Source organism: Schistocerca piceifrons, chromosome 8 (assembly GCF_021461385.2).
Source record: "Schistocerca piceifrons isolate TAMUIC-IGC-003096 chromosome 8, iqSchPice1.1, whole genome shotgun sequence".
Taxonomy (NCBI): Eukaryota; Metazoa; Arthropoda; class Insecta; order Orthoptera; family Acrididae; genus Schistocerca; species Schistocerca piceifrons.
Genome location: NC_060145.1, coordinates 314,815,243 through 314,959,421, shown reverse-complemented (window position 1 = coordinate 314,959,421; position 144,179 = coordinate 314,815,243). Strand labels below are relative to the sequence as shown.

At 41.5% G+C, this 144,179-nt stretch overlaps 1 protein-coding gene across 1 annotated transcript; it reads right to left on the bottom strand.

Moving 5' to 3' along the window:
- Positions 1 to 56,838: 56,838 nt before the first annotated feature.
- LOC124711676 (methylcytosine dioxygenase TET2) lies at positions 56,839 to 109,714 on the bottom strand. Its single transcript, XM_047241872.1, has 13 exons — positions 109,658 to 109,714; positions 84,042 to 84,231; positions 82,532 to 82,636; positions 82,144 to 82,380; positions 80,505 to 80,689; positions 75,822 to 78,537; positions 74,517 to 74,692; positions 72,960 to 73,313; positions 70,466 to 70,693; positions 67,937 to 68,091; positions 65,867 to 66,116; positions 63,000 to 63,228; positions 56,839 to 62,103 (listed from the first exon to the last, which is right to left on the bottom strand). Exons 1-13 carry the CDS (start codon positions 109,670 to 109,672, stop codon positions 60,977 to 60,979), a joined length of 5,967 nt encoding a protein of 1,988 aa, XP_047097828.1. The 5' UTR covers positions 109,673 to 109,714; the 3' UTR covers positions 56,839 to 60,976.
- Positions 109,715 to 144,179: the final 34,465 nt, after the last annotated feature.

The following is a 144,179-nucleotide window of genomic DNA, read 5'->3' as shown; positions in this document are numbered from 1 at the left end:
CCTCCTTCAAATTCTCAAATGCTAGCTGACATTCCTATGTCTACTGAAACTTTATAGTCTTTTTGAGTAACCTTTTCAAAGGTTCAGTTATTTTTGCAAAATCCTTAATGAACTTACAGTAGTAGTTACAGAAACTGATGAACGACTGTATCTGTGTGATTGTTCATGGTACTGGAAAATTTTGAAATGCTTCTATAAGATGAGGAGTGGTCTGCGCAACATACTCACTGATTAAGTGTCCCAGGTAGTTAATTTGAGTTTGAGCAAAGTGGCATTTGTCCATGCTCATCATCAAACGTGCTGACCATAATCTACTAAATATGCAGCCTCCAACCATCTCACATACTCTGGGATGGTCCTTGAATAAAATATTATGTCATCTAAATACACCATGCTGGTTTCTAGCTCTAACCCTTTTAAAAATCCATTCAATAACTGCTGAAAAGTAGCAGGTGCATTTTTTAAACTTAATGGCATCTGCTTATACTAATAATGCCCACATGGTGCTGTAAATGCTGTAATTGGTCTATCCACAAGTACTATTTCTAACTAATGATAATCACTTTTGAGGTCCATTGCAGTAAAGTAACAACACTGACCCAAAGTTTCCAAGGTTTCCGTAATATTAGGAATTGGTTAAGCATTTGTTAACACTTTGTCCATTAAGAAACCTGTAATCACAGCAAAACCTCTATTTCTTTGTTCCCTCCAATGATTTCTTAGGGACATAACCTATATTTGCAATCAAGGGATTGTCGCTAGGTTCTGTGATCCCATCTCGTAGTTGCTACTCAATTAACTCCAAAGGCTGTCAATATCTTGTTACATGATACAGTTTCCTATAAATTCGTGTATACCCCTGTTGGTGTATGGTGTTGAGTTACCAGAGTTGCTGATAACCACTCATCTGTACTAAACATGTCGCCAAACTTCAACAATACGTCTTCCACAGCTGTGCAGTCATTGCTCTTCAAGTGGCCCACCTTCTCAAGTAACATTGTTGCATTACATCCAGACTCAACCTATTGAAGGCCTCTTCCTGTAATACTTCTAGAGTAACGATAGCTATACCTCTCAACAGACTAACTCCACCTCTGCGAAAGTTGTCTACACTGAAACCCACACTACTTTTTCTGTACCTAACAGTATTGAATCTTTAATGAACACATCTGCAGTTTAGTTGGCATCGCCTTCATGACAGGTGAGCCTTGTGGTATGATTCTGTATGCAACTGTATCACTCAACTGGAATAAAGTTCCACTAAGCTCAACCATGCTTTGCCAAAGGTCAATCCTAGCACTAGTTTTGTGAAGAAAATCTAGCCTGAGAATCACTTAATATCCCACCTATTGCAAAACTTCCATATGCCCCATAAACTTAGTTTACCAAATAGTAAACTTGTGTACTATTGTACAAGTCAACACTATTTTTGCCAACCATACTTAATTTACATCATGGTGGCTCAAGTCTCCTCCTGCTCACCAGGTCCAGACTGACAATGGACATACACTTACCCATGTCTACAAGAAACCTCTGTCCAAACCGTTCACAAAGACCACATAGCAGCATTCCATCTGTACAGTAACTTGTGCAGTGTTACAGTCTTTGGGACTGCTTACCAGTGATCAAAGTATTCTCATTTGAGTTTAATGGCCATTTATTGCAATGGTGCTTCCCATTTTTCTTCTTTCAGCTATCCAACTATCAGTGGCCCACTTCCCCACTTGAGTAACACTCTGGTTGTATACTCTGTTTCTGCATGTGGCCCTTACATTCACATCTGGAACATTTGATCTCTATCCCTTCCAATTTTGCTGCAATTCTAAGAGCTGCTGTTAATCACTAGGATTCTCAATGCGAAATATTTGTGACATTTCCACAGATATTCCGCGCAAGAATACATTTAATGTTCTGCAGTCTGTGCATTGACTTTGCAAATCCTGTCTGAAAATATTTCCACTGACTCATTATGTTTCAAAGACAAATTAGTGAGCTTCTTATGAAAAAAAAACCCATGTGCTATCTTTTTTTTTGTTAATGTTGGCATAGTCCAGCAACCAACTGTTGAAACAGCTGTGCTTTACTGAAGGTCTCATGATATACCATATGTGTCTTGGCTTCACCTGTTAAATGCAAGTTAGCCATGTGAAGGGTTACTTCATCTGACCAACTGCTCATTGTGGCAATAGCTATAATATCATTAATGAATATTGACACATCTTCCATTCTTTTACCCAAAAAGGAACTGATAAATGCAGCTACAGCTGGATCAAAAGAAGAAGAAACTATCTCCAACTCTGCCTTATTTAGCACTTGCTCAGACTGTAGTGGAGCCTGAATGGCTTCTAAAGCCTCAAATCTGTGGAGGGGTTCTTCATGCTCCTGCTTCTGGTAAGAATTTTCATTTGTTTACACATGAACTTGCTCTGTTAAAGCAGCAACAGACTCTAGTAGTAGAACCATGTGTTTCTACCATTTTGCCTACTTCATTCCTTACTGTAATTAATACTAGAAATCAAATAACTAATACATTCAGTACTCATAAAATCTTATGAATTACTTTTTCCGGTGGTGTGTGTCAACATCCATCCCTACACTGTGAACAACTGTGAGCCAAATGACCAACACAGCTACAAGTAAAACATGTGGCTGCCACAGCCTTAATGTATGGCAGTTGGCGTCCTGCAAGATTGCAAAACTCACACCTTGTTGGTACTAGATTATTGGTTAAACTATTACCCTTAAATAGTAATAAGTCCACAGCTTCACATGGTTTCATAAACATTACTGGAGGGTTATTTCTATTTTGAACTGCAATTTCCTTAACCTTTAATATAAAGGGTGTGGAAGGACTTGACCCATACAGTGACCATTTCATTTCAACATATTTATTTGCATCACAGATAAATCATTAAGAGAATTGCAGTCATAAATGGGATAATAATTTCTTTAAGAAATGCCATTCCAGCAAACTTTATGAACTGTTTGTTATATAAAACCAAAAATAAATTAATCTCTTTAAAAACATTTAAAAACCTGCTATTCAGGCCAATTTTACAAGCTGCTTGTTATATGAAACCACAAGTGAATTAATCTCTTTGCAAACATTTTACATCAAATAACCAGGAAATCAATTATTATTTCCTCATAGATTGAAAGCCACCCCTCCCGGGCAAGATATTACCAAACAACTTTACAAGGTTATAAACAGTTTGATCAATAATAACCCAGTTATTTCCCCATCAAAACTGACATACGCCACTAAGGCTGAATTGCACCGCAATTTTGGAAAACGGTTTCAATTAAGACACATTCTTCTAGAAACTCCTCGAAATTCTTAAGACAAATATTTAAAACATTTAACCTGGGCAACCTTGCAGAGCCACCACAAGTTTTAGAAAACTGCAGCTTGTACAATAACTGAGGCCCGAGATTGCGAGGCCGCGACCTGGCCACGAACAGTGGAGGTGACTGAGTATTTATCTTTGAATTATGATGTGGACTCCATTTGTACTTCCACCCTGTTCAGAACACCAAATTCAGAACCAAACAGCACACACAAGCTCAGGCAAAGTCCACCCGTATGCCCGCTAGTAGAGGCTCTGCACTTTGGTGGCCCACTGCTTCCGATCTCTGAAACATAAACCAGAAGCGACAACAGGGAGCCAAACAACCCTTCCTTCACCTTAACACTCAAACTTATACAGAAAACTACTTCGATAAAATTGACAATAATAAAACTGATTTCATTCCTTTAAGCAGAACCACATACACGAATGATGCAAACGGAACTGGCACCTTATGTGGGCCTGTAAGGTACCACACAGCAATCTTTAGACATGGGATATAGATCATTCAATAAGGCTGTGCACACGTATCAATGTTTTAGACACTTTCCAGCTGTAGTAAGACCATACTATTAAGGAGTGAAGCACACACTTAATGAGAGGCATGAAATATCGCATCACAGTCCTTGTAACGCTTTGCTGCCTCAAGAGCAATCATCCTTATATTTCACAAAGTGTTGGTAGGACTTGAATTACTTAACTTGATGCCAGCTGCTGGATCGATGTGGCAAAGACACCAGATGTTGCTTAGTCTAATAGTAACAGCATGTTCCTTCACGGAAGCGAGCACATGCATACCTTCACGAGGTTACAGTGCCGGCCACTGTTACTGACCCCAGTACGATCAAACGCTAACTGCCGCCCGAACCCAGGCACTTCTGCGTGCTGTGCCCAACGTTGTTGTTCCTTTCCACTCCATACTGCCTGCTATATCCTGAGCTGGCCCAGGCTCCAAAGACAAACTTCTGTCAGAGGGAATCAATAGTGCCTAACCAAAGATTGCCCTGGCACCATTCCCACCACGGGTCAATTACCTTAAACATAATCTATCCAGTTTCCTCAAATTAAATATAATAACTGAGAACAGATACTGAATGAAACATAAACAAAATGAGACTCATCGCACCCAATTGTGCTGACCCAGTACTGCTGAACTAGAGATATACCAAGTACCATTGCTCGTATATAATTACCAAAGTACCCAATATTATTACTTGACACCAAATGACTGTGTTTGGAAGTCGAGAGTTACCCAACAACCACTTCTCTCAGTAAACTTTAGCTTTTGAATGTTGGACAAACACTTCTTGACACAACATGTCAAGTTGACAAGTGTAATGGCCACTTACTGACACCAAGCGTAACAAACCAGCCTATTATGGGCCACTGCGTGTCAGGACGGGTGAGGGAAATGGGGGAGGGAGAAGGCAGATTCATGCCAGAACATGCAGTTAAACAGTGGTAGTATTGACAGGTGTTTATTCAAGCAGTCTTATACAGCGTTCTGACTGGCCTCACAGCTGTACTATGTGTATGCAAATGCAGTTGATGCCAGAATGCACTGACACCGCTGCTTGCACCTGTGATATCTATTGTTCTGGGTCATGTCCTGCAGCTGTCACAGTGCCATGAGTGTCACCAGCAGTGAAGAACGAGCACGACCCACAGAGGTCCTATAGAAGTGTGCCGGGTAGACACCCCCGTGTGTATTTGAGGTCCCTAGGTTGTGCACCTGGACGTGTAGCTTATACTAGTTGTTTGACCCAGAGCAGAAATGCCCCGGTCGGCCCCCAGAGGTCAAACAGGGTGATGGCTTGTGACATCTGGGCAGCTAGGAGGCTGTGGGGGCATACCTCCCCTGGCTGGATTGTAGACAGCTTGCAGTCCATTGCCCGAAGTCCCTCAGAGTGCAACATCTGGCTGCACACTAGCTCAGGACATCTGTAAAAGTCCCACAGATGTCCCACCACAGATATTGCAAGCCTCTTGCCTGAACTGGTCAGGTGACTACAGGGATATAAACACAAAATCAACTAGGGGTAATGCAGGAGTAGGTTTAATAATGAATAGGAAAATAGGAATGCGAGTAAGCTACTACAAACAGCATAGTGAATGCATTATTGTGGCCAAGATAGATATACGAAGCCCACGCCTACCACAGTAGTACAAGTTTATATGCCAACTAGCTCTGCAGATGACGAAGAAATTGAAGAAATATATGATGAAATAAAAGAAATTATTCAGATAGTGAAGGGAGACGAAAATTTAATAGTGATGGGTGACTGGATTTCGGTAGTAGGAAAAGGGAGAGAAGGAAACATAGTAGGTGAATATGCATTGGGGGTAAGAAACGAAAGAGGAAGCTGCCTGGTAGAATTTTGCACAGAGCACAACTTAATCATAGTTAACACTTGGTTCAAGAATCATAAAAGAAGGTTGTATACATGGAAGAATCCTGGAGATACTGACAGGTTTCATATAGACTATATAATGGTAAGACAGAGATATAGGAACCAGGTTTTAAATTGTAAAACATTTCCAGGGGCAGATGTGGACTCTGACCACAATCTATTGGTTATGAACTGTAGACTAAAACTGAAGAAACTGCAAAAAGGTGGGAATTTAAGGAGATGGGACCTGGATAAACTGAAAGAACCAGAGGTTGTACAGAGTTTCAGGGAGAGCATAAGGGAACAACTGACAAGAATGGGGGAAAGAAATACAGTAGAAGAAGAATGGGTAGCTTTGAGGGACAAAATAGTGAAGGCAGCAGAGGATCAAGTAGGTAAAAAGACGAGGGCTAGTAGAAATCCTTGGGTATCAGAAGAAATACTGAATTTAATTGATGAAAGGAGAAAATATAAAAACGCAGTCAATGAAGCAGGCAAAAAGGAATACAAACGTCTCAAAAATGAGATCGACAGGAAGTGCAAAATGGTTAAGCAGGGATGGCTAGAGGACAAATGTAAGGATGTAGAGGTCTATCTCACTAGGGGTAAGATAGATACTGCCCACAGGAAAATCAGGGAGACTTTTGGAGAAAAGAGAACCACTTGTATGAATATCAAGAGCTCAGATGGAAAACCAGTTCTAAGCAAAGAAGGGAAAGCAGAAAGGTGGAAGGAGTATATAGAGGGTCTATACAAGGGCGATGTACTTGAGGACAATATTTTGGAAATGGAAGAGGGTGTAGATGAAGGTGAAATGGGAGATACGATACTGCGTGAAGAGTTCGACAGAGCACTGAAAGACCTGAGTCGAAACAAAGCCCCGGGAGTAGACAACATTCCATTAGAACTACTGTCGGCCTTAGGAGAGCCAGTCCTGACAAAACTCTACCATCTGGTGAGCAAGATGTACGAGACAGGCTAAATACCCTCAGACTTCAAGAAGAATAAAGTAATTCCAATCCCAAAGAAGGCAGGTGTTGACAGATGTGAAAATTACCGAACTATCAGTTTAATAAGTCACAGCTGCAAAATACTAACGCGAATTCTTTATAGACGAATGGAAAAACTAGTAGAAGCTGACCTTGGGGAAGATCAGTTTGGATTCCGTAGAAATATCGGAATACGTGAGGCAATACTGACCCTACGACTTATCTTAGAAGCTAGATCAAGGAAAGGCAAACCTACGTTTCTAGCATTTGTAGACTTAGAGAAAGCTTTTGACAATGTTGACTGGAATACTCTCTTTCAAATTCTGAAGGTGGCAGGGGTAAAATACAGGGAGCGAAAAGCTATTTACAATTTGTACGGAAACCAGATGGCAGTTATAAGAGTCGAGGGACATGAAAGGGAAGCAGTGGTTGGGAAGAGAGTGAGACAGGGTTGCAGCCTCTCCCCGATGTTATTCAATCTCTATATTGAGCAAGCAGTGAAGGAATCAAAAGAAAAATTTGGAGTAGGTATTAAAGTCCATGGAGAAGAAATAAAAACGTTGAGGTTCACCGATGACACTGTAATTCTGTCAGAGACAGCAAAGGACTTGGAACAGCAGTTGAACGGAATGGATAGTGTCTTGAAAGGAGGATATAAGATGAACATCAACAAAAGCAAAACGAGGATAATGGAATGTAGTCGAATTAAGTCAGGTGATGTTGAGAGTATTAGATTAGGAAATGAGACACTTAAAGTAGTAAAGGAGTTTTGCTATTTGGGGAGCAAAATAACTGATGATGGTCGAAGTAGAGAGGATATAAAATGTAGACTGGCAATAGGAATGAAAGCGTTTCTGAAGAAGAGAAATTTGTTAACATCGAGTATTGATTTAAGTGTTAGGAAGTCGTTTCTGAAAGTATTTGTATGGAGTGTAGCCATGTATGGAAGTGAAACATGGACGATAAATAGTTTAGACAAGAAGAGAATAGAAGCTTTTGAAATGTGGTGCTACAAAAGAATGCTGAAGATTAGATGGGTAGATCACATAACTAATGAGGAGGTGTTGAATAGGATTGGGGAGAAGAGAAGTTTGTGGCACAACTTGACCAGAAGAAGGGATCGGTTGGTAGGACATGTTCTGAGGCATCAAGGGATCACCAATTTAGTATTGGAGGGCAGAGTGTAGGGTAAAAATCATAGAGGGAGACCAAGAGATGAATACACTAAGCAGATTCAGAAGGATGTAGGCTGCAGTAGGTACTGGGAGATGAAGAAGCTTGCACAGGATAGAGTAGCATGGAGAGCTGCATCAAACCAGTCTCAGGACTGAGGACGGCAGATCCAAGATGGTAGCCATAGATGTGGCAATGTTGCACTGATGTCATGACAGGAAATTCATATTTTGGAGGGAAAATAGGTCAATCGGGCTACCACCACTAACCTAACTCCATCGACCCACAGCCCTGAAAATGGCAGTAAATTAGAAAGAAATGGCGAGAAATTCAAATTTATTGGCAGTAATATCAAATTTTGTGTGCTCACCTTGAGGTTTGGGACGAACTGACCTATTCACAACAACACCACCACCAGAGGGCATTGTTGGCCTTCCCCCACCCCCACCCTTCCCCTCCCCCATCTGTAAACTGGCGGGAAATTCGATCTATCTACATTGAGCTGCTGGGCTGGTAGAACCTCACAACGGTAGGCTAATATAGCGTGCTTAAGGCATTGTTTAAACAATTTGTTTAAGAATATTGTTTATACATTTCTGAAATCACAACACGTCTCAAAACTGGCGTTGCCATTTAAACAATTTAGACAATATTAAATAATTGCAGTACTTTTTTTTTATTCTGATAGCAAAAGGAAACGAATAATTATGCTGTCACATATCATGCTACACTCTGTAAATGTTGCTTCAGAAGATGTGCCACAGAAAATATTAATAAAACAATTCACTTCACAAATTGGATATATATCACAAAATTACTCAAAATACACTTGCACACAAAACACTGTGAGAGCCATAGTTGGAATATTTAAACAATTTGCAATTATAGTGTATATTGTTTAAACAATTTTATAAATTTTATAAATTGAAGATGTCACAGTAACTAAATGTAACATTGCGCAAAGAGAGAGAGAGAGAGCTTTGCAGATGGTGCGAGAATATTTCAACAATCTGCGATGTAATCACACTTTTTATTCTGAGGAACGCTGCCACACTTGAACACAGGCTCTAAAAAGACTGTAGCAAGACCTGACACACTTGTGGAACCTCCCAGCCTTCCTCTAGCCTTCCTCCCTGGGGCACTTCACGCACTTTTGTGGGAAATACCCCTGCCTTCCCCTGTCTTTGAGCATGAGCTGCTTCAGGAGTTGTTAATTGAATAATCTCTAAACACATTTTCAGAAAGATCACTGCACAGTAGTTTCCTTCAAGCCGTGTCAAATATAAATCGGTAAGCAATTTACCGGTATGGAGTTCACAAGTTGAATATACACCAGCACAGTAGGAAATATTAATTAAACTACAGATCAACAACATTTTGGAGTATTTGTGCACATAAACAAATTAGATAAAGTGTTTGACACCCCATAAATATGCAAATATTGCTTTAAACAATTTGTTTCAAATACACCTATGCACAGAACACTGCACTGCCTTCCGAGGTGCACGTGGAATGGAAATACATCGCGTAAAGGTAAATGAATGCAAATACACTGGAAAATAGATTGTGTGGGAATATTGTTTATAAACTGAATCTAAAATAAATGAGTGCAAATACACCATGTCGAAACTCTGATGACAATCCTACGTCACATAAAATTATTGTTAAATATGCTATTGCAGTAGTTTGCTACATGAGGCACGGTCGTAATCCAAGACCCGTGAAGCAGTGCATCTGTCGGCAGCTGCAGCTCACACAGAGTGAACTGGCAACTGGAAATGGGCACTCCGGTCAGATCGATGAGTGTGTCCAGCTCAAAGAATGAATCAGTGGAACAATTTGGTTTTTTCAGTGTGCCAGGACCCACATACAAAAGTGTGTGAAATCTGAGGCGAGCAGAACAGCACCAACTTGTCCTGTGTGCTCAGACCACCATTCATCAGCAGGCGGGGAGGAATGCCGCACACCTATTGGCTCCTGAAAATACTGTTCAGGACTTTCCATCAACCACCCTTTCTGACTGGTTTCTGCCAAATCAGAGCGTCTAACCCCCCCTCCCCCCCCCCCCCCCCCCCACTCCTGGTCTCATTCTGCCGTCATCAGTTTGCCTGTGTGGTTTCTCCTTAATTGTGTGTGTCAGTTTGTCAAAAATGAAGCATTCTGTGACATAGAGTAGCATAAGTATCAGAAGCAAACAATGTAGAATTGTAGAAGAAGAATACAAACTAGACTATAAGTAAGTAATTTGTTTTTGTGTATATGAGGTTATGGTGTAGTAATCAGAAAAAAATTCAGTGTGTTGAAAGTTCTCATTGGTAATTCAGATTCTTTTCCTTGCTTTACAGCACAGCTCGACGATTTTATCGTGGATTGCAAGGGCAGACGGGAGGAGGAGGAGGTTGGAACATAGCAAACTCTTCCTGTCAAGGTCCATCCTCCTGTGAAAAGCCCACAACCAGAAATGCCACGTGAGTATTAAAAAATTTCATGGTGGTAGTAGTGTAATTTGTTTTTGTATCATTGGTTGAGCTGGACGCAATGCTGGAGGCTAAAACTGCACACCAGTCACACACTGTGGAAGTGCCCCCTACAGCTAGTACATAGCACAAACAGTCATGTAAGTATAGAAAAAAAAGAAATACATATGTCATAGTAGCTGTATAATTCAAAAAAATAAATAAATTAATTATGTTTCATCTTGTTGCAGCAACAATTCTAGACCTTATAAACAGGCAGCTGGAGACTATTCACCAGTTGCAGCAGTCACCAGGACCCACTGAGACAGTAGGGCAGCCCTATAACTGGAAAAAAGAATTCTAATTTTTTGTTTGTTTGGTAAGTCACATCATCTTTCTTTTTAGATATATATAATAGAGGGAAACATTCCACGTGGGAAAAATATATCTAAAAACAAAGATGATGTGACTTACCAAAAGAAAGCGCTGGCAGGTTGATAGACACACAAACAAACACAAACATACACACAAAATTCAAGCTTTTGCAACCAACGGTTGCTTCGTTAGGAAAGAGGGAAGGAGAGGGAAAGACGAAAGGATGTGGGTTTTAAGGGAGAGGGTAAGGAGTCATTCCAATCCCGGGAGCGGAAAGACTCACCTTAGAGGGAAAAAAGGACGGGTATACACGCGTGCACACACACACATCCATCCACACATATACAGACACAAGCAGACATATTCAAAGGCAAAGAGTTATATATATATGTTGTTGTAAGCGAGATGGATCAGAGGCACCATATCAATTCTGACGAGGATGAGATACCTGGATGGGTCAGGGAAATGGCTCTGGATGAAGAGCTGCAAAGGCAGCATGACCAAGCTCTTTTAGAGGAGGATGACCGTCCTGAAGAGGAGGTATAGGTACCTGACAATGTTGGTGAAATGCTCATGTCATGGACCCAGAATGAGAAAGGTAATTACTCACTCTGCTTATATATTAATGCGATTATCTGTATTCTTTCTTTCCTTGCAGCAGCAGCAAGCAGTGTCTGGAATGTTGTATTTAATCTTTTTCCTTTATTCTCACTCTCTTCTACAAAGGCGACATCTCCATAGCCCGTGGTGGCTAAACCTATCTCTGAAAAGTTGGATCTGGTGAGGCATGCTGCACTGGCAAAACCACTGCTACTCATAGCGCAAGAGGCCATGGCCGCCGCCACCACTGCTGCTGCCCCAGCATCACTCTGGCATCTGTGGATTGAGCAACAAGCTACCATCCCTCAGGCTGGTGGGTCAGGCCCACAGCAACAGCAGCAGCCATTTTGCACCCAGGCTACTCCCACTGGCCTGACTCAGTAGCACTGCCTCATTCTCCTTCTCAACTTTTTCAGAGTGATTGCAAGCAGCAAAAGGTATGTGTGCCTTGGAGCATAACCCCATTTGCCTTGCCGACTCCATCATCAACAGGATGGACTTCATCACTCCTTAGTAGTAGTATTTTTAGTAATAGAGATGATCCTGTGGCTAGCAGCAGTTCCTTCTCCAATCCTTTTAGCGAAGGATATCAGGTCACTGACACCATACGGCATTTAGAATACTTGGTGATAGTGGACACCTTCGAATAGCAAATCTCGTGCACAAGGATCAAGATTCCAGCAAGAGGGTACTGCAACCCTGTCGGGTTTCTGAGGGGGTGCCGTCCTGTTGTGGAAATGGAGCTCCTGCAAGTAGTCAATGATCCATGGTATCCTGCCATAAATGTGGTGCAGTGCTGTGCGTTGAACTGTCACATCCCCCCAAAGTTGCCTGTCGTACTGAAGAGACAAATCTTCATTATCTCTGAGAGGGGGCAGAAAGGTGTAATGACACAGTGTACATCAATCACAAAGTGGCTTCATGAATCCACCTTGAGAGCTATAGTGGTCCAATTTTCCGAGATGGAAGTGGGAGGGTCAGCTAAAGCACTCAGCTGAACATCAATACACATGTCTACGATCTGACAAATGGAGGGCTCAGATATGTCAAGGATATAGCTAATAAGAGAGCATGCATTAATGTTGAAAATAAAAATAAAACTGATCAGGCTTGTTTTGAATGGCCAATCCTGGCTTGTGAGAGAAATTACAATTACTGAGCTTATCCTGAGTGTCCTGGTACATACCATGTAGGTGATAATATTTGTGGGTGTTATAACTTCGATGGTATCGAGTTCCCTATCAATAGATCCAGGACATACCTAAATTTAAGGCACAGAATACCGAAATATCAGTTCATGTTTGTGATCTGAAGAAATGCAGGTCAGATGAGCAGGACAAGCATATATTTGTTGGCCCTCTCCATTTCTCAAAATTTGCCGGTGAGCATAAGATGCATGTAAAAATGCTGCTCTTCTCTGAAGGTGATAATCTGCATTATGTTGGATCAAAGACATGTCCTGCCCTCTCAACTCCCAGATGAGCAAACATGAACATAAATAGCGTATTTGCTTGATAAAATGGATTTATACTTGCCATACCACATATACTATTCATACAAGTTAAGAAATCAAATTTCATAAAAAGTGGATTTGATGACTTTTGGAACCCTGTGCATTTATATTCAACAATTACTTCAAAACTTGGTGATTGTTATTATGCTATCATTGATTACGTTAATTAGAGTAGTGCAGACTTGACACACTATAGAATGGTATGTCCATAAAAGGAGTTACCACTCAAGGTGTCCAAAGGTTGTTCAAGATTCAGGCTAATGAGCAAAAAATCTAATATTGCTCTCAAGTGAAAATGCTATGAAGATAGATTATGCACATTTAATATTCAATTTTTATTAGTAATAAAGCACCACTACTACATATTTTTGTATTTCTTTAAAAATGTAGTTAACACATAATTTTTTTCCTGGTGTTGGGGATGTAGGGGTGCATAATTTTTCTTGCACCCAGGCGTCCATCAAATCTTAATTCACAGCTGACCTCAACCTTGAAGTAAATATAAATGTGGACATAAAACCATTCAAACATATACTCCTTGTTTAATTTCCTAAAAGTGATTAACTAAAGACATGTGAAAATAGGTATTAATCTTGTAACAATATCAGCCACTAAGCAAAATGCCTGAGCCCCAAGATAGAGTGCTCTTATGCTAGAGAGATAATGACTTCATAGACTCCTGAAAGATGAGTTTCAGCACAGAAAAAGTGCAACGGACCATTCCTTATGTTTTCAAAAAATCAGTGCAATTACTAACAAATTGCCTAAGACAGTTTATCATGATTAACCTGTATCCCTGATGGGATACCAGTTCGATTTTACACAGAGTACACAAAGGAACTAGCCCCCCTTCTTCAGCGGTGTACTGTAGATCTCTAGAAGAGCATAGCATTCCAAAAGATTGGAAAAGGGCACAGGTCATTGCCGTTTTCAAGAAGGGATGTCGAACAGATGTGCAGAACTATAGACCTATATCTCTAATGTCAATCAGTTGTAGAATTTTGGAACACGTATCATGTTCGAGTATAATGACTTTTCTGGAGACTAGAAATCTACTCTGTAGGAATCAGCATGAGTTTCGAAAAAGACGATCGTGTGAAACCCAGCTTGCGCTGTTCGTCCACGAGACTCGAAGGGCCATAGACACGGGTTCCCAGGTAGATGCCGTGTTTCTTGACTTCTGCAAGGCATTTGATACAGTTCCTCACAGTCGTTTAATGAACAAAGTAAGTATATTTGTTCGCCCACTGCTACACTTGTTCGCCCACTGCTTGAATACTGTTCACCAGTGTGGATCCATACCAGATAGGGTTGATAGGAGAGATAGAGAAGATCCAGCGGAGAGCAGCACGCTTCGTTACAGGATCATTTAGTAATTGCAAAAGCATTACGGAGATGATAGATGAACTCCAGTGGAAGACTCTGCAAGAGAGATGCTCAGTAGCTTGGTATGGCCTTTTGTTGAAGTTTCGAAAACATACCTTCACTGAGGAGTCAAGCAGTATATTGCTCCCTCCTACGTAGGTCTCGCGAAGAGACCGTGAAAATTGAAATCAGAGCCAACACAAAGGCATACCGACGATCTTTCTTTCCACGAACAATACGACACTGGAATAGAAAGGAGAACCGATAGAGGTGGTCAAGGCACCCTCTGCCACACACTGTCTGGTGGCTTGCGGAGTATGGATGTAGATGTAGATGTAAACTACTCAGTTGCCACTGCAGCTTGTTTTGTCTGTTTTGTAGTTTCGCACATCCAGAGTTAAATGTTAAATATATTTATTTTGGGGCTTCCTTCCTGGGTCCTTCCTGCCACCTGCCCATCTGCTCTCCAAGAGTTTGATCTTAAGTAACTGCTCTGAATAATTTTTTATGTTGGATTACATTATCTTCAAGCTCTGTTTCTCTGATGCTAATATTTTAGAACAATGTTCTTTTTTTCCCCGTCCTTTCCATTTGTTTACTTTTTTGTCTATCATTATGCTAGATTCTTCCTAGTGTTCACATTTTTTAGTCATATTATACAATTGATATCCTGTTCACCTAGAATTCAGCTTTTATTGTCATGCTCAAAATGGTATCAAGCAAGGGTTGTTGTATTCAGTGTGCTCTCCTCTGATTCTTATTATACACCATTGGTTTCATCTCAGATTTCACTAAGCCTTAGTGTTTTGAGCTTGGATTACTTTTTTGGACTTTGTTATTGTGTTGTGCCACTCTGTTGTCTGTTTTTGTCTCATTGTTGTCCTCCTGTTCACACTTGACTAACCACAGTTGATGGACTCTGGCCTGTCAGCCAGTTTCTGATAGTTGTTTGAGTCATTCCCAGTCCTTGTCAGATTCCGGTCACACTAGTTTACAACAATAACAAAATACAAAATTTATTTTGCTAACTTCTTTATTTTATTTTTTAGGAAAATAATAATTAAACAGTCGATGTATTATTTTTAGGTGGGGTTAATGCTGTTCTGTTTCAGATCTGATCAGGTGAAAATACACTGAAATAAACCTGAAATTTTACATGTCATTCTTAAGATCTCACCAAATTGTTTAACATCCACTGAGAAATTTTACACAAACAAGACTAAAAAGCATAATAGCTGTATACATGTATATGTATACATAATAGCTGTGTGGATAGTTCATCTCCTAACTATTGTCTGTGGCATGCACCCCATGTTTTTTGTTATAAATCATACAATTACTTTCATTACTACTAAAAATTCACAACCACAAATTTTTGAAACTTATATGGGTTAAGGAATCTGTTTGGGGCTAGAAGAAATTATTGTACACTTTTTAGTTCAATTTAAAAACAAGTTGTATTAAAAATTTGTTGTTATTCAAATAATTATTTTACGTAAACTCAAGTAACTAAAACTGTTATCCTCAAAATTCCAATATATTTTACAAAAACCTTTCAGGAAAGGAAGACTGTCAGCTCAGCTGGATTAAGTTTAAATGTACTTACTGAAAATAGTGAAAGTGAAAAAAATATAATTTGATGCACAAAATCATTTTTATAGTATATTTTCCTTGTGGACTAGATAAAACAGACTGTGACATGCGTAGATTATATTTTTGTGTATTTTCAATGTGGTAATGGAAGGAAGTTCTGCCTGTAGCTAGGAAATTTAATTGCTCAGCTCATACCCATTCTGAGAAAATTATGCTAAAATCAATCTCATGAAAAGAAATTTGAATTTTTTAATGCTAAACTAAGTATTACAAGCTGGGCTGTAGACCACTGCTCTTTAAGCACCAAAGTGTTCAACCAATTCCTAAAGGGTTGCTTGGGTGTTTACAATTAAACTTTTCCCCTGAAAATTTGGCAAAGTATGGTAGGGAGTATGTTGAACTGAATTACTTCAGGATTAAAAATCTCTCATGTCAGTAAAAGACAGCTGCACAATAAAAAAAAATGCAGTAGGGATTTTGACTTTGTGACAATGAAGTAGCAAATCCAATTACATTTTGAAATGAATGAATTAATCATAACTGTAGTAAAATCTGATGTAGACACAACAGTGTGTCCTTGTATGGTCAATTTCAGTAAAATAGTTGATCAAAAACAAAGTTTTGAAAAATGTACTAAAATTAATAAAATGTATTTGAAAGCTGGAAGATACACAACTATCGAGAAGTGTTGTTATGTCTGTGTATGGCCGGTAAGGCAAACACAGCATCTCTGGCCAACCGATCATGTGAAACCGTCTAGCCAAACAATTTAAGTACGATCAGCAACAAGCTCATCCTCAGTGAGACAGCTAATGCCACGTTTTGCTCTCAATAGATATTTCCCTAGTCAACAACACAATATTTACGGACTTTGCCATACAATGAATTGGGGTGCTCTTAATGTTGTATATATTGATTACACTTGTGTGTGAGATTACTAGAGTGAAATTACTCCTGAGCCACTATGAACAATATTATTTATTCAGCCATGAGAACTAAATATTGTGGTGGCTTCCACAACTGTCTATCAGTATTGCTACACCTGTGTTACTGTCCAGGAAATTGCTTATATTCAGTTTAATCTTTATGGAACGTGAATTAGTTGTACAAGTATCCAGTGGTCACACAAAAATGTGCTGTGTGGTGTATGTCAGCGGTACTTACGGTTATTCATTCTCTGAGCGAAAAGCATATGTTGTTATATTACTATTGTGCTGAGGGTGCACACATACATAATTGTTTGATACACTTGTTCAAATGTGTATGACCAAATTCTGCACACCTTGTGATGGTGCATTTTAGTTGTAAGCTGCTCTGTTGTCATGTAGCCCTATGTAATGATATATTACCAGTATTTTATATAATACTTTTACTTATTATGTTTATATGATAAATACACAAATAAGGTTTGGCTTTGAATGTGGCCTTCACATCATGAATGGCGATTGTGTTGGATGATGCCCAGTAATGGTGCTGCGTAATGTTTATTTAATGTGTTACTGTGGGTTTGGTACTAAAGGTTACATTAAAAATATAATCTGTAAAGCTGTACCTGTTTTATGTCTTTTACCTTATTTTATTTTAGACAGTATGTTGTTAACATGCAATAATGAACAGAATATTTTAGGTTTTAGCATTGACTTGCTGTATGCAAGGTAGTAATGCTTAGTTCTATACCGTTCTTTAAAAATACAGGGTTGTATACAGGAGGGCACTCTATCTCATCACTTCCTGGCTTTGTGTGTTCCATTTTGACACTATATTATTTCATTTTAAAAAAAAAATTAAAATTTCCTGTAATGTAAATTTGATAATTTCGTTTGGATGCCATGTTATCCTGTAAATCAAAATTGTCAGTGTTTTCTGTAATGTAAATTTGATATTTCTTTACATTTAAAATCTTATCAATAAAAAAACAATGGTTTACAGCAGCACCAAAGAAAACTAATAGATAGCCACATGTGCAAGCCAAGCACATCTGTATGAGGAAAATGCTTTCGAAGGTGCCCTATTGACTACTGTAGGTAATATTTGTCAGTTTGTGTCAGTCAGTAGCTATGGATGTATAGTTTAAGATCAGTGAGGGCGCTTGTTGCCTACTGTATGCTTTTCTGTGTCTTTTGGCACCATATTGTACAAATAATGATGGTTAATGGCAAGGTATGTCTATAAGCATAGGAGTACCTATAATAAGGATGTACATATTGTTTGTACACATTATTGTAAGACATGTACTTTTTAATCGTTAGGTCTATAGTTTGGAAATAGGTGTGTCAGCCCAAAACCACTAACCACTACAGTTAAATTTTACATCAGTGCAACTGAGATGGATGAAATAAAAAAGTATTCTATTTCCTCAGTACTGAACAGTTGTGGACCTGCATGCATCGAATAAGCAACTTCTTTTAATTTTCCTGTGGCTCAGAACAAATATTTTCTTTCAATATGAACTTAGTGACCCTTGTTTCATGCTGCAGCATATTTGTGCAATTGTAACAAATAATTTTTGGCACGGAAGAGTGAATCACAAAATGTATTGTCTATTACTATCTGTCAGTCCCTTGAACAGGACTGTTTTCAAAATGTGTTGAGGAACTTCTCATCACAAAAAAATTAATGGAAAACCAAATCAGATGCAAAAGCTTCAAATTTCACTAGAATATTTACACAACTGATTAGCTCCTCCTTAGATAAGGGTAGAAAGAGCACTGAAATATTTTGTGATTTAACAAAAATGTCCAATTCAGCGAATTACTCATTACTTTTCTATACAAACTATTGCTGTTGTTGTTGTAGTCTTCAGTGTGAATACTGGTTTCACGCAGTTCTCCATTCTTATCTGTTCTGTACAAGTCTATTCATCACTGCATATACTGCAACCTGTATTCTTTTGAACCTGCTTACTGTATTCAAACCTTTACTTTTCTCTCAGTTTTTACAGCCACATCCCCATCATTACCAGACTTATGATTCCTTGTTGCCTCAGAATGTGTCCTATCAACCAGTCCCTTCTTCTAATCAGAAATTTCTTTTTTTTCCAATTCAGTTCAGTACCTCCTCATTAGTTGTTTGAGCTATTCATCTCATTTTCAGAGTTCTTCTGTGACACCACATTTGAAAAGCTTCTATTCCCTTCTTGTCTGAACTGCTTATCATTCACATTTCACACCTGTATTTGGCTATACTTCAAACACGAAGATTTAGGAAAGATTCACTAATATTTAAATTTATATTCATAGTTCCTCCCCCCTCCCCCCCCCCCCCAACCCCACATGAACCATGGATCTTGCCGTTGGTGGGGAGTCTTGCGTGCCTCAGCGATACAGACAGCCGTACCGTAGGTGCAACCACAACAGAGGGCTATCTGTTGAGAGGCCAGACAAACGTATGGTTCCTGAAGAGGGGCAGCAACCTTTTCAGTAGTTGCAGGGGCAACAGTCTGGATGATTGACTGATCTGGCCTTGTAACACTAACCAAAATGGCCTTGCTGTGCTGGTACAGTGAACAGCTCAAAGTAAGGGGAAACTACAGCCGTAATTTTTCCCAAGGGAATGCAGCTTTACTGTAAGGTTAAAAGATGATAGCATCCTCTTGGGTAAAATATTCTGGAGGTAAAATAGTCCCCCATTTGAATCTCCGGGCTGGGACTGGTCAAGAGGACGTCATTATCAGGAGAAAGAAAACTGACGTTCTATGGATTGGATGGCCAAGATAGACATGAAGCCCATCCCTACTAGAGTAGTACAAGCTTATATGCCAACTAGCTCTGCAGATGATGAAGAAATTGATGAAATGTAAGACGAGATAAAAGAAATTATTCAGATAGTGAAGGGAGACAAAAATTTAATGGTCATGGGTGACTGGAATTCGATAGTAGGGAAAGGGAGAGAAAGAAACATAGTAGGTGAATATGGATTGTGCGTAAGAAATGAAAGAGGAAGCCGCCTGGTAGAATTTTGCACAGAGCATAACTTAATCATAGCCAACACTTGGTTCAAGAATCACAAAAGAAGGTTGTATACATGGAAGAATCTTGGAGATACTAGAAGGTATCAGATAGATTATATAAATGTAAGACAGAGATTTAGTAACCAGGTTTTAAATTGTAAGACATTTCCAGGGGCAGATGTGGACTCTGACCACAATCTATTGGTTATGAACTGTAGATTAAAACTGAAGAAACTTCAAAAAGGTGGGACTTTAAGGAGATGGGATCTGGATAAACTGACTAAACCAGAGATTGTACAGAGTTTCAGGGAGAGCATAAGGGAACAATTGACAGGAATAGGGAAAATACAGTAGAAGAAGAATGGGTAGCTTTGAGGGATGAAATAGTGAAGGCAGCAGAGATTCAAGTAGGTAAAAAGACGAGGGCTATTAGGAATCCTTGGGTAACAGAAGAAATATTGAATTTAATTGATGAAAGGAGAAAATATAAAAATGCAGTAAATGAAGCAGGCAAAAAGGAATACAAACGTCTCAAAAATGAGATCGACAGGAAGTGCAAAATGGCTTAGCAGGGATGGCTAGAGGACAAACTTAGGAAGGCAGAAAGGTGGAAGGAGTATGTAGAGGGTCTATACAAGGGCGATGTACTTGAGGACAATATTATGTAAATGGAAGAGGATGTAGATGAAGATGAAATGGGAGATATGATACTGCATGAAGAGTTTGACAGAGCACTGAAAGACGTGAGTCGAAACAAGGCCCCAGGAGTAGACAACATTCCATTAGAACTACTGACAGCCTTAGGAGAGCCAGTCCTGACAAAACTCTACCATCTGGTGAGCAAGATGTACGAGACAGGCGAAATACCCTCAGACTTCAAGAAGAATAAAGTAATTCCAATCCCAAAGAAGGCAGGTGTTGACAGATGTGAAAATTACCGAACTATCAGTTTAATAAGTCACAGCTGCAAAATACTAACGTGAATTCTTTACAGACAAATGGAAAAACTGGTAGAAGCCGACCTCGGGGAAGATCAGTTTGGATTCCGTATAAATATTGGAACACGTGAGGTAATACTGACCCTACGACTTATCTTCGAAGATAGATTAAGGAAAGGCAGACCTATTTTTCTAGCATTTGTAGACTTGGAGAAAGCTTTTGACAATGTTGACTGGAATACTCTCTTGCAAATTCTGAAGGTGGCAGGGGTAAAATACAGGGAGTGAAAGACTATTTACAATTTGTACAGAAACCAGATGGCAGTTGTAAGAGATGAGGGACACGAAATAATAATAATAATAATAAGCAATGGTTGGGAAGGGAGTGAGACAGGGTTGTAGCCTCTCCCCGATGTTATTCAATCTATATATTGAGCAAGCAGTAAAGGAAACAAAAGAAAATTTTGGAGTAGGTATTAAAATCCATGGAGAAGAAATAAAAACTTTGGGGTTCACTGATGACATTGTAATTCTGTCAGAGTCAGCAAAGGACTTGGAAGAGCAGTTGGACAAAATGGACAGTGTCTTGAAAGGTGGATATAAGATGAACATCAACAAAAGCAAAACGAGGATAATGGAATGTAGTCAAATTAAGTCGGGTGATGCTGAGGGAATTAGATTAGGAAATGAGACACTTAAAGTAGTAAATGAGTTTTGCTATTTGGGGAGCAAAATAACTGACGATGGTTGAAGTAGAAAGGATATAAGATGTAGACTGGCAATGGCAAGGAAAGCGTTTCTGAAGAAGAGAAATTTGTTAGCATCGAGTATAGATTTAAGTGTTAGGAAGTCGTTTCTGAAAGTATCTGTATGGAATGGTGCTACAGAAGAATGCTGAAGATTAGATGGGTAGATCACATAACTAATAAGGAGGTATCAAATAGGATTGGGGAGAAGAGGAGTTTGTGGCACAACTTGACTAGAAGAAGGGATCGGTTAGTAGGACATGTTCTGAGGCATCAAGGGATCACCAATTTAGTACTGGAAGGCAGCGTGGAGGGTAAAAATCATAGAGGGAGACCAAGAGATGAATACACTAAGTAGATTCAGAAGCATGTACGCTGCAGTAGGTACTGGGAGATAAAGAAGGTTGCACAGGATAGAGCATCATGGAGACCTGCATCGAACCAGTCTCAGGACTGAAGACCACAACAACAAAGACATTCATAGTTAACAAATTTCTCTTTTCAGAAACGCTTTTCTAGCTATTACTTTGTATCCTCACTACTTCTGCCATCATCAGATATTTTGTTGCCCAAGTACCAAAACTTATCCACTACTTTTAGTGACTCATTTCCTAATCTAATTCCCTCAGAAAGGCCTTACTTAAATCAAGTACATTCCATTACTCGTATTTTACTTTGACTGATGTTCATTGTATAATCTCTTTTCGAGATGCTATCCATCCATTCAGCTGGTCCTCCAGGTCCTCTGCCTTCTGACACAATTAAATTGTCATCAGCAAATGTCAATGTTTTTATTGCTTCTGTCTGAACTATAATTCCATTTCCAAATTTTTCCTTGCTTCCGTCATACTTTGCTCACTGTACAAGTTGAACAACATTGGGGATAGGCAACAGCCCTGACTCACTCATTCTCTCCCTTTCATGTCTTTTCACACTGCTGTCTGGTTTCCATACAAATTTTGAATAACTTTTTGCTCCCTCTTTTCTTATCTCTGCTATCTTAAGAATTTCAAAATAGTGTAATACATCAACATTGTCAAAAACTTTCTCTAAATCTGCTAGTGCTAAAAACATAGGTTTGTCTTCCTCCAACTTATCTTCTTAGATAAGTTCTAGGGGTAAGTATTGCCTCGCATTGGCATCAGCCAGTTTTTCAATTTTTCTGTAAATAATTCATATCAATATTTTTCAGCCATGACTTATTAAACTCATACCTCAGTAACAATCATACTTCTCAGCAGTAGCATTTTCTTACATTGGAATTATTACATTCTTCATAAAGTCTGAGTTTAGTTCACTTGACTCACATATCAAGAATCAAGAATTTTATTTACCGTAGATCATTTTACAATGATATTGGCTTTGTCATACAAGATGTACTAGTACATATAGAGTAATAAAATTAACTTCTGTCAATACATTATAGAATACATTTGAAGCATGGCAGTGTACCAAATTACAAAGTATAGCTTTTAAAAGTTAACGCAACAAGCTATCTTATAATCTAATATAATATGGTATTTTATTGTTTATAGTATAAACTTCGTAATTACACACGATTAACCACAGCACAAAATAATATGTTTAACTACAGACAACTTTTAAATGCTTACATTCTCCTCAGGCATCTCAAAGAATTCTTTAATGTCATAGAATGGATGATCTGACAGCCAGCTGTAGCACTCAGTTTTAAAAGAATTTGTATCCATAGACTGAACATGAATTGGCAGTTTATTGGACATTTTGAGTGGATTAACTTTGTGGGAATTTCCTGTTTTCGCTAATCTGTGGCGCGGTATGTCTAAATTACCGTTAGCCCTGGTGTTGTGTTCATGTATTTCCCTTCTGGCAATAAATTCTGAAATATTATTTTTAATATAGAATACAGACACATAGATGTATAGATTTATAATTGTAAGTATTCTGAGTCTGGAAAAAAGAGGACGACAGTGCTCCCTATGACCTCTTTTACATATTATACTTATGACTTTTTTTTGTAATTTCAATACGTTTTTGATGTAAGGGGAGTGCCCCCATATAATCAGACCATATGAAATATGTGACTGGAATAGCCCAAAGTATGTCACCCTGAGGTACTCCAAGCTCACTACCTCCCTTAGTTTCAAGAGAAGGTATGCCACCCGAGATATTTTTTCACATACATGATTGACATGTTCCTCCCAATATAGTTTTGAGTCAATGTGAATACCTAAGAGTTTTACCGACTTATTGCCTACTTCATTTGATGTTCCCATTAAAAGTTGTTGTGTTTTGTCAGGGTTGCATAGGAGCTTATTGGCTGCAAACCAGTCCAGGGCCTTATCTAGTGTTTCTTTTGTTAGGTTATTCAGATCTGAAATGTTCTGATGTGTGGTAAGTAGTGTTGTATCGTCAGCATATCACACAACAGGGTGAGCTATATTTTTAGGTAAATCATTAATAGCGACAATGAAGAAGAAGGGTCCAAGGATAGACCCTTGTGGTACACCTGTGCTGATTTCCATGATGGAAGAATTTAAATTTCTGACTGAAACGAATTGTTTTCGGTTACTTAAATAAGAATTTATCACAGATAAAGTGCTCCCTCTCACCCCATAAAACTGTAGTTTCCCCAGTAGTATGTCAACAGGAATGCAATCGAAAGCTTTGCTTAGGTCACATAATACCAGTGATACCATGTTATTATTTTCAAAAGCTGTTAAGGTTTGGTCAATGATTTCCAAGATGGCCCCTGTTGTGTTCTTCCCCTTTCGAAAGCCAAACTGATTGTTACATAGGATATTGTGTTTCTCAAAGAAGTTGCTTATTTGTGTGTGTATCAGTGCCTCAAATACCTTTGAGAATATTGGAACAATGGAGACTGGTCTGTAGCTTTGGGGGAGATGTTTGTCTCCTTTTTTAAAAACTGGGACAACTTTTGATACCTTGAGTGCATCCGGAAAAACTCCAAATTCTACACACTTATTAAAAATATAAGCTAATGGTTTGGCGATTGAGTGTATTGTCTTTTTAATTATGTTATTTGATAACCAATAACAGTCCATACTTTTAGTACCTGAAAATTTGGATACAGCTTTTATAACATCAGCAGGTGTGACAGCCCTCCATTGAAATGCCAGGTTAACAGGCAGTGGTGTTCCAACAAGGTTCATTGCAGATGAATTTGTTGCTTTGATACTGTTACTTATTTCTTTAACTGAGTTTAAAAAGTACTCATTTAATTTTTCAGGATCAAGCAGAGCTGTTTCTGTGCATTTCGGTGTATTCTCTTGTTTTATTATTTGCCAGGCTGCCTTGCATTTATTGGGAGCTCTTTCTATATACGAGGGCTGTTCAGAAAGTAACCTCCGGTTGATTTAAAAAAATACACCAAGTTAAATAAAAATATTTTAATACATACATCTTACAACTACATCTTTGCAATATATTTCTACATAGTCTCCATAGCGATTGAGGCACTTATCGTATCTCTTCACAAGCTTTGAAATTCCTTCTGCATAAAAATCACCCGCTTGTGCCTGGAGCCAGCCTGTGACCGCATCTTTGAGCTCTTCGTCGTCATCAAACCGCTGTGACCCGAGCCATTTCTTCAAATGCATGAAGAGGTGATAATCACTTGGCGCCAGGTCTGGGCTGTAAGGTGGATGGTTAATAACGTCCCACTTGAAGGACTCAAGAAGGGCCGTTGTTCTGCGAGCAGAGTGAGGACGGGCGTTATCGTGCAAAAAAACGACACCGGAAGTCAGCATACCAAGGCGTTTGTTCTGTATAGCCCGTCGTAACTTTTTTATTGTTTCACAGTACACGTCTTGATTAATGGTCGTACCACGTTCCATGAATTCAACCAACAACACCCCTTTGGCATCCCAAAACACCGTTGCCATCAGTTTTCTGGCAGAAAAATCTTGCGAGGCTTTTCTTGGTTTGGTAGGCGAATTTGAATGTGCCCACATCTTTGATTGTTCTTTTGTCTCAGGGTTCACGTACTTAATCCAGGTTTCGTCACCAGTCACAATTCTGTTTAACAATGGTTCTCCTTCGTCCTCATAACGTGACAGAAAGTCTAATGCAGAGGCCATTCTTTGAGTTTTGTGGTGGTCGGTAAGAATTTTGGGCACCCATCGTGCACAGAACTTACAGTAACCCAATCTTGCTGTCACTATCTCGTACAAGAGAGTCTTAGAAATCTGTGGAAAACCAGTAGACAACCCCGACATTGAGAAACGTCGATTTTCACGAACTTTTGCATCAACTGTCTGAACGAGTTCGTCAGTCACCAATGATGGTCTACCACTCCTCTCTTCATCATGAACGTTTTCTCGTGCACTTTTAAATAAACGCACCCATTCACGGACAACTCCTTCACTCATAACTCTTGGTCCGTACACGGCACAAAGCTCACGATGAATAGCTGCTGCAGAATATCCTTTGGCTGTAAAAAACCTTATGACAGCACGCACTTCACATTTGGCGGGGTTTTCTATTGCAGCACACATTTCAAACTGCCACAAAAACTAAACTAGCGCAGGTACGACGTTCACTCGACCACGGCTTGATGCCGACTGACCTGTTGAGTGCGTGAACGCACAGATGGCGTCCCTACTCCCCCCACAACCCGCACTGTGACCAATCGGAGGTTACTTTCTGAACCGCTCTCGTAGTTCTCCACTGCTTGCTTTTTTGCCAGAAGAAGTTTAGCTTTATAGTATTTTTTGCATTTCAGATATGACCTATGAATGTTCACACTCAGTTCTGCACCTTGGTCAGAGGCTTGTTTATGCATCTGGTACAGCATATGCAAGTTTCCTCTAATTTCTACTAGCTCTTGTGTGAACCAGTTCAGACTTTTCTTTTTCATTTCATTTGGATATCTAATATTTTTTACTGGTGAGCAAGAATACCATAAATCTGTGTACTTTTTAAAGAAGTTACCAAAGCTAATTTCAGCTTCCCTTTTTCCAGATTGACAATTATATATAAAGTCCCAATCTGCACTTCCTAATCTATCAACAAACATATTTGTGTACTCTTCCTTCTGTCTTCGTACCACTACTACTTTAGATTCTTCAGTTTTAACTGGCTGCCTCTTACAGAGTGTAAGGAGTAGTGGCTCATGATCTGCAAGTCCACTTCCTGCAAGTCTTACTGTAAAATCCTCCCTATGGAAATTCACAATAATATTGTCTATACAGGCATTCTTACATGTGGCACAGTTATTTGTACAACAGAGGTCTAATGATCTTAGCATATTCAAAAATGTCCTAGCAACTGGTCTCTGTGTGTTTACCATTTCTATGTTGAAATCACCACATATAGCAATTCTCGTTTTACTCTTCAATATTTTTTTAATTATTAATTCACATTTTTCAATAAACAAATTTACATCACCATCTGGCGACCTATATAGACTAACTACCACTATATTTTCATTCATTAGTTTTACACAACTAAACTCCCCATCTAGCTCTGAGGAGTATGTAGATACATCAATCAATTCTGGAAAACATTATTCCTTCTTTGACAAAAATTCCCGCCCCACCATTCTTTCTCTGTTTTCTACATATCATGTCTCCCACAACATACCCTTGGGGAATGAACATATTTACTTGTTCTTGTGTTAACCAGTGCTCAGATACACATATAACATCTACATGCTCAGTGTTACATAAATGTTCTAATTCTAAAATTTTATTTCTAATACAACGTATGTTAACTTGTAGAAAAGTAAGTAGTTTGTCTCTGTCTGTATTCCTCTGAGAGCAATTTGACTTTATATTTGAAGTTGTAGGTTCCGTTAATGCCTTTAATCTTGATGCACTGTGATCATATGTGTTATGATAGTCACGTACCTGTTCATCCAATTGAGGACTTTATCAGACGGAAGAGTTTTGTCCTGGCTGGGTCTCCCAAAGATCTCTATAATTGTGAGGGAATGTCATCTGTTCCAGGGGCCTAGTTTCAACTTTTTTAGTGCTCTGTCAAATTATTCTTACAGTATAATTCTCAGACTTCACCTACTTCCTCTTCTGTTTTTAGAATATGTCTTCAAGTTCATTTTCCTTCTATAGACCTTATATATATTCCTTCCACCTTTCCCTTTTTTGCACAGTACCCCCATGCCTTCCAAGCTGTTGATATTCATATTGGTGCCTCTCTTTTCTGCGAAGGTCTCTTTAACTTTCCTATGGGTGGCATCTGTTCTTCTCCTAAACATGCATGCTTTTACAGAATTGCATTTGTCCTGTTGTCATATCTGCTTAGTCATTTTGTGCTTTTGCCAATCTCATTTTTTAGACATCTCTGTTTTCCTTTTTCTAGGTGTGCTTTATTTTCTGCATTGTATATTTTATCCTTGTGTCAATTAATTCAGCATTCATGTGTTATCCAAGGATTTCCACAGGGCCTTATCTTTTCACACATTTGTTCGTCTGCTGCCTTCATAATTTCACCTCTGTTTCATTCATTACATAATGCTCCCATTGAAACACTCAACAATGTCTAGTTCTTTCAATTTATCCACATCCCATCTCCCATTTCTCAATTTTCCGCAGTTTCTTTAGGTTAAATCTGCAGTTTATAAATTGCCAATAAACTAAGCCAGAGTGTGTTATCCAAGGATTTCCACAGGACCTTATCTTTTCACACATTTGATCGTCTGCTGCCTTCATAATTTCACCTCTGTTTCAATCATTACATAATGCTCCCATTGAAACACTCAACAATGTCTAGTTCTTTCAATTTATCCACATCCCACCTTCTTAATTTCCCAACTTTCTGCAGTTTCTTTAGGTTAAATCTGCAGCTTATAAATTGCCAATAAACTAAGCCAGAGTCCACATCTGTGCCTGGAAATATTTTGCAGTTTAAAATGTTTCAAAATCTCTTGCCATACTGTTACATAATCCATCTGACCCTTCTGTGCCTCCAGGCCTCTGCAATATAAAATCTTCCTTCATTATTCTTAAACCAAGTGTTTAGCAATGATTAAAATGTACTCAGTGCAAAATTATAGTAGGCAGTTTTCGCTTTCCTTCCTTTCTCCCAGTGTCCATTGTTTCTTTTAACTACCTGAATGACAGTATTATGAAAAGGATATATTGCTATTTACCATGTTGCAGAGGAAATGTTGAGTTACAAGCAGGCACAACATAAAGATTGTGTAACGTGACCTTTCAGCCAAAAGGCGTTCTTCTAAAGTAGACAAAGCATACAAACACACACATATGCCTGCAAGTACAACATACACACACACGGCCACCAAGGCCAGACTGCGAACCACTGTGCCTGTTGGGAGAAGCGGTCTGGGTGGAGGGGTAAGAAGGAGGGTAGGGCAGGGAGGGAGAGGGGTAGGAGAGTAGGAATAGGGGATGGTAATGTGCTACTTATCTCCGCATAAAGGGCCATAGTGGGGACAGTGTGGAGCTGCTAAGAGCATTTTGGAGGTTAGACGGATTGGGCGCAGGAGAAGGGGAAAAGGAGAGAAGTAGAGGAGGGGGGAAAAATGCTATGGGTGCGTTGGTGGGATAGAAGCCTGTGTACTGCTGGAGTGGAAGCAGGTAAGATAGGTGGGTAAAGGAATAGGGATGAACAAAGGTTAAACCAAGGGCGTTTGGGAATGTAGGATATATTGCAAACAGAGTTCCCATGTACACGGTTCTGAAAAGCCGGTGTTAGTAGAAAGCCGGCCGTTGTGGCCGAGCGGTTCTAGGTGCTTCAGTCCAGAACCACACTGCTGCTACAGTCGCAGGTTCGAATTCTGCCTCGGGCATGGGTGTGTGTTGTCCTTAGGTTAGTTATGTTTAAGTCGTTCTAAGTCTAGGGGACTGATGACCTCAGATGTTAAGTCCCATAGTGCTTAGAGCCATTTGAACCATTTGTTAGTAGAAAGGATGCTGATGGTGCTGCCTGTGAAGCAGTCATTGAACTGAAGAACATTATGTTTGGTAGCATGCTCAGCAATTGGGTCGTCCTGCTGTCTCTTGCCCACAGCTCATCAGTGGCCATTCATGTGGGCAGACAACATGTTGGTTGTCATGCTCATGTAGAATGCAGCTCAGTGGTTGCAGCTTAGCTTGTCGATCTCATAACTGATTTCACTGGGAGCCCTGCCTTTGATGGGATAAGTGATGCTTATGACCAGACTGGTGTTGGTGGAAGGGTGTATGGGACTGGTCTTTCATCCTTTCTATTACAGGGAAGTGCGCCATGAGGAAAGAGTTGGTAGCAGTGGTGGAGTAGGGATGGAGGAGGATATTGTAGAGGTTTAGTTGGTGGTGGAATACCACTGTAGGAATGGTGGGGCGGATAGTAGGTAGGACGTTCCTCATTTCAGTGCGCTATGAGAGGTAGTCAAAATTCTGGCCAAGATGTGATTCAGTTGCTTCAGTCCTGGGTGATACTGAGTCATGAGCCGAATTCTCATTTGTGGTCAGCTGTGGAACATTCGAAGTGGTGTGTGATTGGAGAAATAAGGCATGGGATATTTGATTCTGTACAAGGTTGATAGTGTAATTTCAGTCTGCAAAGGCCTTAGAGAGACCATTGGTATATTTGGAGATGGACTACTCGTCACTACAGACGTGATGCCATGGCTGCTAGTCTATATGCAGGGGACTTCTTGGTATGAAATGGATGGCAGCTGTTGAAATGGAGGATTGCTGGTGGTTGGTAGATTTGATACTGACAGAGGTACTGATGTAGCTAACTTTGAGATGGAGATCACCATTGAGGAAGGTTGTTTCATAGGTTGAGGAGTACCAGGTGAAGCAAGTGGGGGAGAAGGTGTTGAGGTTCTGTAGGAATGTGGATAGGATGTCGCCCTCGACACCCTCAGTCCAGATGATGAAGATGTCAATGAATCTGAACCAAGTAAGGCGTTTGGAATTCTGGGTGGTTTGGAAGGACTCCTCAAGATGGCCCATAAATACATTGGCGTAACATGTTGCCATGTGGGTGCCCGTTGCCTTACTGCAGATTTGTTTGTACATGATGTCTTCAAAGGTGAAGTAATTATTGGCTAGGATAAAGTTGGTAATGATGAGAAGAGGGGAGGTTGAAGGCTTTGAGAAAGGTAATGTTAATAGCAGCAAGATGATGGCCATTAGGGATATTGATGTAAATGTAGGTGGCATCAATAGTTACGAATAGGGCACTGAGTGGTAAAGAAAAGGACCTATGGATAGTCAGTGGAGGAAATGGTTGGTGTCTTTTATGTAGGTGGGTAGGTTGTGGGTACTAGGCTGAAGGTCTTGGTCTACGATAGAGATTCTGTCAGTGAGTCCACAGTAACTGGCCACAATGGGATGTCCTGGGTGATTGGGTTCAGGAAGCTTGTAGACGGTAGGAGTGTGGGGAGTGGTAGAGTTGAGGAGAGAGATAGACTCAGGGAAGATAGAGGTTCTGTGGTTGGTCTAAGGATTTTGAGAAGGTACTGAAGGTTGTCCTTTTGGGTTTCTGGAATTAGGCCACTGGCAGGGTTTGTAGGTGGGTGAATTTGACAGCTGGCAGAGTCCTTCTGCCACGTATCCCTACTGTTCAAAACCATAATGGTGGAGTTTTTCTTGGCAGGTAGGATAAGGTCAGAATCAGTTTCTAGGTGGTGGATTGCTGTTTTTTGAGCGTATAAGGTGAGCTTCAATGTTGCGGGATTTGAGAAATTATGGTGAGGCAAGGTCTGAGGTTAATATATTCTCTAATGTTGACAGGGTGTGATTTGGGGGCAGTGGGGATGGATCACAGTTGGATGGAGGCATGACCTGTGTCACGCAGGGTTCAACATTGGTTTTGGGTTGAGTCTGATTGATAGAGTTTGTGGTGAAAAAGTGTTTCCAATATAAGGACCAGGAGAAGAAGAGAAGGTCTAAGTTCAGCATGACGGAATTTGGGAGTGGTGCAAAAGGTAGGGCTTTGGAACAATGTTCTAAGAAAAACAGGACTCTATTACTATTTTAACTTGTCTAATAAACAAGGTCATGATTGCACTTAATTTGTTAATTTTTATTTTTTAGATGACCAGTTTTCATCTTCTAAGAGATCATCGTCAAATCTACATTCTTTTATAACACCAGGAATTGTCGTCATGGAGCAGGTCTGTCTGTGCTGTCATGGAAAACACAGTGGTCTCTGTGCCAGCGTGGATGAACCTGCTCTACACCAGCAATTCCTGCTATCATCAAGGAATTTAGGTCCAATGGTAATCTCTTATAAAATTGAAACTGGTCACCTAAAAAATAAAATTCGACAACTTAAATGCAATTACATAAGTTAAAAGGTAAGGCATTTGGAAAGGACTGCTACTTCTGTGGGACTAAGTCTTTTGGAGGAAAGGTTCATGATGTGTTTCATGTCTGCTTAGGTTCTGAACTCTGTAGGGTGGTGGAGGGAGTTTCTGAGGTGTGGTAAATGTAGTAGGTCTGCAAGACAAGGTCTGTAAGCTGTGAGGGGATGAGGGGGGGTTTGGAGTCTGTTGTAGAGATGATGGATAGTGGTAGTCCAAGGCAGGAATTGGCGATGAACAAGTTGGAGATGTTTTTGAGGTGGTGTTGTGCATGCTGTTCTACTTCCTGGAGGGCAAGAGTTTCATTGTGAGAGATGGGCTACAGGAATTTGGGACTGTAGAGCAGGAGAATTTTATGGATGGAGAGGAGGTTACTGCAGGAAGGTTTCAGCTTGATTTACACAGTTTTGCAGTACTAGGGCTAAGGACTGGTGAAATCTGAACAGCTGGAGGTCATTGTGGAAGGAGAGGTTGCAGATTAAGATGGATAATTTGATGGTAAGGCCATTTCAGGGGATTCCATGAGCCAGGCAACTACACAGTAACAGTATATGGGACTGGGTTCTGGCTAGGAATAAGGAAACATTCCTGTGCTTTCACAGATGGAAGGAGCAAGGATTGATGATGGAGGATAAAAACATGTAAAATTACATAAAAATAAATGCAAAAAATACAAAAAAATATGTGCTGTGCACCCACTGAGAGAATCTCTGCTCTTGTAGACCAAGACCTTTAGCCTGTTACTCATAACTTACCATCCAACATCAAACACACAAAGCATTTCCTCCACCGACTCTCCACAGTTCTTGTTCCTTTGCCACACAGAGCCCTGCTTGTCACTATTGATGCCACCTACCTTTACACTAACATCCCTAATGCCCATGGTCTTGCTACTGTTAATGATACCTTTCCCAATGCCTGATGGATTCCAGGCCTACAACCCCCTTTCTTGTCACTATTGCAAACTATATCCAAACCGACCATTACTTCACCTTTGAAGGCATCATGTACAATTGAAGGCATCATGTACAAAAAAATCTGCAGTAAGGCAATGGGCACCCACATGGCAATATATTATGCCAATGTATTTATGGACCATCTAGAGGAATCCTTCCAGACCACCCAGAATTCTAAACACCCCACTTGGTTCAGTTTCATTGACATCTTCGTGATCTGGATTGAGGGTGTCGAGGGCGACACCCTATCCACATTTCTCAAGAACCTCAACATCTTCTCCCCCACTTGCAGCACCTGGTACTCCTCAACCTATGAAACAACCTTCCTCAATGGTGATCTCCATCTCAAAGATGGTTACATCAGTACTTCTGTCGCGGGGTCAGGGATTTTCTCTGCCTCGTGATGACTGGGTGTTATGTGATGTCCTTAGGTTAGTTAGGTTTAAGTAGTTCTAAGTTCTAGGGGACTGATGACCATAGATGTTGAGTCCCATAGTGCTCAGAGCCATTTGAACCAGTATCTCTGTCAGTATGAAACCTACCAACCACCAGCAATCATCCACTTCAACAGCTGCAATCCATTTCATACCAAGAAGTCCCTTGCATATAGACTAGCCAGCCATGGTATCACATCTGTAGCAACGAGTAGTCCATCTCCAAATATACCAATGCACTCTGAGGCCTTTGCAGACTGAAATTACACTACCAACCTTGTACAGAATCAAATATCCCATTCCTTATCTCTCTAGTCACACACCACTTCCGAAAGTCCCACATCTGACCACAAAGTAGAATTCGGCTCATCACTCAGTATCACCCAGGACTGGAGCAACTGAATCACATCTTGGCCAGAATTTTGACTACCTCTCACTGTACACTGAAATGAGGAACATCCTACCCACCATCCTTCCCACTTTCCCCACAGTGCTATTTTGTCACCCACCAATCCTACACGGTATTCTCATCCATCCCTACTCCACCCCTTCTCCCAACCTCTTGCCTCATGGCTCATAGCCCTGTAATAGTCCTGGGTACAAGACCTGTCCCACATGTCCCCCCACCACCACCTGCTCCATTCCGGTCACAAGCATCACTTATCCCTTCAAAGGAAAAGCTACCTGTGAGAGCAATCATGTGATGTACAAACTAAGCTGCAACCAGTGTGCCGCATACTGTGTGAGCGTGACAACCAACATGTTGTCTATCCACATGAATGGTCACTGATAAGGTGTGACCAAGAGACAGTTGCACCACCCATTCCCTTCCCTGCTCACACTCTAGCAGTACAGTCTTCTATTTTACCAATGCACCTGCAGTCCTTTAGTCCTTTTTCCCCTTTTCTACTTTTCTCCTTTTACCCTCCACCCTCCTCCGAACCCCCCCTCCCCCCCCCTCTCCAAAAACAAAGTCTGTCTAATCTCCCAATTGCTCCTAGTTGCCCTACCCTGTCCCTATATGCTCTGACAAGCAGCAGCAGTTTACTGTCCCTCACCCTGCTATCCCTCCCCTTCCCTGCCCCAGCCTCCTCCTTACCCCCTCCACAGAGATTTCTTTTCCCATCATGTGCATTTTCTTATAGCCTTCCCACATTGGTCATGTGTGTGTGAATTGTCCTTGCATGAATATATATATATATATTTGCCTTTAAATATGTCTGCTTGTGTCTGTATATGTGTGGATTGATATGTGTGTGTGTGTGTGTGAGTTTATACCTGTCCTTTTTTCCCCCTAAGGTAAGTCTTTCCGCTCCCGGGATTGGAATGACTCTCCCTTAAAACCCACATCCTTTCGTCTTTTCCTCTCCTTCCCTCTTTCCTGACGAAGCAACCGTTGGTTGCGAAAGCTTGAAATTTTATGTGTGTTTGTGTTTTTTTATTGTGTCTATCTACCAGCGCTTTCCCATTTGGTAAGTCATGGAATCTTTGTTTTTAGTAAATTTTTCCCATGTGGAATATTTCTTTCTATATATATATATATATATATATATATATATATATATATATATATATATATATGTGTGTGTGTGTGTGTGTGTGTGTGTGTTTACTTTAGAAGGCCTTTTGGCTGGAAGCCCATATTTTCATAATCTTTTTGTTGTGCCAGTCTGTGACTCATCATCTCCTCTATAATATGATGAGTAGCAATCTATCCTTTCCATAATACTGTCATTATTCCATCCTGGATTTTCCATTGTTTAAGCATCTGAATAATTTATTTGATCTCATACATTGTTTCAATGTCTACATCATCTGCAGAGCTAGTAGACATATAAACTTATGCTGTTGTGGTGGGTGTTTGCTCTGTGTATATCCTAGCTACTCTGTTGTTTCTAGTAGCTCACATGCATTCCTATTTTCTTATTCATTATTAAACCTACTCCTGCATTACTCCTACTTGATTTTGTGTTTATAACATGTCCTCACCTGACCAGAAGTTCTGTTCTTCCTACCACCACACTTCACTAATTGTCACTATATCTAACTACAACGTATCCATTTCCTATTTTATATTCTCTAAGCTACCTACCTGATAGGGATCCAACATTCCACTCTCCAATCAATAGAGTGCCACTTTTGTTTTTCTGATGTTGACATCCTCTTGTGTAGTCCCCGCCTGGAAATCCAACTGGGGGACTATTTTACCTCCAGAATAGTTTACCCAAGGGGATGGCATCATCATTAAGCCATACAATAGAGATACATTCCATTGTAGAAATGGTTATTCACAATATAGCAAGGCCATGTTGGCTAAACATTACAAGACAAGATCATTCTATCATCCAGATTGTTGCCACTTAACTACTGGAAAGACACATGTACAGTGTGGCTGTCTGTACCATTGATGCATGTAAGTCACCCCACATTGGCAAGATCCATGGTTCATGCAGGGTACAAACCACAGAGGTATGCAGTAAATGACAGTGTGTTACTGAGGTTCAACTCATATTTGATATGTAGGAAACAAAGTGCAATAGTTACACAAAATGAAGCAGTTACTATTCTGATTGAAAAACAGCTCCTGTATGGGTACTACTGCTAAATATTGATGTTTCATGGATATTATTCACAGACAACATCACAGTCCTATTTGAAATTTAGATTTTGTAGTGTGTATCCATACCGTGTCACTCTTGTGGATATTAGAAAAAAATCATATCAGTTTCCTTGTGCCAGTTACTAGTCATGGAATAATTTTCTGGTGATGTCTAATTACTAATAATGCAGGAAAAAAAGACAGAAATACACAGAGTACATAAAGTCTGGAAACACTTCCAATTATTTAGTGCACAAGAACTAAACATTGTACAGATGTCATACATATTGCATTTTGAAGAGAAATTCTGAAAGTTTTTTTTACAAACATTCGATATGTGAAGCATGAGTGACCCGGCAGACGTCAATATGGTAATCAAATTCTTGCCATACTTGTCCCAGAATGGCACCGTCGACTGTGGCAGCTGATTCCTGTATTCTCTCCCGGAGCTCTACTACATCACGTGGTAGAGGTGGTACGTACACCAGATCTTTAATGTGCCCCACAAAAAAAGTCACACAGTCTGGTGATTGGGGAGGCCATTTCATGAAACAGCTGTCCCCTTCTGTAGCACAGCAGATCCATCAATGTGGCAGCTCCATGTTCAGGTACCCACGAACTTCATGATGGAGATGGGGTAGAGCCCCATCCTGCTGAAAGAAAAACAGTGTGTCCAATTGTATTTGAGGCATCAGCCGTTGCTGCAACATGTCCAAGTAGGAATATCCAGTGGCAGTGCTCTCGGTGAAGAAGAATGGCCCACACAGTTTTCGATGTGACAAAGCACAAAAACGTTTATCGGGGAAGCACACTCAAATTCAATGCATTTGTGTGGATGCTTTGTACCCCAGATTTGACAATTATGCCTGTTCACTGAAACTATTAGTGTGAAAAGTGGTTTTGTTGCTAAAAATTAAGAGATCAACAATGCCATCCCCACCCTCATTCAATTGTTGCAACTGTGAACAAAACTGAAAACACTTGTCTTTGTTGTAGTCATTGTGCTTCTGCACTAGCTCCAATTTGAATGGTTTCATAGACAGCTTCTATTGCAGGACATTCCACATTGTCATTGGTGCCATTTTGAGTTCACAGGATGCTTGATGCACTGATTTCTTTGGACTCCTTATGAATGTCTCTCATACTTACTCCACATTCACTTCACTCACACTGGGATGGCCACTTCTCTGTGCCAGGCACAAGCAACCCGTCATAACGAATTTGCTGTGCCAGTGGTAAATGGCCTTTCTTGTTGGTGGCTTCTTACTGTACTTGGTTCTAAACATCCATTGAACAGCTGTAGCATACTTGTTTTTGTTGAACTGCAACACACAGAAAGCTCGCTCTGCACCAGAACTCGCCATGTTTGTGACTATTGGCAAATTACCAAACTACGTTGTGGCGGTATACATGAAAAAAAAACTTCCAGGGTTTCTCTTCAAAATGACATATGTATGATATCTGTACAATGTTTGGTTCTTGTGCAATAAATAATTGAAAGTGTTCCCAGATTTTATGTACACCCTGTATATGTTACCCCATAAAGAGATTAATATTGATCATTAATAAAAAAAATTAGTAATACTGTCATTTCTTCCTTGTACATTTTTCAAATTCTGATTTACTTACACCATGAGCATCATACACTTGAATATTTATATTTGAAGCAAGTTACAGCAAACTTAAAAGTGAAAATTACATACTGTTTCAAAATTTACACCCAGTCACTAAATAGGCTTGTATTAGGCTAAAGAGAGACCATATTAGCTGGAATTTCTCTCATTTTCCTGTCACAGCTATTTTGTGAAATGCATGTGCAAAGAATTAATGTGTTGCTTGATTCTCCTTTGAATTTACACTCTGGAAATTGTAATGCACAACACCATCTGTCATTCAAATTTGATGAGCATCTGTCTTTTCCTAAACGAAGTAAGCACCTTTCCTTGGATCTTCTCTATCAGTTCTACCTTGAAAGATTCCCATAATGACAAGCAATATGCAAGACACAGTTGAACAAGGATTTTATTACATACTTCTTTGGTGGATGAAGTATATTACCCTATCATTTTTCCAATAAGTCTCATATTGATATCTTTTCTTTTATATAACCAGTTTTATGTGGTCATTCCATTATAGGTCATACCAGACATATATTCCAGTGATTTGCCTCCAGTAATGTAATTGAACTATAATGGGTTTTCAGCCTATGTATGTTCACAGTTGATTTTGAAGATAAACTGCCAGTCACTGCATCATCCCTCAATCAGTATCATATATTCTTGTATTGCACTACAGTTTTCTGATGCTGTCACTTTCCTATTTAAAATATCTTCTGCAGAAACCTCCATAGAGCATTCAACAATGTTCACTAGGTTATTAATATTGATCATGAACAGTAATGGCCTTGTAACACTTGCTAGTGCTACTCCTGAAGTCGCTTTTATATCTCAGAATTTTACCTCATCAAGAATGATATGTCAAGTTCTGTTGCTAGAAAATCCTAAATTCAGTCATGAAACAGATGCAGTATTCCTTAAACTCGTATTTTGCTCACTAAGTAACAGTGTGGACTGTTTCGAATGCCTTCCAGAAGACAAGATACATAGTGTCAACCAGGGTATTGTTATCTGCTGCCCTCAGACGCTGATGGATGAGTAAAGCAAGTGAGTTTCACACTTTGCTATTTGCAGAATCCATGTTGATTCCCATAAAGGAAGTTTTTGTTGTCTATAAAAGTTATAATACACAAGCATGAAACAAGTTTTATAATTCTACAGCAAACTGACATCAGCAATATAGGCCTATAATTACCAGTACGTGCATTTGTTCAAAGACCCTTTGTGGAAATTAGAATAACCTATGCCTTTTCTATCACTTGTAACAGTTCCATTCTTCAGCAGCTTCCAATAGACTGCCACTAGAGGGGAAGAAAGGGCTCTCAGATAGTCTGTATAGAATATATCATTTTCTCATGAGGTGCTGGTATCGTGCATCATTTGTGCAATTTCAATTTATTTATTTCCTTTTCTTCCTTTTTATTCTGTGACCAGTTATTTCAGTATCTGTCAATCAACTTTCAAGAAAAGGTTTAAAGAAGAAACTGTATTAGAATCGTCTGTAGTGAAACAATTACAGAATATCAAATTCGGTATTTCAGTTTTCTTTCTATCATCATCTCTTTATGGGCAGATTGAATAATTGGTGAGAAGATAGTGAATTGAAATGGTAAAAAAAGAAATTTGTGGCATAACTTGACTAAAAGAAGGGATTGGTTGATTATACACATTATGAAACATCAAGAATTATCAGTTTGGTAATGAGAGAAAGTGTGTTTGGAGGGAGGGGGGCTAAAAGTTGTAGAGGGAAAACAAGGCTTGAATACAGTAAGCAGGTCGAAATGGGCATAGTTTACAGTAGTTATGCAAAGATGAAGAGGCTTACATAGGATAAACTCACTGTATCAAACAAGCCTTTGGACCATTACAACAGTGATCAGTGATCTCCAGTTTCATATGGTCCATGTCTACTTCCACTCTAGACTTTTGCTCTTAGAAACATTTTCCTGAGTTACGAGCATATGGGTAATTCTAGAGAGCAAAAGCAATCTTTTTTTCCAAAAGGTATTGCCTATACCAGTTGGCTTACATTGTCTTCCTTGCTTTAGACATCTTGTGGTAGAATTATACATTATACTCATTGCCAACGATTACATACTCTGTACAATGACAGGTACATAATTCCTAAAATTATTGTTATTATTATTATTAATTATTATTATATACACATTCATGGTTCTGCAGCCACGTATATACCTGATGAAAGAGAAATACTATGTTAGCTGCAAAAGGGCATTTAAACAATTCAATGGTGACAAAATTTGTGCCACACTAGGACTCAAACCCAGATTCAGCCCCAGATCTATAAGTGGGGCAAAAACTTGATACTACTGCCCCCTCCCTCTTGAGCGTTTGAGATAGCACAGAATTTTTTTTTTTTTTAAAGCGATTTTTCAAAAATATGTTCCTTCTTAAGAGTTTGCTATATAAAACATATATGTTTGAGGAAAAATAAGACATGTTATAGGTTTTAAGTGTCCCCTTAACATAGTGTTCTTCTCTCTCACATTTCTGTATTTCCCTCTGTCGAATTCAAACATGTATATTTTGTAATGGAAGCCATGAAACCTATATTCAGGACAGTGGAAATTTAAATTTCCTAAACCCTCACAATTAATACTGGGGTGGGATTATTTGTGACTGGGAGAATAAGAACTGTTCAGAAAATTTGCACTCTTTATTGCTTATTAGCTAATACCTTTCTCTTTTGTGTGACATAAAATTAAATATAAACATAAAAGAAACAAATACAAGAGACAAGCAAGGCAGTACATATTTGTTCAGTCATTTTGCCCCAACATTTTTTCCCTCTAATCTTGCTACAGTTTTACAAGGAGTGCTTTCCTTTCTGCAAAAGAATCTATTACCTCATCAAAGTTTGTCAAACGTTTTGCTAAATCAAAAATCAAAATTTCATTGTCTAATGCTGAAAAAGCTGTTAATACAAACAGTATACAAGACAAGTGTGGTTTCTCGAAGTGATTATGTCTGTTTTGCCACTGTATGCTAAATAAAACAAAATAGGTCTTTCTAATACTGCATCAGTAGTAAAACACGGCAAAGAAGTGAGACTGTTTTGGCACAAATGGTCATTTTTATCTACCTCATTTACGTAAATGACAAGACAGAATAAAATTCGCAAAGTACCAATACCTAATGCCTATTAGGCCTGCTACAAGCAAAAAGTTTTATGTTAGAAGATAGTTTCACATTTCATTCATACACTCCAGCTTCTCCAGCATGAGATTAAAAAAATAGTAGAAGCTGAAATTTTTATATAAATTTGAAATCTTTTCTTCTATATAATTTGTGTGATGTCCCTGTTTCTTCTCCTTACTCTTTCTAATAAGCAATCTTGTCATCACTGATTCATTACTGTTCCCGCCATTGTCAAAACTTATCCTCCACTTAACTTTACTAACCCTGCCAGAATCTCCAGTTTAGTTACCCTGCATTTATTCTCTGGTTAGGCTTCTTCTACACTATTCTGAGAATAGAACTGAAGTGCTTGCTAACCAAGGTCTGTACAACTGGCCCTTAGTAGTGCAGTGATCTGGTAAAAATTTTCTGTCAAAATTTCATTTTCTTGGATACACCGAGAAGATAATATGTAATCTGTCTTACCTGTTATTTCTGTTAGTTGTTTATTTCCATTCTGGTAGTGTGAATCGATGGGTTTCACTAGTAATTATAATAATGCTTATCATTTGCACACCCGTTCTGGTTTATTCAGCTCAGCTCATATAGTCCCATCCCCTTCTGTTTGCGAGAAAGATTTTTATTTCTAAATGCGACGGGGTTCCCCAGGCAGAGACATCACACACACTATGCACGCATTCAAAAATCAACTTATGATTTGTCCAGGTATCAACTTAGAACGTGTCCAAAAACATTCATCAACCAATAGGGATGCATTTCAAAATCATTAGAATAATCAATAAACCAATGTGCACTGGATGCTAAGCACTTTGTGAAACGAGGTTTTTTTTCTTTAAGAATATGAATTTGGCACCCCATGAAATTGTCGCCCACACCAGATACCCCGGTGTGCACCCCCAATCCCCCCCTATGCCCCCATAGATCCAGGCCTGCCCAGTTTCTCCACTTTATGTGAATGATCACCTTAACCACTTTGGCTATCTGAGCATGCTTCCCATCCAACTCAAATTCCCAACTTGTACCCCACTACTGCCACAGCAATCCCTCTCCACGGACCTCATTGCTCGCAGCATTTAGCACAATTCCTGCAAGAGATTGGATGCTGTCACAGTGACACCACACATATAATAATAGTAATAATAATAATAATAATAATAATAATAATAGTAATATATTGCTAAGAACCCAGTGCGAGCACATAAGATGATGCTGATGATGGGCGTGCACCTGGTACTGGTTACATATAACAACGAAAGTAATAAATTTGTAACAGTATATTGTAATCAGATAGATAGAAATCTGCTCACCAAGCTGGCATGAGACATTCAATAGTCAAAGAGAAAATCGAAGAAAAAACTATGTATTTTTACAAAAATGAGCCTTTTACTGCTTCACAGTATAATTCTCACTGCTATTAATACATTTGTTCCAATGATGAACTAGGCGTTTTTTTTGTCCCTGATTCAAAGAAGACTTTTTCTTGGTTGTTTGAGCCACTTTCTCATAAATTCTTCAACCCACTCATTGTTACTAATCTTTTTTTCCACGTAATGCATCCTTGAGTGGACCAAAGAAATTAAAATCTGTGGGAGCCAAATGCGGACTGTAGGGAGAATAACACAGTGTCTCCCAACCCACTTTTTCAGTGGTCTCTTGGGTTCTTGGGTCAGCCGGGCACTGTGAGGGCAAGCATTGTCATGTAGGAGTATCATGCCTTTTCTTTGAGATCCATGACACTTTTCTCTCATTGCTGGCCTCATCTCATTCATTAGTATGTCTGAGTAACAGGCACTGTTTATTGTGTGCTGATCTTCCAAATACTCCCAAAAGACAACACATTATGCATGTCAAATGACTGTCAACATGTCTTCCCCACTGATACTTGTATTCTAAATATTTTTCGGACAGATGGGCTGGTGTGCTTCAATTCTAGGCTCTATCTTTTGTACTCTGGTTCAAAATTGTGAACCCAAGTTTAATCATACATTAAGCTCTTTTCTAGAAAAGGGTATCTTCTCTTTCATGGTGTTCTTTCAAGTCTGTACAGGCTTTGAGTATTGTTTCCTAGTGTTCTTGCATTAACTCTTTGGGGCTCACCTTACAGTTTTCTTTGCTGTACTTGCCTTTGTTACTGATAACGCTATGAACTGTGCCTACACTTGCTGCAGCTGTTTTGGCTATACGTTCAACTGTAGCACCCCAGCCTCCTTTAATGATGTTGTCAACATGGGTTTCAAGCAAAGGAGCTGATACTTCAACTGGCTGGCCAGGATGTTGCTTGTCAGTCACTGAGGTTTGACTGTTTTTGATTACTATAGTTTGTACAACTTTAATCAGTTTTTTACCTTCAGAAAGCAAAAAATGGATCACTGAACGCTGTTCAACTAACATGGAAACTTCAAGCAGTCATACCATTGTGAAAAGCAATATTGAGATTACAAACAAAATAATCTTTATCCATCACCGATCTCAGTTCATTCCAGTGATACCAGTCTTAAGTCCTGAAATTACAAAATTTCTCCTACAAACTGATTCACTGCTGAATCAATTTGTCTCTTTAATTATTGAATGTCCCTCATATATATGCACAAACTGCTATCTAAAACTTAAGGATAAACTAGATAAAGTAACATAACATGTTAAATACTCATTGGAAATAAATAAAAGTACAGCAGCATGTTGTTAGAGGTCTCCCAGTCATGCACAGAAAGTTGGACATCACATGGCATGAGGCCAGCACTACTGCTGTGCCAAATGGGGCTGGCCCTGCAAGATAAAGGAATAGGAAAAGACAGTTATGATGCACTGTGGTGGTGTTCTTCATTACATCTGTGTAACTTAATATGGCGAAGAACTATCAGGAAAATGTAAGGATAACGTGTGACAAGTGTAGTTCAGGAATTTTATATTGCTCACAGCGTTGTTTCACATACATGAGAAGTGTTCCAAACCACACGCACTCTTGCTTGAAGGAGTGGGAGTGGTTGACCACTGCCAACTACAGCAGCAGGTAACTGCTACATTGTGCATTGGTCAAACAGCAGGTGCAATTGCAACCACATTTAACAGGACTGCAAGGCATGCAATCTCACACTCCACAGGGGCACAGGGACTGCATGATGATGGTCTCTCTGCCCAGTGATCAGTGCTTTGTGCTGCATTCATACCCACACATTGGTGGCACCATTTGTCATGGTGGCAACAGCATAGGGACTAGACCAAAAAGGAGTATGTCATGGGTCTTCTTGGATGAGAGTGAATTTGACCTGAGTAGTGATTCTGACATACCCTCTCATGGCGAGAGGCAGGAATACATAATGCACCCAGGAACACTGCCGAACATGATTTTTTGCTGGTCCAGGTGTTGTGATGTGGGGAGGCATAATGTTCCATGGGCATACTGACTTTGAAATCTTTGAACACAGTGCACTCACCAGTCAGTGTTATTATCACACTGAACTTTTTCCCCGTGTCTTTTCACGGATGTGTTCAACCCCAACTTCATTTTATGGATGACAGTGTGCAACCACATTGAACAGAACGCATGAAGGACCTCTTGGAATGAGAGGATATTCCCCTGACTTCAATACTGCTGCGCATGTGTGGGGTTTGTTGGGGAGATATATTGCAGCATGTCTGCATGCATCAATGACCATTTAGCAGCTGTCAACTGCTTAGGTAGAGGAATGGAATGTCCTACCACAAAAACTCTATCACCAATCTTATAGTGAGCATGAGAGCACAATGCAGAGCAGTCACTGGTGCCCCTAGTGATCACACAATGCATTAAGAACCATGTTCCTCATATTGAAATACCCAGGGGACTATCAGAAATCATGGTGACTTCAGGGTAATAAATGTCTTTGAATAAAAGTGTCATTCCTGTTCATCTTATGGTGTATTTCTTTCTGTTAGCTTCTGTGCTATTTGTAGCATTGATGTTCGACAAATCATGGATCTTCTGTTTTTTCTCTCTTTTATACATGCCTTTTTTAAACACAAACCAAACTCTGCACTAACTAGTCCCCACATTTCTCCCAATATCACTTTTGGAGTCCTTTCTTTTAGGCAGACTACTGTCTGCTTTAAATTTCATCCCTCCCTTCAGTCTCTCTCTATGAACCAGTTGAACAAAACTAGGGATAATATGAAACCATGCCATAAAAATTCTTAGCATTAATTTGTTGGCCTTGATTTCTCACTTTGGCTAATTTTATTTGGTTTTCTTTCTGTAGACATTATTGATTATTCCTTTAGCTTTGTATTTTTTTCTGTTTCTTCTCTGAGTTTTGAACATCCTCTTTTTCTTTAGATTATTGGAAGCATTCTCTAGGTCAAATTATGCTACTACACATGCATACAGAATGCCACTAACATCCTCTCTGATACTGCAGCCTCACTGTTTTAAATAACTATCTTGGCTGGAATGGATAGTGGGTTAAGGGAAGGGGTGTGGACTGAACAAAGTGACAAACAATATGATAGTGGTTTAAAAAAAAATCATGTCTGTGTGGAACTTGTAGGTGCATGCAAGAAAGGTAGTAGGCACCCACACATGGGTTGGTGTAGACATTTGCTATGACAAACAGCGAGACAAAAGATACTAGAATGAGATGGAAGTTCTGGAGTACGAGGAAAGATTATAAAATGTTGCAAATAGTAAGGTAGAGTGGTGTAGAAAAATAAGGCTTGTGTGGGGAAATAGCAGGGGTATGGGGGGAGGGGGGGGGGGGGGGACACAGAGGAAAGGCAGAGTAGTGGGAAATTGACATCAAGTGTGCTATAAGAATTAAGATACGTTGCACACATAATTCCAACCGGCACATTTCACAAATGTTGGTGGTGGGATATTGATGACATTGGGTGACTCTGCTTGACCTTACCCAGTCTGGTGATGGCCACTTTTCTGGTTGGATGGTTTGAATATGGTCAAACCTGCTTAAAATGCTATGAAGTGGCTGCAGGGAATTTGGTATCTGATGTGGGTGTTTCTCAGATAGCACCTCTCACAATATAGCAAATGTCAGATAAGCCTAAAATAGGAAGTGATGAATTTATGAGACAGGTCTTGCTCCTACCTAGGTTTTTGATGGTGATGTGACTTGTGGGACAGCGTCAGGTGTGTGTGTGTGTGTGTGTGTGTGTGTGTGTGTGTGTGTGTGTGTGTCGATTTTGACAGTTAATTCATTAAAAACAAGTATTTCAGCCCAAGAGATATGTTGAACAGAGTAACACATGGAAATGCATGCTTAATTATTTCACACATAATAAGTAGTATACAAGGTGTCCCAGGAGGAACAAACAGTATTGAGCGATATGACAGGGATGCACATTCAAAGTGAAAAGTGTATTAAACATGGGCTACAAAACGTGTATATTAAGAGTTATGAGCATTTCATATTCAATAATGTGAAACAGTCGCTTCTACTGCAGGCTTTTTGCTGTCCATATTTTGAGAGGAAATAGCATGGACCAAAACAAGAAAAATGGGTTCTAAAATGTGTACCTTAAGATCTGTGGACACTTGCTCAGTAGAATAGGTGTGTTTCACTGTGGTGAAGAGTGCTCATAGCTCTTAAGATATAGATCTTAGAGCCAATATTTACTAGACTTTTTTGCTTTCAATGGTCTCTTGTCATATCCCTGAATATTAACCATTCCTACTGGGGCACTCTGTATTATTTTGTGTTAGAGACATTGAAAAGTGAACACACAGGGAGCATGTAATACCAGGAAAGGTGAAACTGCAAGCAAAAACTGCACCTGATGTTTGGCACATAAAAACATGCAACAGAAAACTGTATTTACTCTAGCTTTTGAGCTCGTGTTCTTTCGCTAGCAGAAGTATCCAAAGTCACACACACAGCCATACAAACACCAAGAAATACAGACCCATGGCAGCTAGGAGACACATTACTAAATACTATTTTCTATTCCATGTTTCAATGCAGCACACATCAGTGAGCTGTACTTGAGAAGTAGATATATTTGATTTGAATTGGCCAGAGGTCATAAGTGTCATTTCTTTAATTATTTCTGATCTTAGAGACCAGAAAACATTTTTCTAGCCAGGGTATTATCAGTTTCTTGCTGAGCAGATCAATATTTGTATCATAGTTGGAAAATAGATTAGTTAGAGCCAAGGCAAAAATGGAACTCATTTTTCAAGGGTAGTGGCAAAATAGCCATCGGGAAGTTTATTTTACTTTTGTTTTTACAATTCGCCACAGTTAGAAATACAGCATGGACATTTTGTCATTTTCAATCAGATAACTGCTCAGTAGCAGATCTTGATGCCCTAATGTATTATTACAACTAAGTAATAAATTTTTATTTTTTTCAGAGAGAAAGAACTGCTTTATGTAGAATCACTCCTCTTGCAGGCATTATGCAACAAGTGTAAGTACTTACAGTGATTCAGTGTGCACACCATCCTTATATTATTGAAGTTAACCAGCATTTTCTATCTCAGTTGGAAATGCTCTGCCATCAGCAACTTTGCTAATGAGAAGTTAATTTATGTTATCTGAAGCAGTATGAGAAATTAATTTGCAAAGTTATTTTTGTGACAGCCTCTTGACATTAATAGTTCATTGCAACACATACATACATACATACATTAATCCTTGTTCCATAGATCATGACTATGACATTTCGTAATGATGTGGAACGTGTCACTTTGAATATTTTTTTTTTTTTTTTCAATTACTACTTCATATCTAAGAATTCATCTGTTGAGTAGAAGAAGTTGTCATTCAGAAATTCTTTTAATTTGCTTTTAAATGTTGGTTGGCTATCTATCAGACTTTTAATACTATTTGGCAAATGACTAAAGATATTTGTGACAGCATAATTCACCCCTTTCTGTGCCTAAGTGAGACTTAATCCAAAATAGTGAAGATCATCCTTTCCTCTAGGGTTGTAACTATGCACTTCGCTTTTATTTTTGAATTGGGATGGGTTATAATGACAAATTTCATAAGTGAATATATATATTGCAAAGGTACTATGAATATCCCGAGTTTCTTAAATAAATGTCTGCAAGGTGATCTTGGGTGGGCTCCAGCTATTATTCTGATTACACACTTTCGTACAATGAATACTTTCTCTCTTAATGACAGATTGCCCCAAAATGTGATTCCATATACAAGTAGTGAATGGAAACAGGCATAACAGGCTAATTTACTGATATATTTATCACCAAAATTTGCAATAACCCTGATAGAATGAGTAGCTGAACCTATTCAATTTCTCATCAATGCACACACCCAGAAATTTTGAGTATTCTGCCTTAGCAACAGACTTCTGTTCATAGTCTATATTTATCATTGGTGTTATGCCATTTACTGTACAGAATTGTATAAACTGTGCTTTCTCAAAATTTAGTGAGAGTACATTTGCAGAGAACCACTTAATAATTTTCTGAAAGGCATTATTTGCAATTTCCTCTGCTGACTCTTGCTTGTTGGGTGTGATTACTATACTTGTATCACAGCAAAAAGAACTAGCTTTGCATCTTCATGAATGTAGAGTGGCAAGTCGTTAATATATGTTAAGAACAGTAAGGGACCCAAGACTCCTGTGTGACACTGTTCTTGATACCTCCCTAAATTTAGCAGCAACTCTTCTACTCGCATTAGAAGGTACTTAAATTTTTCCAACTAAAATAATTTGGCCACCTGAATCAGTGTACGTCCTTAAAATTAATATTAATTATGAGTCTGTGCATTACGCACTGCCGGAAACCAGTGCAAATCAGGCTATTTATAATTAAAAAAATAATTGCCGATCTGGCATCTTTTTCAGTATTGCTAGGTTTCGCACCTACCACCTGCAACAATATCTTCCATGTATCTTATGGCTGTCTTAAGCATTAGTCTTCATTAGGACACTATCAATCAGAAAATATTTGATGATGATGATGATGATGATGGTGTGTGTGTGTGTGTGTGTGTGTGTGTGTGTGTGTGTGTGTGTGCCACTCAGAGAAAAAGTCATAGGATAATTCATTCATACTGACAGATTATTTACAAGTGAATGTTGCTCCTTCATAAGGAAAAAATAATAAAGAAAAGGAATGTCCCAAGATTCAGCCTGTGAAGGTATGTCATATACCCAATTGTTATGACTGAACAGCAGGTTAAATGGGATAACATTTTATTTATAGACCACAGAAGTGTAGTGTCATATTGACTCCAGACATCATAACCAAAGATTACGTATTTTTACCTTGTGTGCTTAAGAATTGGGATCACATAATTATCTGGAAATATCCATGAATGAAATGCAGGGTAAAGTCTGCAAGTACAATTTGAACAAAAGTTTCTAATAGGAAATATATTGTCTGACAAAAAAATGAAGGACTGATAAAGGTAGGAGGATATGAAATTAAACTTCATAGATTGAGACGGTATTTGATGTTATTTCAGTGACTACAAAATTGAGTCACATTTACAAAGAACTAGATAATATGGGCCCACTTATTGGTATGACCTTGCATTCCCTCTGGCCTGGACGCATGCACTAATTCAGTTGGGAAGTGTGTCATAATGCCATTGTAGCCTCTCTTGAGGCAAGCTGGGCCACAATTGTTTTAACTCATCCTTGATATCCTGGATACTGACACTGGGACGTAGTTGATGGCTGACCTGGTCCTATACATATTCTATCAGGGATAGAGTTGGAGATTTTGTGGCCACAGGAGTGCCTCAGTATCATGCAGAAAGTACTGCCTCTCCAAAACATTAGAAGAATAGGACCTCTCCACAGATTGTCACTGTAGTCTCTGATGATGGTCATCCAGGATAGCACAATCCATGCTCCCCAATCACGGCACTGCTCTGAAGACAGCTGTGTTTTGTGTTATGGTCATAATAACAGTCTATGCATGGGACAGTAAATTCCTAGTCCAGCTGCTGCTACTCTCCAACCAGTAGTATGAAGTACGAGGTGCATTCAAGTTCTAAGGCCTCTGATTTTTTTTCTAATTAACTACTCACCTGAAATCGATGAAACTGGCATTGCTTCTCGACGTAATCACCCTGCAGACGTACACATTTTTCACAACGCTGACGCCATGATTCCATGGCAGCGGCAAAGGCTTCTTTAGGAGTCTGTTTTGACCACTGGAAAATCGCTTAGGCAATAGCAGCATGGCTGGTGAATGTGCGGCCACAGAGGGTGTCTTTCATTGTTGGAAAAAGCCAAAAGTCACTAGGAGCCAGGTCAGGTGAGTAGGGAGCATGAGGAATCACTTCAAAGTTGTTATCACGAAGAAACTGTTGCGTAACGTTAGCTCGATGTGCGGGTGCGTTGTCTTGGTGAAACAGCACACGTGCAGCCCTTCCCAGACGTTTTTGGTGCACTGCAGGAAGGAATTTGTTCTTCAAAACATTTTCATAGGATGCACCTGTTACCGTAGTGCCCTTTGGAACGCAGTGGGTAAGGATTACGCCCTCGCTGTCCCAGAACATGGACACCATCATTTTTTCAGCACTGGCAGTTATCCGAAATTTTTTTGGTGGCGGTGAATCTGTGTGCTTCCATTGAGCTGACTGGCGCTTTGTTTCTGGATTGAAAAATGGCATCCACATCTCATCCATTGTCACAACCGACGAAACGAAAGTCCCATTCATGCTGTCGTTGTGCATCAACATTTCTTGGCAACATGCCACATGGGCAGCCATGTGGTCATCCGTCAGCATTCGTGGCACCCACCTGGATGACACTTTTCGCATTTTCAGGTCGTCATGCAGGATTGTGTGCACAGAACCCACAGAAATGCCAACTCTGGAGGCGATCTGTTCAACAGTCATTCGGCGATCCCCCTAAACAATTCTCTCCACTTTCTCGATCATGTCGTCAGACCGGCTTGTGCGAGCCCGAGGTTGTTTCGGTTTGTTGTCACATGATGTTCTGCCTTCATTAAACTGTCGCACCCACGAACGCACTTTCTACACATCCATAACTCCATCACCACATGTCTCCTTCAACTGTCGATGAATTTCAATTGGTTTCACACCACGCAAATTCAGAAAACGAATGATTGCACGCTGTTCAAGTAAGGAAAATGTCGCCATTTTAAGTATTTAAAACAGTTCTCATTCTCGCCGCTGGCGGTAAAATTCCATCTGCCGTACGGTGCTGCCATCTCTGGGACGTATTGACAATGAGCGTGGCCTCATTTTAAAACAATGCACATGTTTCTATCTCTTTCCAGTCCGGAGAAAAAAAATCAGAGGCCTTAGAACTTGAATGCACCTCGTAACACAAAATGTTGCACGGAATCCATTACTTGTGCACGTGAAGAGGTTATGACCTGCTTGGTGCACATTATGATGATCCTCCCTTCTGCAGTCAAACACGGTCACCTAAAATCTTGTTAATGAGTATGCCTATCCTCATATTCCCATGCAATCCAGCATCAAGCCACTGTCACATCTGCATGCCCCACAAATCTGAATCTGACTAGTAAGCCAAATGGAGACCGTCAGTTGCTTATAATGCATATGTACATGTAGCATCCGTGTGCCTCTGGCAATGATCGGTCAACATCTAATACAGTTCATGCTCTTTATATACACTAACAGGCCTGACAACGACACTAAACACTAACAGCACTAATGCACACAGGTAGTGCAAAACCGGGATTCACTGATGAAGACAACGTGATGCCGTCCATCAGCAGTCCATGCCTATCTGCCACAGCACCACTCCATCGCAGCCATTTGTGTTGTGATGTTAACAGCAGCCTACACATGGGGCAGCATTCCATAGACTGGCAGCTGCTAGTCTCTGACCAACGGTGCAAGACGACACAGAATGATGCAGGGAATCCCCTATTTGTTCTTGGATGGCAGATACAGGCGCGAAGGCCTTATATGTAGTTGGTGCATAACATAGTGATCCCCCCTTGTGGTTGTCAGACGTGATCGACTAGAACTTTGGTAATGAGTATGCCTACCTTCACATTCCTACGCAGGTCATTGCCTGCAGGTCATTGCCCCTCTGAATGCCCCATAAACCTGTATATTACATGATTTGACCAGCAGAGTAAATGGAGACTCTGAGGCACATTTCAAACTGAGTCAGATGCTGGTAATTTGTGTCTCACACAACTACGCAGCATCTCCGTTGGTCTTCACAGTAAGCACTCAACATCTGACAATGGAGAGGCCTAGGAAAAGGGCCTCTCCAGCCCTTTTTCTTCACCACTCTTCCTTCGCCTCTGATTCAATCAGTCTTTCCTTCTCATCCCTTATGGTAAGTCTGCCCAGACCCATGGTTCTGGATGACTTCCAAAATCTACCCCTTTTCCTAGACATCTCCTGTCATTTTGCTTCACCCCTCTTCCTTCCCTTTCAACCCTTCTGCCTGAAGAAGGAGCCACAGGCTCCAAAAGCTTGCCAATTACAACTGTCTTTTATGTGTGTGTCCTACCACCGCTTAGTGAGTAGATTTTTTATCTATCCCATAAAATAATTTTTTCAATAATTGTTTTCGTTGTTATAACACACTTTATGATATCCAAGAGTCACATCAGATTATTAGTTTTGAAAATGTATTCATGATGGCAGTAATTAATGCCAGATGAAGAAGAAAGTTATAGATCCAACTGACTATAACAAACAACTTAAAGAAATCAGCAAGTTGCAGAGTAAGAATACCATAATTGTCATTACACTGCTTTTTGTATCCTGAAGAAAAGTGTCAAAGTGTACTCACAGATTCTGTGAGTTTAGAATTTATCAACTCCATCAAATACTAACTAATCAAGTGATTACCTCTTGTAAGCCACCCAGACAGCCATGTGTATTAACCCTCGAGTGGCTGCATTTTTTGTAACACCAGTGGTCGTGTGGTTGACTCTATCAACCAGCCATTTTTTTCATAGATGTGAAAAGTTCTACCATAATATGCTTGCTACTAAAAATAATAAGTTTATTTTCTTTTTTTAATTAATAGAAATACAAATTTTAATATTTGACCTTTATTATTTCTATAGATAAAGTTACAAAATCTAATTAAAGAATCCTAGTTTTTCATTTAACAACACATTCGTAACACACAGGATGAAGTTAAATCACATTTGACCTGCATTTATTTCTCAGTACATGTTACTCATACATCATTTATTGGATAATACTCTCTTTATTGAACATGACTATATTGTTTCTATGTAAAAACAGACTTTACTCATCCTGTTCCTCTACCTCATCCACAATGCTACAAGCACACTTTTCACACACAATTGCGGAATGCTTTTTGCATACAAATATCTTACCTGACTGCAATGAATTGTGGTGACAACATTGTTTTTTCCGCCACACATAATGCAGTGACTCTTCTTTTTGTTAGGAGGTTCTTCTGGTTCTTTAGGTTCTTGCAATTTATACGGCGCCAAAAAATTTTGAGATCATTTGGAAGCATCGAAATGTGGGATCTTGTAACTAAACTTGTAACTTTCGTAAGTTGTTGGGACAACTGTTTCAAAAATAGCCTCCTTGGTTTTTTTTGGGGTTTATGCGTTGCAGTGAAACAGAATTTGGGCATTGATACCTGCGTTGTTTAGTAAAGCAAACCATACAGCCATTGTCCACCTCCTTGTTACTCATGCAACAGAATATTTACTGCACATTTGGTCGACTGTGTCAGCCCCTCCTTTTTTCATGTTGTAGTCCTTGATAATGTGTGGTTTATTGGTATTCTCATCACCTGTGCCTTCACTGTGCATGGTGCTAAACAGAACAACACATTTGTTTCTTTTTGGCATCTATGATACCAGTGTGATACCTTTCTGGTATCCAAACTGTGAAGACCCAATGTTCCTGGATTTCAGAGGTAGGAATTCTGGAGGGATTTCTGTTTTATTTTTCTTCAGAGTTCCAATGCATGTGACATTTCTCTGCAAAAGTGAGACTGCCAGTGGATGACTGGTATACCAAAAGTAATATTGTGATTTGATCTCAGCGGACTTTCTGCCACACGATGCACAATATCGTACCATTTATTTGGCACCTTGTAAGGGCCATCTGGTTGTGTTCCACAGTACAGCTCAACAGATGCTGTACAGAATGTTTTGGCATTGCAAATAGCAAAGAATTTCAAGCTGTGCTTTGCTCGTTTGTTCGGTATATACTGAACAAATGAACATCTCCCTCTAAAAGGTGTCAGCGTCTCATCTATGGTTACAAACTCTCCCAGACTATAGCTTTCCTTACAATTGGTGACAAATTTACCTAAATATGACCTGATTGCTGCTAATTTGTCTCTCTCACGTCTTTGTGTTCTTGTCAGTTTGTCGTCAAATCTCACTCTTCTGAGGAGAAATAAGAACCATCTGTATGACATGCAAACTCGAAGGATCTTCATACCAGTGCCATCTTTACTCCAAAGTTTTATTTCCACCCTTCAAGCCAATCAATATAAGGATTCCGATGCGAGCATATATCTCTTACCTAGAAGTTTCCTTCATAACTCTCTCTCTAGAATAGATGTTCTGTGATACTACGTTTCTAATATGCAAATTGGTGTATTCCACAAATGAATCAATCATGTCTGTACTCTTACTGTACTTTTAATCCAAAATAAAGACAGTATGTTGACTCTATACACCAAACAGAACACGGACTAAAATAAGCTGTAATTGTTGTCAATGTGCAAGCGCTACAAACACAGCAACAATACAAGTGACCGACAGAGGTCCAACTTGAAGATAGTTGGAACCGCCAGCACTGCAACAATGCGTATTTTGAATTCAGAGTGAAAAAAACGAACTCTAGTTGACTCAGTCAACCAATGTGACTGCTCTAGGGTCAATGTTCCACTTCCAGGCCAGAGGTGTGCCACCCCTGGATTGAATCCACCAGCCACATTAACGATTAGACTCAGTCAGCCAGCCAGTCTGGATGGAAAACTTTCGCTCACAATCACATCAATAACATTATATACAGATGGTTGGGTTACATATATTCCATCCCAGAGGGTATGGGGTGAAGGGGTGGCAACAGGAAAGGCATCAGCCACCCCTTAAAGTAAGCATTCCAATATGGAACCAAAATTTTACATGTCAGTATTGTTGAGGAACTATATATCTGTTCTTACATTTTACATTCTAGGGGAGGACATGCTCGCTTAAGAACAGCAGATGCTAAAACAGGGTGTATACGCACACAAGGAAAAAAGATTTCTGAATTTCCTGGATAAAAATACACTTTTGTCCAGGTGAAAATACACTTTTTCTGTGTTAAGTGACAGTACACTTTCCCTCATAACAGTAAAACTTATAAATTATTTGAATGATCAAGGTTTTATACACCTGTCTAGAGCTTCCCGACAAACAAACTCCGGGCATGGGGACAGCTAGGCGGGAAGCGAGAAAACTTGGATTCCGTGGTCAAGCAGCTGCTCATAGCCTTACATCACACCAGTAAATGCCAAATGACATCTCGCTTGGTGTAAGTTGCATAAACATTGGACAATTGAATAGTGGAAAAGTGTTGCATGGAGTGACGAATCACAGTACACAATGTGGCGATGCAATGGAAGGGTGTGAATATGGCGAATGCACGATGAATGACATCTGCCAGCGTGTGTAGTGCCAACAGTAAAATTTGGAGTCAGTGGTGTTATGGTGTGGTAGTGATTTTCATGGAGGGAGATTGCACCCCTTGTTTTTTTGCATGGCGCTATCACAGCACAGGCCTACACTGATGTTTAAAGCACCTTCTTGCTTCCCACTGCTGAAGAGCAATTCGGGGATGACGATTGCATCTTTCCACATGATTGAGCACCTGTTCATAATGCACAGCCTGTGAAAGAGTGGTTTCACAACAATAACATCTCTGTAATGGACTGACCGGCACAGAGTCTTGAACTAAATCCCATAGAACACCTTTGTGATACTTTGGAACGGCGACTTTGTGCCAGGCCTCACCGACCAACATCGATACTCTCCTCAGTGCAGCACTAGATGAAGAATGGGCTGCCACTCCCCAAAAAACCTTCCAGCACTTGATTGACTGTATGCCTGCAAGAATGGAATGTGTCATCAAGGCTAATGGTGGGCCAACATCATATTGAATTCCAGCTTTACCAACAGAGGGTGGTATGAACTTGTAAGTCATTTTCAGCCAGGTGTCCGGATACTTTTGATCACATAGTGTAGTTTAAATTAATAGACATGGTGTAGTTACAAGTAAAGCTAAACTTTCACATGTAATATTGGTCTTTTTTGCACATGTCGTACTTTAAGATACATCACACTAAAGTGCCAGTAAAATCTTAAATAATGACATAAATGTCTGGCCTTCTGGGCTCAAAATTCTTCTCAGTGGCTGGTGCTCAAAGTGTTAAATTATAGATGAGAATCAAACACTCAGTGATCTCAGAAATTCAAAGCACATTCTCACACATTGACATCACCTTGCATAAAATGAAATTTACTTTGTAGGTAATATTTTCAAACCATCATTCCCAATATTTTCCTGCATCTTGTTAGAATTTGTTTCAGCTGTTTTTAAAGAATGTCAGAAAATAGGCATTACTGCACTTGCACAGCTATAATTACAGAAGAAGCCCCTATGTTTGTACATATATAGCATTAAGAGCTCTTACATTATGTCATAAATGAAACAGGATATTGGAGGATACTCCAGGACCATAGTAATTTCGTAAACAGTACAAAAAAGCATAATTCGGTTTGAAGTGCACATTTGTATGTCCAGATTCACTAAGAAGTTGTCCCCAATGTGATATTAAGCTTTTCAGTGTGCTTTTCGGGATGCAGATTTTCTTGGAGTATCAGTACTGTAGTCACTAAGAAGTTGTCCCCAATGTGATATTAAGCTTTTCAGTGTGCTTTTCGGGATGCAGATTTTCTTGGAGTATCAGTACTGTAGTCTCTCGTTTTATTCTTTATTATGGAAAAAACTGTATGTTCCAGATGATGAAAATGTGCACTTGAAATTCAGCAACAGCCACACTTTAAGTAGCCAGAAGCAGGAGAAGTACTGCTCATACATAACTCAATTGTGCTTGCGCATGAGCCTGGTGGCAACTGCTCAAACAAACCTAATGCAAACGATTGTGATGTCACACTCATTGGAAGAAGTTTGTTGTTACAAAGTATTGCATAGTCTTTGTACTAAAGCCTTTCGCACATTTTGTTGGCAGACACTTGTGGGTACACTGTGTTTTGTTGCTGTAAATAGTGCATTTCCTTTACAACTTCAGTTTTGTTTCTTTTTCTCTTATTCATATTTTATTCCTGCAGTATTATTCTGCAGTAGTAGGATACAGTAAAATTCTTTGTTAGTGTATCAGTTTTTACCAGTAAGAATTACAAAAAATGAACTGAAAACAAAAACAATGAAAAATTACCAGTTTTTTTTTCCAGATTTCCCAATTGTCACAGGGCACATACATCCTGTAAAAAGGAGTGACATCTCGAACCTTGCTTCTATGACTTATTTTTTTGACTAGATCATAGTATTGAGTTGTATGTTTTATCGATGTAAAGATTTGTGGACTACAGAGGAGACACCATTCTTAAAACAATGAAGCCAATTCATAATGGGATGTAGGAAATAAGAAATAAGGACATTGCAATATTTTAAGTATACTACAGTCAGTTGACAGGAGAGTCTGCACAACACTTTGGTGCGTTGTTTCATCAAGGATAAATGAAATAACAATTTTTCAGAAATATTCACAAAGTGTGGCTATATTCACAATAAAAAAGAAAACAATTACACTTATTAATTACGTTCACTCACAACTACATTACTTATCATTACTTATTTTATAAGATTACAATTCTACGGGGCTGTTTTATTCTAGACACTTTAAAACAAAGCTTGAAGGGATGTTGTAGAACACATTTGTGCATGTTTGGGAACTGCCTAAACTTTTGTGTACAATTATGAAAAATTTTCCTGCATCAAGAAAAGAAAGTGTACTTCCTGAATCATGTGACAGAAAATTACCACAGACTCATACTTCTATAGTCTTACACAATGTTTTCCCTAAAACTTCAACATTTGTTCATTTTTAGTTCAAAATGGGATTTCAGTTACATCCTTTTACACAAAGTGTCAAAAATATATATACAAAGTATATAAATATATATACTCATTATTTATCCATTCTCATGTGAAAAATGATATTGTACTGATAATATATTTTTGAATTTTTCTGTTTCATTGCAAAAGTTTTTCTAATGTGTTTTATAGTATCTGCTTTCTCACACAAAAATTTATGAACACACAAACGCTAACAGACTACCATATTTTTTATAAACTCTTTTCACAAAATTATGTCATCTTGTAAAACTAGTCTTTTTTTATTAAATCCAACTTCATGGACAACATCAGATGATATTTAAAAATTAATTTGAATATTTTATTACTTTTTATATATATGCATATAAAACATTGTTCTTTTGGAAGGATGTACACAGTAGTCTAATCTATACAGGGCACACTTCTGTTTTTGTTAATTTTAATGTTTTAGTTTTATTACAAAAATGTTGTTTATGGGTTCTTGATTGGGAAACATGGAGCTTGCTAGAAAACTAAAATTTGAAGGCATCATTAAGGGGCCGGATTTGTACATGAAGTAAAAGTTGGCATCTACTGTCACAATAACCTTGGCACTTCAAAGCAGCGACATGTACTAAAGTACTGTGTCACTACACCTAAAACACTACATTTTTAACTTTTTAACTTTTATTACAAAAGGGGCTTAGCATACGTGAATAGGGGATTTATTTTAAAATATATATTAAAATTGTACTTTATTCATGAGCTTCTGAAAGAAAATTTATTATGATTGTGGAAATCATCACTGAGCTATCTTCATAATAAATAAAAATTTAAATTACAGTCAAAATAAAACCACAATGAGACATTTATGTACTTCCAAACTAAAACTGATACAAATAGTCTTTTTAAACTACCATAATAAACAAATGATGTCCACATTATATTGTGACTAGGATTTTTTTCTTTCAAAGAAATGCTGCACCATTTGATATTTTGCCTTTCACTTGCTAATTTTAATTTATGTGTGAAATTTTCTGAATGAATATATGTCTTGAAGACATATCATTAGCATGTGAATGGTAGTCTAAGATGACAATTTGTAAGTAATAAATTGGTATCTCAGAGTATTCTGGCCCACAGTTTTCTAACTTTACACATCTCACAGAAAATCTGAACACATATTGAACACAACACGAGCAAAACAATTTCATACTTGGCAACACACTAAAACATATTAATAAATACTGCTTTCTAACAATGAGATGCATAACTGCCATTATGAGTTTAAAGAAAAATTACGCTGACCCATACAACGAGTTCTCTCTTTTAGAGACCAAATGAGCTTGAGCATTAAATTGCTACAATAACAAAACAAAATGATACCATTTAACAAACATTTCATCTGGCAATATGACCACATTTTCTGTATTCTTATGAAGTTGATCACGTGAACAATAAATAGTTACAAACCAATAGGCTTGTATTAATTACATTAAATGAACAAAAATATGTATAAAATCACAAACATATATGTACAAATAGATCACTTAGTATAAATTAAATTATAAATGAAATATCATATTGTCAAAATACTAGTCTTTTTCATCTCTTAATTTACTTCAACACAGTAATCATGACTCGCTTCCAAAAATAGAGCAATCTTTTGGGATTTTGAGTGATTTATTTTAGAAATGCAGGAGAGACAGAGTTTTCCATGGATTTCCTATATGCTAGAATGAGGTGGAAATTGGGAATTGAGGAGGGAACGAAAGAAGGCTCACTCCGAAAGCAAAAATATTTCACCTGCTTTCGCACCCTTTCCATTAAATAAGTTAAAAGCCATTAAAATTTAAAGAAATTCTCAAACAGTCAACTCCTCCATTGTTTTATAACATGTAAGCAGTCCTGCAAAGGACAATGATTCAGTCAGTTTCTTTTTGTGACAACGTGAAAGGACAAATGTATTTAGCTTCAAAATGGCAGCTTTTACATTTGCATTCTGATCACATCAGTGGTGGGCTGAAACACATTCTGTCTAAATAAATAATACACTAGTTTTGAGCTTTTTAAAAATCAGTTCATGGAACTTAATTCAGTGAATCTCCCACTCTTAAAATTACAGACTGCAGCACTATTCTACCACAGCAAGTTAGTAATACATGATGTGAGATCAGTGCATTGCCACAAGGCAGCTTAAATTAGTATATTATCTACATTAGAATAAAATAGTTCAGTAAAATACCTGGGAAACTGGACTAGCTACGTAATGGTAAGAACGACTGCATGCAGACACTTAGAATCTAGACAGCAACTGCATAGATTCAGCTGCAACGTTCAGAGTCAAATGGAACGAAAACAACGTATACTTTGTGAGAGTACTTTCAGGTGTGCTAGAATTGTGAAAATTAACTGTGATGTCTGTTTGTCTAAGATTTGAGATGAAATCCATCAAAACTTAGTATTAGGCATCTTCTTACAATCACAGATCAAGGTTATGACTTAGACTAAATATAAATTATATTCTCATATTTAAAATTTTTTTGTTAGATCAGTTCAAGAAGTTGTACCCAGACAATAAATGAAATTATTGCAGCTGCAGATAAATTTCAGGACATGTCAGTCAATTTATGTTGACTAGTGGAGGTAGAGGAAATAAGTAATAAAAATAAACAACTATTGGCTTCTGAGATTTCGGACTAGGAAGCATTAATATACAACTGGCAAAACAAGAATGAAACTTAATATGTGAGGACTAGGAAACGAGATAGTTATGTTACCACTTCAAGCTTTTAGTTTAAATGCTTCCACAGTGGTGAAAATCTTGATGAATTATTGACAAACAAAAGAAAAAGTAACCAAGTTGTTTTACCAGAACTGTACTGTGTTACTATGGATTGATAGAAAAAACTGTATCATTTTAGCACATCTGTATGACAATTTAATACAAAATAAGTTAGCATCAAGAAGTATGATACAGTTCTCCCTATATAGCTAGTACAATTAATCAGTGTACTATAAAGCAGATGAACCCAGTATTTGAACACTCTTCTGAGGACTTATAGCAATCATTGCATCATTTGATGCATCGGTTGCAACATATTCAAAATAAAGGTTTGCAAGATGCAAAGTGGCAGCAGCAGTCTCAAAGTAACACTGAAGATGTTTTGCACTGTGTCCTCACCACACTTACTTCCACCTATGTGATACAGCTTATATATGAGCACTCAGCAAGTGTGTAATACACACACTAAATGCACACACTACGTAGTGTCTATTGACTCACCAGAGGAAAACACACATTGTCTTCTCGCCTAAGGAATGAGAAACAAAACAAGTACTAAAGTGATACAGCCTTAGTATACAGAAGCACCTGGAAGTCAAAAGCAGCAGTGAATCACAGTTCTCACACAGTTGTTAAGCTGCAGCAGCTGCCTTCTTATCTGCAGCTGTTTGCGTGGGGCTATCCAACCGCACCACCTTCCTGGTAAGGACCTGTTACCATGCAAGGGTGCATTGGAAACAAGGTTGTCCAGGTCGTGGTCGTATAAGTCGGTGTTCGCATAAGGAACTGTGCCGTGTAGGTGGGAGGACGGTCAGTAGGAGGCAGTGTCGATGGGCGTGTGGATGTCTGTGCAGAGGACGGCGATGAGGGAGTTGAAGCCGATGTTGTAACACCGAGTTTCCTAAGGCGCATCTTTTCTTCCCATTCGTCCCATCCGTGTTTGGCACGGTTTAAGTTTCGATGTTGGTAGAAAACTAAAGATATGCGTGTGGGTCGTAGTCTGTCTGGTCTCCGCAGGGCCGTTGTCGCGTGCAGCTCGTGCTTGGCACACTCAAATAACACAGAGCCATGACCTAAAGCTATGGCCACACCTCCCATTTGTGAATCCTTGAAACATTCTTCATTATCACAGTAACCTGTAACTTCACCTATTGGCTCTGCACGAGGTGGTTCTGGCACTGGCGGTGGGAAGAAGGGATGAGCATGCCCATACAGATCCCATCGGAACTGGTGGTGGTATGCAGCAGATGCGTGGTAACAAGCAGCAGCAGCTTCTTGCTTCAGTGGATCAGCATACGGATACCCGTATCCATCTGGTGTAGGATAGGTTGGAGGATAGCCATAGAATGGTTGATGTCCATAACCAGTGCCTCCATACCGGAAGTCCCCCCATGCAGGACTTTCCTGTTTGACTGGTGCCTGGGCTGCTGCTGCCGCCGCTGCTGCTGCAGCTGCCTGTTGACGTTGCCAGGCATCTGTTAGTCCACTAACTCCTTCTGAACTTGTTCCCTTTTCACTAGGTGGTGTAAATGGTTTCAAAAAGCTTTTGCTGTAGGTGGACATGGATTCTGTAGTAGCCACTGATGCTGTTGTTCGTGAAGGAGGTCTCGCTTTCGGTACACGAAACGGTGATGCCTGGGTTGGAGATGTGGGGGTGGTTGCAGTGGTTGCAGTACTAGAACTGTCCCACGTTGGCTGTTGTGTCCATGGAGAACCTGGTGAAGGCGACTTGCTAGGTGACGCACGAGGAGCTGTTGCAGCCGTCGCAGTCACTGAAGCAGAGCGCTGAGGATATGGGCTGCTACCTAAAACAGATAAAGGATCTGACCTGTAAGGAACTATAATAAAAAAATCTTTGATTTTGTCTCTACAATTATAACTTACTTCTGATGGTATAGAACACTACAGTCATTCTTCAATGCTGTGCAGTTTCTGTAAATGCTTGTAGCTTGAAAGTTACTTTCATCATCACAGTTATTTATTTGTATATAACGTAACTAAGCAGTGTGATACAAACTGAGTAATACGGTAACTGTCAAAGAAATTGATATAGATCTACAGAGCCCTTAAGAAGACATACATTTCACTGAGGTATTTATTCCTTTCACGAAAGGAAAAATTTAGGTAGACGTACGGTGTGTAGAGATTTAGAAAATTTTCCTCTGAACATAGAATTCCACACAATGTAGAAAAGTGGCTGTCATTAATAAATGTTTACAAAATATTGGAAAGTAATCCAACACTATGGGAAGCTCAGGAATAACGTATTGTTAATTGAAAAGGTATGGAAAATAGAAGGAGGTAGAAACAGCCTAGTGGACGGCAGATCATGGTTCAAGTGACAAAGTTTAGATTACATGTCACATATAAAATAAGGCAACCCCAGGAACACAGAATTCAAATGTAGAGTACAGTACATTTGGTTAGATGGAAGGGAAATATCTGCTTTGAGAAAAACTTGTACGGAAGCACATATTGGTTCAAAATTAGTGACTGATTGAAATACTTTTGTTAATGATCAGTGTTCTAAAAGAAATAACATTACTAGTGATGGGATAGAGGAAAAATGTTAGAGCATTTAAATATTATCAGTTACACGAGTAAATATAGTAGATGGAACCTAAAAGGGGGAAGACTGGAAATTTATTTCATAAGCTTTGAAACCACAGGATGTCTCAACAGTGGAGTATATCAAACTCACCCTGCCACTGCTGCTGTGGTGACTGCTGTACAAATGGGCTGGTACTGGGCTGCGGGCTCCCAACAAAGGGATTTCCTGCGAGGCTGCTCGTGCTGTCCGGCTCGAATTCGGGTGTTCCCCAGCCCCACGGGCGATGTCGAGGGTGGTACATATCGGCTGCGGTAGTCCGTGCTTCGTAGCCCCAACCCTGGTATACGGGCATTGGAGTGTCCAGTACAGTGGATGAGACCTGCAGATGCACATATGCTATACTGAACAGTAAAGCAAGAAACATACATCTCATCACTTGAAGGATGAACTGTCTGAAGTGCGAAAAAACATAACAAAACATTTAATAATTTGGTTTTGGTTGTAAAATAACCTTTGTTTATTAACTCTCTTCTTATCATACATAAAAGACACCATTCTTCTTGCCAAGTTTTGTAAGTTAAAAATCTTCCTCTGGTATAGCTTGCACAATAAAATTTCCAAATAAAATTCCAGCTTGCATCAACATCTGCATCCATGCTCTGCAACCCACTGTGAAACGCATGGTATAAGGTACTTCTCATTGCAGTTATTAGAGCTTCTTTCCATTCCATGCAAATATGGAGCACATGAAGAATGACTGTTTAAATGTCTCTGTGTGCACTGTAATTAAGCTACTAATGGAAGTGCCATGTGGCTACAGCCTCCCATCGGGTAGACTCTTCACGTGGTGCAAGTCTTTCAAATTGACACCACTTCGGCGACTTGCGTGTTGATGGGGGTGACAGGATGATGATAAGGACAACACAACACCCAGTTCCTAAGCGGAGAAAATCTCCAACCCAGCCAGGAATCGAACCCAGGCCATTAAATATGACATTCCATCGCGCTGACCACTCAGCTACCAGGGGTGGACAATTTACAAATTAATCTACCTTATTGCACAACCACTTCATTTAGTGGTCTGTACTCACCTCTACAAAACAACATACATATGCTATATCAAGAGAGACATTTTGTCATTTTTTAAAAATATAATAAAAGTCCATGCAGGATACGGTGGCCAACGCGCAGTGACCAGTTATCATCCAAAGTGCTGGGTGAGTTCATCTGTTTGTTAGGAAGTGGGGCCGACATTGTTTGCTCCCTTTCAGCCAGTCTGCGATAATGGAATCAAGGTGCACACCCTACAGTATTTCTTAAATGATTTTGCAGAAACTACATGGAAAAAAATCATTTTTGCGTTACTTATAGCTTTCTATGTTAGCGTAATTATGAGGTTATTGTGATATTTGCATTTAAGTAAGACACTGTGTGAAATTCAAAAATATTTGAAATGAAAAATAGGGGTCACTATGATTTTGCATTTGGTGCATATTACATAATATGTTCCTGTGCATGAATTTTAGCAGAGATATTGAATTTTTCTTTAGCCTTGGCTAAATATCTCTATATGTCACCAGTCTCAATAAATTGATCTGATGTAGCACACTCACTTGTGTTCACGCAAGTCAGCAGTAAAACCAGAATGAAATAATATTCCTCAAATTTCATAAATGGTTTGAGGTATTTAAATAAGAGTTTCATAAGTAATAACACGCTAAATGAGAATATTTTGTCATACGATTATTACGCACAACTTCCTCATCCACTAACTACAGACTTTTTTGATGAAACAATGCAATTTTTGAGGATGATCAATAGCTGATGAAATGAGAAATGCTGTGGGTTTTGGAACAGCAAGGTGAAGACATCACACATTTACTGGGGATGTGCTTTTTCATATGTTATTGACCTTACCTTTCCCCAGTTACTCACTTAATAAACTGCAGTTTCAGAATTGTCTCACAGTTGTATCTGCACATCATGTTAGTGAGGTGACATTGTGTAAACTCCCTTGTGTTTTGGCAAAAGCAGCAGATTTTAACATGGCAACAATAGAAATAGAGGGTTCACTCAAAATTTGTTACTCGTGATGCTTCTCTGGAAGTTACAAACAGTCAAAAAGCTAGGCAAAAATAAATCACCGTTTTTGTTGTATTTTCAGCTGAATTCTTTCTAGATACTAATCAAAGCAGAGGTAACAGTAGATCTTTTTGAATGGTCACCTTGTAAGTGAGGGCACGGAGGGATCAACGTAATATGTGCAAAAAATGTGAGCATAGGTGTCAGTTTAGAATGGCACTTCCCCTCCAGCGTACAGCATTTTCCCTGAAGAGCCTGCCTGCAACCCCCACCACTACCGCTTTCCCCATGCATGACTCACTGATTGTGCGTCTACCAGACACATTATTCTGCACACACTCTAACAATTGATGTATTTCTGAAAGAGGTTAATGTACACTACTTGTTCCCTTACTCTGATCTAGTTTCATTATTGTTTATCTTGTAGAAGACAGCTGCTGTACTTGGATCTTTATTGGATTCCATACTGACATTGTCCCATTGGCATTTTCGTGTTACACTTCTGAATAGCAGATGGTAACACTAAGCTGTTTGTTCCCACTTGCCACAATATGATGTTTAACAACAAAACTGGTCATTTCTAGTGTCTTCCTGTTAAATGAGAGCTGACTGATATAAAACTTCCACTGTTCGTCAACTGCATGCTTTGGTGGAGAGGGAGACTGGCACAAATAAATTAAGCTTATAAAGCCAACACGACCTCACTTATACTGGCTGCAAGATGGAAGTTGACACCACTCTAGTCTGCAGTACAAAAAAGACAGCCTCACTAGGCTACCATGGAAAAACTCCTTTAAGCGGAATATTATGGTTTCATAACTTAGAAACTCACATTATCAACTGGGTAAAAAAAATAAGCTTTTATAAGTTATTTGCAATGATCCACAGAACATATTATTAACTGATTGAGAATTGCAGTGTGAATTAAAACTTACTTGTGAACTCTGCAGCTGCGCCTCCATCCCTTCTAGCATACTTGTCATTACATCGGCTCCCAGACCAGCTCTTGCAGCAGCTGCTGCAGTTGCTGCTGCTGCCGTAACACTGTTGGTGGTATTTGCTGATGACGTATTTGTTTCTTTGGGAGGCTTTATGACAGCATCTGGCTCGTCTTCTTTGCGCTTCTTGCCGTGTCGTCGACAAGGCTGAAGTGGAACTGAGCGAACTCTGACTTCGCATGGGTATCTATAGCAGGCAGAAAATTTGGCACTCAAATTTGAGATGATGTACTAAATTATCCATAATTATTAATCCAAAAAATATCCAAGTACCTCCTCTAAGATGCTTAAAATCTCATCTGTCATATATTGCAATTATCCATTCCTTCACCCATAAAAATGTGGTGTTGGTAAATGTAGTTAACAGCAGATCAAAGTATCAAAGCAGGAGTCCTTGGCATAGACAATCATTCTTGAAAGCATTCAAAAAATGTATGGTCTCCTCAGTGGATGTGTCAAGTGTTCCCAAGCCCAATAGGTACACAAAATTGTACAGAATTTCAAGCAAATAATAGTAAAATAATATCATTCCACACAAAATAGACAAAATAAGTGTCCGTCCAAAAATAACAGAGGAAAGTACTACATAGTACAGTATACTATAGTTATAATAGGCAACAAGCATAGTGATAAGATTGTTCAATCATAGAAATGAAGGGGAAATTATGTACTCCTAAATCTGAATGTCACCCATTACGAGCAATCTTTAGAAGTCCACAGCATTGGAAGACAAAGTTAATTCCTCTTAGAACAACTGGCAGATAATTAATGTTTCTTACAGGTTTTCCATTGTTCAGTGTTTTCTGTGGATAATTAACAGTGACATGTCCTCATAGCATTATTTAATAAGTATGTTATCTATTGAAAAGCCTGCTGCTGTGCTGAAAAGGTTCATGGTTAAACTTCATGTACAGCTTTTTTTAACAAAAGATTATACATAACACCAATAGTTCAGAAGTACTGCCTGAAAAGTTACATAGTATTCTCATATTTTTCCGAGACAGAGACTGAATGATCAAGGTTAGAGACAATGGTCCAGGAAGACCATAAATTGAGAAACTACATACTCACAATAGATAGAAAAGAAACAAAGCAGGTAGAGCAATATGGTTGACAGAAAAATTTATGGAAATATAATAATAAAGTATTTTGCAGTGCAGGTTTTTTTGCAACCTGTTTGGAGAAAGACACATTGAAACTCAACAGCAGCTTAGCAAGGAGTTTCATAATGGTTCTGTGATAAATTTCAGCTGACAAAAAAAATTGAAATATATCCAGGACATTCTTCTGAAGATATCAAAGTATGAAAATTTCCTCCACGTTAATTTAATGAATACTGAAACAGTTCCTGCTGCTTCTTTTCCAAGGAGAAGTTAGTTAAATGACTGAAAACTGACAGATTCAATGCCCCAAATTATGATGACTGATAGAGCAATGAATGCCTGTTTCTTTCCATGATCATCATAGTGAGTTGTGCCTCACATACAAATTCTTTAAATAAAACATTTCTTTGGGCTATGCAAGAATAACCATAAGAAAAAACTGTAATTTAGTTTTCTGCCAGTATTATTTTCCCACTTGTGAGGCAACAGTAATTCATAAATTTGTTGAAACTTTTCAAATGTGGAATGGTTTCCGTCCCTCTTACCTCCCGATTTTAAGTGACACTTTCCATTTTCACAACATCTGCCTTTCCATGTATGATTACCACATAACTCAAAGAGTGTTCATAGTAATTATGCAATCAAGATTTAAATTTGTAGTGGAATAGAGGAAGATCTTTCGTGTTGATTCTACTGTAGCAGAACTGTTCTGAAATCTCTTAATGATAACTTGTGTTTTATACACAACTTCGTTAGTGATTCCCTTTTAATCACAATAAAGTCACCTGTCATTTATAGTATAATTGCACTAATACAAAAGGGTGAAACTGAAGCTTTTAGCTCAGTGCATTAAGGAAGTGATAAGCAACTGAGCTGTGAATTAGTGATGACAGCAAGTAGTTACTTTGTTAGAGCCTCGATGGCCCCGCTCTTGACCTTGGCCTCCTGTGCTTCCTTGCTTCCAAACTCGTCTGTTTCATCCATGATGTACAGTGGAAGTACATGCAGCTGCTCATCATCTGGCTTTGACAGGTTTCGATGCTTTGTTAGACTCACAACCTGAAAAATAACAAAGTTTCCTGTTGGAAAAATATATCTAAAAACAAAGATGATGTGACTTACCAAACAAAAGCGCTGGCAGGTCGATAGACACACAAACAAACACACAAAATTCAAGCTTTCGCAACCAACGGTTGCTTCATCAGGAAAGAGGGAAGGAGAGGGAAAGACGAAAGGCTGTGGGTTTTAAGGGAGAGGGTAAGGAGTCATTCCAATCCCGGGAGTGGAAAGACTTACCTTAGGGGGAAAAAAGGACAGTGCGTACAAATACATCTACACATAATAGTGCTCTGAGGCAGGACTTTTTCATGTGGAACTACTGTATCAGCCTGCTTTCACCTATAGTCTTTGTTTAAAAACCGCATTCCCCAAAAAAAGGATGTTCTGATTTGTGGGAATAGAAGTGCTGGGAACCATGGGAAAGGCAAGATGCACGTGGATGAATATGGCCCACATAGCATTTGCTGCAGCACTGAGACAATGCACAAGTGCTCAAAAAATAACAAGGCAAGAAAATGCCTTCACCTGGCAGTGAAACAATCTTGTTACAAACAATGCATCATTACTTTCTTCTAACTACCTAACTTGAGATTGCCCAGTCAAGACCCGAAACATCATCATTAGCTCTAAAAATGTGTAGGACAGTGTAACAAAAGTGATTAAAAATGCAAATAAATGACATTTTACACATTGTGCAACTGTTGCCTCAATGCCAAAGTACAGTAACAGATATGGCAATTCAGGATCATACAAGTCGTCTTAAAATAATGGCAGTCAGCACTCCTTTGTTGAGCTACATGTTGCACAACTTGTCATCCACTGAATATATCTGAGGCAGCAATTTGTTCATTGCAATCTTCTGTCATTCACTATAGGGGCTTTTTGGATTTGCAACCATACTGCATAGAGAGAGATTCCCCAGGAATGTGTGACTCTTACGTTGATTTCCCGTTATAATGTTAAAAATCTGTGGTTGGTTTGTGGGGATTGAAGGGACCAGACTACAAAGGCCATTGGTCCCAAGAATCTCTGATTACAGCATGCAAAACATATTCTTTTGTGATGTTTTCATACAAAATGTTAATGTACTCATAATTCTAAACAAAAATAGTATGAGCTGTGTATGTATAGTAACGGTTATTTTAAGTAGATTTGAGCTATATAATTTTGAAGGTATGAACGGAAGCAACAATTTGAGAACTGCCATTCTCTCTACATATATGAATGGCACTGTCAAAACCCATTTCTGCACCTTCAAATTGACTTGCTTTCACACACTTGTTTCCTGAAATTCTTATCGACAAATCACAGTTTTGTTGTAATTATTTTGGAATCCAACTATTACATTTATCGATATATATTATTTCAAGCATATTTTTGACAGGTGTTTGGGAATCAATGCCTTTTTATTCTCTATCCATCTTGTCTCAGTTTTAGCTGGTTCCTCATTCTGTGTTTATGTGTGTATATATTTATATTTTACCTCCTATTTTCTCCATGTCTAACACAATTTAGACTTCATTTTACTTTCCGCTTTTCTTTTTCTCTCTTTTGTATCAGTGATAAGAAGCTGATGTATTTGTTGCATTGACAACAATGAAAAAGCTGTGAACGAGACATTTGTCAAAGGATTAATAGGGCTATAAAAATTAGCAAATATTTTTGTACCAACCATGTAATTGCTCTCAACAAAACTTTTTGATTTTGTAAGATGGTAGAGGCAAGACTTTAGGAACTGCACTTTTCACATGTCCCTGTATCATAGGTGTACCATGAGTACCTCGATTCAGAGTACACTGAACTCAAGTACCATGGGCAACAATGTGTCAGCCAGTGGGTTCACCATTGGTTACTGCAGACAGATGAGCAACAGTGCAGCAACACCTCACTGTGGTGTGCAGTAGAAGCCACCTCATAGGTGTATCTCAGCTCGTCAGACACCAGGGGCACTGTGGTTAGCTTAGGCCCAGGAACTCTGCCAAGTGTGGGAAAATTTCAATTGGACTGATAATTTCAGTATACAGTGGCATATGCTGAAGGCAGAGTATGAGTATTTTTAGAAACCACATCACCTGATGCGTCACACTTCATAAATATCTCCATTCACAGTGTTGCTGAGAGGTTCAACCACTAATCTTCTCATAGCTGTAAAACATCTGAGAAGTACGTTCTATCATGCTAAAAGCGTTGGGGTTGGATTGTTTGGGGAAGGAGACCAGACAGCGAGGTCATCGGTCTCATCGGATTAAGGAAGGAAGTCGGCCGTATATCATGATAAAACATTTTTTGTATTAATATTGTGTATTGAAAATAGTATTATATGGAACTGTACAATATTTAGATACTTTATTAAATTTGCTAATACTATACTTACCACAGTGCACCCATTATTCATGTTGTGCAGATCTCGATGAGAATGGGCACAGAAGTCAAGACAGGCTGTGACTCCAGAAAATGGCCTTCCAGGCTTGAATCCTAATCGGCATTCAGAAGCTTCTCGCTCAAACTGAGTCTGGTTCTGAAATGCAGCTGGGGCAAGTGTCTGATACAGTGGTGACAGGAGAGTTGCTAGAACATGCATTCGCTCCTCCACCTCTTGCTCCTGCAAAAAAATTTCCTGACTGTACAATCTGCTGCCTGTGTGTTGACAAAACTAAAAGAAACAAGTGAACCATCCCCCAAAATGGAGAACATCTTTCATATTTTAATACCATCTAAGTTTAGCACTCAGATTTGTGCTGGATAGCTGAAAAATATTGCCAGTGTATAGTTCATAATATGACTGATGTAAAACCACTTTGTCAGTTTAAAGAAGCAGTGAAACACTCATAAGAAATGAATTAGAGATTTTTTTAAAAATATTTGACAGCAAAGAGCATCGGCTGTGTGAGCTAGAGACTTTTTAGGAGCTCTCATTATGAAGATGTCATACTTTTCTTTCTGTGATAGAGAAAAATTCTGAGTGGAATGATAACAATAGGGTGAATAGTGATAACCACACACCATATAGTGGAGATGCTGAGTGGAATATAGACACAAAAACAGTAAGTGAAATATGTAACTGAGCTTGTTCAGCAAGCATTTTCAAAATCTGATGAAATGATTCACAGATATACGCTTTCAAGTGTAATGAAGTCACTCTGTACAAACACTCAGTACCTTTACAACTTTAAGGAAAATTAATGTGCAATGCATGTCTATATATCAGAAAATGTTTAATCACATTAAGCTCAAAGGTGACATATAAATCTAATACATGGCAACCCAATGCAATACTTTTTTAAACTACTTGACAGTACATCACAAATTTTGAGAGTTCTTGAACTGAATTCTACCTCCAAAATTAAACATTATGGCAACTCAATAAAAAGTTAATAATCCAAATTAATGTGACTAATGAGGTGGTCAGAAACAATCTGTAAAGCTTGAAAGGGTGTTGCATGGGAATCTGTGCTGAAAAATAATTGTTAAGAAACAATTTGATAGGTTGCACCATGTCTTGAGTTATTTAGCATTGAAGTTAGCCAATCAGATCACCATGTAGGCAAATTCGAGAAGCCTGCCAGAGCGAGTGTTGCCAGACGTGTTATTTATTTGGTTTCCAAAGATCTGAACGAACGTAACTATTGCTGACCTAGCTTAAATTTATCACTTCTGTAAAAGGCACACTTTAACTGGTAATGAGTATTTCCACAAGTGATAACTCATGGACCTACAGATGCAGTGTATTACAGTATTTTAGTGCCTACAAGTGCTTGAATTTGCAATTTCAACAACCTGATTGACTAATTTTACTGCTAAATAACTTGAGAACACCACAACATATTATTTCTTAGCACACTCTACCTTGTAACATCCTTACAAACTTTTCAGACTGTTTTTGACCATCCTGCATAGTGGCTGAGAAGGCATTAATATTACCTCTCTAAATGTTGCATAAGAACTGCTGCAGCTGTTGTAAATCCTTTATTAGAGGTACAACCAGTTTTGTACTTTAAATTACATCATCAGGTGCAAATATTATAGTGGTCAACCCACTTTTACATTCTGAACACAAAACTTTCTTCAAAACTTGGGAAATTTCACAAAAAGTGATAGTCATGGATTAAAACTTGGTAATGAAACAGGACTGCCAGCTGAAGCCACAGTGGGAGGGAACACTGACTGTGTTCTTGTATGGCAGTCACAGCATTCCATCCCACTGTGGCTTCAGCTGAGGTTCCAGTTTCATTGCTGCATTTTAATTCATGACTTTTGCTTTTTGCAAAATTTCCAAAATTTTGAAGACGGGGTTGGGATCAGACTGTAAGAGTTCCGTGATCACTCCAATATTTGCACCTAATGATGTAATTTAAATTATGAAACTGCTTGAGCCTTTAATAAAGGATTTACAATAGCTGCAGCAGTTTTCATTCAACATGCGAAAGTTTGGCTGCGGATACTTGCCCAATAAATTGTTATGTTATGCTCTTTTAAAAACTGCAAAGGTTGTTTTACCATCATCAGCCCAATTGCTTATAGTTCAATAACTTGCCCCCATCTGTGACTTGACATGCTATTATTTTACATTTGCTAGTACCGGTACCTGTTGCACTGGCCTGTCTTTTTGTGAAATTAACACATTTGTGATTCAGATTTTCCTTTTCATTCAAAACACACACTAACTGAAAGTAAAAATATATATTTGGTTCCAGTCGATTTGCTTTGATTCTATATTGTCTTTTATCAAGATTACTACAGCCATTATCCTAAAACATGGTCTTATATATCTGTTTTCCTGCAGCCTGAAGTAAATGATGTTTGCTTACATTAAAACACATTTAGTTATCTGAAAAAAATTAGTACCTTGTTTCAATTTTGACACTCACCTCTGAACGGACTGATAGCCTGAATTTGCGCACTGTCTTACTACGGGCATACTTGCACCCATTGTAGTACATAGACCATGAACATCCAAAAGAAAAAGAAGCACCACATGTGTCAGGATCCAATCCCTGACAGGCACAAGTACGAGGTTCATTTGTGGCACAGCGGCGAGTTGTCGGCAGGCCAAAGCGATTCAACTTGTGCGTTAAGAGACCATAGGCACGATCAGCCTCAACAGCTGGCACGCCTTCCCATGCAACCATTACCACTACTATCCATGCTGTAGAACACTTGTGACCCTGGCGGTGTTTTACAATACACAATATTTTTTCATCTACTGAAGAACGACGTATTATCTGTAACAACAAATTACGAAGATTTGCACTAAATTTCACATCAGAGAGAACATTTCTGATAAGTCATCCTTTCTAAATGAACCGGTCTGACAAAGTACGTTGCTTAAATAATGTGCTGAGGATACATGTCAAATTGGAGAAATGTGGACTTTAATTTATATATTACTAGTTTCTTCTTTCAGAATTGTTTGAAGATGAGTGTGAAATTTAGTCTTTCTAACATGTTGTGAGTACAACCTTAAACAGCTTTAAATAATGACAATGAACATAATTTCTGATACTACTGTTGTCTGTCTTATTTTAGGTAAAAACAGTATTTTAAAATCTCTTTGTACAGTCTACCTTAGTGAAATGTATAAAACATAACATAAGGTTCATAACCAACAATGGATGAATGTTCCACTTGAGAAGCATGAAAACTCAAATTTTGTGTCAGGACAGGTTACCATTGATACCCAACATATGCACAGATTTTAAAGGACAAATATTACTTCTAAAAATTGACCCAAAGGAAAGAGGATACTTGATTAACAAACAAAAAGAATGGCCTTAAACTAAAAAGCACAGAGTGCTATTTAAGCCAAAAGTCAAAACAGACTGCTCTTCTGTCTCAAAGTCAGTGGTATATAACCCCTGTCCCCCTGTGTGTGTGTGTGTGTGTGTGTGTGTGTGTGTGTGTGTGTGTGTGTATTTTAAAACAATATATTTTTGCACTTTTTGCGTACATAGGGCCCTTCATGTTCAAGGAAGACTTATAACAGTAAAAAGGACGAAAAAGGAAGACATTTCATTAGAGAATATACAAATACTACTGTTTAATCACACATGGAGTGTACTCTACTGGTATGAGCAACTATGATATTTTAAGAATTGTGATAATTTTAAATGCACGCGGAAAGCTAGGGATAATTTCAAGGAGCTTTTTATACTGCTCAGTTTTAATGGACCTTTGCAAATCCAGAAGTGGTTAGGAGATGAAAGTTTCTGAAGTCAAGAGAGATCAGGCCTAAATAATAATGTATAGAGCAGGCATAACTAATAATTTACATAGCGGATGTCTAAAGGCAATTTTATCTGAATTCATTCACATATAGCAATTCTTTACAGCAGTGCTCATGTAGCTCGTAATTGAAACATAGCTGTCATGAGCATTCTTGTGCACAAGACACACACACAACACAAACAGTAATTTTCTCAACTCACCCATTTGGCCAGTGGACACCCCTGCTGAGTTTTGCCTTCTTTGCCAGTGTAAACAACTTTCTCAAAACGGATGGCTTTCCCTTGGAGACCTGTCCTTGACTCTACATCTTTGCGTAGGTCAGGAAGATTTGGACCTGCTCCCAAGTGAGTGTAGTAAGAGCCTGGTTCCGGTGGGCCTTAACAGAAAAGAAAAGTTGGTCAGTTTATGTTAATGGGTGTTAATTCTTAAATACATGGGACTAACACTTCGAAATAAACAGAAGTTAAATGATGTATCATATTAACTCTGAATATACATTTAGCTCTTCATATTATTTAATCATAAATTTTCAGACAACTGTCAAGTTACCTGTTTGGTTTTACAACTAGAAAACAACAGAAACTGAATTATGCAAAGCTTTTAAATTCCAGCTCTTGTAGAGTTTTCCCAGTACTCAAAGATCCGATTCTTTACACGGTAGGTGAGAAATAAATTGCTCTGCTTAAGGCCTTCCTACATAAGCATTCTAGATACATTTCATCTGGAATTCTGTTGGTGTCTGGTGCCATAATTCCACAAATTTACCCTGCTTTAAATGCATACCACTGATCATAATTACTTGATGTTCACATTTCCACTACGACAATATCTTTTCTAAACTGAACCACTTTATGCAGATATATGGTGCATGTATTATGACTGCAAAGTTTCCTGTATCTTCTTCACAGTGAGTGTACTTCTATTTGTTCTAAATAGTGAATGATGTACATCTGTCATCTCTCATCTTTTTCCTTTGCATATATTTTCCCAAGGTAGTGAACAGGGCTTCCCCAGTACTGAAAACTCTCCTTACTACATCTTATTTTTGGCATTTCTGTTTGCTATATCCTGTAAGAAAACCAGTGAGTAGCCTGTTGATATTTTCAGTTCTATTTATTAATGTTAATAAGATACCACATTACATATGCTCACCTCAGATCAACTAGTGGAATGGGAAACCATGGTCTCATGACAAAAAAAGTTGTGAATGAGTTTATTTGTTAATCATTAAGATAGAATGTGTGATAAAATAGTATAGTAATTGATCTGAGTTTTAGAACTGGTACAAGTATTTTTCTCTTTTGTTTTTTATTACATTAAATTGAAGTTTCAGGAAATCGAGTACACACTACGCAAAAGATTGTCACTTATATGTGAAATTTATATCCATCTAATTAGAACTAACATTAAAACCAGTGTTATTTCATGTGAAATAAACAACTTTATTTCTCTTACGAAAAATGTAACAAAGATTGATTTCCCTCAGTGGTGAATGAGATACTTACTTTTGTCAGCTGTAAAACATGAGCAGTCAGGAACTTCAGTACGAGCATTGTTTTTCAGCCTTTCGACATGTTCTTGCAATTCTCTTGCTGCTCCAGATGTTGGTGTGGGAGGTCCATCACCCCAGTTCTGGCCAGTGTCTAGCTCGTCTGCTGTCTGAAGACCTTGGCAGCAGCCATCACGAAGGTGTTCTGGTGCTGGCGTATCAGTTCCACCACGTCGACAACACCACGAACCTGACATATTCTCCAAAGGGGTAGGGCCTCCATCTCCTTTGAAAGGATAAGTACCTTTGGAATGAGAAGGAGACATTGGTGGTGTCTGTGGCCTCGCCTCTGTCTTCACTGATTGTCCATATGTGTTATTGTCTTGCTGTTCTGGCTTTTGCTGAAATACTCCTATACCCATTTGTTGATGAAATGATTTATCGTCCATAAATTCACCACTTTCATATCTAGTTCCAGTCTGAAAATGCCTATCACTTGAAGGTGCTTCCCCCATTCCAGTGACAGTTTTCTGACTATGCAATGATATACCTGTGTCTTGTTGACATGGAAAGATTCCTTCATTTGATTGTTGGTGAAAAGGCACTGTTTGACCTGATTGATTTCTTTCTCCTCCTTGTTGCTGATGATGATAAGCATGGACATTGGTCGCCTGGCATTTAAATCCTGCTGGAGCCTGCCGACATTGATCATACGATCCATCTGCAGGCTGAAGAGGCTTGAATGCTGTCTCCATAACCTTCTGCTGTTCCTCATATGATGTCTTGCTTTCTGGCTGACACTTAAATGCTGATTCCACACCCTGTTGACAGTTGAAGGCAACATCAATACCAGGTACACATTTGAAATTTGTGTTGCTATTATTAGACTGCTGTTGGGTCTTGAAAGTTGTGCAGCTATCTTGTTGATAATTACAGGCTTTTTCATTTCTCTGGGGACATTTAAATGGTGATTCTGCTGTTTGCTGTTTTTGGCCATTTTCAGGTTTAAAGCTTGGGTCCGTGTTGAAAGGAAAGTTAAATGTTGATTCACCAAGCTGTTGTCCCTGAAAAGTTGACTCAGTTTTCTGCTGGCATTTGAAATTTGGATCATTCTTTTGCTGATTTTTTGCTGTGGTATCATGGTTCTGTTGATACTTGAATAATGATTGGTTATTCTGATGGCAAGCAAAGTTTTCATCTTGAGGATGATGACTGTTAGAGGTGGATTCAGTGCTTTGAAGAGATTTTAGTTTTGGATCCAAATTACTTTGAGATTTAAAAGAGGCCTCTGTGGTCTGAGAACAATTGAAAATAGTATCACTATTTGACTGTTGTTTGAATGCAGGGTTGACATCTTGCTGCTGACATTGAAATGTGGGCTCATTACTTTGCTGCGGAAGAGTAAATACTGCTTCTGGCTTTTGCTGACATTTGAATGCCGAATCACTACTCTGTTGTTGACTTTTAAATGGTGATTTGCTATTCTGTTTCTGACACTTATATCCCACATCAATGTTTGGTTGCACCTGGAATGCTGTCTCAATATTTTGCTGAGTTTTGAAGCCTGTTTCTGTTTCTTGTTGCTGGCATTTAAAACTCATCTCTGTGTCCTTCTGTTGATCTCCTAATCCAGTCTGAGTATTTTGCTGGTGACGCTGATGTAGTGTCGTTTCACTGTTCTGCTGGCACATGAACGACGTTTCACTATTACGCTGCTGACACTCAAATGCCGAGTTGTTGGTCTGTTGCATTTTAAAAACAGTGTCATTAGTGTGCTGTTGCAGTTGGAATGCTGCTTCATTATTTTGTTGGCACTTAAATGCTGAAACAGGATTGTTCTGTTGTCGATCAAATGCCACTTCAGCATTCACTGTGCGTTTAAATGGCACCGTTTCTCCTTGCAGTGTTTTAAATACTGATGCACCCTGACCTTTGGAAGAACTCTCTTCAAAAGATTCAGACCTATGTTGCTCCATTTTTTCAGCTGCTGCCTGAGCAGATGGAGAGTGCCAGTTGGCAGGGCTAAGACTATTTCCACTTTTCCTTTGTTCCCTTTCATCTCCACCAGTGGCATATTTGATAAAGTTCTCCATTGCCGAGAGAGCACCAGCATCCACTTCAGGACCATTTCCCCCTACCCAGTCCCACGGGAAGCCACCACCCTCAGACGTCACTGTGGACGGATGGTTCTGAGGATGGTGGCCTCGCACTAAAAAATTACCGTCAGAACTTTCATGTGGGCGATCTGTGGAAAAGGCTCCATTAAGCTGTGTTTGTGCTTGCTGGTTGTACTGCTGTTGGTTAACTTGCTGTTGTTGTTGCTGCTGCTGCTGTTTGTTAAGGATCATGGTCTTCAGTCTGCTATTCAAATTCGACCTTTCTCGAAACGGAGGTTCCCCTCCAGGCTCTGGCTCATTTCCTTCCTGCGACTGCCACCCTTGCTGCTGGCGGCTGCCCTCCCATAAGTCCCCCATGATGTTTTCCTGGCCTGGATACCTACTGGAGCTAGAGTTCTGTGAACTCTGCTGTTGATGTTGGTGTTGCATTTGGGGGTGGAGTAGGTATCCAGGCAAGGCGTTTGGGTGACCGGTAGCATTCTGTGTCTGATTACTGTAAGCATTTGCTTTATTTGTGCCACTGTTGACCAAACTGTCTGTGCCACTGGGATCCATGTGCACAGAACTGCTCCTGCTAGTGGGGGTTGTCGACGGAGGTGGTGCCATTGTCACATCCTAGAACAATGAATTTGTTGTTTATTTTGCAAACATACCATGTTTATAATTTCTAAGAAACATACTTTGATCATAATGTCTTAAGCACTATGTTTTGTAAGATTATTATTTTCGAATAAAGCTTTCGAAATGCACTACACTGCATCATAAAACCATTTAAGACTGTTGGCACTGCACCTCTCTTTCTGAAAGACATGAACAATAACTGAAAAGGTACAAAAATCACTTCAAAACATCACTCTACAATGCAACCTTAAGAAAAATGGGCATTGAAATCAAGCAGGAAGCTCTTTATTTAGTGAAAAACAATTTAATATTTGTGAGCCTTTTCAATCTGTTCATGTAGGCTTCCACATAGATCAGATTTTAGATTTATTTTTGCAAGAAACACTCTGCACTGGCTGTAGAATACTTTGTAATAAAAGTCATGACCAGTTTCATCCACTAGAAGACGCATCCTGAGGTGATAAAGATTCTTTTTAACAGGTCATTGCTGTATCTTTATCACCCGAGGAAGCATCTCCTAGTGGCATGAAACCAGTTGTGACTTTTAATAAAAAGTATTCTACAGCCAGGGCAGATTATTTCTTACAAAATGTGGAAGTTTGACTGCAGTTGCCTGCAATTTAAAATAACATTTTAGATTTAGCTCACCATTAAGAACTTTATTTAGAAGGCACTGTTCTGTGAGAGCAGCAATCATTTTTCTACAAAGGATTCCTGAGAACAGATTTTCTGGGATAAAACCACGTAACCATTTTAAAATTAATTGTTATGTCATTGATACTATCTCAGACTTATCATTGCAATCAGAAAGCTTTTTAATGATCTAGGTCTTTTCAGCCAGTCACACAAAACAATATTTTGTCGACTAAAAATCATCAACAGAAGTACCACATTATTTGTCTGAAATATGCCATTTTCTGCCAGTTCAGGGCTGTGTAACTGGGGAGTGGAGAGTAGTTTTGTGCAGAGCAGCAGTCAGATAATTGCTACAGAAAACTGAGCAGGAATCAGAAGCTGGCTGGTTGCATCCCTACCACAGGAGTACTTACATGCACATTCTGTAATGTGTAATAGGATATGTAGAAAATGTGTCCAGTTGATTTTCGCTCTGGATACATTGATCAGAGTTGCCAACAATTAGATGACTGTCCATCTATATGCTGCCCTTTGGGGAAACATTCATCATCTAAGAGTAAGTTGAATAATACAGGAGATTTACAGGACTTATTAAATAACAGAGAAAGTACCTTGTTTCACAAAGTACCATTATCCCTATTAATTTTAGTATTCAAAATGTTGCTTAAGTAAGCACAAAAACTTATAACAGTTTAACAATAATTGTTTAATAATGTATCCCTTGACTCATACCATGTCCCTGAAGAAACCCAACATCATCCTCCTGGTCTTACTCTCTGTTAACATGTCCCCCCCCTCCCCCCCGCCCCCCTCACCTTGTTCATTGTCCTTTTTATTGTGTGTTGTGTGTGTGTGTTTTACTCTGTACTTATTATATGTGGACTACAGTTGGCATTCTGTGCACCAGTTTACCATCTCTGACCTGATCATCATCCTCACTACTGGTGGGGCTGTATCATCACAGGGTCTGAGTGTCACACCTTTTCTTTTTAATCTTTCCCAACATATCCTCACCTCCTCTAGAAAGAAACTATTAGTTCTGAAAGTGAGGTACTGTGTATCACTTCCACTTTTAATTAAGCACTAGAACATAGTAATTCGGAATGTGTGCCTACACACACACACATACACACATATTTACATTTTCTCAGTACTGTGGTCCAACCCAAGCTCCTTCATTCTGCAATGTGCCTGTGAACTCTGAAGAGAAACTACCATACTCTAGCAGTGCCCTGACACTACAAAATGTTTGGTTATCCTTCATCATTCCATTATTTTTATTCAGCCTTTAATACTGTGTTACACAATGTTACAGCATGAATTACCTGTGATGGGTTGTAGTTTCCATTAACGTATTCTCGTTGTTCCGAGAACTGACTACCTGGTGAGGCATCTATGTACTGGTTTCCACCATTGACAGTTCCATTTCTGTGCACACTGGCATTGGACCCTCCACTGACTGCCCCCCCATGACCATTTACAGGACCATTGGCTGGAATGCCTGTAGCACCTGTCAAGTGAAAAAACTGGTTTCAGACTGGATCTCTGCACCAGATCTTATATTTTACATCATATTTGAGGGACAGAGATTAAAAGGTGGTATCAATGAAAAATATGTCACACAGAAAATACATATTAATGTTACCAAGGCAACACTTTGAAATTTTTCATAATTATGTTAAATCTTTTGTAAATTCTGTAAATGTAAAGTAAGTGGGCATATTATACTGCAGAAAACAAAAATAAGGACAATAGGAATACAACCTGAGAATGGTGACCCAGAGAGAGAATGAACAAATTGCTACAGAGTGAGAGGGAGGAGGGGGCAATGGAACAACTGGAAGAGGTTATGTTTCATAAAAAAAAATACTCATATGTCATTGACTAATGGTAAAATGGGATTGGGTAAACAGGAGCTCTAAAATAAACTGAAGTGCGAGAAAGAGGAAAAAAAAATTCAATAGAAAGAGGAATTCTGCCTTATGCTAAATGTTAATATGTAACAACAATTTACAGTTAGAAAATAAAAAAATAGCCCACTGAAAATAGCACAAAACGTGCTGAAACATTTCTGGGTGAAACAAAGCAGAAAAAAAGGTGTCTTGCATAAGGCAGAACTCCTCTTCCCATTTTGTATCAAGCACGGACGTAACAAGAAGAACTGCAACACCACAAGATAATTACAAATATTCAAGGAAGTGAAAGGAATGGAAAAAGACGTGGTAAGTTATCGTAAGATAAGCTTTAGTTTGGATCACAAAATTTTTATATCACGTCTTTAAGTTGTACTTATCAATAATTGGAAGAGTGTGATGCATAAAAGGAACTCAAATGTTTTCTATTAGAAAGCAGCAGCAGAACTATGCACTATGGCCTGTAAATTACTTATTGTGCCTTGGTTACCTATTTTTCTATGACAGATATGTGCTGATATATGTCTACATGGATGCTGTATGCTGTTGCACTAGTCCACACAGTGATTTGTAATAACACCATACACAATGAACTGACAGTATTTGATAGTTCTACATTCCACGGAAGCATACAAGGACATGATGGAGCCATAAATGTTGAGAATACTACACTACAGGAGCTTTGCAAGCACCTAGATCGTAGACAATCTGGACCACATAACTGCAGAGTTTATATGGAAATTGGAACTGTAGTCACAATTTTATCAATTACTTAAACAGTTTTCAATTGTTGTGGCTTTTCTGTATTTTAATGAGCTGTAATTGCCTTCAGTGTACTATCTACTTCAGAATGTCCATTATTACTACAAAATGTTGTAGATAATGATTTAGTACTTCTCAGAGAAACTCTCCCTTAATAAATTACAATTAAAGAGATGAACAGAGTATCAGTGGCAGAAGAAGTGACACTGATCTATCAAAACTAATGATTACCTGTATTCCATTGATATTTTCCACAGCTGCTGTGTCAGAAATAGCATGTATGCCTCACCTGAATGGTTTGCCTGTTGCGGTGAAGGCTGCGGGGTGTGAGGCTGCGAGTAGGAGCCACGAGGCGCCTGAGCCTGTGCCGGTGACGAGGGAGGCCTGCTGCCGTACTGTTGCTGCGGTGCCTGCTGGGGCTGCTGCTGTGGCGCCTGCTGTTGTTGTGGTTGCGGTTGGAACACAGCTGCAGTCGGGGGTTGCTGATCGAACACTGCCGTCTGCGACTGCTGTGGCTGGTAACTTACTGAAATGTTAATAAAACTCTTCAAGTTTGCATGTGTGCAACGTAACAAATTTTATATAAAATCGTACAAATATTCATAAATAGTAAGTAACTTCTGTAGACTAGCAGATTTGAGATTTGTGTAAGTGCTTTTGCTCACGATCATCCTTACCTGTCGGTTGATGGTAGGCAGTGTATTGTGTATGGTGGTGATATCTCAGATCATCCAATTGTGGAGGTAACTGTTGAATGAACTGTCCTTGCGGAGTCCATGCAGCTGGAAACAAACAACATTTGTTGAACATACTTTGTACATCCTTCTTACAATTTTCTTCTCCCTTATTACGAAGCTTATTTTTAGTATAATCTGCAAAAATTGTAGCAAAGTGCTACACCACACACTTTTAGGACAGTGTTCCTGAACACATGCCAGGAGTGACCACTTCAGTTTTATGATTTTATGAAGTAATCCTAAAGATTTTTACATTTAAATCTTTTGATGTGTGCATGGATTAGATACTATATTTTGTTAAATCTTCTATTTCCATTAATAAAGGATTTTGTAATAATGATCATTAAAGAGGATTCTGCCTTGTCTGGTGTAGGCAACGAGCATAACTGTGTAGGTCCCTTTAAGCAGCTAGCCCAATTCCATTTTACCTTTGGTCTGACAAGTCCATTTCATTTATATGTGCAGATACTACAGTTGTAGTGCCTGGATTTATGAGTACACAGGGCTTTGATACTAGGTAAGTTGTGAAAATGAACTCTTCTGTATGTTTTTACTTATGTAGTTGGGCAGATGTAGTACGTTATAGCGCAGTCTGACAATTTTCCTCTTGTTTTATCTACAACACTAATGATGGTCACACAGCTATTGAAATTGATTTGCAACAGAAATAAGTATCTCTGCTTCAACAACCAATGCTGACCCTCCTTTTGTTTTTAACATTGTAACAAAGTATAAGCATTACATAGATTTATACATGGTACTGGCCTCTTTTAATTTATACTACACTGATCTACTTTCCAGTATTTTAACAACATATGAACAGAACAACATAATCAAACACAACAGTGGCGTGTCTTTTATTCCATTGAAAATAATCCTTTATATGATAGTATATATCTAGAGTAAAGTAATTTTTTTGGACTTTGGTCATCTGACATCCACCATTGCCAGTTTCCCACTACTAATTTTTCCAAAGTTATTAAGCAAGGTATTTGTATGAAATCTTTGTATTAATCTGCTGCTTCCATAATATAGATAGGTAAATGGTAGCAATTCTTCATTTTTCATAAAATTTCAGTTTTTAAACAAAGGTTGAGGCAATTGATAGATTCATAATATACTCGTATTTATATAGAACTTTTAATATAGTACAGCTGACTTTCTGTTCTCAACACAACTACTAGCTTTCACATTTGGATAATTAACTTCATAATAATACATCATTTTGGACATATATACAGGGTATTATAATCACTTTGCTCTGCTGTTGCTGAAAGGAAAATCACTATCCAAACCTTAAAGCTAACTGGAAGTTCTTCAAATCTTGCAACTCTATTACTCTGGATTGTTTAATTACTTTGCATTAGAGCAAGTATAAGATGTTTTAAAATCTTTCCTCACAAATACAATTAGAGTTTAATCAAATGTTGCCTCATAAATAACAACTTACCAACACCATTTGGATCGCCAGCAGCTGCTGGGTGCCAGACGGAGTTAGTGTAGCGTTCCCTCAGGGGTGGTGCAAATGCTGCCTCAATCATGCCAGTGGCTGGCTGCTGTTGCTGCTGCTGTTGCTGCTGCTGTCCAGGTACACCTACTGGGGTGGCCGAGTTCCCGTAGAATGGCATCACGGTCGGTGCCTGCTGGTAACAAATATTACACTTTATCCAGGCAGTCAATCATTACAGGCATTCATTGTGAGGAAAATGGTTGAAAAGCTTAATGTGACTACCATGGAAATATTAATTAATTATATGACACTAACTGTAACAAAACTCATGAAACAGTTTGTAACCTACAACAAATCAGTAGCACGAGAAAGGAATTTTTGTAAAAGGAGACCTTCACTTAGAGAAAAAATGAAGGCAAAGATGGTGCTTTTGCTAATCTTTCTTTCTTCAATAGATCTCTTAATATAAAAATTGTATTGGTCAAAACAGAAGACACCACATCACAGAACACAACCAAAACAATGTGTATTTACACATCATATATACACTCTGCAATATTTGTATACAGCTTTACACAGTTATTTGTATTTTGGCAATAGTAGCTATAATTACAGTGCTGAAGATTTGTGCCCATCCTTTTAAGAGAACACAGAGAACTAGCAACTACATGGTTCTGACTAGTGCTAAAAACTCCTTACAGAACCTGTATATGCAGATGACAGCCCAAGAAAATTTCCGGCCAATGAGGTGAGAAGACAAGTTTCAAAATACTTTTCACCATAAATAGTAACTGGTGTGTGCCCAGGGCAACATATGCATAATGTCAGAGGTTTTCCAGAGATATTTTCTGAGTTTAAGGGAACTGGGGGCTCATTACAAAGTAATATTGTACTTGTGACTCATTTGGTTTGTTACCATAATTACCTTGATTTATGCCTTCATAACATTGAAAAAGGATGTAATATGCAATCACCAATAGTGAAACATAAAACAGAGTAATGCAACAGCAAAAATGCTGTAATGTGGTTGCTGTCGTTGAGGAAACAGATCACCATAGTGTAGTTGTGCTATTCTTCCAAAGGATTCGGTGAATCCGTATACAAAATGCCTATCGGCCACCTTGCCATTAGTAAACTTATCCTTACTGTGTGTATAACAACATGCAACTAATGCTCATGTAAAAACAAACCCAAGCAGTAGTGAATGCGAGCTTGTGGGCAAAGGGTAAAGTGGGCATTACTGTTCTTGGGATTACTTAATAAAGCGATAAACTATATACAATTGTACATGTGGCAGAGATATGATCCTCAAGAAATGGTCAGTCGATAACTTTACCAAAAACAGTAAAACATTAGAAAAATTTACTGCCTGAGAAAAGAATTGAAGTATCTAGAAGGGGAGGAGGACACAAAATGAAAGTTTAAGGTATATGATCCTCTATTCTTGATACTGGCACTGTGACAGGGTTGACATCTGAGGTGGTCACCCGGACGTTCTGTCGGAGACGATCAAGGTATCTCGCTGGGTACAGGAGTACCTCAAAATCGAAGAGACAGCTCACAGAAACATGTTACGTGTGGCTGAGAAGTGTCCTGTTGAAAAATGGCACCACAATACTGTCGCACGAGAGGTAACGCGTTACGACACAAGATGTCCGTGACTTGCCGTTGTGCTGGCACTACCAGCCGGGACCTGATGTCACACTCGATGACTTCCCACAGCGTGACAACAGCAGTAACGCGGCGATGTGCCTCTCCAAAACAATGGAGGAAAGTGACCTTCCCCATGTCGCCGCCATACTCGCCAGCAATGATCATTTCGGGTAAGGTAGAACCGTGATTCATTTACGATGACAATTCGACTAATTTCACCAGCAGTCCACGTCTGTCACGACACCATTCCACTGCAGCCATTTGTGTTCTGGTGTTAACGGCAGCCTACACATGGAACACTACTCCGTAGACTGGCAGTTGCTAGTCCCTGACCGATGGTGTAAGGTGACACAGAATGTTTTCGGGTGACAAGAGCTGATGTGAAAGGGTTACGGTGTGGTCGACGCATGATACAGCGATTCGCCCATTGCGGTTGTGAGATGCGATCGACCAGAACCTTGGCGACGAGTAATTCCTGTTCTCACTTTCCCATGCAGTCCAACATCGGGCAACTGTCACATCTGAATCCCCCACAAGCCTGTACACTGAACGATTCGACCAGCTGAGCAAATGGAGAATCACAACGAGGCGCAATTCAAACTGTGTCAGGTGCTGATAATAGCGATTCATACGAGTACGCGGCATCTGTGTGTTCTTCGCCGGCCGGATCCTGCCTCGGGCATGGATGTGTGTGATGTCCTTAGGTTAGTTAGGTTTAAGTAGTTCTAAGTTCTAGGGGACTGATGACCTCAGAAATTAAATCCCATAGTGCTCAGAACCATTAGGACCATTTTTGTGTTCTTCAGAGTGATCCCTCACCATCTGCCGCTGTCCATGCCCTTTTATACACTATCAGGCCTGATAGTAGCACTGAACACAGCAACACTAAAGGACTCTGGTGGCTATTCCACCTCCACTCTAATCATTCACAGACTAACTCTCACCAAATTATAGAGGTCTAATAAACAACATGATCCAATCCGCAACCCACGAGAACTAAAGACTTATAAATAGAACACAAGGCCAAGGTCTATAACTGAAATAGACAAACTAAATCTTTCCAGGTGCCACTTACAAAACACAGACGTATGACGCTACACGTCACAGAATCTACCGATGGCTCACGGTGTTCATTAGACTCTTGTTGTCAACAGGAAGTACCGTAAGTGAATGAAAGACGGTTGTTTCCAAACAAGACGCAGCACGGCAAGCGCTGTCGACATTTGCACTGTCGCTCGGGTATTTTCAATGCAATGCAGATACAAAATAAATGGGGAGAGGGGGAAGAAATCAGACGAAATGCAATTACTCTGTACCGAGCAATCGAAGACCATGGGCCCCTTATGCCAAATTATCGGAAAATATTTCTGAACGACCTCCGAATTATCGTCGCTGGAGTTTGTGTTTACGCTGTACACAACTGACTCGTCCAGTTTGCCACGAAAATTAGAAACAGCCTGTATACCACTATACTTGGGTTCATCACTGTTCACAACCCCATTCCCCTAACACTTTCCTCTCAAAGTGTAAGAATAGTACTGCGACCAAACAGGAAAAAGCCATTATCTCTGTCGGTACTTTAAAATTCGGACGTATCGACCAAGACATCACCGGCACCTGGAGACGGCTCATTTTTCATTTGAAAGCAATCTAGCGAGCCGACAGCTGCACGCAGGGCGAACCATCGCTCAGCTGCCATTTGCCAAGCGAGCCAAGATATACGATGGCTCCCGTCTTTAACTGCCGCACCAGCCGGCTACCCCCGCGAACTGTTCGCAGGAGCTGCAACTTCCGTGCATATTTCAGAGCCGCAGGTGAATTACAGCGTGAGGAAAAAAACAGCCCATATCTCCTCAGTTGCCGACTTTCGGAAGCTGACCTGTATGAGGTCATAGTTCCTCTCTTTACTGTACAAATAAAGCATTTCGTATCGGAAAAGAGGCATAAAATCTTCTCGTACACTTCCAGTTTCGCGCTAACTGAATTATGGTAGTTGCAGTATTCCGCGACTTATGAATTTTGGTCCTGCTTACTCCATGGACTGGGTTCGTCAGAATACCTCAACCCAGTATTACCTGATCACTTCGTTCAAATGTTTCGACAGACGATTCTGGTAAATACAGTTTTGTTTTCGGTTACGATCCTCAGCTACAATGAGCACTGGTTTTAAATTTACGGAGTCAGAAAACAGATTCCAGATACTGTGCAGAAATAGAGTGTTACTTAAGAATTAATACAATAAAGAAAAACGTGCGTTACAAAAATTGGCTTTTCGTAAATGTCATCTTTCTGTATTTCCACTTGCATGGAATAGATTGAAAATTTACCTGGGAGACAATCTTCATAATAGAAACTAGAACCGTATCCAGCATCACAAGTCGAATGGTAGCGAATATACGTGAGATGAACCAAACTATGAGTAACTACAAACATCTAACCTTCCTGAATCAATGTGTAATGTTTTCATGGAACTTCGAGGCGTGTTTACGCCCGTACAGCGTTCTGTATTTGAAGCCTTGGGTGATAAAGCTGAAGCTCAAATCGTTATCGGCAGCTGGTTTCTAAGATGTCGCTGGTTTGCTTCTTTGCGATATACTTTTCAAGTGATAAGATTTTCCAGCGTCACTCTCCAGGGCAAGCAAATAGAAAGGATACTGACTTATATCAACACTAAGCAAACCAACATGGACTTCTAATGGTTGTCGAGGTCTTCAGATTTGAATATCACGACACAGTGCAATAACTGAAATGTTGGGAAGTGTATATCTTCGAGGGAGGACGCGAGTATGTATTACTTAACATCTGCAAGCGTACACAAATGTGATTGTTCTCGACCGTTCCAGACTCAAACGAGTGCCCAAGTTTCTTTCTTGTCGAATTTAATGAATATTGAGGAACGAAAATATATTTTGTAGCTCTTATACGAAAAAGTATGCGCCTTACTTTCGCTTTTGATATTCGCATCCAAATACGTACGAGACGCACCAACTATTCTCTTCGGGGAGGCCTCAAGCGTAAGTTAATTCTAAAAATTCCTTAACGCATATTCTTCTCCACGGACCAGATCTTCAGGATTCTTCCCATAATCTGTAACCGTGGAATCTTCGTAGCAGTGTTACTGGACCCCAGTTTCCCGTTGAATTCATGAGCACAGTGCTGTACCAAAAGAAGTGACGTATTAAACATACGTCGCTGACTAAATCACAGTCTACAGTGCTTTTGCGCTTACATTCATCTGTTTAAAACGATGAAACAGTGGTTCTCGGTATCTAAGTTGCGAATGTCTTATGTGGATACACACAGCGGCCTGTTCCCGTTGTTACCGAAGGGCCGGCCGGGGTGGCCGAGCGGTTCTAGGCGGTAGTCTGGAACTGCGCGACCGCTACGGTCGCAGGTTCGAATCCTGCCTCGGGCATGGATGTGTGTGATGTCCTTAAGTTAGTTAGGTTTAAGTAGTTCTAAGTTCTAGGGGACTGATGACCTTAGAAGTTAAGTCCCATAGTGCTCAGAGCCATTTGAACCATTTTGTTACCGAAGGCTGACACAACACTGAATGGAATATTGAGCGAATTCGACAGTAATACCGAGAACTTAATATTCTCCACTAAAGATGAAGCTATCTCGGAGAAGATAACTGCCTGACTTTCAGTAGATATCTGGGGGCTAGAAAATTTGTGCTACCAAGACATGAACGTCGATTTCATAATTTCTTTTGACCCCTGTTAACGAATAGTCTACCCCATCAATGGAAATCTCGAATTTTAGAGAGTCATGCGGAGATACGAAGACAAAGTACGAAATATTTTTCATCATATAGTAACTGGTATGCGCCCAGGTCAACGTATGCATAGCGTCAGACGTTTTCCAGGGATATTTTCTGAGTTTAAAGGAACTGTGGCCTCTAGTGGCTCGTTGCACAATAATAATGTACTTATGATTCATTTGATTTGTTACCGTAATTACCTTGCTTTTTGGAAAATCCCTACAGTGAAAGAGATTTAATATGCAGTAACCAGTTGTGAAACATAAAGTAATGCAACAACTCTTAGATGTAAAAATACTGTGACATAGTTGTCGTCGCTGAGGGAACAGTTCAGCATAGCGTAGTTATGTCGCTCTTCCAAAGCATTCAGTAAACCAATACGCAAAGTGCATATGGGCCAGCTCTCCATTAGTAAACCTATCCACACAGTATAGCTGTTAACTGACACTGACGTAAAAACAAAGAGTAAAGTGGGCGTTACTGCTCTTGGGATTGTATTTTGGGATTGTATTGTACGGAACTGGCGACCTAGAAGCGACGGAGAGTCTTCGTCCCCGCCGTAACCCTCAGTGGCTCACAACAGGCTACAGCAGTCCACTCACCCCACCGCCGCCCCACACCGAACCCAGGGTTATTGTGCCGTTCGGCCCCCAGTGGAACCCCCCCCCCCCCCCCCCCGTTGAAAAATGGCACTACGACACTGTCGCATACATGAGGACGCAGGAGGACCATGACGCACCGTACAGTTGTGCCGTCAGGGTTCCCTAAGTCACTAACAGCCGGAACCTGAACGCATACCCGAAGGCTCCTCAAACCAGGAGTAAGGAGTAATACCGCTGTGGCTTTCCAGAACAATGGAAGATGAGACCTCTTCCCAGGTCGCCGCCATATGCTTTGGAGGTCTAAGGATTTGAAGTTCGTAGCTTCGTATTTCGAAATTAACTGTTCATTAGGTTGTCATTACAGGGGAATAAGAATTAAAATACGTCATGAAACGCAAATGATGGTCGGGGAAACGTGTGACGCAGAATTTCATGTCAATGTTGCGGGACTGAGCACAGTTTCCCCGTTTGGAGATCGGCCCAACTAAAATTACGAACAAATCAAAGCGTGCTGTGGACGAAGTCACACAAACGTTGTAGGAGCAACCTTTTTTTTTCTTCTTTCTTCAGTGATAAAACTCTTAAACAATGCTGTATAGACGCAGTGCAGCTCATTTCTTTCGCAGACATTTCGAAAGAATATGAGCACACTAATTTCCAGGAGGATGGTACAAACTGCATTCCAGCTTGTAAGTCCGAAACGTGTTTAAAAGAACAGTTTTCCCAACGCTTGGTTGGTACACGAGGAAGTGCTGTATGGCTGTCAGGAAGTCCGAACATCGAATTATGGAATGTAGTCAAATTAAATCGGGTGATGCTGAGGGAATTAGATTAGGAAATGAGACACTTAAAGTAGTAAAGGAGTTTTGCTATTTAGGGAGTAAAATAACTGATGATGGTCGAAGTAGAGAGCATATAAAATGTAGACTGGCAATGGCAAGGAAATCGTTTCTGAAGAAGAGGAATTTTTTAACATCGAGTATAGATTTAAATGTCAGGAAGTCGTTTCTGAAAGTATTTGTATGGACTGTAGCCATGTATGGAAGTGAAACATGGACGATAAATAGTTTATACAAGAAGAGAATAGAAGCTTTTGAAATGTGGTGCTACAGAAGAATGCTGAAGATTAGATGGGTATATCACGTAACTAATGAGGAAGTATTGAATAGGATTGGGGAGAAGAGAAGTTTGTGGCACAACTTGACTAGAAGAAGGGATCGGTTGGTAGGACATGTTCTGAGGCATCAAGGGATCATCAATTTAGTATTGGAGGGTAGCGTGGAGGGTAAAAATTGTAGAGGGAGACCAAGAGATGAATACACTAAGCAGATTCAGAAGGATGTAGGTTGCAGTAGGTACTGGCAGATGAAGAAGCTTGCACAGGATAGAGTAGCATGGAGAGCTGCATCAAACCAGTCTCAGGACTGAAGACCACAACAACAACAAATTTTGGAGCCAACCGGAGGAGAGAAAGTTGCACAGAAGATCAGACAACAGAAAATGAAGAGAGCATATGGTATGACACATGAAATATACAATAAAAAATGCATCTCCTCGAACACAAAAATCAGACACTACTGCGCAGTAATTAAGCCAGCAGCACTATATGCTAGTGAAACGCTCACACTCCACACAAAATGTGATTTAGAAAAAATACTAAAAGAAGAACGCAAAATTATGAGAAAGATTTTAGGTCCAAAATTAACAGAAGAAGGATACCGGATACAATCAAGAAGAACCACAGAAACTATATCAAACCTGGCAGCAGACATAAGAAGGCGAAGATTAAAATTTTATGGACATGTCACTAGACTTCCCCCCACACGACTCACCAACAGAATTCTCACTTACATAGAAAAAGTCAAATCAACAACACCATGGATTAGCCAAGTAAAATTAGATTTACAAAAAGCAAATATTGAACTTAAAGATGTCAAAGATAGAAAAACTTTTAGAAATAAGGTGGAAAAGTGGATTGTATTGTCGGAGAAGGAAGCACTAAAGAGACCAGGAACAAAATGGACAGAAGAAAGAAAAAGAAAACATGGAGAACGAATGAAAGAAGTATGGAAGAAACGACGTCAGAAAGCTTTGCGTGATCCTTCTGGGTCCATTCGCGATAAGTAAGTAAGTAAGTATATATATATATATATATATATATCTTTGTGAGTATGAATGACATTTCACACACTTTATTAAGTAACGAGACTTTCAAGTAATTATATTTTTAAAGAAACGAAGTACTTTTCGTCGCAGTATTACAGAGCTCTGGAAAATAGGAATTCATTGATACGACCGTGGTTTATGTTCACAGACTGAAAAATAGGTACCATATTTGCTGTGTTTAAAACGAATTTCTTCGCAAAAAAAAAAAAAAAAAAAATATTTGTTGCCAAACCTATAGACTAAACCTCACATCGATATATTATCTCCTTTACGATTTACCTTTCTTTATAACCTTGTTTCGATATTCGAATCATTTATGAAATCTTAACTCAGCCACGCTTGATGAGTGCACTGTTTGTTTACCCGATCAAAGTTCGAGATTTACATTTGGGTAAAGAGCATCGGGCGCATCTCCTATAGTTACGTCCAGTATGAACCTGCGCACAAGGAAAGAGACACTTAAGGCACTGAATCTTATAAATAGTGCCCCGTCCATCTTTATCTACAAATGTGTAAATAAGAAAGACAGCTTTGTAGTCCACAACTCACAACAGGAGAAACGACACGGCCGAGTTGTTGACTTCACTAACCGCAGTTTATTGGCCGGGAAGAAGTGACCCTCACGCATCTTCGGTTTGGGCACTGTCCTCTCCTTTCTATTACGGCGGGAGGATCCCCCGTTTTGTGGTGTGCACATCTCTGTCCGCCACATTTTAACAAACTGCATTTTATACTGTGATGCAAGGGCAGAAGCACAAGTTGATGAGGATCTGCCCTGTGTTTTAGCTAATTATGAGACGTGTGTATCTAGGGTTTTAAAGTTTTGTGATGTGTCTAGACTCTGGCCTACACTTTTAGGCTGGAGGTTTTAGTGTATTGCAAAGTGGCTGGCTCTTCCCTTCTTTCCTTGCGGTCTGTCAGCCACTTCCATCTGCTATATTGTTTTAGCTCCCTCTACCGCCGGCCGGAGTGGCCGAGCGGTTCTAGGCGCTAGTCTGGAACCGCGCGACCGCTACGGTCGCAGGTTCGAATCCTGCCTCGGGCATGGATGTGTGTGATGTCCTTGGGTTAGTTAGGTTTAAGTAGTTCTAAGTTCTATGGGACTGATGACCTCAGATGTTAAGTCCCATAGTGCTCAGAGCCATTTGAACCAAGCTCCCTCTACCACTTTCTTCCTGTGTTGTCCATGTTCTACTGCTGGCGGCATGCTTCGTCCCACGATTCAGTGTGGGTAGGCACATATTTTTCCAAGCTTGTTACCTGTGTTTTACGTTGTGTTTTATCTTACTGTTCTGAGTCTTTCCTTGACACCCGTCTCAATCTGTTACTGAACGGGCGCTTAAGACCTTGTTGTCGTGCGCCCATACAACCCTCACCACCACCACCACCACAACTCACAGCACGGGTCATAGTCTACCAGTATCAGCCTCTACCTCCGCCCGTGAATTGATGAGCAGGAAGAGCGTTTTGCCGATATGTCTATTTGCAATGCCTAAATTCTTTGTTTTATAAAATAATTTTTCCTAATGTAGGGTTGTCTGGCGATTTTCTTTGGTAAAAATTTCCGTATCTGTCCAGTAGCGACTCCTATTGAATATTTCTATAAAGCTCTCGTGAAATCGAAGAAAACAAGGGGCGAAGTTCGTCTGTTATTCTGCATTTGTGAGGATCCGCGAGAACGAAGAATTTTCTATCACTGTTATCTCTTAAACAATACTAGAAATATACTTCTGTGATTATTGAGATTGATTGGAGATGTTTAAACTAAAGAACTGTTTTTCGCCTTCTTACGTACACGAAATTATATTTTGCTAATGTTAAGCGTCAGCTGATAGTCGCAGTAGTATCCACTGATTATTTGTAGGTCTTTCTGTATTTCGCATCAATTTTCTGAAAATAGGTCTCCTAGAAACAATTGCATCGCCCGTCGGTTTCTGGGTCTCTCACTGGCGTTATCTGAAATAAATGCTGTCATTCATTTCATGGAACACTGATTTGAACAGAAAAAAGAAAAAAACGAAAATAGAAAGAAATCCGGCAAAATTATGAGGTAATGCAGAGTACTTTCTAAGAAATGGCTATCATGCGCACCGGGACATTGTTAAAGAGGAAACAGCTCCTTGTGCTGGCCCAGACGAAGGCAGTGCGGTGAGTAATTGTGCGATAAGAAGCGCGCAGACGTGCGAATGTCCCGCGGCGTGGCTGTGCGGTGTTAAGCGCTCCCCTGCGGTTCCCCGGGGGTCGGCTTGCGGGCGGCCGGCGAGCGCTAGCGCTCCTGCTCCGGTTCCTGTTCCTTCCTTTGCCCGGGCTGCGGCCGAACCTCATAAACCGCTGTTCCGCTCCTCTCGCGCCCCGCCGCTCCTACCATCCGCCCCCACCCCCTGAGCGCAACCTGTCCTTACCCCCCACCACCGGGTACTGCGCTCCCCTCCCCGCGGCGCTGATGGGTCTCTTTCCGTATCCCCACCACCACGGCCAGCCACTTTCCCCGCAAATTACTGGCGAACCCATCTGGCAACAGCGCACGCATAATGACGCGCTTGCGGCTTGCCAGGGCAGCCAACTTACAACGCGGAAGAGAGCGACAGTATACCGCACGTCCAGAATACCTTGCGCGTCACCAGGGAACGAAATTTTTCCATTATGCAACTGAAGTTTTACAGATGCAGATGGAAAGAAGACTGAGGCAAAAAATAGATCATTTAACTTACAGCTTCTGCCACAAGTAAAGAGTAAATCACCGAATTATATGCGTGCAAGAACCGTCATTCATGTAGTCATCAAAATAAACATGATGCAGAATTTAGTGCTTGAGAAGCGAATAGGAATTCTTATCGACCCCCTGCAGCGACCGTGACTCGTTGAGAGCAACAGGAGGGGGAAACCTGGAGTGCTACAATCGATCACTCCTATGACGTCATAGAAGAGAAGCACGAGCAGAAGGACGTGCGGACATGGAAAAGGAACAGGATGGCCGCCCTGCTGTCGATGGCGGCGCTCGTGCGGGCCGCGGCGGTGGTGGGAGAAGGGTGCGCAGCCACTGAGCGAACGAGGGCCCCCGAAGAACGTAACAGCGGCTAGCGAAAAAAAGTCTCTTCACCCTTGGTCCAATTACATTCATTCCATTTTCTCCATGACACAGACTCAACACGGATACGGCCGTGTAAAGGGACTTTCAGAACTCTCAAGTGGAACCGGCACCATCGTTCTAAAAGTGTTCGGTACTTCTACATTTTCTCGTCGAAATGCATATTGGTTAAGTTTACATTTTTTCTCTTCTTCTAGATTTTGCGTATGCGAGCTCCGTTTAAACAAAGCTATTTGAGATCATCTGTAGTAAATTTCCTCTTTATGAGTGAGTTGTTTCCCTTTAGCGCCTCTAATCTGATACCACATAAGATGTAGCTACATATTTTTTATAATACTCCTCTTCACTCCATGTTAGAGGAATATTATGTAAGAAAATATGAAATGGAAGACCAATCGTTAACAAGAACAGAACTTATCGCTACATCTACACCCTCACTCGCAAGACATCTTACGGTGTATCGTGAGGGTACGAGGGCGTGCTCAAAAGTAACGCCTCCGAATTTTTTTATTGTTCTCAATATTGGTTGAGGTATTACATGTCATGCCTATTATTCGGGCGACTTAATCGCTTCGCTGACGCAAGTTGCAACCTTCTGTCGCTAGAGGATTCGGACTTACAGCGTGTATAGGATTGTCATTCGTCCCGATATGTCGGAACCCTCACAGTTATAGACATTCTTGTCCCGTCATTTTGTCCCGAGTTTGCAAAATACTGGTACGAGCTTGGTCCAAGTACTGAAGTAACACCATCTGTTGGCGCAACGTGTAAATGCAGCCTCAGTGTTATTTATGTCAACACGTTCATGTTGACAAGCTAGTCTCACAGATGGCATTGCATGTTGCGTATTCTGTATCGATGACGTAAGTACCTTCTAGATCTAGCGTCATCATTCGAGAAAATATCAAACTTCTCCAGTAGAATGGGGCTGGAACTATTTAGGCAGCGCCACGCGGAAGAATCTGGCATTTCACTTTTGAATAGCGATCTGACAAGACGATTCTTTCTAAACGTAATACGAAAAACTTCTTTCTAAACTTAATACGAACAACGAGTACAAGCTTGTTCCAGTTGTTTGAAGCGTATATAAGGCGTGAAGTACATAGTGACGTCTACCTCGATCAATAAAGTGTTATTGTCGACCGGTTACCGTGTAACAAACGTATCTTACCATAGCTTACTAAAATGCCTAAGCATGGAAAGAGAAAGTGTCACTTTTCGGATGATTACACAAGAGAGTGGTCTTTTGTCAAGAAAAGCCGTACGGTTCAGGAAGCGTAGTGACAGATTTTTAGCTGTTACACATCAGAAACTCATGGAGATGTCAGATGTGAGGCATCACATTTCTACGGATACAAATAGATTCGGGGTAGTATCGACATCAAAGCCTACTGTTACATTCATGATTAAAGAGGATATCCCATAAGAATTGCTCGCTGCTTCTGCAGAACTAACAAGAGCTTATAAAATTGTCAAGGATCATCAGTCCTCCAGTTTTCTTGACTGTACCTTAAATCTGAGTCCGCAGCGTCCCCGACTCCAAAGTCGGCGCAAAGCAGTCTAAAGCCAGAACCAAACAGCGATTGTTAAAAATATTTTCGCACCACACTTCGTGCCCGAATGCATAGAAGATTTACAAGAAGTTTCATTTTACGGAATAGGCACTGACGCATCAAACCACAATTCTCAATACTGTACGGAAACTAACGGAATCCTACAGAAGCCGTTTGATTCGCTAAATAACGAAAAATCAGATACAGTTGCAAAATTTTGTCTAGACACTTTAAGCTGCAAATCGCATTAGATAAATTAATCGCTTTTCAAGGAGACAACACCCGTACCAACTTCGGAGGGCTTCATCGACCCGGCCATCGGAGTATGTTTCACCAAATTAAAGATTAACTAGGAAAACTGTAAAAGGAATTGGGTGCCCTGCCCATAACCTCCACAATACAGGGTTATTACAAATGATTGAAGCGATTTCACAGCTCTACAATAACTTTATTATTTGAGATATTTTCACAATGCTTTGCACACACATACAAAAACTCAAAAAGTTTTTTTAGGCATTCACATATGTTCGATATGTGCCCCTTTAGTGATTCGGCAGGCATCAAGCCGATAATCAAGTTCCTCCCACACTCGGCGCAGCATGTCCCCATCAACGTTGATGCGAGCTCGCAGTTCTGGCACGTTTCTTGGTAGAGGAGGTTTAAACACTGAATCTTTCACATAACCCCACAGAAAGAAATCGCATGGGGTTAAGTCGGGAGAGCGTGGAGGCCATGACATGAATTGCTGATCATGATCTCCACCACGACCGATCCATCGGTTTTCCAATCACCTGTTTAAGAAATGCCGAACATCATGATGGAAGTGCGGTGGAGCGCCATCCTGTTGAAAGATGAAGTCGGCGCTGTCGGTCTCCAGTTGTGGCATGAGCCAATTTTCCAGCATGTCCAGATACATGTGTCCTGTAACGTTTTTTTTGCAGAAGAAAAAGGAGCCGTAAACTTTAAACCGTGAGATTGCACAAAACACGTTAAATTTTGGTGAATTGCGAATTTGCTGCACGAATGCGTGAGGATTCTCTACCGCCCAGATTCGCACTGAACGCATCCTCTTCCATGAGCTGTTGCAACCGCGCCGAAAATTCAAAGCGTTTGACTTTGTCATCGGGTGTCAGGGCTTGTAGCAATTGTAAACAGTAAGGCTTCTGCTTTAGCCTTTTCCGTAAGATTTTCCAAACCGTCGCTGTGGTACGTTTAGCTCCCTGCTTGCTTTATTCGTCGACTTTCGCGGGCTACGCGTGAAACTTGCCCGCACGCGTTCAACCGTTTCTTCGCTCACTGCAGGCCAACCCGTTGATTTCCCCTTACTTGAGGCATCCAGAACTTTAAACTGCGCATACCATCGCCGAATGGAGTTAGCAGTTGGTGGATCTTTGTTGAACTTCGTCCTGAAGTGTCGTTGCATTGTTATGAATGACTGATGTGAATGCATTTCAAGCACGACATACGCTTTCTAGGCTCCTGTCGCCATTTTGTCTCACTGCGCTCTCGAGCGCTCTGGCGGCAGAAACCTGAAGTGCGGCTTCAGCCGAACAAAACTTTTTGGGTTTTTCAACGTATCTATAGTGTGTCGTGACCAAATGTCAATAAATGGAGCTACAGTGAACTTATGAAATAGCTTCAATCATTTGTAATAGCCCTGTACTATACCAAGCGCTGGTGGAGTCTTGACTGTCGACATTGAAATAACCGTCAAGAAAATAATTATTTTTCAATATACACAGTAAGGACAGAGAAACTTACAGAGTTCTGATTATACGCAGATGTCGATCATCAGATCCTTCTATCTCACTCAAAAACGAGATGCCTCTCATTAATGTCCACAGTTGAGAGAATTCTTAAGCTCTGCATTTCATTAACTTTTTGACGCCGAAGACAGGCCATCTACAATAATTTCAGATTTTTTTCAGGAGTCCGTTCAGTGAAATTTACTTCATGTTACTGCAGTCAAACTTGGCTCTATTTGAAAAAAATATATAAAAAACGTGGAGAAAAAGAAAGGCTCGCTAATTGAAATTTCGATATTTGAGGAAGAGATAATGACTTTTTATACCACAGAATTTGATTACTTACAGAAATGGACTGCTTCTTTTAATAAATATCAGGTATTTGACTGGTTGACGCTGGAAACCCCATATTGGGTGATGATTGGAAACACTATTATACGCATATGCCAGACTAAGAATGGTGTAAAGATTTCAGACGGCAATTGTTTTCAGGAATTTATGTACCTGAAGAGCTTTCTAGAAACTAAGCGTGGCTCGGTAAATAGAAGTCTAAATACTCTGTGGAAGAAAGGCGGCCGGCCGGTGTGGCCGAGCGGTTCTAGGCGCTTCAGTCTGGAATCGCGCGACCGCTACGGTCGCAGGTTCGAATCCTGCCTCGGGCATGGATGTGTGTGATGTCATTAGGTTAGTTAGGTTGAAGTAGTTCTAAGTTCTAGGGGACTGATGACCTCAGATGAGTCCCATAGTGCTCAGAGCCATTCGAACCATTTGATGAAAGGTGAATTTACTCTCACGGAAACAGAACATTCAGAACGTAAATGCCAACTGCTAAAATTATGTATTTGTTTTGTATTCCCGCACGCAACGTCAATGTAGAAAGAGTATTTTTGTTGATGTCGACCCAGTGGACCGATAAAAGAAATCGATTGCTGCCAGGGACTGTGGAATCAATCTTACAGTGTCAATTTAGCTACAAGCTGACTTGCATAGAATTTTATAAATATGTAAAAGGGGGAAAAAAGGCTTGCTGAAAAAGATGAAATGTTCCGAAAAAATTGGTGTACAAGCTACTTCTACCGCAACAAGTTCCATGTAATAGGCTTCCGAATAAAAAAAAAATTATATTAAGTAAATTTTTACTTCATTTCTACACCCCCACCTCGGAGTGTCCTAACGAGGTCCGAGGTATAAATGGCAATCCTAAGCAAGAGTGAGGAGCGGCATACTGTTATGGAGTTCCTAACCGCAGAGAAAGTGCCTGCAATTGAAATCCATATAAGAATGAAATACGTGTACGGTGATGATTGTGTCCACATCAGTAATGTTGCGACGCTGAGTTGTGCGTGCTCGCAATGAAGAAAGCGATGGTGCTGCCCTCGACGTGTGTGACAGGACACGGAGTGGCTCCATAACTTCGCTTTGATAGTGATAAAGCGGTGCAAGCAGAGGTGAGGTTGTGGCTCCGTCAACGAAGTCAAACATTCTACAGTAAATGTATCAACAAACTAGTCTCTCGTTGAGAGAAACGTGTTCGTCGCCAGAGCGACTATGCTGAGAAATAAATGCGTACACATGATGAATAAAGATGTAAAAAGTTAATGATAGTTTGTTTTATGTGAAAAACGCTAAGAATCTTTACATAAAAAATTCGGAGGCATAACTTTTCAGTTTGTGTACCGCTGTCACTCGCCCCCTCCCTCCCTTTCAGTCATGAATGGTGCGCGGGAAGAACGACTACTGGTAAACCTCAGTGTGAGGTCGAATCTATCTTATCGTAATTGCCTTGTCGCTAATTAGATGCAAGATGAAGCAATATACTGGTTTACTATTGCAGGAACGTATGCTCTCGGAATTTTAACAGTAAGACGCGACGTCTCTCCTGTAGCGTCTGCCATTGGAATTACGCGAGCATCTAACTCTTCTGCTCTAACTATATTAACGTGTGACTAACCGCGCTGCTTTTCTTAGCATCTGATCTGTCAATATTTTGTGGTAAGAGTACCAGACTGATAAGCAATATTCAGCTATTGGTCAAACGAGGGATTTGTAATCCATCTCCGTCGATGGAGTACACTTATTGAGGGTTCACTGGATCTCCGTGTGGCATCTACCTGTCTTACGATTACTTTCATGTAGTCAGTTCAGTTTGAAACAGAACTTAGGCTCTTAGGGGAAGTATGAATATCTGAGGCAAACCACTGCTGACATAGCCTTTCACACACGCATTCCAATCACATAGGTTGCAACAGCTCAGATCTACATCTACATACATACTCCGCAATCCACCATACGGTGGTTGGCGGAGGGTACCTCGTACCACAACTAGCATCTTCTCTTCCTGTTCTAATCCCAAACAGAACGAGGGAAAAACGACTGCCTATATGCCTCTGTACGAGCCCTAATCTCTCTTATCTTATCTTTGTGGTCTTTCCGCGAAATATAAGTTGGCGGCAGTAAAATTGTACTGCAGTCAGCCTAAAATGCTGGTTCTCCAAATTTCCCCAGAAGCGATTCACGAAAAGAACGCCTCCTTTCCTCCAGTGACTCCCACCCGAGTTCCTGTAGCATTTCCGTAACACTCGCGTGATGATCAAACCCACCAGTAACAAATCTAGCAGCCCGCCTCTGAATTGCTTCTATGTCCTCCCTCAATCCGACCTGATAGGGATTCCAAACGCTCGAGCAGTACTCAAGAATAGGTCGTATTAGTGTTTTATAACCGGTCTCCTTTACAGATGAACCACATCTTCCCAAAATTCTACGAATTAACCGAGATTATCCGCCTTCTCCACAACTGCCATTATATGCTTGTCCCACTTCATATCGCTCTGCAATGTTACGCCCAAATATTTAATCGACGTGACTGTGTCAAGCACTAAACTACTAATGGAGTATTCAAACATTACGGGATTCTTTTTCCTATTCATCTGCATTAATTTACATTTATCTATATTTAGAGTTAGCAGCCATTCTTTACACCAATCAAAAATCCTGTCCAAGTCATCTTGTATCCTCCTACAGTCACTCAACGACGACACCTTCCCGTACACCACAGCATCATCAGCAAACAACCGCACATTGCTATCCACCCTATCCAAAAGATCATTTATGTACATAGAAAACAACAGCGGATCTACCACACTTCCTTGGGGCACTCCAGATGATACCCTCACCTCCGATGAACACTCACCATCGAGGACAACATACTGGGTTCTGTTACTTAAGAAGTCTTCGAGCCACTCACATACTTGGGAACCAATCCCATATGCTCGTACCATAGTTAGGAGTCTGCAGTGCGGCACCGAGTCAAAAGCTTTCTGGAAGTCAAGGAATATGGCATCCGCCTGGTACCCTTCATCCATGGTTCGCAAGATATCATGTGAAAAAAGAGCGAGTTGCGTTTCGCAGGAGCGATGCTTTCTAAAGCCGTGCTGATGCATGGACAGCAACTTCTCTGTCTCAAGGAAAAACACTGACATTTTCCGCTACGATAACACAGACTCGGAGGAAGAAATATAAGAATTCAGCGTCCCGTCGGCATCGAGATCGTTAGAGACGGAGCACAAGCAGTAGGCACACGCAGGAAGTGTGTGGTGAGGCGGGGAGCGGTGAGACGATGAGGGCGGCGAGAGGTCAGGAGGTCACGCACAAGGCGAGCAGTTCGACAAGTGAGTGGAGTGCCTGCAGGTGGCAGCACGGAGCTGGAGCGGAGCGCTTCCCACTGGGTGTACCTCCGGAAGAAAGCAGCGCGTGGCCTTGGGCAGTCTGGCCGTTGAAGCACGCACGTAGCCCCGGCCTTCATTTTCTCGCCAGCTTACTGTCCCGTGGAGTCAATGCAGCTCTTGCCGCTTTTCACACATGAACACGGTTTCCTGACCAGCTGTGATACGTTACAGTGAAATTCATATCAAACCCGAAGGTCGATTTGTACACCACAGTGCTGTTAGGAGTGACAGTGAAGCTCTCATCAACCGGAATGAGGTCTCATCAACCCGAAGGTTGATTTGGATAGCCAACCATGACAAAACTCTTCCATTGAAGATGTATGAGACTGGCAAAATACTCTCAGACTTCAAGAAGAGTATAATAATTCCAGTTTCAAAGAAAGCAGGTGCTGACAGGTGTGAATATTACCTAACTATACGTTTAGTAAGTCATGCTTCCAAAATACTAAACTCGAATTCTTTACAGAAGAATGGAAAAATGGAATGGGGAAGATCAGTTTGGATTCCGGAGTAATGTAGAAACACGCGAGGCAAAACTGACCCTACGACATACCTCAGAAGATAGGTTAAGAAAAGGCTTACCTACGTTTATAGCATTTGTAGAGTTAGAGATAGGTTTTAACAGTGCTGACTGGAAGACTGTCTTTGAAATTCTGAAGGTGGCAGGGGTAAAATACAGGGAGCGAAATGCTATTTGCAGTTCGTTCCGAAGCCAGACGACAGTTGCGAGAGTGGAGGGGCATGAAAGGGAAGCAGTAGTTGAGCAGGGAGCGAGGCAGGGTTGTAGCCTATCCCCGACCTTATTCAATCTACGACCAAGCAGTAAAGGGGCAAAATGGAGTAGGAATCCAGGCTCAGGGAAAAGAAATAAAATAAAAACATTGAGGTCTGCCAATGACATTGCAATTCTGTCAGAGACGGCAAAGATCTTGAAAGTGCAGTTGAGCGGAATGCACAGTGTTTTGAAAGGGAGATACAAGATGAACATCAACAAAATCAAAATAAAGGTAGTCGAATTAAGTAAGTGATGCTGAGGAAATTAGATTGGGAAACGACACTCTGAAAGTGGTACACATGTTTCGCATCTGGGCAGCAAATAACTGATGATGGACGTAGTAGAGACTATATAAAACGTAGACTGGCAATGGCAAGAAAAGCGTTTCTGAAGAAGAGAAATTTGTTAACATCGAATACAGATTTCAATGTTAGGGACGATTTTCTCGAAGTATTTGTATGATGAGCAGCCATGAATGGAAGACAAGAGAATATAAGTTTTTGAAACGTGGTGCTACAGAATAACGCTGAAGATCAGATGGGTAGATCGTGCAATTAATGAGAAGGCACTGAACAGAATTGGGGAGAAGAAAAATTTGTGACTCAACCTGACTAGAAGAAGGACACATTCTTAGACAATAAGGAATCACCAGTTTAGTATTTGAGGGAAGTCTGGGAGGTAAACGCAAAGGGAGACCAAGAGATAAATATAGTAAGCAGATTCACAAGAATGTAAGCTGCTGTAGTTATTCTGAGATGAAGAGGCTTGCACAGGGCAGTACAGCTGCATCAAACCAGTCTTCTGACTGCAGACCACGACGGCAACACAAACAACAACGACGACGACATTTCCAGAACGCTGCTGTGCAGAAATGTTTCTCCCAGACAGTGTCCTATAGTAACTGGTACTGTCGTGTTGATAAGCACAAGTCATCGCGTGAAACGGCCCGTAGTTGATGGAATATGCAGTAGTTCAATTCTCTTTGCAGTTTTTCGCTTATAGGTTTTCGTGCCAGAATCTTAACATTAAAAAAAAGTACTCCCCTCTATAACACACTCCTTCGGTAATTCCTGTAAGCACATCGCATTTACAAAATACGTAGTCGCTGCTGAAATGGCAAAACCCAATCTTCGTGTTTGCTTATTCGAAAGTGTGGTATGATTACTGTCACCAGCGAAAATATATTGATGGCAAGTGATGACAGCGTCCTGTCAGTGTTAAAACTCTGAGCACAGATCTGGCGGTAGCTGAACTCACACTATGCGGAATTATTGCCCAAATTCCTTTGGACTTTGCTAATTTTCAGAAGTAATGTTTCAACCCACGGCGGTCTGTTCCCGCTAGGAAACACCTCCATAACAAAATATTCTTGTAGCACTGCTGTCACATCTCAGCTAAAAGTTCCCACCAGCTCCGGTTGGCTTGGGAGACTTTAAGATTCGTAAAATAAGTCCTAACAGTATAATTGCGTAGGTTTCTGCGGCCAGAGCCAGTCGACATAAAAGTTTTCTGGCATGGTACCTACTGCTGGAGAAAAACCAACGGTTGCAGCAGCCTTCTTCCGGGTCAACACTAGTAGACCCAGAAGAAGTACACTGCAACCGTGGCCGAAACGTTGGTTTTTCTCCAGCAGCAGTTTTCCACAATATGACGCGGTACCATACCTAGAAAACTTTTATGTCGAAGTCTTAACAGGTTTCTTATCGATACAGCAACTATACCAAGTCGATACTGAAAGTCATGCAGCGTATCCCTCGTCGGTTGACCATAACTCGCCTCATTATTATTGTATTTTCCTTTTTGTTCCAGAGGTGAGGACCACTTGGATTGAGATATGGATGTTAGCTTAATTACAGAGCAGATTTCACATATTTTAAAATATATTATAAATTTCAGTATTAGATCCCTGTTCTACTTTTAGCGTCACACAGTGTACTGAAGGTTAGTTGATATTGTCAGTTGTTCCAAAGTTGTTTTCTACAATATCAGCAATGTCATGTGAAACTAATGAAAATGGCTTTAGCTACATTCAATAAGAAGGGGAAAACGCTATCTGTAATATAACAGGAACACATCTCACGCAATGGTGGTAAATCTCGATTCACCTAGTCTTAACGTCACGACGATTCCAGAATGTGAATCCGTCTAATCGTTTTGGTAATTTATTGCATAGTATACTACAGGTATTACATACGTGCTAGAACTGGGATGTATATTTTGGCAAGAAACTGTCAGACAAATTATACTGGATGGAGAAAATGATACCCAAAAATTACAAGATTAGAGACAGTAATATTCACCATATGAGATTATCCAAACAGCTACGGCTTCAACACTTTTCCCGAGGGATGGGCGATATAAACCTGTGAAAATCCTGTCCCAGTTGTATGGTGATCTTGGCTAGTCTTGGCGATTGAACGGCAGCCTCGCGCGGAATGACTATCTTGACTGACTAATGTATTGACAGTACTGCCAACATCATCCTCTACTTTGCGAGAAAGGCGCCTCTTATTCATCGCGACATGGAAATGTACTTGGCTGATTCGGGGAACAGTCATGTAGTGCGTCAATACGGATGTGACAGACTGCGACGGCTTGTGTAGGGCCTCATCCACCGCTAAATTTTTTGATTTGTTCGACTTGTGCTGGACAGTGCCTATAACATGTATCATACAATTTTTCAATGTTGTAAGACTCCTTGATTATTACACTTGTTCAGTAGAAGATACGCATTTGACAGTAGCGAAGATCAACAAGTGCTCTTAGGTCTTGGCATACATTTTAGAGCGCCTGAGTACTAGACTTTTTTTCTTCTTGTTATATTAGGATTCCGTTCCTTAAGTTTTACCATCGAGGTTTGAAACAACCTATGTACTACGCTTTTATCTGGCGGTAGTAAATATTTTGGAATAAATGAAGAAGCTTCTTGAAATATTCGTGTAATCAGCAAATAATCAACAAAGAACATAACTTAGTTTAGCAAAGACGAAAATAAATGTGTTTGTGTTCAAATACAAGATATTTTCACTGTACGTTTTGCTAATCGCGGCTCTTGACGATTAAGTTCAATATAGACAGCTGAAATGTCTTAAGACTGGTGTTGAAGCATCAAGCACTACTTCATTGAACTTTAGAATACAGATTTGCTATAGCTTTCAATAGAACTGGCGTCCTGATATAGTTAAAAACAGAAACAAACAAGGAGGACAGCAGTGATTTTTTCCCACCTACTTTAATGGCTGTAGCCAACGGTGTCCCTAGAGATGCAGCAAAATCTCAGATGAACAAGAATGGTAAAACGTAATACAGAAGAATAAACGTGGTGCATTAATTAAAGATCACAAAGATTTTAAAATGGTTTCCTCCCACGTACGAATAACTTATCCACAACATCACACCATTAGGTGCCGATGAAAAAGTAACTCTTTTATCATCTTCATTTTTCAGATTGTGACTGGTAACAGTAAACTTGTAGTTTCAAGTAACTCTCATAACAACCACAGTAACGGATAACATAAAATGTGCGTAGACGAGGCGACCTTGAAAGCGCTGAATAGCAGAAATCGGGGATATACACTGTCACCTAGTATAAAAGGTAGTTGATTAGAGAATGGTTTAGAGGTTCCATTAATTTTAACGTATTTCTTTGATTTCACCGGAGGAGTAACTGCGTAAGGCGTCTTTAGCCCGAGAAACATAAGTGCGAGCTGCTTTATACATGCCTAAGCTAGAGATGGGCAGAGAGACTAAATTTCATTCACACGCGGTATAAAAGCAATCACATACAATGCAGAGCATGTTCCTGTACATGTACAGTGTGCTATGAGCTTCTATAGTGCCGATCAATAAGCATTCTGGAAATAATGGAGCCGTCACCGTACTGCAGATGAACGCCAAAAAGTCCTCAGGCACGCAGGGAAATGAACACAACTGTTACACGCAAGGAGAAAAGTCCAATTATTTGAGAACAGTAAGCCCAGTGTACGCCATTCATGTGTCAGTTGCTTCACTTGGCGCTTGACGATTCCAGTCTTTTAAAGCACACACGCCCATCGATCACATGGCAACCTGAACGTGAGTCGCTACTGCTTCAAAAAGACTACCACAGTAAAATGTGTAATAAAAGTGGTTCAGATTTTTCCAGTCTACTCGAAGGCGTTAAGGAGATTGTATATGTAATTAGTGACGTATTAAACTTTCGTTCAACCACATATAATTTTAGTGACAAGGTACATAACTAACGACCCTTTTCGGGAAGTAGGTTCACATCCGTAGGTTATTGATATAAGAATCTTGTCATATTAAAAGTTAATAAACGGTAGACACTAAAATATTGGATTTAAAAATGTCTGTCTTACTTTAACTTCAGTCCTCCTCACACCCCATCGGCTCCATCGAAACCATTTATCATTGTGCTGGTTAATGGAAGAACACGCTGTATTTGTTCATTTCCTCGACGATAGAAATCCTCACCTCTGTCACGGGGCCATTGCAGAACCGGTGTGCGCACGCGGTTCTCGTTTGAAAAATCTCCCTTCCCCCCTTTACATGTTCTTTCAGCTTCCCGAAAAGATGGAAATTGCTTGGTGCGAGATCTGATCTGTCACAAATGCTTCCAAACGTCCTTTCGAAAACGCAACAAAGCTTGTGTTGCGCGCGCCGTGTAGGGTATTGCACTACATTCAAGAGAACGACGACTTTGCTCAATTTTCCATGGCTCTTCTTCTTTATGGAGTTATGCAGCGATGTCAGCGTTGTACAGCACAAATCGGTATTAACTGTTGTGCTATGCGCTGTAAGCTCTGTGAACACAACTCTTTCGCAGTTGAAGAAAACGGTGGTCGTAGCTTTGCCTGCTGATGGCGCAACTTTGCATTAAGACAGTGTGTCTCTATTCCATAGATGCTCTCTTTCTTGCAGGTGTGAAATGATGGACTCATGTCTCACTGGACGTAATGATGAGACTTATGACATCTTTGCCTTCCACGGAGGAACGCTCAAGAAAGTCCAGAGAGTCATAAGCCTTGCGCCTATTTGTTCGCGGAACACAGCGCGAGCACATTTTCCGACACTGCTGACGATCTCCGACGATGGAATGAGCACTGCCTATTGAGATTCGCATGTGTTGGCCAATGTCAGCGAAAGTGACTCTGCGACTGTTGCGAACCAGTTCCTCGATTGCCTGGACACTGCCGTTGGTGGCCGGTATAGACAGCCTTTCTTCCGGATTGCCATCACCCACATCTGCGCGCGATCGGTCAAATTGTTGGCACCATGTCACTACGGTTGAACGAACTTGTAGTTTAACTTTCACTCCTTGTATTTTATTTATTCAATTATTCACCAGTCTTCTGACTGACTCGGTGCAGCCCATCAAGAATTCTCTCTTGTATCAACCTTTTTATCTCTGAGCAGCATTTGCACCATGCGTTCTCAATTATTTGCCTCATGTATTCGAGTTTCGCTAAAGTTTCTACGCTCTACAGCTCCCTTTAGTACCATGCAATTACTCCCCCCCCTCCCCCCCAATGCCTTAGCACACGTTCTATCACCCCGTCCCTTCCTCTCGTGCTGTTACTATCCTTGTCGATTCTATAGCACCACGTTTCGAACATTTAGATTCGCGTCTCTTCTGGTTTACCCACAGTCCACGATTCACTTCCACAGAATGCTGTACTCCAAACGCACATATTCAGAAATTTTCCTTCTAACTATATAAAATCTAAAAAAGTGGATCCTTCCTTCAACCTATCTTAATTAAGTCGAAGCGTCAGCACTGCCTCACGTGTTCGTACAATTCTCTGGAACCCAAATTGCTCTTCCCTGAGGTTGGCTTCTACCAGTTTTTCCAGTCTTCTATAAATAATTCGTGTCAGTATTTTGCAATGGAACAGCTAAATACACCGACCTGTATGAGGACCAATCGCAACTCTAAGTAGATATCTGGAATAAGGACCGCTTGGGTGTTCTTGTAAATAATTTATTTAACGATCGGTCTCGTAACCTAGAAGCCACATCATCGGGTTAAATGTGGTGGCTCATTACACTGAAGTTGCATCATGGACGGGACGGAATAAATGGCGCAATTAGTGGATCGTCAGGTACTGTACGAAAGTATGGGTCCACGGTTCCTCAAGCGTGACATGATCCGAAACGAACGAGAGTAGGCCGAACGTAACCAGTTAACCATCAGATATAAGGGCACAATCCATCCAGAGTGCCATAAATATAGCAGAACGCAATGGATGGAGATGTAGGCGAGAAAATGCCCAGCTTTGTATCCTCACTTTCCACTTACCTGACGATCCGCTAATTGCGTCATTTATTCATAAAAACAGAATGTTCTGCCCCGTCCATGTTGCACCTTGAGTGTCGTGGTTCACCATATCCAACCTGATGATGTGGCATCTAAGCTATGGCACCGATCGTCAAATTATTTGCAAGTGCAGTCGAGCGGTTGTTGTTCGAGAGAAATGCACTGTAACTTTGGATGTGTGAGCAGCGTCGCGATGGGCCCAAAATGCTGGTAGCTTGGCTGTTACTGACCGTGGTGCCGGCCATGGCGGGGTCGGCGTTGTTGTGGGTCTGCGGCGGCGGCTGCTGGGGCTGCGTTGTGGCCACGGCGGGCTGCTGCGAGGGCGGCTGCGTCTGCGGGGGCGGCGGCTGCTGCTGCGGCGGCGCCGCCGGCTGCGTCCGCGGCGCCTTGCCTCGGTATCCCTGCGCAAACGCAACACGGGCGACGTCACTCTCCATACGCTGCAAGCTATCACCGAGAGGTTACACTCTACAGTGGCCTTCACCAAAAGTGGAGCTGTATTGGCTTCAACAGAGAAATGTAATTCCAATATACTGTGTGCCAACATTCCTGGAAATCGGAAATTTGTGGTAAGGACTATGCGACCAAACTGTTGAGGTCATCGGTTCCTAGGCTTACACACTAATTAAACTAACTTAAACTAACTTACGCTAAGGACAACACACACACCCCTGCCCGAGGGAGGACTCGAACCTCCGACGGGGGGTGGTGCCAATATTACTGAGGGCAGCCTTTCTCTAAGCGTTGAAGACTTCTCGGGTCTTCAAGATCTCGTAGCTGTGCTGTAATAATTCGAAACATTTGTTTTGGGTGTAGACCCCATTTCCACGACAGTGCACATTAAAAATAAACTCTCGCAGATTTTGTTCCACCCAGGCTACACCATAAAATCACTAACGATAGCTTTTATTTACGTGGCGCACTAACAGCCAATTCCGAGCTTAGTTGTTTTCAAGTAACCTTGCAGATAAAGCCACACGATTTCTGACATTTATCGTCTGCGTGTGCGGTGACTGCCTTACTTTTGAATATCACAAGAGTGCTTTCTTTCAGTACCGCCCAACTTTTTGAATGACGTCTGACGTAAATTTGAGGCTACACACCTGCTATACCATTATAAATAGCTCCACGACTGAAACTAGCCAATAGCATGATACAAACAAAACACTACTATCAGCAGCTCTCAGGCTGGAGATACAAAGTCTATTTAAACTACAAAATCACTGGACAGAAGTTGCTGCACACGTTCTAGGAAAACATTCCAGAGCCATTCATTCAACATCCGGCATGCTTTGAAAAGTCGTTTTGTAACATAAAAGCTTATAATTATTGTGAAGAGACAGGAACTCCGCGGTAGCGTTCTCGCTTCCCACGCCCGGGTTCCCGGGTTCGATTCCCGGCGGGGTCAGGGATTTTCTCTGCCTCGTGATGACTGGGTGTTGTGTGCTGTCCTTAGGTTAGTTAGGTTTAAGTAGTTCTAAGTTCTAGGGGACTGATGACCATAGATGTTAAGTCCCATAGTGCTCAGAGCCATTTGAACAGAAACTCCGCTTCGGTGGTTAGACATGTGAAACTCAGTGTCATGGAGCGATAATGCTAACGAATTGTTACACCTCTCTCTCTCTCTCTCTCTCTCTCTCTCTCTATACATATATATATATATATATATATATATATATATATATATACGGGTATAAGTGCAGTACATTCATCAGTGTCTTGGTCGTTTTTCCTCTGCATCGAACGGCCTTCTCACAAACATTTCACAAACCTTACAACCCGACTTTTTTCCACGCATCCACACTTCAATACCTGACCTGCTATCCAGGGGAAAATAAACATTAATGGCTTGCTCTTGCCACATGTTCTTGGAGGTATTATCCAATCTAATAACGTACGACTTGTATTGGCTGTCGTTATTAGTCTGCAAATGACGTAAATACCGATGTAATGCTCTACAGTACATCGTTCTCAGTCACCCATAAAAAAATCTGCACTTTTACCTAGTAAAGTCTTCTACCTTTCCAAATAATTATAACTGATACATACTCTAAACACAATAGGAATTAATTTCGATGCATCGCTCTCGGCTAACCATCAAATGCTCTACGGCAGCCAGGGCTCACCGACGGGGGTGTAACACTGAAGGAACAAACTGCTTCTTTGTTGTGAGAGGTATGGCTGTGGTATTTTTGGCTCTAGCAGGTACTGAGTGTTTCGCAGAGATGTGGTATTTTTTGTGGCGTTAGCAGATCTCGGCTGATGCGCAGAGCCCGGGGGTCGCGTGGAATGCGCCACGTCAGGGTTGGCCTCCATCTCGCCCCTGGCAAGGCCGTCGTTGTAAACGGCCCTATCACGCCCGACTCCCTAAACAAACGGCTGGGCTGCTTGCTTATTTGCAGTAGGCGGCCTGCTCCTTCGCTATAAAATATGGGCTGGTTGTGTTTACATGCAGCGAAATAGATTACGCCGAGGTGAAAACCAGCTGCTCTAAATACCATATCTCTGAATATCCTAGATGGTGGAGGGCCTTATTATACCCTAAAAGAAAGCGTTGGCGTTATGTGACATAATAACATTTAATACTGTATGTCCACAGTTTAATATTTGGTTGGCCCACAAGACTAAAGAATTACATTGACTCCGTTTCATCTACCGTGAATTCACAGGAGGTAAGAGACTTGGTCAGAATTTATTCGAGCCATTGTTTTGAACCAGCCTCCACTCTGACTTGTCATAGAATAAAGTTGGAGACCCTATTATAATACACTATTGTTGACTTGAGGTAACACATGAGAATGAATTTGCGGATGTATTCAGTTAGTGTGCATAACAGTTTTATATTGGATCCATTGTTAATAATGACCAGATAAATTCAACAATCAAACGACGAAAGAGTTTGTTATCTGCTCACCAAAGAAATGTTATGCCTCCCATATGACACCTTTACCGATTTGCTGTTTCCTCCATGCTGTTGTGACTACAGATTATGGTTGCATATACATATCTGGACGTCGCTTATTTTTACATCCCTTCACATTCCTGTAGTATCCTGACAAAGCATGTGATATCTTACACTGAAGAACACACTGTTTGCGAAATCGAAGGTATTAATTGTTCATTCAAAGAAGACCCTTGCCGCGATGGGTGACGGGAGGAGCTGACAAGTTGGTAAAATCGACGTTCACTTGTTTCCTATCGCTACCGATCATAACTTTCAATATCGTGTGCAAAGAGAGCCTTCACTGGACATATCAATAAATTTGAACTATTTCATATAACTTTTCGACGATCTTTACCTCCGCGAAATGCGTCTGGTTTCGTTGACGAGTACGTAGACACCCATAACATGTTGGGGGAAGCGACAAAGCTGTCGGTGCAGACCAAGGTCATTCGACTACCATTGATACAGGTACTTCTGTCAGCCAGTGGGCCGATAGTCTGCTTCCAGTGAAAAATTAGTACGTCCATTGCTATGATGAATAAATCGGCGATAAACTCAGTATGGACGTTTGAATGACGTAGCGTGGCACTTACTTTCATGTTTGACTATAAAGAAATGGCGTGACGACCAAGATACCGGCATCACAAATAGTACCATATAAATGGCACGCAAGCAATGATCGCCTTGCTTCATAGTTTTCACTTAGAATCACTAATATGAAACTGATGCGAGAAACGCGGCTCGCCTCTACAGTCCACCACTCGGCGGCACATTACTCATTATTTTCCGTTTTACAGCGAGCAACCTAACTACAATTATCGATAACGAAACATACACAAAGCTCCCAGCTAGTTTACAGGACATATCTCTTTGTTCTTCTGTCCGCAAGCCATTAGCGGCGCGACGCAAAGATAGCCCGAGCGAGACCCAGATACACAAAGGCGTTGTTTCTCCAGTCACATTTCTCCGCCGCTTCCAGAACGACTTCCACCAGTTTGATGCCAACAATTGAACAAGAAGGAAAACTGCTGCGCTCCACGAGATGTCCGCTGACAGTGGTGCATGCGCAACACGAGTAGTCAAGTCCTTGCGGCAAACAATGGCCAATGTTAATAGTTCAGGCTATGGCGCCGAGGACTGTGGTGTTTCTTAATATAATGGGTCACTCGTAGGGCAACGGTCACGTGACTTGCAACTGGCAAAATACGCTCAGAGAAGTCGACTCAAAACCCAAAACTCCGGGTGAGCGAATGTCTGTTAGATTAAAGTAATGTTATATAATGGAAATAAAGTGCTCAAAAGAATTTGGGGAACACGCGTATCAACGCCCGGTATGTTAAAGCTATTTTGATACAGGCGGTATTTGTGGTCTTATTGCATAGTCTGAAGTCTTCTTTTCAATGTTAACAACAAATAAAGTTGTTCGCCATCTATCGGCTGTGTTATGCAGTACAGTATTTGGTGACCTCTCAGAATGAAGTGAGTACCGGTCCCCTCAGTGTTCTCTAGCGTGGTACACAGGCAGCAGCTGTCATTTGTGGACGTTGTATTGAACCACATACGTGCAGTGCGACATCTTAATGCAGTGTAAGTTGCAAGGGTAGTCTGTCTGATCCAAGAAGGGTGACTTCCCGTCTTGCTGCTGCACATGTTAATGATTCTCCGCTGTGTCATCCGTAAGTTGTGAACACTCTACACGGAAACAGGTCCCCACGCAAGGCGAGCTGGGCAAGGTGGACGATGCATTACAATCCCACATGAAGACCAATATCTGGCCGTCTCTGCGTTGTTCGGCTATCGCTTGAGCCCTGCATGACGATCTCAGATGGGACAGTGAAGCCGCTGTGTGCGATTGGCACAGGTTACGAGAAGGGACCTTACGACCCAGACGTTTTGTTCGGGTAGCCCTCTCGACAAGACGACATCTCGCAGCTCATCTTCAGATCTGCCGTTCCGCTGTCGACAGGCAACTTCGTCAGTGGTGAAACGTTTTGTTCACAGATGAGTCCAGATTTTTTCTGACGCAAGGTGGTGGCCGTATTCCTGTGTGTAACCGCCGTAATAAGCTATATCTGAGAAGTGTTGTCCAGGAAATCGACAGATTTGGCCCAGGTTCTGTGATGGTGCGGGGAGGCATCAATGTTGACAGCCGTACGCATCTTGTCCGTGGTCGCCTTACCGCCAGGCAATGCAGCGCGAATATATCCTGTTGTACCATGTGGTGGTTGCTGATCTGAATTCCCTTTCCTGCACGATAATGCCAGGGGCCTCGTGGCGGGCATCACCAAGGATGTCTACATCTACATCTACATCTATACTCCGCGAGCCACCTTACGGTGTGTGGCGGAGGGTACTTATTGTACCACTATCTGATCCCCCCTTCCCTGTTCCATTCACGAATTGTGCGTGGGAAGAACGACTGCTTGTAAGTCTCCGTATTTGCTCTAATTTCTCGGATCTTTTCGTTGTGATCATTACGCGAGATATATGTGGGCGGTAGTAATATGTTGCCCATCTCTTCCCGGAATGTGCTCTCTCGTAATTTCGATAATAAACCTCTCCGTATTGCGTAACGCCTTTCTTGAAGTGTCCGCCACTGGAGCTTGTTCAGCATCTCCGTAACGCTCTCGTGCTGACTAAATGTCCCCATGACGAATCGCGCTGCTTTTCGCTGGATCATGTCTATCTCTTCTATTAATCCAACCTGGTAAGGGTCCCATACTGATGAGCAATACTCAAGAATCGGACGAACAAGCGTTTTGTAAGCTACTTCTTTCGTCGATGAGTCACATTTTCTCAGAATTCTTCCTATGAATCTCAACCTGGCGCCTGCTTTTCCCACTATTTGTTTTATGTGATCATTCCACTTCAGATCGCTCCGGATAGTAACTCCTAAGTATTTTACGGTCGTTACCGCTTCCAATGATTTACCACCTATGGCATAATCGTACTGGAATGGATTTCTGCCCCTATGTATGCGCATTATATTACATTTATCTACGTTTAGGGAAAGCTGCCAGCTGTCGCACCATGCATCAATCCTCTGCAAGTCCTCCTGGAGTACGTACGAGTCTTCTGATGTTGCTACTTTCTTGTAGACAACCGTGTCATCCGCAAATAGCCTCACGGAGCTACCGATGTTGTCAACTAAGTCATTTATGTATATTGTAAACAATAAAGGTCCTATCACGCTTCCCTGCGGTACTCCCGAAATTACCTCTACATCTGCAGATTTTGAACCATTAAGAATTACATGTTGTGTTCTTTCTTCTAGGAAATCCTGAATCCAATCACAAACCTGGTCCGATATTCCGTAAGCTCGTATTTTTTTCACTAAACGTAAGTGCGGAACCGTATCAAATGCCTTCCTGAAGTCCAGGAATACGGCATCAATCTGCTCGCCAGTGTCTACGGCACTGTGAATTTCTTGGGCAAATAGGGCGAGCTGAGTTTCACATGATCTCTGTTTGCGGAATCCATGTTGGTTATGATGAAGGAGATTTGTATTATCTAAGAACGTCATAATACGAGAACACAAAACATGTTCCATTATTCTACAACAGATTGACGTAAGCGAAATAGGCCTATAATTATTCGCATCTGATTTATCACCCTTCTTGAAAATGGGAACGACCTGCGCTTTCTTCCAGTCGCTAGGTACTTTACGTTCTTCCAGCGATCTACGATAAATTGCTGATAGAAAGGGGGCAAGTTCTTTAGCATAATCACTGTAGAATCTTAAGGGTATCTCGTCTGGTCCGGATGCTTTTCCGCTACTAAGTGATAGCAGTTGTTTTTCAATTCCGATATCGTTTATTTCAATATTTTCCATTTTGGCGTCCGTGCGACGGCTGAAGTCAGGGACCGTGTTACGATTTTCCGCAGTGAAACAGTTTCGGAACACTGAATTCGGTATTTCTGCCTTTCTTCGGTCGTCCTCTGTTTCGGTGCCATCGTGGTCAACGAGTGACTGAATAGGGGATTTAGATCCGCTTACCGATTTTACATATGACCAAAACTTTTTAGGGTTCTTGTTTAGATTGTTTGCCAATGTTTTATGTTCGAATTCGTTGAATGCTTCTCTCATTGCTCTCTTTACGCTCTTTTTCGCTTCGTTCAGCTTTTCCTTATCAGCTATGATTCGACTACTCTTAAACCTATGATGAAGCTTTCTTTGTTTCGGTAGTACCTTTCGTACATGATTGTTATACCACGGTGGATCTTTCCCCTCGCTTTGGACCTTAGTCGGTACGAACTTATCTAAGGCGTACTGGACGATGTTTCTGAATTTTTTCCATTTTTGTTCCACATCCTCTTCCTCAGAAATGAACGTTTGATGGTGGTCACTCAGATATTCTGCGATTTGTGCCCTATCACTCTTGTTAAGCAAATATATTTTCCTTCCTTTCTTGGCATTTCTTATTACACTTGTAGTCATTGATGCAACCACTGACTTATGATCACTGATACCCTCTTCTACATTCACGGAGTCGAAAAGTTCCGGTCTATTTGTTGCTATGAGGTCTAAAACGTTAGCTTCACGAGTTGGTTTTCTAACTATCTGCTCGAAGTAATTCTCGGACAAGGCAGTCAGGATAATGTCACAAGAGTCTCTGTCCCTGGCTCCAGTTCTGATTGTGTGACTATCCCATTCTATACCTGGTAGATTGAAGTCTCCCCCTATTACAATAGTATGATCACGAAACTTCTTCACGACGTTCTGCAGGTTCTCTCTGAGGCGCTCAACTACTACGGTTGCTGATGCAGGTGGTCTATAGAAGCATCCGACTATCATATCTGACCCACCTTTGATACTTAGCTTAACCCAGATTATTTCACATTCGCATTCGCTAATAACTTCACTGGATATTATTGAATTCTTTACTGCTATAAATACTCCTCCACCATTGGCGTTTATCCTATCCTTGCGGTATATATTCCATTCTGTGTCTAGGATTTCGTTACTGTTCACTTCCGGTTTTAACCAACTTTCCGTTCCTAATACTATATGCGCACTATTTCCTTCAATAAGAGATACTAATTCAGGAACCTTGCCCTGGATGTCTTGCAAAGTCTGGACAGAGAAGTAATGGAATGGCCAGTGGCGAGTCCCGACTTCCAATAAATCTCAAGGGGAATGGGACGGATACGACAAGATCATCGCTGTAGTACATTAGGCGAGTTGGAAAAGGTCACCGAACCATTACAACTCCACGTGATGACCGATATGTGGCCATCCATGTGTTGCAGCGTTGTAGGTGTCATGTAGGTGCCAGTCGGTGATAAACGATCACGGAAGGCATAACCGTCGCTGAAGGTCTCCTAGTCCAATGAAGAAAACCTAAGATGACGGAATGCATGACTGTTTCCACTTTAGTTTCTACACCAGTCGGGCTTTTCAGTTCTTGTCATGTAATTATACGAGGACGTAACGATGTTTCTTCGTGGACTTAATTTGTTGAAGATGCAGGCATAATTTTGTAACATACCCAGTCGTCAGTTACTGCTCATCGGAGTATGGCAGACGCCCAAAGTCATGTTCCCTAATTCTTTTGAGCAGTGTATAATAATAATAATAAGTAAATGGCGATACTAGTTCATCAAGTATGTACATGTTGTAAAACCGCCCTTATCGAACTGTTTCGGAACGAATAATTTTTTTCTTGCAAAATGTAGCTTACAGGAGAGATCTGTGTCGACACACCATCCTACTTCGCAAGACAGAATTGTAACTTACGATGTTTGTCCCATTATGTGGAAGCGTCGTTAAATTCACAGAAAGTATTTGTTGGGTCACATTTTGTATGCGAGGAGTTAAGTCGACTCGTCAAAATCTTACGGCCATTTCGCAGATGGGATACATACTTCTCATCATTCACATAGAGAGGTACTCTCCCATAAAAATCGAATAGATAAGCATTACTGTCAGCTCACACGGGCACGCCTCCATCAATGGTGCAGTTATTGACCCGGACAAGTTGTGTGGAAATCCAGTCAAAAACCGGAGTCGAGGAATGCAGAAAAGTATGATGTTGTGTAAGAACGTCTTGTTTCCTCCATTTTCTGTCGTACAGGTTGTTCGCGGCAGCTACAGGGACGCTCGAGCCTTATCTGGGACGATAACCGGGGACAGAGTTCAAAAACGGCCGCGCAGTGGGAAGCCGGCTTTGTCATACAACCACTATAAAATTTTCTGCCAGCAAGCTTTCCAGCTAGTCGTAGGAAGAACTCTCGAGATCGTCTTTCACTGATAACTAGCTGCGCAATAGCGAAAACAACACCAGTAGTGTAGCGCAACACGTAGATGTGTTTTAATTTTATTCGATAAGGCTGCACGGTACAAGCACGGGGAATCTGCGAAGTGGCTGTTCCAGTGTGGAAAAATGATGACAGTGCGTTCTTTAGTAGTTGAAACTAACTGTGGTATTTTAGTAAACATCAGCTGCCGCCAAGAAAACAAAGAGAACTTGCGCACGACTGCCTCAGCTGTCACAAGGGCAGTTGTAAGATCTAGGGCTCAAATTCTTCCCCTGGCTTAGGCGCAAACAGTGGCACTGAACGTTGGAAAGAGTCCACAGGTCATGAAAAATACCACCGGAGGCAGGAGTGCACTGAAGCGGCCAAAGCATTGCATCTCACTATCGAAAAAAAACAGTGATGAATCATTGAGAACCGTCGAAGAGCAGTAACAAGTCTTCTAATACATTAGTGAGTCTTTTTTCCTGAACAACGTTCGAGAGTAAGAGAAAGAACTATAGCAAGACTGATAGGGAAGTGCCGTTTACAGGTTTCCGATGTCGGAAGTTTGCGAGCCACAGTTGTTGAGGCAGTATGAAAAACTTTTAAGAAACATCGAGTGCAAGTCCTGCGACCGTCCTGGTTTTGCGACCAGCTTTTTTCCGATTTTGTAGAAGAGTGTTGCCACGTAGTTCGTGGGCACATAGTTGGTTTCGATTTTCTCGCCGGAGGTGGTGTTGCCGGAAGAGAGGTATTTACTGTGGTTGAATTAAAGTTAATAATCTATATTCGATTCCGAGGGAACCTGACCTAAGTAGCTTTGAACTGTTATCCTATTTTATCTTGGTAGTGGTATGGATTTCCGTGGAAGGTACAATGGAATCCGCAGCAGTTTCACAGTAACCCTACTTCTTCAAGAAGTGGCCACAGCCCCCTTGTCCTGTTGATATGCAGCTGAGTCTCCACTATTCGTGGCGGGGAAGAATCAACCCTGCAACCTTCGACTTTGGAGTTTGGATTTTAGGTGGGCGTTCCTTCCAATTGTCAATGCATCGAAAACGTATGTGACACGAAGGTCGACCCAAGGTGCCTTGAATGACTTCAGGCGTACAGCTGGCGGATTCTGGAGAGCGTTTCTTATGAGACACTGTCTTCTTAAGAATTGCACCTTGGCAGCTTCTCTTCTGAGATTCCTAGAAGCAATACTGCACAGAAGAGGCAACCAGTAAATGGGAGTAGATCTGACAGTGCAAGTAATGTTCCTCATTGTCTTACTAAAATATCAATTTATCTTAGTTATATGTACGCTGTTTTCCCCTGCAGGGGGACAATATTCAGCAGCTGAACAAACAAGTGAAATTGCAGTATTGCGTAGCATATGGGCCTTTATTCTCAGTTGTTCCCGGCTATAATGTGGAGTAGATTTATTCCTGAGCCAAGTTTCTTTGACAGGTTCGTCAACGTTGCTATAATGATAGTACTCGATCGAAGGCGACGCCTAGATATTTAGGGAAGCACTTATAGGCAAAATTCTATTCCTAACAAATAAGACTCTTGCTTCCTGCGTACCTCTTTGTTATCTAGCACGATCGGCATATGTGCGTACTAACTCTGTCGTCATGTGGATGTGCGCCCGTGTGTCTGTAGTACAGCGGTTCCCAAACTTTTCCTGTGGCTGAACACTGAGAATCCTGGTACTTTGATGGAACACCTTGTTTATTTTGAAGGTTAATAACATTTTTTTAAAATGAGAAAAACATGTTTTATTCTGTGCTTACTTCAATTTTAAATCATGATTAATAGCGGAAAATCATAACAGAAATTTTAAAAAGTAATTAGTATCGCCAAAACGTCTAAGAAAACACCACGTTGTTAATAGTCTTCCCGTTGATCAGCAGCGTTCCGCCGAACACGGTTTGTGAAACCCTCTTCTAGCGACGTGTTTCTTTCGCTGACAAGGGACTGATGGCCTCGCCGTTTAGTCCCATAATCCTCTCGATGAATCAGTCCATCTTTTGCTGGCAATTATATTGCGACCTTTCAGGGGGTTTCATTTTACAGCGTCTGGATCGTTTCTTTTCGAATACACTTTATACATAAACGATCTAACGGAAATGGTAGGGAACAATCTGTGACTGTACGGTGTAGTTTAAGGACAGTGTCGTCTTTCTCTCATTTTGACAGAATTTCTAAATGATGCGATGAATGACAGCTTGCTCTAAAGGTGTACAAATGAGTAGGAAAAACAATCATATGCTGTTCGAATACACTATTATTGGTGCGCTCCTTCACACAGTCACGCCGATTAAATATCTAAGTGTAACGTTGCAAAGCGATAGGGAATGGAACGAGCACGTAAGGTCGGTTGAAGGGAAAACGAATAGTCCGGTTTGTTTGAAGAATTCTATGCAAGTGTCACTCATCTTGTAAGGAGATCGTGTACAGAACACTTGTGCAACCTTTTTGAGTACTGCTTGGGATCCCCGCCAGGTAGGATTACATTTGGAAGCCCGCTGCTAGATTTGTTAGCTGTACGTTCTATCAACTCGTGAGTATTACGAAAATGCTCCGTGAACTGAAATAGGAATCTCTGGAGGGAAGACAACGTTCTTTTCGCAAAAAATACTGAGAAAGTGTATAGGACCGACATTGCGTCAGACTACAGAAGAATCCTATTTGCCCATATCTAAATCCTGCGTAAGGACAACAAAAACAAGATACATAAGAGTAACTACTGCTCCTTCGGACGCTTACTGACAGTTTTTTTTTCCTTGGCGTCGTTTGCGTGTGAAACAGAAAAGGGAATAACTAGCAGTGGTACAAGAGAAATTCCTGCTGCGGAAGCGCGTTAGATCTAGCGCGACGACACGACAAAAGGAGCGGACAAGAAATGGAAGACACTTATTCCGTATCGTCGCTGGATTTGGACATCGATATCTAGATTTACACACCAGCGTTGACCGTCCAGAGTCGAATGGTTTCAATGGCCGCGACGCTTGGCAAGACCTTCTGGCGGCGTTATCTAGCAGGAAACTACGCGAGTTTTCCTCATCTAGTTGTGTTGACGCATCCGAAGCTTTCCGGTCCCAGACGTTTCTATTTGCACACAATTGCACGCCCTGCTCATTGTTATTTCTCTCTGTTTGCTGTTCTGGTTTTGTTCGTATACTGTTAACGATTCTTGCCTTTCACGTTTGGATTCCCCTCGGTTTCTCCCTTGGAATTTGCGTACGGTTTGCAGTCGTCCCTTAGGTCAATCGCCGTTTTCCCGGACACCGCTTAGTACCACTCCCATGTCTGGACAGTGCGTTACTAAGCTTGTTATGGCCACAGTATGTTTTATTGTAAAGGTGTAGTTGTACTTCCGAGGGAGGTGTATTAGCAGCTACCTGCTCGCGTGTGGTGCGGGATGGACGCACGCGACTGACTTGTTGGTAGCCGTGGTGTCGTCTTATCAGGCATGGCAGCGCGTCTGCGCCCATTAAATACGCCATTCAGTCGAGCGCGGTGGCCCTGATTAGCCGCATTGAACCAACGCGCTGACCCACTGGGGGAACCCTTTCTCCTCACAGAACGACTCGTAATTAGCTTCCAGCACGCTGCGGGTCAGACGGGCTGTCTTGTTCAGCTGAGGCTGTAATTCGTAGAAAGTGTCGTCCGTCTACGCTCCCGCACTAGTGCAGAAAAAACAACGGGAAAAGCGGGAGATGGAAGCGGGAGTGAAGACGTCGACTAATTGTAACATTATACCGTGGCAGCTTTAGTAGAAGCGGCAAATTTCTAATATTTATATACGGACGACAGTAAAATAAAAAAGTGGACAAGTACGCGAAGCAAAGGGAGTCCCATATTTACCTTTCACCCAGATCAAGCTGCAAAGTTTTCGGAGTTCTGGAGGTGTCCAGCATTACTTGTTGCACTTCCATGTGCCCGGATCAAGGCGCCATAAATGTTCTCACCGTTATGGATGTAACGAAGCGACTAAGCTGGGAGGTTCGAAAGGATAGGAAAATGCCTGTAAGAACCAAAGAATGGAACGACTTAGCGTAGTTCCAGTACTGTGAATGACGTTAATATAATGTCATGTTGTGGAAGTCCTTCAGTCCTTGGTCAACATAAGTAAATTCTTCATAACGGGAAATTTGGCTACACTTTATTACTAGCAAAATTGTAAGTTTCCTTGCGTGAAACGGTTTTATCTTCACTGCTGTACGTTTTTAAATGTGTACGTAACAACTGCAGTGAAGCCAGAATGAGATTTTCACTCTGTAGCGGAGTGCGCGCTGATGTGAAATTTCCTGGCAGATTAAAACTGTGTGCCGGACCGAGACTCGAACTCGGGACCTTTGCCTTTCGCGGGCAAATGAAGTTTGGAACGTAGGAGTCGAGGTATCGGCACAAGTAAAGCTGTGAAGACAGGGCGTGGGTAGAGCACCTGCCCGCGAAAGGCAAAGGTCCTTAGTTCAAGTCTCGGTCCGGCACACAGTTTTAATCTGCCACGAAGTTTCAACTGCACTGAATGTTAACAGGCCGTTTGAATTTCCCTACCCTTTCTTTTCCTAGTAAATCAGATATGTCAATATATATAGTCCGACGAAGCTAAGTTTGTGCGTGAGAAGACAGTCCATTTTTGAACTTGGCAGTGACGCCAATGGGCTGAGGATGACACGGAGGTCGGTCGGTACAACTGGATCTTCCGAGGCCAGTTCGTACGCAGATTTTTAGTTTAGCGGGTGGCATCAAAAGACACTCGGATGCTAGGTGCCTTTGAGAGAAAGGTACTTTGAAGTATCAATGGCCAACCTGTGAAAGAGGCAGATGCAGAAGATTTCAGTCATAAACTGTCCTACACTGTTTGTATAAATATGTAGCTATAAAAATGACACTGAAACCTTCCAAACTGAGATGGGCGGAGCACTTCGCACGAATGAGTGGTTCGGAAGTAGCTAGAAGATGGAAATCCCTGGGGTCAAAGAGTCTGAGCTCGACCGAGAACTGGATGTATAAGAGTCGTGGTACAAGTGCAAAAAATAAGCTGTAGGGAATGGAAAGCTCCAGCTTTGGATGATGATAACTAGAAGAGAATTGTTGAAACGACCAAGGTTCACAATGAACTATAGAGTGACAGAAATCAAGACGGCGGAATACCTATGGAATCTCTTTCCTCATTCTTTTGTATTTCTCCTACGGAGGAGTGAACAACAGGTTACACCTATTTTCGTATGACACCATACTGCAACAATGTCACCGGCTGTAGCCACACAGTTCGCTTCTATTGGCTATTTACAATCGTTGCTGTCACAACTGTTCGCAAAATTAATGACGCTTCCGGAAATGAATCTGGCTCGTTCTAATGAAATAAATGGTTCACAACCTGTGATGCTTTAGTCCTTGCGTACTATTGGTGACGTAGATAGCCTGTATGGATAGATAAATTGATTCCGAAGGAAGAAGGACGCCGTATCTAGCAGAGACTACAACGAAATACATACCTAAAAATTGGAGAATCACATCGCATAAGGATGAAGGACTGCACGTAAGAAGTGCGCGCGCTGTAAGATTGTAGCAGGAGGTGCGACCGCTTGTGGGCGGGCGCGGCGCGGCGTATTTACTGTTGGCAGTGTTGGCAAGCCTGCGGCGAGTAACTGGGTCAGTGTCTTCCTGCGGCCGGGCCGGGGCGGCTCCCGAGAGACGGGCGCAGCGCTTGCCGCACGTGCGCGCCGCTGGCCACGTGATGTAAACATGCTGCTGCGCTAGTCAAATGGCGCTTACTCACAGCCGGCCAGCCTGCACTTGTGAATGAGGCCGCGCAGCACGCGCCGACGTCAGTGGAGCGGGACGCGCGGACTGGTTTCTCCGCACACTCGCAAGACTACTTGTTTTGAGTCTGCTGCGTGCCTACGTGTGTTCGAAAACAAGTCTCAGCTAGCACTAGTCAAAACATTGTCGACAGAGACTTAAAAGAGCATCAGTAGTAGCATGAAAGAAAGTTTTTTTAGTACTGGTAAAGATGTCTTTTACTGTGCAGTCCTAAAGCGTCGACTGCACACCGATCAGCGCAGTGCCGCGAAACGGCATCAAGAAGGCGCTGATCCGCGCGCCAATGGGAAGAGCGGGCAGCGCCACACCTCCAGGAAGACTGAGTTCAATGCCCCCTGTCAACGCTGATTTAACCAACCGCCCATCGCTTGTCGGCCCAGTTCGGTCGCAGACTTTGAGAGCATCAGCACTGAGTGACAGTAAGAGGTTACTTAGCCTGCGTTCTGCAAGCAGTAATGGAGACGCATGAAGCACAGGAATCAGGAAAAGCTAAGTTTCTTTTCTTTTTAAAAATAATGTTTCCTATTAACTGAAAATGTTTTGTACAGATGACTTTGGATTCCTGCCACAGGCCATCGCAAATTCACCCCTTCCTTATTAGTGTCTGTGCTGACTTCCACAGTAGTCGACACAACAGTCAACAACTGTACCAAATATAACAAAGATTTGATAGACACAGAGAAGGGGGAGGAGTAGGCACAAGAGGCCAGAAATCAAGATCAGATTTGATGGTGACATGGTATTGCTTGCAGTTAAAACAATCTCACTTTGAAGAGCACTACCTACACTTCAAGAAGAATTGCAAGAGTACGGATTGAAAATCAACGCAAAGAATGGTGAAAATACACGATAAAGAGTATATGGCAGTGAAAACAATAGAAGGTCAAACTGAACGGGTCGCATAGTACAGATATCTGGGGAGCACAGCCACTGATAACTGGTTGAGTGAAAAATAAGACCAAGAATTCAGAGGCAAAGTAAGCAAAAAAGAAACGCTCATTATCCAGCAAATTGGTGTTGGAGTTAAGAAAAATGTTGGTTAAATTTTTGGAGCGGAGTGTTTTTTCTATATGGCTGCGAAAGCAGACAGCTTCACGCGAAATAATATTTCTATTTCTCCTTCACAGCACAGGAAGTCGTTCGTCCACATTAGACCTTTTTATTTAAAAAAACACAAGCTGTAACACAGGCACGTTTCAAAAACGGTTGTGCGTTTATATGGTAATGAAAATCGACTGTGGAAGTGGAAATCCGGCAACCAGAACAACATTTCCAGATTCGATATTGGAGTGTTTACATGCCCAACTAGAAGGGGGACTGGGAAATCGGTTAACGAAATCCGGTTTTGCGAGTCCTGTGTAAACATAGTGTGTATGTTCACTGTGAGAGGTGCACGTTTAAGAGGAAAGTGACCACTGCGCACGTGCAGCACCAGCAGCACCTGTGCCAGTGGTAAACATCAGCCACGTCTTTGTTGGCGTGATAAGTGGGCCAGTGGCCCACAAGCTGCTGCCACTTCTCCTGGACGGCGACAGCACCCAGCAGCATGCAATGGTGTTGAACGGTTTATGGCTCACAACGGTAGTACTCCTTTATCGGTTTCATCTGCGAGAGTTTCAGATTTGTTTTCGAAATTGCATAGTCTGCGAACAGAAGAACGAGTAGGCGAGTCTCCCCCCCCCCCCCCCTCTACAGCACTACGTCACAAGGAGCTCCTTCCTGTAGGCCGTTTTAGATAGTTATACCGACCCTTCCACAGCGCGCCTTTTTAAACCGGTGCCGACAGTGCGCTGACAAGCCTCGTCAGTGTTTATTTTCCCCTAAAAGCATTAACACTAAACGGACTCAGTAATGCGGATTGCCATGCACGTTGAAGCACTCGCTTCCGGGAGGGGGACGATCGCTAGCCCCGGTTCGAATCTGCTCGGTGGATTAACAACATAGGTCGGTGTGCCGGCCAGCCTGGATGTGGCTTTTAGGCGGTTTGCCATACCCTGCCTCGGATACACGCTACACAACCATTGAGAATACTTTCTCACACCTGCACACAGAATTTATTGTAGACGTAAACAGATGGAGTACACTGATTCCGTCCTCGTTGGTTAGTTCGAGGAAGGGAACCGAACAGCGCGGTCATCAATTCTATCGCATTAGGAAAGGTTGGGGAAGGAAGTCGGCCGTGTCCTTTCGAGGGAACCATCCCGGCATTTACCTGATGCGATTTTAGGGACACCACGGAAAACCTAAATCAGGATGGCCGCACGCTGGTTTGAACCGTCGTCCTCACGAATACGAGTCCAGTGTGCTAACTACTGCGCCACCTCGCTTGGTGATTCCATCTTGGTGTGTAAGACTGATGACCTTAGACGTTTAGTCTCCTTACACCTGCAATCAGCAACAGCAGTAATTAGAGTAAATAATGGCAGAAACTCACGCAAAAGATTCTACGAGTGCTATTCGGAAAGTAAGGAACGATCGGTCGTGAAATGGAAACCAGAGTGAAAATAGAAAACTCTTTTATTTGCAACAGTTAGCTACACCTTCCAGGTACTTGTCTATATAGTCGGCGCTCCGACCAGCCTTGTACCAAATTTTCAATACCCTCGTCAAAGAAGGCAGCGTCCTGTGCTTTACGACAAGAAGCTATTTTCAATGTTAAAAATGTGGTTCGGATTGTTGTTATTCGGAGTGATCGAAAATGCTCTGTTATTTGCTGAAGCTCTACTGACATCACAGACTGGGAGCAATACGAAGCTATGTCTAAGTTACATCAGTGTTAGCCGAAGTTCCTAGGTATTTACGTACTTTTTCTGCAAATAGTTTAGGTATTTAGTGATGGAAACGCCTTTATAACTTTTAGATAATAATAGAAAGGATATTTGTGAACGCTAATAGGGAAAACCTTACGATAACTGATGCTTTTATGCTCCACTCATTTAGAGCGTCGATATGTACAAGGACGGACATTCTTTCCCCTTCTCCCTGCAAAATCATTAAATTCGCTCAAAATTAAGTAATTGTAGAACCTCTGCAAATGGGTCCGTATCTTATATCTAGACTGTCGACAATCAATCAAGGCACAATACAATTATTATTGGAAAACCTTAGTGCTGATTTGAAGATACTCAACAGAGGTGCCACTTGTAGCACGCGCTCCGTGGCGCAACGGACAGCGCTTACGACTGCTGATTTGAAAAGCATAGATTCGAATCCTGGGAAGGTGATACATATCTAAAGTTATACACGAAATACGAAAATAGCGTTAGCAGAAACTCATTGTAGCAGTTGTTTCGATGGTGGGATGTACTGTATATAGCTTCACATAAATCTTATCCTGAGAAGTGGAAACCCATGGATAAATGCAGTTACTTTGCCTACAATTACCTTTTCTGGAAAGCATTGCTAGTCGTGAAGATATCACAATACTCCCACAGTGCAACGAGATGTAGGACGATGATATTTTGTATGCGGAGAAACATAAAGGAGGTACAGCATGCATGTAACACAAACGTAAAGACTGTTCTGTTTGTGAGTGTAAACTAATGTCAGTGTCTGAAGCAGACTTGACTTCATCTTATGTAAGATAACGAAACTTCAAAATCTTAAACAACAAGGATCCTAACTGGACAGTACAAAGATAAAAAAAAAAAAACATTGTGGGGTCACATTCACTAGAAAATATGTTTTTGAACGTTACGTGTGTGAACAGCTGTTGCAAAGTAAGCACACGTAAACGATAAGGAAAACCTAACAATACTCTCTCTAATCGGTGTTGTGAAGTTTTGGGATTGTGATTTGGTTTTCATATGAAAGGACTGTCGATTTGTTTTACAAACTAGTTAAAATGTTGTTACAGGTTAGATTCAAAGCAGTGGCCTATGGATATCATCTTACAATCTTCGACAGTCCAGCGCTCTAGCAACCGAGCTACCAAATGATGTGCAAGGAAGCGGGTATAACAATTTTTACTAAGAGTTTAATTTCGTTGACTGGCGCTATCCTCTTTGTAACAGTGAGAAAGTGTACCTTGGAGATGAACTAATGTTAACTTTAGAGTACAAGACATTTTTAATAAAGTAAGGTAACTTGGGCATGGACGTGGTGGCATTTTGCCGGTACCATGCACCACTGTTTACGACCCTTCTCGTTCTTTAAAACACTCAAGAACAATTATCGAAGAGCTTTTATGGACATATTTTAACAGTGCGGTACTGCACACCATTTGTAATCCATTCTTCGAAGCGTAAATCCCAAAACAATACATCACAGTGAATTAGCTTTATGGTAGGACCATCGAGCGAGCTACTGACGTCACAGGCATCACATGACTCGAATGGAGCGTTTTAGAGGGCTTTCAGATTACTTAAATTTCATTTCCGTTTTTATAAAAGAATACTGAAACTCAAGAGGGAAAACAGCATTTTATCAGCATAAAATGACATAATTAACCGTTTAGGACGATTTTCAGAAACAAATACTCTATTTTCTCTCAATGCCCCTGCAATGTGTGCGGCCGAGAGCTGTAGTGAAGAAGGAAATGCATAATAATTACATTACGTGGGGTTGCATGGAATCAGGCGAAATCTCTCGGCAAGCACCCATACTAGGCTGGAGACACTATTTTCTAGGCATCTTTCCGAGCTCACTGTGCGGACAGAATTGAGAAGAGCGATGTGACGCTATCTATGGTCATACCAGAGACACTGTCCAGACCGACTGTTCCTTATTTTCCGAATAGCCCTTGTTACGTTATTTACTGCAAGCTACACTTCGCCGCTGGACGGAAAACTCATTCTTAGCCATCTTGTGCGGCTTCCGGAAAAGATCACTTCCCTCACCACAAGCGCTGCTCTCTTCAGTTTAGACGAACAGACTACATTCGCAACGTTGCTCACGGAGAGTGAGTGTGCCGGTGAAAAAAAATGCTGAGCAAAAAGATGCTTCCTGCAAACGCTAGTGGGACGCGTTAATGGCGCAGCGGGCTACAGCGTTTAAGTGGCGCGGATGACGGCTCAGGAACAGCTGTCGGCGCGTAAAACACAAGTCAGCGGCTGGCAGTTAAATTTCAGTGGAGGAGAGGCGCTATAAAGCTGGGCCGAGCCGGCCCTAAACGGACCCGCGAGGCGGCGGACACAGCCACAGGTCGCGCCGGGGCCAATAAAAGAGATTTAGTGGGCCGCCGCCGGTGGCGGCTGTCGCCTAACGAGCGCCCGGATTGCCTGGGCGTGACTCCGCTACCTGCAAGTCCCAGTCCCGCCCCCACGGCGCAGCGCCACTTTCACAGGATCGCGGTCCTCTTTCTAGTTACACGTGCGACTGCAGTGCACACCGACAGTCATCTTGCGCTAGTAAGAAAGATCAGCCCTATTGCGTGGGCCATCAGGGTACAATCTTGACACGCTTTGTGTGTTTTGCTCACGAATTAGAACCGTAACCTCGGCGCAGACCACACATCCAAGCAGGTAGCGCCCTCGATGGCGGAAATTCGAAATTCTGCTGTCCGGTGGATCGCCGCATGCTGTGGCCATCGGCGTACTCTGCCGTCTTCGTCGAGAGCAGATGGTGGAAATAATGCGATTCCATGCGTTGCCAAACTGACAGTCTGTCTGAAAACTGAACAGGGAGCTTAGGGTGTCCCTACCCTTTCTATCGAGCTACTTCACAAAGAGAGCTCCAGGCTGTTTCTGGAAGTTACACTGGCCGTTACACAACGCGCCTTTGAATCAATGGGAACGCAGTCACGCCCGAGAAATGTTAATTTTTCCATTAAATGCGTTAACACTGGACTCGCATTCGGGAGTACGACAGTTCAAACCCGTCTCCGGCCATCCTGATTTAGGTTTTCCGTGATTTCCCTAAATCGTTTTGAAAGTGCACGGCCGATTTCCTTCCCAATCCTGCCCTAACCCGAGCTTGTGCTCCGTCTCTAATGACCCCGTTGTCGACGGGACGTTAAACACTAATCTACTCCTCCTCCTCCTCCTCCACTATACAGAATAAAGGGATTAACAACTAATGCAAGAAACGAACAGGAACAGAATATACTTCGTTGCACTGCTAGGCGGAAAACTGACTAGTCACTCCGTATGGCAGTTGTAGCGTTCTTCCGGGAGAGGTCACTTTCTTGTTGCTCGCTCTTCATTTTACCGACAACAGCCGCTGTCGCGCTTGATAAGCTTTTGCATCACGCGTCCGGACTCTTTAATAATGGGATACAAAATGAAATAGCAGAAGCTATACAATGGACTACAGATAAACAATGTAATTCGATGAAACAAAAACTTTGGTAATATCCAGCAATGCATTACAGGAATGAATGGAATACGATCAAACAAGAAAACAGTCCATAACAGGTCAACAGTCAGTAGGGTAACGCTCACAATCCCATTATTCCACAACTCTCGCTCTCAACGAAGACGACGGAACACGCCGAGGGCCACGGCGAGCGGCGGGTTAAGCTTTTCCGCCATTCAGGGCGCTGCCTCCTAGCAGTGTGGTTGGTTTTGCAGTTAAGACAATGGCGCATGTGTGAAACGTATATATCGCGTTAATAAACTGTGCGACGCGGGCAGCTGATGTTAGTTTTAGACAGCTCACCTGCAAATGTCTGGCAGACACTGATCGTCGTCCGCCCCGTATTCGCGGCGTCAAATACTGTGGCTGTCGGTCGACTGCAAATATAAATTTGCACGCTTGTGTACCACCTAATATCAAGACCACGGCATCTGAAGAACAGTATCAGAGCCCTGCACAGTACGTACCTGCCTGCCTCGCGCTACTCTAGCAAAGCTTAGACGTCACTGTTTCTATCTGGCGCCGCCAGAGTCAAATGGGCCACGCGAATAGTTTCCGCAAGTGGCAGAGACTTGACCCCACCAGACGCAGCCATCATTTAGGCGATCTGTCGCCACCTCTTTGCACTGGTTCATACTTCCACTAATTTAGTCAAACGGCGAGTGATGTTACAGTTGGTGGTCTAGTGTCGCGCGGAGTCTGCTCTGTAAAATGATAAGCAGAGTAATCAAGCCACGCTTTTGCAGCACTGATTATCCCTGAAGAGCTTGAATAGTGAGATTAAAACTGTTAGGATGAGAAAATTTCTATATAGCATCCAATACGTCAGTTTACATTCCAAAAGCATTTATTTTCCAGCTAATCAGTTATTAATTTTAACGTCATATCATCACTCCAACGATCCACAAGAAACATGATTGAAAAGCGAGAGCAGAATGAAGACGGATTACTGATGCACTGTACTGAACAGATGATATTCACATGTGTCCAGTGGGGTGGTAGTTCAAAATGGTTCAAATAGCTCTGAGCACTATGCGACTTAACTTCTGAGGTCATCAGTCGCTTAGAGCTTAGAACTAATTAAACCTAACTAACCTAAGGGCATCACACACATCCATAACCAAGGCAGGATTCGAACCTGCGACCTTAGCGGTCGCTCGGTTCCAGACTGCAGCGCCTAGAACCGCATGGCCACTCCGGCCGGCCAGGGGTGGTAGCGGTGAGTTCAGTGTAGTGGAAGCTACTATCCACTGTAATGGATCGGGCCCAGTAAATCATTTTACTAAACTACTTGACAAAACAGTGTTGTCTACACACCTACAGTTACTATATCACTCGCCACATGAAGGGATTAGTGGCTTAGAGACTCAGCATTTACGCTCAAAGACGCGGACAAACTAGAAGGTGGCTGACGATCGGTCATGCGTCTAAATACGCCGCATTTGTGCAGGCATTATTCGCAAACGGCCACCTTGCAGCAGTTAAGCGAACGTTACAGGGAAGCGATGAACGACTTCCTCTACGCCACCTAGCTACAGGAATTGTGCAAAAAATGAAAACACTGCGAGAAGTGCATGCCCGAACATAAATCCAGGTTGCGCTGTTGTATTTGACCACGAACGGCACTTCAGTACGTTGCAATTTTCAATCGTCGTTAGAACAGGGTGTTCTGTGTAGTTGTGAGTGCATTATGTCGGAGCTAAGTGAATTCGAACGTGGGTAATGTGTTGGTGCTCGTATGGTATACCAAGGTAGCCGAGGTAGTTGGTGTTTTCTGAAAAGGCGCCGTGTCGAAGATTTATACCACATACAGGGAAAGCGGCAAAACCTCAGTCGCTAAGTCACAACGCACACGAAAGCTTGTGTTGAGTGACACTGAAGAGGATTAGGACGAAAAATTGATTTATCCATTCCGAGACGACAGGAAGCGGTTTTGATTGTCAACGAGTTACCTACACCTATTACGCATAGTGACGTGTTGTGTTCTCGATGTTTCCACATTCTTGTCCAACCCCTGTAGATCGGCACTGTGTTGAACTACACTGTGATTCTTTCGGCAAAAGTTATGTGTAATCCATTGTTCTCTATTATTCTGTCCCTACTCGTTCGGTCTACCTACGCACTCGACTTCCTGATAATTAGGGGTTAGTTCTCAGAGATATCCAACGGAAAAAACTCAGAACGGCTCAACTGAAAGGAACTCTTGATTATGTCGTTCTGGAGGCACACCTTTTGGGATTTACTTGTACGAAATGCGCAGAGTACACTGTAAGTTCGAATTACACGACACATGAAAACGTCCAGGTCCTTCCAGACAAACCCTGCCTGATGGCCAAACTGTCAGGTACTCACCGCAGGTAAAGTTTCCGATTACTACGAGCTTCCAAAGCGAAGTTGTCATACTGATTTTTCCTACTCAACTAGCATATAGCTTTCGATTTTAAGTTGTGTGATATGTTAACATGTAAACCAGAGAATGCATAACATCGTCTTAAGAAAGACAACAAAGGAGATGTACAGAAAGATTACTCTCGTGAGGTTGAGGAAAATCGAAAGTGACAGAAGATTCGCACCTGCAGGCAGGTTCAGGCTGAAACAAGCAGCACTGCAGAGGCGGAGGAGAGCTTACATTGGGCTACTGGCGCCTCCCCTCCACTCCCCCCCCCCCCCCCCCCATTATTTATGACTCTCGGCTGGGCAACGAGGGGACCCAAGCCTGAGTCTGCCCTGCTCGAAACGTTATCAGCGTTTCTAGAGGGAAGCGACGTTCTGGCTTTATCAATAAAACAGCCAAAATCGGCTGGATCGAAGTTACTTGGCAGTACAGCCGCGGATGTTACTGTTTCTGAACTGTCTCAAAATAGAATAAACGTTGTCGATTTCAAAATGTTCTTAATCTGTAAATAATCAAAACGAAGACCGGGAAAAACGACAATACGCAACACTAAAAAGAGTTCCATACTGCCTGTTGAGTTATGTTTAAAAGCCAATCACGGATAGCTATACTTTGTCCATCATTAAGTTCAACCTGATGTAACAAAATGCAGGCTTAGCAATAGTTATCGGCCACAATCAAAATCCACCAAGTGCTGTAGCGCCATTGTAAATGACTCCTAGGTCTAGTTACTTAATCTAGCGTAAATGATGCACTGTGTGCTTTTGGTAATAACTGCGTTTAATGTTTAACTGCTTTAGGCCTTGTTTTAAAACTCATTGAACAATCATTCCTGCTGCTCCATTCCCCCCCCCCCCCCCCAAGTCATCAGTCATGTCGATATAAAATTTTGTTGTTCGTATGCACACTCAGTACGTCCAAAGCTGCATCGTGTTCCATTCAGAAACATAGGCACGAAAAACCTTTAAGAGACGGTTGCGCTTAATGTTTTCAAGAACCTGTTCTATATGACACATTGCAGAAACAACATTTGAGGTTGGATAATGGATAATGGCTCTGACTTAACTTCTGTCCCCTAGAACTTAGAACTACTTAAACCTAACTAACCTAAGGACATCACATACAGCCATGCCCGAGGCAGGATTCGAACCTGCGACCGTAGCGGTCGCGCGGTTCCAGACTGTAGCGCCTAGAACCGCACAGCCATTTGAGGTTGACTGGAAAACTAACTCTAAGCACTGCCTTCTGTGGTTACAATATTTTCTTATACGCTATTACATCTAGCAGATAAAATTTCATATTTCTCATTTGTTTGGTCACAGTGTCTAATACTTGCTTTAGAGTTAATACATATAGTTCAAATCTTTGACACTAAAAGGAACGCGCAATATTCAGTTTTGCTGTATGTCAAGAAATGTGTACTGTTGCAAGACAACGCGCGAAGTTAAACTTGAAACAATAGTGTCAAACACAGGAATATCTGTAAAACGTGCAGATAGACAACACTTCAAGGTGTATGCGAAAACACAACAAAATGGATTATAACTGAATGACACGAACCTCATAGAGTATTTCTTTACCGGAGTAAAAAAAACTACATTATAATCCTAAAAATACAATTTAATATTAATGATTGAAGAAAATTCAAACTTTGTGAGTCCAACTTCGACCTACAGAACGGCACGGTCGTTCACTCCAAACAAGTTTTCTTTGGAACATGATTCGCTCAGTGTACTGCAAACCAGCAAGCGTTCAGACTCCTGCTGTGTCCTACTCTCACAAAACGTATCATCACTGCTACCCCACTCTTTCAGATTGGTTCTCACTCTGTTAAGAGTCTTCAGATTCTCCGTACTGGAGATGGAAGCTTGATGGTAGCTTCTCCAGGGGACTTCGGTCTCCACAGCTCAGTTCGGCAGGCTTCTGCTGAAGTTGGAATTAATGCTCTTTTAAGGAGGAAGCCTTTTCTGGATTTAAATCGTGTTGGATAAGCGTGAGTTACAAATAATGGATGCCTTGGTAAAATACCAGAGTTAAAAAAAAATTAAAGCTGCCATTAACTGGAAGGTTGTTTGGGCACGACAATATACACGGTATGTTACAAGAGACGAATGTACACAAAGGGACGGGACATTGTTAGTAGGGGCTTTCAGTAAGTAATGCAACACATTTTTTTCTGAATGCAGATTAGTTTTATTCAGGATTCCAGTACACAGTAGCCTATTATTCCCCTCTGTTTTGGCTATAAAACCCTATTTTTTCAGCAATATCTCCGCTTAGTGCGAGGACCTTAAGCCACCTTACTGGCAGGGTCTGTATGCCTGCATGGTACCACACTACTAGTCGACGGCGGAGAGAACGTCTTGCCGCATCAATAACCTGTCCATCACCCATATATTGCTTCCTGCAGAATGCATCCTTCATTGGATCAAACATCTGTCACCGCGAATGAGAGTGTCCGCACGTCCCCACATTGCAGGAGTCAGCTTTATGCGGCCGGCCAGTACGCGGGAGATCGGACAAGTCTGCGCCACCTTCTTGCAATGATGACAGACGCCTCGCCCGACAAATCACCGTGTTTTTGTACACTGCCAGATCTCCGTTGACATTCTACAAGTTCCTATCAAAATCTGCGATGCTATGATTTTCCGCCAAAAGGAACTCAAAGACAGCTCTCCGGCTGGGAACGCAACTTCGTTATAGACGCCATATTGAAGGTTACGTATAGCGCGGCTCATATCGGAACTTCATGAAACTATGGGGGCGGAAGTGGGAATATTTCACGATATTCCACAACAAACTACATATTTTTTCAATCGAAATTGGCCGAGAAAGAAAATGTATTATACTACCTATTGAACGCCCCTCGCATAAGCCATTGTGAAGGGCTAACAACATGTGAACATATTCTTTATTTTAGTTGACTTCAGTTTTAAGGAATTAGTTCTTTCGAAATGGCGCAGCCGCTTTCCTGCTCCATCATTCCCTGGTCCCAGCTTGTCTTCCGTTTCTAAATACCTCGTTGTCGACGGGACATAAACACTAACCTCTTCTCCCTCTTTTAAAGGATAAGGAACATGCAGCGTCCAGGCGATAGGAAATGAAGAGATTGCTGTTTCTTGTTTTATTGTGAATTTGCTTTTATGACTCAACATGAGTTTCTGTGTGCGTGTTGCAGTTCAAACAGCTGCACTTGTCAAGGAAGAAAGTAGCCTTCTGGTTTCTGTAAACGGCACAGCAACTGTCCTGCACCAACTGCGATATGCATTTAGTTGCCGGAGACGTTTTAGTGCATGAAAAGTTGACAAAAGAGACACAAGTGAGTATCTCTAAATTTACAGTTCCTTGTACAATTTCAAAAATCTTTACGTTTTCCAGTGAGAAGAGCATATTTAGTTTTATACGGTGTTTACCCTTCCGAAATGCCAGCACCATTATGTATAAACGTTCGATTCTATCCTCCGTAAAAAATTACATGAAGTAACGCTTCACGTCTTTTTTATTTCTCGTCTAGGCCTTTTAGAAAATTCTGTGAATTTCTGCTCCGTACATACAGTTATAGTGGTATGCGTCTTTAAGAGGTGGAAAGACGAAGAATCCAGAACGACATCTGAAGTAGGCAAAAGCATTGTTTCCAATAGGAGAAAGTCATACTGGAAATGGCTGGTGAGGCAAAGGCGTGGTTGACCATCTGCGTCGACTGATATACAAGATTAGTGCTTTGCAATTTCATTACAGCAGAATTCGAATACCTAGTTGGCGCCTTAGTTAGTCTGAAAGTGTGTACAGTGTTGCTGTACAGGCGTGCGAGTGTCTTCCTAGTGGCCATTAGCCTAGCGGCTGAGCTGCGTGGTTTGTGGCAGGCAGCACCGCAGCCCAGACGGCGGCACGCTCTCACTCTCTTTTCTCCCACCCTCTCCTCTCCCTGCCCGCCTCTCCCGGCGTGCTATTAATAACGCCAGCCCACAAACAGAACAGTCGCGTGTCCGCCACAAACCCACCCAGCCAGCTCCGCCACTGGGCTACCGCTGCATGTCTGGACCCATTCACCAGCGGTTCATTCAACTTCCGCTTTGACAATAACCTGCATCCTCCGCGCCGTGAGTCCATTACTATCCTCAGCGAGGGCGTGATATCAGCCGGCATCTCCTCACCGCGTAAAATTATCACCAGCCGTTCTACTGAGTTTTCTGCTGGCATTCTCTCGCTTTTAAGGAAGATGTTACTGCTCTGTTCCGCTCTTGTTCCAAGTAACACAGAATTCTGCAATCCTGTTCAGACACGAACTTCGAAGACGAGTCTCGTGATCAGGACTTAACCTCATCAGCCAGAGCAACAACTGAACCATTTTTCCCCATTGTTGCTTAATATTTTCATAGTTATTTCCTCGACTGGTATGCTGCGTCATCTCTTTCCGCAGTTGTGGTTTTCACTCCACCTCTACACACTCGTTACACTCATTATCCTAGATAATGATATTTAATTATTTGCCTATCCTCACAATTTTTCCTCTTTACTACTGACGAAATAAATCTCGGGTGAACAGCCTGGTGTGAGTGTGCAAAGGACCAATATTTCGACAATCGACCTTACTGCCATCGTCAGGTGTGCTGATGTACTGCCAAGGCGCGCGCGCGCGCCTGCACAATGGACTGAGGAAGATATCCTCGACTGGGGGCGAAGTACTAGCGCAACAAGGCGCTTCACCTTCTGGCATGACGGTTTGGCTAGGGAAATTACATGACGTTATTGTTCTGCTTGATTCTTTGTGCATTTTTTTTTAATAAAAGAAAGAGGAAAGGATAGTAAGAGAGACAGTGAGAGAAAAGGAAAACGAACGGCCCAATTGACTGGCCGGGAATTACGATTAGTTACAGAAGAAAGGACAGAAGGAGGAATAGTGAGAGTGAGTGAAAGCGAACGGCCATTATCCTGGCCTCTTCTGCTTCGTAGCGGCGACGCGATGGCGGCGGCAGGCAGTCTTGAAATGGCGAATGGGGGGGGGGGGGGGAAGAGAAAGAAGTCAGAGGGTGACAGTTGAAGAAGTGGAAAAAGGAAGGGCCTATCATGATTAGGCCAACATTGGGGGTAGTGGGGGGGGGAAGGGGGAGGCGTGTTGGGGGAGCGAATGACATGGCATGTGGGGGGGAATAATCTATGGCGTGAGGGAGGTAGTTGGCATGACATGAGGTGCCTGGTGCAGGCGAGGTCATGGGGGGCGAAATAAAAGGTCGGGCCATCGAGTGGTGGCTAGTCGGTGAACACGGGTGCCCAGGGAAAGGATTAAGGGATTGGGAGAGTGACGAGTCTGGTGGTAAAAGGAGTGGGCGGCGGAGAGGATGCGGGTACGAAGGAGCGGCACTTCAGCCAGGAGGTGGAACTCGCGGGTTGGGAAGTCAAAGGGGAGGCGGAGGGCACGCCGGAGAGCCCGGTTCTGGACGGTTTGGAGGCGGCGGAGGTGGGTGGGGGCAGCATTGCCCCACACCACCACCGCGTATTCAAGAATGGGGCGAACAAGGGAGGTGTACAGTCTAACAGCAAGGTGCGTGGGGAGGGAAGAGGTTGGGTTGATGAGAGGGTAGAGCAGGCATAGCCGCCCCATTGCCTTACGACGCACCTCGTCGATGTGGGGGCGCCAGGTTAGGCGTTGGTCCAGGGTAACACCCAAGTACTTTGCAGTACGAGTCCAGGGGACTGGGGTACCAAGGACCGCCACCTCAGGGAGCCGAATGGGAATACGGCGTCGGCAGATGAGAAGGGCTTGGGTTTTGGAGGGATTAAATGCCAGACGCCCAGTCGGTTAGGGAATCTGTAGCCCCCTGGAGCCGCTGTTGAAGAACTGCCGCACTCCGAGAACGAGAGAAGAGTGCAGTGTCATCTGCGTAGAGAGCTAAATGTACCCTCGGCGCAGAGGGCAGATCAGCAGTGAAGAGGGAGTAGAGTAGCGGCCCAAGTACGCTGCCCTGTGGTACTCCTGCCCTGATGCGTCGTCGCGTGGATTTCCCGTCAGGGATCCTAACATGGAAGGTGCGACCTTCCAGGTATGTGGCTATGAGCCGTACATGGGACACTGGGAAGCCAAGGGAGAATAATTTGTAGAGCAGCCCTTCGTGCCAGACCGAGTCAAACGCCCTGGACACGTCGAGGAGTATGGCCCCGAAGTACTCCCTACGTTCAATGGCGTCCAGTGCCTCCTCTACAAGGCGCAGGAGTTGGTGAGTGGTGGCGTGGCCCTGCCTGAAGCCAAACTGCTCATCAGGGAGGACTCATTCTCGGGCAATGTGGATGAGCAGTCGTTTAAGGTACAGCCTCTCGAACACCTTGGAGATGGCGGGCAAGAGGCTGATGGGGTGGTAGCTGGCAGGAGAACGAAGATCCTTCCCAGCCTTGGGTATGGCGACCACTTCAGCGTGTTTCCAGGCAGAGGGATATTGCCTGGTTGTGAGGATGTTGTTGAATGTGGCCGTCAGGATGGGAATAGAAGCTGGGGGTAATTGCTTGAGGAGGGCATTTGTCAGCTTATCGGGGCCGCCAGCTTTCTTGGATTTGAGGTACCGCAATTGCAGTGCAACCTCCTCTTCGTTAATGGGGGTGATTTCATCCTCAGGGTCCTGGACGGCAAGGAATTGAGGGAGGCGTGCCGTGACCAGGCGAATATGGTCGGGGTCAATGGGGTCATTGACCGGGGTGAAGTTGCGCGCGAAGACATCAGCCAAGGCGTTAGCCTTGGCGTCTGGTTCGGACACAAAGTCATTGCCGACCTGTAGGGGGGGGATCCGTTGCCCTCGTCTCAGAAGGCTTTTTGTGAGCCGCCAAGCAGACGGGTCACGCAGGTCAATGGCAGAGATTTTGTTCTCCCAAGCCTGATTGCGGTGGTCTTGCACCGCAGCCTTGATTTGGCGCTGTAATCTATTGATGAGGCGCTTGGTTGCCGGATTCCGAGTGAGCTGCCATTCACGGGTGGTCCGGTTTTTCTCTGTGATGAGAGCAAGGATGTGGGGGGGGAGCGGACGCAGATGATCTGGGGGCCGGTGCGGACGGGGAGGGGTCGCTGCTGTTGCAGCATCTAGTACAACGGTGGTGAGGTGGATGAGGGTACGATCTGCGTCCGTGTGATCGGCAGCAGGTAGTGTGGGTAGGGCTGCTTCGACCCGTCTCTGGTAGGACTGCCAGTCAATACCGCGGATGTCTAGGCCCTCCCTCGGCACGGTCGAGGTTCCATCGAGATCGATGGAACAGATGACCGGTCGGTGATCGGAGGCTAGAGCGATGCGGGTGGCTGCAGTGATGGGGTGGGGTAGACCTTTCACCACTGCGATGTCTAGGACATCTGGGGCACGTCCACCAGAATGGTAAATGGTGGGGTCGTGCGGGCCGATGGTGCGGGCATGATGCCGCTCTGCGACCCGGAGGAGTCGACGACCTGACGTGTTGGTTAACCTACTGTTCCAGGCAGCATGTTTGGCATTGAAGTCACCGCCAACGAAGACGTCGTTGCCGAGCGACAGCAATGCTTCATAGTCCGGTGTTTCGAGAAGGCCTCGTGGTGGCCTGTAGAGAGCCACGAACGTGATGGGACCCCTCACCGTGTGGACGACAATGCCAGTGGCTTCCACAGTGTGAAGTGGGGGGAGGGGAATAGGGTGGTGGCGGAGGGAGTTACGCACGTACACCGCCGTGCCACCATAGGCGGTGGGCCTGTCTGTCCGGTAGCAGGAGTAGTTTGCTACACGGACAAAAACACCGGGTTTGAGGTGCGTCTCAGCAACAAGGCAAACATCAACCCTCTCATCCAGGAGGAACTGTCGGAACTCGCCCTGTTGTTTGGGGAGACCGTTGGCATTCCAGATCATGGCTGTCAATCCGTGATGTCTAACAGCCATGACCGGTTGGAATGGGAGCGGGAGGGGCGATGGGGGACATGGATTGGGAGAGGGCGGTGGCAAGTTGGTGTGGGAGGGATTGGAGGAGGGAGGTGAAGGTGGCGGAGATGGCTGAGGTCAGTGCCTCAACAACAGTGGCGATGAGGTAACCAAGGGGGGTGGGAACAGAGGAGGGGGTGGGGAGAGGGTGCTGCTGAGAGTGTACCGGGATGGGAGAGGGGGAGGCAGTGCTTAACGCCTGCCGGGGGGATGGGGAAGGAACAGCGGAGCGTGACACCCGCTGGGAGGAGGGGGAAGCAGTGCTTGACACCTGCTGGGTGGGGAGGGGAGGGAAGGCTGGTGGAGGGGGTAGGATGGGGAGGGAGAGGAGCGGGGGTGGGTAGGAGCCCAGAGGGGCGGGATGGGAACGAGACGCAAGGGGGGGGGGGGTGGGCCCGCGACGCTGACCCGACCAGCGCACCAGAGTAACTGGTGCCCGGGCGGGCCGCCGCCGATGTCCCTGCAAACCGTTTCTGGCTTGCCTTGAAAGACTTAATTTTGGGGCAGCCCTACTGCCAAGGCACGGCAGGCGTGAGTTATATATCAGATTCCCCCTCCCTACCTCGGGCGCTCCCTCCGCCGTCCGCGCCGCGGGCGCTGTCTCGTCCGTCCCGCCGGGGTTCGACGCCTGGCTTGTGGCAAAGCGTCTGGGTGTGTCCTCGTAGGTTCGCACCCAAGGAGGTTTGTCGGCGGTGTTTCGGAGGTTCCTCCCCCTGCCCTCGAAGTCAGTACATACTGAGATATTTCTTTCTTCTCCTTAAACCGGGTAATGTCTGGTTCCCAAGCTTGGTTAAGGGAATAGCTGCTGTCACGATTCAGTTCAGGTTTTCTTACTCTGATCTCTATAGCTCAATCGTGACAGCGGCTATTAGGAGAAGACTGACAAGAGCAGGGGAAAGGAGTACAGTGGAAGAAGAAGGGGTAGCTTGAAATAGTGAAGGCACCAGAGGATCAAGTAGGCAAAAAAAAAAGACCTTGTAGAAATCCCTGGGCAACACATGAGATATTGAATTAAACTGATGAAAAGAAATGGCTCAAGTGGCTCTGAGCACTATGCGACTTAACTTCTGAGGTCATCAGTCGTCTAGAACTTAGAACTAATTAAACCTAACTAACCTAAGGACATCACACACATCCATGCCCGAGGCAGTATTCGAACCTGCGACCGTAGTGGTCGCACGGCTCCAGACTGTAGCGCCTAGTACCGCACGGCCACTCCGGCCGGCTGATGAAAAGAGAACATATAAAAAAGCAGTAAATGAAACTGGCGAAAAGGGATACAAACGTCTAAAAAATGAGACTCGCAGTAAATGCAAAATGGCTAAGCATGGTTTAGAAGCATGTATCACAAGGGAAGAATAGACGCCGCCTACTGGAAAATTAAAGAGACCTTAGGAGAAAAAAGAACCACCTGTATGAATATCAAGAGCTCAGATGGAAAACCAGTCCTAAGCAAAGAAGGGAAAGCAGTAGGGTGGAGGAAGTATATAGAAGGGAGATGTACTTGAGGGCAATATTACGGAAATGGGAAAGGACAGAGATGTAGATGAGAGGGGAGATATGATACTGCGTGATGAATTTGACAGAGCACTGAAAGGCCTAAGTCAAAACAAGGCCCCGGAAGTAGAACACATTCCGTTAGAACTACTGATAGCCTTGGGGGAAACAGCAATGACAAAACTCTTCCATCTGGTGAGCCTTGTATATGATACTGGAGAAATACCCTCAGACTTCAAGAAGAGTATAATAATTCCAATTCCAAAGAAAGATGGTGCTGACACACTTAAAAATTACCGAACTATCAGTTTAATAAAAAAAAAAGTCACGGTTGCAAAATACAAACACGAATTCATTACAGAAGAGTGGAAAAACTAGTGGACGATCAGTTTGGATTCCGGAGAAATATAGAAACACGCGCTGCAATACTGACTCTACACGTCAAAGATAGGTTAAGGAAAGGCAAACGTACGCGTATCGCATTTGTAGAGTTAGAAAAATCATTTGACCATGTTGACTGCAATACTCTCTTTCAAATTCTTAAGGTGACAGGGGTAAAACATAGGGAGCAAAAGGCTATTTGCAATTTGTACAGGAGGTCGATGGCAGTTATGAGAGTAGAGGGGCATGAAAGGGAAGCAGTGCTTGAGAGGGGAGTGAGACAGTGCTGCAGCCTATCCCTCGACGTTATTCAGTCTATGTACTGAGCAATTAGTAAAGGAAACAAAAGAAAAATTTATAGTAGAAATTGTAGTCCAGGGAGAAGAAATAAAAAATATTGAGGTTTGCTGATGATTTTGTAATTCTGTGACACAGCAAAGGACCAGGAAGAGCAGTTGATCGGAATTGGCAGTATCTTGAAAGGAGGGTACAAGATGAACATCGACAAAAGCAAAACAAGCATAATGGAATGTAGTAGAATTAAATCAAGTGATGGTGAGAGAATTAGATTAGTACATGAGACACTTAAAGTAGTAGATGAGTTTTGCTATTTCGGCAGAAAGATAACTGATGATGGTGGAAGTAGAGAGGATATAAAATACAGACTTGCAATTCCAAGAGAACTGTATCTGAAGAAGAGAAATTTGTTACCATCGAGTATAGATTTAAGTGCCAGGAAGTCTTCTCTGAAAGTATTTTTATGGAGCGTAGCCATGTATGGAAATCTTTTTTGAAGGTATATTGATGGAGCGTAGCCGTGTATGAAAGTGAAACATGGACGATAAACAGCTTATACAAGAAGAGAACAGAAGCTTTTGAAGTGTGGTGCTACAGAAGAATGGTGAAGATTCGATGGGTACACCACGTAACTAATGACGAAGAACTGAATACGATTGGGGAGAAAAGAAATATGTGTCACAATCTGAGTAGAAGAAGGGATCAGTTAATAGGATACGTTCCGAGACATCAAGGGTTCACCAATTTAGTCAGTACTGGAGGCAAGTTCGGGGGGGGGGTGGGGGGTAAAAATCTTAGAAGGAGACCAAGAGGTGAATACAGTAAGCAGATTCAGAATGATGTAAGTTGCAGTGATTACTTGGACATGAAGAGGCTTCCACAGGATAGCGTAGCGCGGAGAGCTGCATCAACAAGTCTTCGTACTCAAGACCACAACGACGGTTGAAGCATAAAATAGGCCTTGT

Bases quoted from the DNA above. Each gene is read 5' to 3' on its own strand.
- LOC124711676 (XM_047241872.1), bottom strand. The intron at 74,693-75,821 runs GTAAGTATCTCA...TTTTCTGTTAAG, and splicing joins ATGTTTTACAGCTGACAAAA to GCCCACCGGAACCAGGCTCT. The intron at 62,104-62,999 runs GTGAGTTTGATA...TATCTGTTTTAG, and splicing joins ACCACAGCAGCAGTGGCAGG to GTAGCAGCCCATATCCTCAG.